At 31.0% G+C, this 115,014-nt stretch overlaps 6 protein-coding genes across 12 annotated transcripts; 4 read left to right on the forward strand and 2 right to left on the reverse strand.

Annotated features, from left to right (window-relative positions):
- Positions 1–17,087: 17,087 nt before the first annotated feature.
- Positions 17,088–22,655, forward strand: LOC111030697. The gene is made up of 14 exons (XM_022310344.1): positions 17,088–17,210; positions 17,277–17,465; positions 17,536–17,861; positions 17,923–18,062; positions 18,131–18,298; positions 18,368–18,612; positions 18,672–18,908; positions 18,997–19,158; positions 19,238–19,386; positions 19,454–19,581; positions 19,659–19,841; positions 19,911–20,015; positions 20,090–20,314; positions 20,380–22,655. The coding sequence occupies exons 1-14, from the start codon at positions 17,197–17,199 to the stop codon at positions 20,530–20,532; spliced, it is 2,424 nt and encodes an 807-aa protein (XP_022166036.1). The 5' UTR covers positions 17,088–17,196; the 3' UTR covers positions 20,533–22,655.
- A 2,277-nt stretch (positions 22,656–24,932) lies between these two features.
- Positions 24,933–29,066, reverse strand: LOC111030703 (trypsin-3-like). Its single transcript, XM_022310351.1, has 8 exons — positions 28,763–29,066; positions 28,554–28,649; positions 28,230–28,360; positions 27,769–27,902; positions 27,536–27,705; positions 27,332–27,466; positions 26,846–27,085; positions 24,933–25,350 (listed from the first exon to the last, which is right to left on the reverse strand). The coding sequence occupies exons 1-8, from the start codon at positions 28,808–28,810 to the stop codon at positions 25,072–25,074; spliced, it is 1,233 nt and encodes a 410-aa protein (XP_022166043.1). The 5' UTR covers positions 28,811–29,066; the 3' UTR covers positions 24,933–25,071.
- Positions 29,067–35,247: 6,181 nt separating this feature from the next.
- Positions 35,248–67,401, forward strand: LOC111030693 (putative glutamate synthase [NADPH]). 3 transcript variants are annotated; one of them, XM_022310334.1, is made up of 29 exons: positions 35,248–35,678; positions 35,765–35,940; positions 49,780–49,910; positions 55,127–55,253; positions 57,836–58,114; positions 59,031–59,119; positions 59,210–59,572; positions 59,638–59,743; positions 59,854–59,976; positions 60,108–60,110; positions 60,492–60,712; positions 60,781–61,066; positions 61,242–61,390; positions 61,449–61,689; positions 61,750–62,073; positions 62,145–62,316; positions 62,411–62,506; positions 62,588–63,546; positions 63,624–63,772; positions 63,834–63,972; positions 64,024–64,337; positions 64,408–65,012; positions 65,084–65,304; positions 65,378–65,554; positions 65,613–65,852; positions 65,929–66,096; positions 66,168–66,281; positions 66,342–66,498; positions 66,633–66,775. In XM_022310334.1, the coding sequence occupies exons 2-29, from the start codon at positions 35,797–35,799 to the stop codon at positions 66,773–66,775; spliced, it is 6,240 nt and encodes a 2,079-aa protein (XP_022166026.1). In that variant the 5' UTR covers positions 35,248–35,678; positions 35,765–35,796. The 3 variants fall into 3 exon arrangements, with proteins under 3 accessions (XP_022166026.1, XP_022166028.1, XP_022166027.1); XM_022310336.1 differs by lacking the exon at positions 60,108–60,110 and having other exon boundaries at positions 66,633–67,401; XM_022310335.1 differs by lacking the exon at positions 35,248–35,678 and having other exon boundaries at positions 35,797–35,940; positions 66,633–67,401.
- A 2,552-nt stretch (positions 67,402–69,953) lies between these two features.
- Positions 69,954–96,894, forward strand: LOC111030694 (probable tubulin polyglutamylase TTLL2). Of its 4 annotated transcripts, none has more exons than XM_022310340.1 (8): positions 69,954–70,157; positions 83,586–83,698; positions 87,213–87,359; positions 89,791–89,897; positions 93,029–93,167; positions 93,740–94,016; positions 94,183–94,385; positions 95,818–96,894. In XM_022310340.1, exons 2-8 carry the CDS (start codon positions 83,618–83,620, stop codon positions 96,625–96,627), a joined length of 1,764 nt encoding a protein of 587 aa, XP_022166032.1. In that variant the 5' UTR covers positions 69,954–70,157; positions 83,586–83,617; the 3' UTR covers positions 96,628–96,894. The 4 variants fall into 4 exon arrangements, with proteins under 4 accessions (XP_022166032.1, XP_022166030.1, XP_022166031.1 ...); XM_022310338.1 differs by lacking the exon at positions 69,954–70,157 and adding an exon at positions 79,112–79,460; XM_022310339.1 differs by lacking the exon at positions 69,954–70,157 and adding an exon at positions 79,112–79,456.
- Positions 96,895–97,939: 1,045 nt separating this feature from the next.
- On the reverse strand, positions 97,940–112,398 carry LOC111030690 (zinc finger protein ZXDC-like). Its single transcript, XM_022310331.1, has 6 exons — positions 111,810–112,398; positions 102,731–102,960; positions 101,875–102,025; positions 101,662–101,793; positions 101,158–101,423; positions 97,940–100,465 (listed from the first exon to the last, which is right to left on the reverse strand). Exons 1-6 carry the CDS (start codon positions 112,010–112,012, stop codon positions 99,552–99,554), a joined length of 1,896 nt encoding a protein of 631 aa, XP_022166023.1. The 5' UTR covers positions 112,013–112,398; the 3' UTR covers positions 97,940–99,551.
- LOC111030689 (zinc finger MYM-type protein 1-like) lies at positions 103,176–107,942 on the forward strand. Of its 2 annotated transcripts, none has more exons than XM_022310330.1 (3): positions 103,176–103,679; positions 103,874–103,976; positions 104,061–107,942. In XM_022310330.1, the coding sequence occupies exon 3, from the start codon at positions 105,148–105,150 to the stop codon at positions 107,137–107,139; it is 1,992 nt and encodes a 663-aa protein (XP_022166022.1). In that variant the 5' UTR covers positions 103,176–103,679; positions 103,874–103,976; positions 104,061–105,147; the 3' UTR covers positions 107,140–107,942. The 2 variants fall into 2 exon arrangements, with proteins under 2 accessions (XP_022166022.1, XP_022166021.1); XM_022310329.1 differs by having other exon boundaries at positions 103,186–103,679; positions 103,874–103,969.
- Positions 112,399–115,014: the final 2,616 nt, after the last annotated feature.

The following is a 115,014-nucleotide window of genomic DNA, read 5'->3' on the forward strand; positions in this document are numbered from 1 at the left end:
AGTATACCCAGGTACAGCAGGTCTCCTCGCTCAAATAACTGCACACCGAACACGATATTCGCACTTTTGTCCCGTTCTCTGCAACTGCACCAGTGCAAGAGTTCAGAGATACACGAGTTTGTAATGTTTAAGCGTTTTGACATTAATTTAAGGCAGTGGCGAAATGTTAATAAAATTTAAAAATTATTTTAATGGTCTATGGTATTCGATCAAAAACTAAACCACCGCTGTGTGAAAAATTGATCAGCCCCCCCCAAAAAAAAAAAAAAAATCCTGGCTACGCCACTGATTTAAAGTTATTTCTCCAACGATTAATCATAACATTATACGACACTGGCAAACCTCGAGTTGATAAGTACGTTACACCGTATCAATGCCCAATTAACCATATAAGTTGTACAGTGCGTAGTATCATAACGATTACTGAATAGCTAATAATTATAATACCAGCATACCTGTATTCTGTAATCAGTATATTGAAAGACGAGATTAGTGATTACTGATTACCGAGTTTCATAATTTGACGCGAAGTATACGTCATATTATAATATGAGCATCTTTAATTTAATTTAATTTTTTTTATTGTTCGTATCATAATACCTAACCTTGCTTGGATAGAGTTCTAAAAATATTGTCTTAATTGTTGTAACGAATAAACTCGCCGTTGTGTATGGTGTAAATTCTAGTAAATATTCCAACTACACAGTTATTCAAAATTTAACAAGATAATATTTAAAAGCATATTATTCATACTGAAATTGCACCCACACATTTTCAGTGACGATGGACGAAATAATCAAAAAATTATTTTTAGAAATCACGGTGGGTGTAAGTTTATTAAGCTTTCTATATTCGAAAATCACTCGTTTTTACTGTAATATGACACTTCTATATACAGTTTGTAGGTTACGTGATGAAAAAGTGGCACATATATTTATTATTATATATATAATTTATAAAATACATATACTTACTATAATAGTAAATATTATGCTGTATAAATATACAAAATACAAAATATGAGTCAAAATATTATGTCAAATATACAAAATATGAGTTTTGAACCAAGTACCATTATTTTTTAAATTTTAGTTGGTTTTGAGATTTATTTGCTATCATCAAAGATGATAATTTTCATCCTATATATTATTCCAACTAAATTTTCTGTGAAATGAATTGTTTGTTTTATAAATATAATAGGACATAATATTATATACGTACAAAAGTTAATCTTCTTTTAGATTTAAAATGTATAATAATTATTTTTGAGATGAAAAAATATTTAAATATTATAAAACGGGGAAACAACAAATTTAAAAACGTTATAATTTAAGAGTTTTTTGTTCAAATATTTTTTTGTTTTATTGTCTAACAGCATTGAATAATAATACTGTTTTTATAACTAAGCCTACTTAAAAATTAATATTAACACGAGACAAGTAGACAACCACACATTAACTAATTTAAATTAATGAATGAATTCAAACTAGGAATTATAAAAAGTATATAATCTACTTATATTTGAGTTTCAAATAGAACGTAAAATACAAAGTATCAACCATCATAAACTTTATTATTAAATATTTAATGAAAAACAGGAACAAAGTTAGCATGCAAGAATGTTTTTTTCAGTTTCTTGATATAAATTATAATTGCTCAGATTATAACACAAAATTTCATTCGGCCAGATTATCGCGTAACTCAATTAACATCATTATTATAAATTAGTTAACATAAGAATTTATTCACATAGATACTTAACTAAAGTGTACAATTATTATAAGTTCTACTATTATATTATTAGCTTACATTAATTGAATAGTGGTAATAATAAAATTGGTATTGTACACATTTAATGTGATTATTGCTATAATGTTTTTGATTAACCATTATTAAATGGTCTAAGATTATGTATCATTGAATAATACATTCACTAAATTAAAAATGTAAAACTTTTCATAAAATTAGTTTCTTTATTATATCAATATAGTATAAGCTATAAGTATAAAACGTGTAAATTTATTTTAGTGTGAAGTATAATATTTAAGTATTACATATTACTATGTTTAACGTTTTTCGAGTTAAACGATTTTTTAACCTCTAGAGTCTAGACTGACTATCCTAATCTTCTATTTTTAATACTTTTAAATATTTTTGTTTACATCTACAAATAAGCTAGTATAGGTACATATCATTAAGTAATTAAAATGAAGTTAAATTTGAATTGATATAAAACTTGTGCATTTTATAAAGTAAAGCACAAAATAATTTTCCTATACACTTTTTAAATAATAGGATTTAGGAAGGCTAGAAAATGTATGAATAAAATATACATATTTATTATGCAACAAATACATGTAACAAGTATCATAAATTTATATTTATATACGATTTGTGTTTATCTATTAACCACAACTTGTCAAAGCTTACATTTTTTTAATAATTGTTTTTATTCTTTAATTAAGAAGAAAAAATGCAATGCATAAAATATATTGGGAAGTTAAAAATTAAAACTACAGCACGAATTAATTATTATTTGTCTAAAGAAATTAGATTAGAAATAAGCTTTTTGTATTTGAGTACAATTTTTACACATAATTTATATTTTATGGAAACTCAGTGTAAAAATGTTAATAGTATTATACAATACCATAAAATGTTTAGTAAAGAATCTTACGAATTTTTATCGTAATTTGAATTCTGAATTTCTCCAAAAATGAATATGAGTATATGACACTATTATAGTAAAATGCTCATGATAAATTCCTAACCATTATTTAATTACACATTGTCAATTTTTCACTCGAGTCTCAAATTAAATATTTAAGCTTTTTATTAAACACGAAAATATGTTTATAAATGGTTCGTGTAAACACAATCATCTGGAAAACAATAAAATAACAACTTGGATAAAGTATTATATTAGACAAGGCTTAACCTACCTAACAAGTTCATATTAACATACCTACGTGTCAACAACAATAAAATATGTAAATATACATGGCCCCTTTATACTCACTTACTTCGATGATGAAATACAAATACATCATGCGCTTTGGGGGCATACGGCAGTATGAATAATAACACAATATTTTGAATAGAAACAGATTGAACATGAAACTTTATACATTTTGGTAATTGATCAAGAGTATTATATGCATGTATGTAGATGTATCGAGGGTGAAAAACGTATGGCTTAGTGTTCGTAATATGGAAAAACACCATAAACATTATTTCAAACGCCCAGAGGTCAATAAGTTTATAACATAATGCTAGAAAAGCGGTCGACCTTTCCTCGGCAAGCGCATTGCTCGTACCAATGTGGTGTGTGTGTGTGTGTGTGTGTGTGTGTGTGTGTGTGTGTGTGTGTGTGTGTGAATGGGGTCCGAGTTAGCAGTTTGAGTCTGCGAAATAAAATGTTGTTCTGCATTTCAAACAATATTATTTATTGATGTAGGTAATGAACGATCACGTAAAAATACCGATTTACCGCCATAGTTATTTTATATTCGTTTTCGATGATTATTTTTAAAGCACCTCGCCATATTATCTCGTATACGATATACCTAACTAGATATTATTGTGTTATAATACAGCAAAGATGAATATTATCCTGGTAAAACGATATTTTTCTGTTAAAAAAGTTTAATGGACGTGCATTGTAATGAACAACAAAAATCGTCATCAAAACGTCATAACACACATATTTAAAAAAAGAAACCACACATTTCAATGTTTAAAATCGCACCCTCAAATATAAACATACGAACAAATAAAACATTATCAGCCTATAAAATGCAAATGAATAGTATTTGCCCATAATGTTATAGTACTGCAGTATACAGAAGCGTACAAAATAATATTATCAACTATACGGTTACAATAAGGTTGATCACTTAATAATAAAATAATAAAGTTGTCAGTTGACAGTTGGTGTGATTACAAATTGCACGATGGCGTGTAGTTCATTAGTAATTTTAAATCATTAAAAAAATATATATTTTTTCTTTCTGAGCAATCACTATTATTATAATAACATCGTACATTAATGTACGACTCTAGAATACTCTTTACTAGTTCAATATACAGCGTATATATAGTGCAATGCAATCAATAGTATTATGTTAATTGTTAATTTTGTCACATTATGATTTCTCGTGATGGTCCAAAGAAGTATGTTTATAGTCGGCTATAACACTGTTTGAGATATTAAAATATACATATCATAGTATCAGTGGTAGTATACACGACAATTTACACTTTGGTTAGACAGTGATATAAATGTTTGCAGTTATTAATGATTACTGTTATGACTATAGATATAAAATAAGCAAATTGTTTTTTTGGCACTATTGTGCGTAACAAACGGAATGAATTATCTTATGCAGTCCAACAATAGCATTTGACTACAGGAGTTCGGACCTACCTTTTTTGGACGGAGGGTTGACCCCCCGGGGTGATTGACCTTAACTACCCGGAAAAAGCGTTTCAAAAAAAAAAATCCAAATAAATTTAGAGAGGGTTTTATGACCCCCCTCCATCCCCCCTTAACTATACACTACTATTCAACTGTATCAGCTGTCGGATAAAGTATACGAGCACAGAATGAAAGAATATACGTCACAAACCTTGTATATCGTGCATGTGTCAGCGTATGTGCGAAAACGAAGGTTATCCCGCGGGTGTAAGGATAAATAAATTACGAATACTAGAAGTTTATAAGAATGGAAGCATGTTAAAATAAATCACTTAGTGTCTGTTGTGGTGAAATGCAAGTTGGTATAAATTGTGGTAAAGGCTTTTATTTTTTTTCGATTAAACGATCGATGTGGTTATAATATGAAAAATTGTTCTATCCACTTTTATAATTAAAGTATGTGCGTACGGTCTGTGCGTAAGTGTGAGTGTAAAATATATATCATTCATATATGAATATTTAAAAATATAAGTTGCTAAGATACGTTAAATACGATATCGGGGTAAACAGAACATTATTGTGTACGTGAGCCGTTAAGCCATCCTTTAAACCTAGCAAACCGTTTTAATATAATAGGTACCGCTTTTTCATAAAAAGGTATTCCGTAAAAAGTCGAACCGTTTGAACAGAATTTAAATGCCGATCGAATCGACGTGGTCCGAATTTCCGGTTCTATATCTATATTGTAGGCAAACATTTACACCTCTTATCGTTATATTTTTCTAAAGTCAATAAAAATGGCCGTTGTGATAAAATTATTTAAACATTGTTATCACCATTATATTATATCGTTTCCGGTATACGAAACGCGCTAATCCGGCAAGGTTTATTATTATCATTATTAATCTACGCCCAACACATTATTATATGACATGTTATAAATGATAATGTGCCTAATACATGGGCTACATTTTTTTTTTTAAGGTAATAAAGTCGTAAACATTATATATTTATGTCCAAAGTCAGAATTTCATTTTCTATCGCCTTGACCACGCAAAAAAAACGTCTGATTTGAATGCAATCTTAAAAAGGTCTATCCGATTTATGTGCCATGTCCCTTGTAAACGGATATATAATAATATACCTTATATTTTTCATATTGTTTCTTATCATAATTATACGTATTTTGTATACTGAGAGTTGATACTAAATAATAATATAGCATGCATAAATCAAACATTTTAAAATAGATACCCAGACAATATGTTTGATTTAGTTGTATTAAAAATTTAAAAACATATTAAAATCAATGTTTTCTAACACTTTTTATTATGTCTTAGTTTACTGTTGTAAACTACAAGTACTACAAGAATTTTTATTTTAATATAAAAAATAATAACATGCGACGGCGAATAATTACTTAATTTTATGATAAAAGTGTAATTATATTTTAAATATAAACTTATTATTCAGTTTATTATTTAACATGATATATACCAGAATAAAATTGATGTAACATTGCCTTGCCTACATTTCTTTAGAGACTTAAGAGTTAAGACTGGTAGTACCAACAACAACAAACAATTTTCCAATTTTTAATTTAACTATTTGTGTAATAGTACACGATATAAATAATGTTATGATAGTAAAATCGTCACATACCTTATACCTACATATTCGGCCCAACAATAATAATCATGATGTATACCTATCGATCGTTAAGCATCTAATATAGTAAAAGGTGTGGTAAAACAAAATCAGATTTTTCAAATAAAACTATTGATAAAATATTATGAATAAATGACACAACCAAAGTAACCTCTCTGATCAACGTAAAAATACACCGAAGTCGCGACATCTCTTTAACTTTTGAAAATATACTTCAGATACCTATATAAGCACTTTGAACGATACCGTTGAGGTTGATCACCAAAACAGTTCCATAACTTCAAATTTTGTTTTATTCATTTTTCCGTGCAGTGTTCATTTGGAAAAAATCATTACTTTGGAAAAAGAAAGAAATCGCGTGGGCAGATATCTATAGCTGAGAGTAAGTTGGTTTACAGCGACTTCGTTTCTTGCTGCGGAATGAGACTCATGCCCGAATCTGCCTCAAATCTCGCGCCTTAAATATCATCAGACGAAGTGCATGAAATCTCTATTTCTCCTGCTACTCGTCAATAATTGTTATCTACCAGCGGTCGTACCGATGGATTCAATAACAAGCCAAATCCGTTTCAGGGCCGGTAAACTTCGTAGACACAAGTGGTCACGGGGTTTGCTATACTATGTTCAGATTGAGTCTGGAAAAATGTACGACGAAAACGTGTCCGGTTTCGGGCAGGTGTGTCGCGTGATCTGCCGGCTGCCTGGTCACGACGAGTAACAGGAAACTGTTGGCCAATCACGGTGGACCTATAGCTGCTCGACTTTTTCCATCAGACTTGTTCTGAATAGGGCATAGTATATACTTGTACATTATAATAATATGTTACGTGTTCGTAAACATGTAAAAATATAATTAAATATAGGCAGTACAAATTTATAAGTCACGGGTAGTGTAACCCGTACGTTTTCAATCGGAATAAACGCGTATGTACCCGTGGGCTGTGACACAATATTATAAATTATTGTTATTTAATTATAATATTGTGTTACGGCGTGCGTGAGACGACTTTCCCGGACGGCTTTCCGAATATTACATCATTAGAGCCACCACTGCGCGTCGTACAAGACAATAGAAAATTGAAATATTAATAAATTTCGTACACACACACACACATATAAATATAATATTATATATATTATGTGCGCGAGTGACGGTAAAACTTCGTGCCGGCGGTGCTATTAATATTATAGTTTTTCGTCCCTCCACCTTGTTTTTCCCCATTTTTTTTTTCTCGCCACCGCCGACAACTGCTCGAGGAATTTCAATAATGGCAGTGGCGGTGGCCCCGGCGGCGCACGATGGTCGATTTCAATTTATATTTTTCGACACTGCACGATAAATTCGTCCGGTTCGCTTTTTATTTTATTTCTCATTTATATTTCGCACTGTTCCCCCGGTTTTTATTTTTTCCTCTCTCTCGTAGCTGCCGTTCTTAAGTTTTTTTCGCCGGAAAATAAAATATGCGTACACCGGGTACACAATATATATATATTATGCTCGTACCGTATCCGAGGTGCACCTATACAGAATATTATATGGCCCTACGCCACACGTCAGACGCCCGCGCAATATTCCGTACGAACGATTCTCGCGGGTTATGTCGCGATGTAACTTTTCTTATTTTCTCTCGCGGACCCCCGCCACGTGACTTATATTATAATATATTCATATAAGTGGCAAAACAATAACATTAGCACAAAGTATACGCGAAAACATGTTTATCGTGACACGCTCTGCGCAGTGTGCGCGCGCGGTGCCCGTAGAAAAAACCGCCACTTAAAAAACGTCCCTCCGGCGAAACCGTATTATGTGCACACGTATGCCTACTACGAAATTACTGAGGCCGACGTGTCGTAAAATATTTATAACCTCGATAACCCTAACCAATCGACGACCGCGGGCCTACGTATAATAATTCGTTAAACCGTCGAACATTTCGCCGGCATTTATTGTCGCTCGGCCCCCGTCAATACGGTATTGCCGTGTACGGAAATCGTTATTTTCGTTAACGACCCGTTACAAATAAGACGTTACACGCTATGCGAATATAAGTATACAATATATATATATATATATATATAAACAATAAACATTAGTAAGGTGCGACGACGTTTCAAAACGGTCATAATTTAAAAATAGCTGTATCGTCATTATTCTAATTAAGTTTTTTCAACGTCTTTTAGTCGAGAACTCGCGTTTTTTATTTTCCATTGTTTCGCAATATCATAATAGCATTTTTGTTTCAAACGAACCAAAAGTTCCGTATCGTAATAGCGCCATGTATGCAATATCATTATACGCACTATACGCATCATCTGATTATTTTTAAACGCCGTGTTACGATTCTATGTGTACTTAATATACTTATCACTAGGGTTCGGATTTGAAGGCAATATAATCAATAAAAAAAGCATTTAAAATGTAAAAAAAGGCAAAAAAAAGGCATTTAATTTATATCAAAAGGCAATTCATAAATATACTACAAAATAAAATAATAAACAATTTTTAAACACTTTCAAATGCACATATTTTGAGAAAAATACAAATTAAAATTGAGCATGAATACTAAACTATATTAAGTTTATGCTATTTTGTATAAATAGATTAGGTACCTTTTTTTAAAACCAGGTTTGTCCCAAGAATTAGTTAAAAACAATTTTAAATATTAACTTACTTGAGTTATACTAGTTAATTTAATGCAAAATAAACTAGTTGGTATTAAAAAAAAATTGACTACCATGTATTGTGATAAGCTGTCTTCAGAAAAATTAGGGGTTAAAATATTTTTGTACATCGAAAACGATCTTTCTACGTCCACCGAAGTTATCGGGGTTATTTCATACTTAAATAATTATCTAAATTAAGATTGCAAATTGATAGATCGTCGTCGCTTGTGGCTTCTCCAATCAATACTTGGTTGATCTTTTTGATATTTTCCCATCCCTTGTTCTTCGATATAACTTTGTTGAACCTAACCAAATACTCGATAAGATGATATCGATTAATATTGCGAATAATAAAACTCATTTGTAGCGATAATACGCAAGCTGTGTATACAATTATAAAATCAACTGAAAAATTAAACACAAAATAGGCATTTATAAGTACAAAAGGTAAAAAAGGCAAAAAGGCATTTATAAAAAAAAAGGCAAAAAAAGGCAAAAAAAAAAAGATACATCGTCTAAGAAATTAAATGAAACACATTTTTGTATAAAAATTATTTTTCTATTGTGATTAATAAGAGAAAGGCATTTGCCTTCAAATCCGAACCCTACTTATCACACAGTTATTAATCGATTTTGAGAGTGCAATCGGAATAACGCATTATCCGGAAAAATATTTTTGATTTAATTCCTTGCACATAAGTACTCCGAATACCCTATGAATGACGGAAATCGACACGATAAAGCTAATTGCATATCGTGCTTAATGCAGATAACCTGTTTTAAATTAAGTAACCGTAATTAATATAAGGACTCTCAAAAGTATACACGTTATCTTAATCTTAAGTTAAGTATTGTTCCTCGAGCTGCCGTGCTTGCTTCTTGAGTGAATAATATTTTTAAACGTCAACTAAAAATATCAATCATTAGAAAATAATATTATTTATTTTATTACGTCGTTTTACTCTCGTATTAATTCTTATCGAAAAGTAGGTCGTCGAGCTCGTTGGTGTTCACACCTGGGCAATGTTCAAAAAAAAAATTACGTTTGGTTTTTCGTTTGTTACATAATATGCTATGCTAATATTTCCGATTTCGTGATTTTAGCGTTTTAGGTTCCTTATATTTCTTTTAATTTCTACCAAAGTCATGGTTGATTCCGTGGTTGCACCTAATGTTACCCGCGGCGATAATATTCTCTGAATATAATGAACACTAGTTATTACTTATTACAGTATATTTTACGAGCATTTCACTACAACCCATATTCTTAACGAATTTTAAACTTATTTATGTTAAAGTTTATTGAAATATATTTTCCAGCCGCCGTGTGTTTTACTTTCTGATAATCCAAAACTACTAGTTACAAAGGTGTACGCACTTTTATATTATGCAACATTTATGTTGTTGTATTGATCATTTTCATCGTGAATTTGTGGAGTATTATTATATTTTATTATACTAGCCTATTACCGTAATTTATAACCGCAAAGTTATGAATAGTTAAAATTCCAAAAATTATTGAAGTATAATATTGATATGCAATATGGTTTACGGTGAGTGAGTTCATACACACACGGAAATTCTTAAACATAATTATTACAACATGAAATATTTATGGTCGTCCCACAAAAGGTTTTTTTTTTAATAGTGTAATTAATGTGCATCCCTCTATAGTCTCGGTAGATCAAATTAAAAATTAGTTTTCATCATTTTTTCGTGATTTATAAGACCGTTATGCGATTTATGACTTCTCCTGAATTCAGAACACGTACCTAAAAGCTTCATAAACTGATTCGGTTATTTTATGGAAAATATATGTTAACAATATATAGGTAATACTGTAAATCATTCAGTAACTGCGGTTATAATATATTTCTTCATTTGCTATTTAAGTAGTATTATAGAGTCATTAATCATTCATAAATCCATTTCAATTCCTGAGCATGATACCATGTAATATCTATTGCAGGTAGATAAAATAACAATATTCGCATACAACATTGATTACTACATTTTTTTCATACTGTTATTTTAATTTCAATATAATTTTAAGAATAAAGCAGTTTGAAACTTTTTACAACCTGAAAAAGTGTAGGTACATCAAATAAATACATTTTAAAAACACCTTTACAAAACCAATAAACTCATATTTTAAATGTACCGACATTTTTGTAAATATGTGACAAATAAAGTACGTTTTCGTGATGGATCATATTCGAACAAGATTAAAATACATAATATAAAATTTAAAAATTCTTAAATGCTATGTTGTATATATATATTGACATTTTGATAATAACATTGAATAAATTGATTATTCATATTTAATTTTCAAAATTAAATTTTACATTAATAATTATTACTATTGGTAGTAACGTAAAAGCTTGTATAAGAAAATTATTTTTTTATCACGAGACTTAATACAATAGTACCTATTATTATATTGTTTGCTGTAAATTATTATTTCTACATTTATACTTTTAAGTATAAATCATTGCAATTAGATAGGTATCTGCGTAAGGTAAACAGCTAGTATTTAATTAGTTAGCTTAATTTTAAATTTTGATTATTATTTTGGTATATTAATATTTATTTTCTATTACATATATACACGCATAATATTCGAAACTACTAGGTGTGTTGTACGTGTTAAAGTTCATAGATTATGTTCTATATAGTGTACACCGATAATTAATTTACAGCATTGATATCCCGCAGAATTGGTCCATATTGTTTCCTTGAGTAATGTATTGATTTAATAAATAAACTTAATAATATTGTATATACAACAGGGAGGCGGGAACCAATAATATGTCTAACTCCGTTAAATTATCGACTGTTAAATAGTTATCTGATGATTGGATTTAGTTGGCTTACAGTCCCAGATTTTGTTATTGTTATTTTACTTTTTTTACTTCCATAATTTAGATAACTGCGTAGATCTGTTCTTGTATAACACTGCCCACACGATATACCTACCCATTATATTAACTAGATACCCACGCCAAAGTTTCGCAGTCCTTCCCCGGCTTTTTACTATGTATTAAGGTGTAATAGGAGATGCGACCCAGGTTCCAATTTACTGTTATTTGCAGATAAGCAAAAAGTTTCCGGCTAAATGGCGTGGACCGGATTCCAACCGTCGTGATTGGCAGATAGTCCGAGTTCCAACGATTTCTTATGTAATATGGATCGGTCTGATTATGTTGAGCCAAACGACTTGTCGTCGTATACATTGGTTTTGGTGTAATATAATATATATATATGGATTTTTTTTTTCAATTTCATTATATAGCTGCAGCGCCGCATCGGTTGTCTTCGGCTATAAGGGCTGCAGCAGAATGTTCGCACACCTAATAAAATGGAAGAATAAATAAAGAGCGAACAATTTTTACGATTTTGAAAGGCAGAAATAATAAAATTTATATTTTTCAATTCATACGATAAATGCATACGTGCAGATTTGCCACGTATACGCTTTAAACGATATACCATTAAATGCAACCCTATTATAGTCGATGTTCGGTGATATATATGTTTTACGTTTGATAATATCAAATAATAACTCTCCATCTTAAAATATAGTTCCAACGACATTTGTCGTTTCATTTTACGGATCACATCGTAATCATTTTTTTTATTTTTATTATGAACCTATTATTTTTATTACATTAAATCATTGTAAAATAAAATATATAGTTATCGTCGAGGTTCTTACTATTTTTTCTATTTCGAAACATTCTCAATTGTTTTAGGGCAACCAGTACATTGTACATCAGTATAATAATTTGGGTCTAATAAGCATTTATTTCTCGTCAATTTTAAATATCCACTGTGATAGTTAATTAATTCTGTAACTAAATTTCACTGCAAAAATATATTTTGTTTACTAATAATTTATTATTTAGGTATTTATTCCAATACATATGATACTCGTGAAATATTTTTTATTGTAAAGAACAATCTGACTATTCAAAAAAAAAAATGTTAGAACAAAAATACTCATCGAATACTTTTTGTAAAGATTCCAATTATTTCAATGCTTCAAAAAATAACCATTTTTATTCTTGCTTTTATTTGCAACACTGACGGATACCTAAATTTTTTTTAGAAAAGTGACTTCTTTTTTAATGACAAAAGAAAATATGAGAAAATGTGTGTAAAAATGAATCATCATAAAGACGTGAGAATTATTATTAATTGAAATAACAAAAAGAATAAATGCAAAAATGTAATAAACGACAGAGGTTAAGATTTGTGACAAAAATTATACTGATTATCAACATATATAATTATTTAGCTAACACGCTGAGTTTGAAGGTCAACTGATTTCACAGTTGTTTGAACTATTTGTGTACAGAACAATATCGAACAATTATTTCTTTCTATTCATAATTCATAAGTTTATACATTATACATTTATACCAAAATGTTGTGCCATTATTAATATTTATGTATCAAAGAGAACATAGAATAGTGTTATTATAGTTGAATGGATGTTCATTATTATTTCTTACCAATAACTCATCAAAAGATCAAACAATTTCAGACTTATTATTTGTTGCTCATCAATATTCCTAAAAAAAAATTATCTCAATTCTGTGTGTAGAATTTAAAATAAGTCTACTTAATATTATTTTAAATATTAATTGATTATTATTAATTCAAGTGTTGCAAATTTATACATTTTTTAAATAACTTGATGTACTTTGCACCTACTTTAATAATTTATAATGTATACAAATATGAAATATTGTAGGTACATCATATTATTATTTAATATTTACTATAGACTTACACTTAACACATTATCTAATAATTGTTGATACCATAGAAATGATTTTTTTTTATTTTGACGAATAGAGTAAAAATATAAAAATATCTGATGCAATGGTATGCAGTATAAATCAAAAAACGCTGTCATATTATGTTTTATACTCCTTATTGATTTTGGACATATAAATTACAAAACATTGGAATGATAAAAGTAAGAAGAACAATTAAAAAACATTTTTTATGATATAACATTATGTTTAATTATACGATTTATCATCAATTGTGAGTAAAATATTTAAACGTATTCTTGTACACTGTGTAAACATAAAATAGTGAAATAACAATTTATCTAGTGGATTTCATGCGCGCATAGGTCATTTTATTATGATAGGCGGTGTGTTTATCAGGAACATATATTAAAACTACCCACTTTCACAATCTCTGGCCCACCGCTTGCTGCAAGTATTGCGTTGCTGGGAATTGAATTACTAAAATATTTTAATAAAGTCGGTGTCTGTACATAAACAGAGTAATATTCGTTAAAGTTCGAGACACATGCAAGCACGTAGCGGAAGCCGCTTGTCCGAGCCGGAAATTATTTTTTTTTATTATTCTCCATAAACATACATGCCTGCATGCATACATTTAACATATTGTGCTCGGGATGGTAAACGTGAACATGAGCACGTACTGTGCATGGTGAATATTTGTATCTGACAACAGCAGCTGAAGACAACTTGGTGTGTTTGGCAAGTTAAAAAATCTGATAACAAACAGTTTAATTAATTAACCCTATCGCAGAATACCCGTTTTCAGTGCTAACATGCATTCTGCTAATAACGATTGCTAATAAGTTATTGTATGTATTTGCTTATATTATTGATGTAAGTAGAACAAGTAGGTACCTCTTCAGTACTACAATAAGATAGTTATTTTGATAAATACCTACATGATTTCTTACACCATTCAATCGACATTACTTACTGCTCTAGTAGTTGTATGCGTACAAAATGTATGAAGTAATGTCACTAAAAAGTAAAAAGCTAGTTTCACGTTATTATACAGTTATTCTTTTTCATAACAAATAATACTAGCATTAGTTAAGATAAAGTTTTAGTAATTCAATTTTGTAAAAACTTTTTAATTTTTTTAAGTTAGACATAATGATTCTTTCACCCGAAAAAAAAGGAAAACATTTCAAAAATATATGAAAAAATTTGTTTGACAAATCTACAGTACAAAAGCTTATATTTAAATAATATGAACAAACGGCTAAGTCTATATCATAATTATTATCTTGTGATGGTAAAATATATATACTTATACATATAATATTATGTATAATGTATAATATGTAATATTTAGATTTTAGATCACTACATAGTATTAAATTATCACTGAGTGTCATCCAAACTATAATAGTATGAGACCAATTTTAAAATAATAAGAAATAACTGTTTTGAGTTAATATAAATCATAGAAAATATTATAACTATTTTAATATTTTACAAAATTGTCAACTATAGTTTCAACGTTATTTTAAAGCTGATTTTAACATGCTGTGTTTATACAACTTCTGGAAACAGCGATAAAATATTTCATAAGAGATAATGTATCTGAATAATCCTTATTTTTAAATTCTTCCCTTAAAAATATTGAGATCATTTGTAAGATAGATAAGAATCATATGTGTGGATTTAATATGAATTTGAACATATTATAAATACTTTTGAAAAATTTCTAAATCGCTTTTAATGTGTTTGATATGAATTTGCAAGGCTGGGCATTAACGAGTTAAAAAGTTAGAGCTAAGTTAAAAAGTTAATTTTACTTTAACTTTTTAATTTAACTAGTTACTTTCGGATTTTCATTAACTTAACTATTAACTTATTAAATTTCTTTTTGAATTAACATGAAATTAAAGAATTAATTTATCATTTTAAGAAATAAGTTAAGTTAATTTATTTTGTTATTAATATTTTACATTTCATTATTTGAGTCTATTTTGATTTTGTTGTCATGTCAAAAAAATAATTGCCATTCAAGTTTCAAGTTTAAAATTTTATATTTTTTCAATTACTGTATTCTAAAGGAAAAAATAATTTTTGAAGGCAATGTTTTTTTTTAGCACAAAAATTAATACTATCTACTTATGTTTAAACTTATAGTTTAAGTATATCTATGCATGAATAAATGTATATAAAATTATGTTGAAATATTATCCAACTATTTCAATTCATTTATTATCCCTTCGTTTAATTTATATTTTCATTTCTAATATAATTTGAAGTTAGGTAGTTTTTATATGATGGATATAAATATATAAATATTATATTATGTACATATAAACAATTGTATAGGTACTCACTTAATATTTTTTATCCTACTAAGTATATAATACTAAGTAGGTATCTGTTTCATAATATATTATGTGATTTTTATTGCATATTAAATATACAGTAATACTCTATCATAAACGCTTACACATACGCACAATATTTCTTTGAAAGACAACTAAATGATTCTAATTTATAATTTTTAGGAATTAGTAATTATTTATTAGTTTATTACTTATTATTTATGAGATAAGTAACTACTGTTCTTAAAAATACAATTAGGTACTATATGAAAATACTGTATAAACACTATAGTTTTGGTTAGGAAAAACATTAAGTACGCTAACGTTATATAAAAAAAAATTAACTTTTTTTAACTTCATAAAAAGTTTTAAAAAAATTGGTATTAACTTTTAACTTTTAACTTTTTGTTATTGGTGCATATTAACTTAACTTAATCGAGTTAAAAAAAAATCATTAACTTGCCCTGCCTTGTGAATTTGTACCTCAAAAACCTTTTTACGACATAACTTATATCATAATTAATTAAAAAATATTCACAGGATTTTGTATAAATTTCAAATTACAAAAACAACATACGAAAAATGAACTCATGTTACTTGGTTTTACACCCGCAATGTGCTAATTAAAAAAAATATATATTATTTAAAAATTATGATTGGAACAAACATTATTGACAGAAATATTATTTCTGGCTAATTCATAATCTAATCAGTACCTGCATAATGACACTAATTAACTATAAATCTAGAAATAAAATACTTTCTTCCAAGATTAACTTTGCAACCAACGAAGTGGAAAACATTAAGCCAAAACAATATAAACCCTTATGTCCTAAGCTTCCGAGCAGAAATATTCTGTCACTACAAGGGATATTTGTAGAGTAGATTCTTAAACCACGAGTAATTGATTAAATCGCTGGAAGATGTTTACTCGAAAGGAAAATTAAGTCAAAAAAATTAAGCCCATAAACAAAAAACATATTATTTAATTTAAAATTAGAGTGTTCCAATATATAAAAATATTTTATTTTATGTTTTATTTTGTACAGATGATATCTGTGAGGAGTGGCCTCATAACTTCCAGCCAGCTCCCGGATATTGGATAGAATGTTCTCGTCAAAAAATCACTAGCGAAACAGGATATGTTGAAGAATCTGGATCTGATGAGCGAGAGTTAAATAACGGCTCAAATTCAGACGGCGCAGATGGCGCCCAAGAATATTTTGGAAATAGATATGGACGGCCAAGGGGTTCGGATAGTCTACTACTGGAGGATGATGAATATTATCCGTATGATGATGATTACGTCATGCCACCATCCAGGTGCTGTAATTAAATACAGATATAGGTAGTGATGTATTTATTAATTATTAATCTACTGTCTTACAGACCCAAAACTTCAATTGAGGAGCAGTGGGAGAAAAATCGATGTTTTGAATTGACTTCTGTAGAACAAGAAACATTCGAGAGATACTTTTATCAAAAAGAACATTGGAATTACTTCACAAATGATGAAGATTTGGGCCCAATTATTCTAAGTCTAAAACAAGAAACCATTAATGGTCGAGACCAATTTAGGTACATTCCGTTTTAACAAATAAATTGTAATACAAGTACATGCATTTAATATTGTTTCTTCCTAACCTAGGATATTGGTCAGAGCAATCAGCTACACAGTTCATGGCTTAATACCAGCGTCTTGTGTATTTGCCGATCGCTATAATCGTGAGGAAGTGGTCAGGTCTCTAGGTAAAGAGATTAATTTAAATCCACCGTTAGTGCTTGGCCAATTACCTGACACAGCCGATGAACTACTCAAACTAGACCAAGTGTTCATGAAATCTGAACTCAAAGTTGGAGTAATATACGTAAAAGAGGGCCAAACCACTGAGGAAGAGATATTGGACAACAATGAAAATAGCTTAGCATTTGAAGAATTTCTTGGACTTTTAGGAGAGACCAAAAGACTTTGTGGTATGATAACACATCCAAACATAATTATTATCATTTTCTTTATTTATTACACATTTCATAGGGTTTGATAAGTATCGAGGAGGATTAGATACAGTACACGATTTGACTGGAACACATTCTGTATATACAAATTGGAGAAATATTGAAATTATGTTCCACGTTTCAACTATGTTACCATATGAAGCACACGATGCACAAAAAGTAAACTTGTAAAAAGTTAATTTGAATTAATTGTAAAATAATAAAATACTGTGTCATATAATTTATAGCTCCAAAGAAAAAGACATATTGGTAATGATATTGTGTGTGTTGTATTCCTCGAAGCTGATGATACTCGATTTTCACCAGCATGTATAAAATCACATTTTCTTCATACTTTTATATTGGTCAGAGTAAGTCCGAGAATTCGAAGAAAAACAGAAAGGACTAAATACGAAGTAAATACATGATTAATTATTAACTGTTTTTGAATTCAATTTAATCATTATCAATTATACTTTTCGAAGGTATCTGTAGTGACTAGAGATGAAGTTGGGGCTTATAAACCATATCTTTGGGAACAATCGGTTTTCGAAGAAAAAGATATGTTTCGAGAGTGGATCTTAACAAAGATCGTAAATGGCGAACGGGCTAGTTATTCAGCACCAAAATTTGCTAGAATGCAAGAACGTACTCGTAGTCAAATGCTTGAAGATATCGTTGCTAACTTACAAAATCATTGTGAGACTGGTCAAATACCTAAACCTTATAGGTTAGTAAGAGTTTTATAAATTACTGTATTGCATATAACACTACTATAAAATTTTACAGGAGAGGTTCATGGAGACCGATAGGGCATATGAGGCCATCTAGTCCATTACTCGATTCGGTTAGAGATCGTTTTGAAGACTATGATACTCTTGCTAAAGATTTTACGAAATTCTTTATAAACTCAGAATCAAATGTCTCCATAAATGGCCATTTGTTTGATGTAGTATTTTTAGTAGGCCAAAGTAAGCAAAAAACGAAATTTATCGGAGTACGAGCCATTTTAGGTGTAAGAAGTCGGTATGTGCTAAAAAAATCATTTTTAAGAAATATAAAACAATATAAATATTATAACTGTGTCTTAATATTATTGTATATTATCTAACAGAGTATTCCAAGAAATGTTATACGGCATTTCCACCGGTTTTGGATCTCCTCAAATGCCGGTTGCCGAACTATTAGCCAGAGGTCTTCCTAGTTTACCCTCTCAACAGCACCAAAAAGCAAAAAGTAGTAACTTTTTACAAGTTCCAGATATAGAAACACCAAGGTTAGTCTTTTCATTAATTGTAATTACATTTTAAAATATTCGTCATTAATGATGAAAAAATAATAAATATAATTTAAAGGGCCAAAAGTGTGCCCAGCTCTCCGATGATGCGGAGAGCTTTTACCAGATTAGGAACGATCACTGCTGGATGGAGTAAGTCGATAAGAAAACAACAAAATCTATCCGCTGATGATAAAAAGAAGTGGGCTTCTTCACAAGATTTCAGCCGTACGTGGATTTGCATGGTTAAAAATCCATAGTACTCAAATATTTCTAACAAATATTATATTTACAGATAAAGAAAAAGAAAAGGACAAAGAAAAAGAGAAAGAAAGGTTAGCTCAGTTGTCCGTGCCTAAAGTAAGTGTTTGTCCAAATAACGGAGGGGACAAGATTGATCGAGCGAAACTCAATCAAATCGAGGTAGTACGATAATAATAAATGGTCACGCACCTAGTAATTATTCACTTATAAAATCAATTACTTTATTTTTCCATAAGTTTTCAATCATCGAATTTGATCCCGACACGTTTCGAATTTTACTGGATTACTTACATACGAGCTCTTGTAAAATCACTTGTGCGAATGTCCCCGGGTTAATATGTGCAGCTGAACACTATGACTTGCCAGAGCTATTACAGGCGTGTTTCCATCATACAAAACAGCATTTAAGAGTAGATGTGGTAAGTATATATTTATAAATTGATCCCTTCCTTCATTTGTTATACAACTTAATTTATTATTGGTTTCAGATATGCCTGATGTTAAACAGTTTGGAAAATTACGTATGGAGATATAATTCAGCAGTGGAATTAGTTAATTTGATATTTACTTATATTGAACAAAACGCATTGAGGGTATTTTGTTTTTACACAGTTGTAATATTATTTATTTGTATATAGTTTGTTGTTACCTCGTTGTATATGTCTAGGTTTTGAATCACTGTGATTTCCTCACACTTTCCGAGTCACTGGTACAGCAGATAATGTGTAGGCCACTCGAAGTGTCCGAAATTCGAAAGTTCCAGGCAATGATAAAATGGGCAACCAATAAGAGCCAGTCAAAAACCAATGCTAAAGAAGAATTCCATCATATCATGACAAGGCTGAAAAAAGATATAAATCTGGTTAAAATTGCACCCAACGATCTCATAAACGTAAATAAAATATTATTATGTTTAGAAAAGAGTAACCGAAATTTCACAAAAAAAAACTATTTTAGATCGTGTTACCTACGCGAACTGTCGATAATCAAGACATTCTGAGCACCCTGTGCAAGCAAGCTGGTACCGGGGAGTACAAAATCGAAAAGACTGTATTCGAGAGGCTCAGCAGACATAGGTCTGATTGGGACCACGTCGAGCCTTATCTATAAAATAATAAATCATTTTGAAAAGGAGACCACTAATAATAATATTACAATTTTTAGTTTTTACAATAAAGATATGTATGTTTTGTGATTAGTTTAAGATTTATTTACAAACATGATGTTTTGTTATATCATATCGCTGAAAGATTTTTATCTTTCACATAATAATGGCTATTTATAATAATAAAATAATAATAAATAAATATATACATAAATTACTAAGTAATTATATTATAAATTAAAATTAATAATAATAATAATAATAATAATTTAAGAAACAATCAAGTTTTCAACTGTTTATTTTCGCGTTTATAACTTATGTGTATATTTTAAATTGCATGGTATCTATGTTGTATGGTTTTTATAAAACAATATGATCATATTGTATAATCTAACAATTAAAATAATAAAAATAATCTAAGCCGTATAAACTTATAATTAAGAGTGTGAAGTGTTGACGTTCATATATTATATATGTAAATAATTTGTTTATGTTAACTATAATACGTATACCCGATAATTCAGTGTGTGCTTTTCAGGCAGTTTTAATTTAATTTTCAACTTATTATAATCGAAACATAGATCAGTTGAATTAATTATCAATATATTGAAATCATTGATCAGCATTATAACATTAAGATTTAAGTCAGTCGAAGTTGTATACCTACCAGGCTCTCAGTCACGACAATATAATAATAATATGCATATTTTTACAATACTTCTAAAATCTCATCGGTTCAAACACGACGTTTTATTAATCTCATAAGCCTTTAGACTTGTGCGCCGAATTAATTTCCACAATTGCGTGTTCACAACTGATTATTTGAAAAAATTTCAACTGGCCGAAAACTCAATTTAAAATAATAGCACTTAATGCTTTTTTGACGTGTAAAAATCCTTCTATCAAAAAAAATGTCCTGTGGATGTGGTTTTTATATACCAAATTCGTTTTTTTTTTAAACGATAAACTTTTTCGATAGGTACTCCCTATTATGCCACTATGGTAACCTTCTCACTTCAATAACAGATCTTACTGTCAAAAAATAAACCAATTCCAAATACGATTATCTACGTTGACAACTCACACCACATATTTTATCATATAAGTCGATAAACCTAAAAAAAAATAGATGTCATACCTAATCCAGAATTATAATTATTCATTAAAAAAAATAAATAACATTATTCTCAAAGTTGTCTCTGCGTAGAACATTAAACAAAAATTATATTAAAATCAAATAACCTTTGTGAAAATACAAATTGTGCTACGTACCTGATTAAACTTATGATTTCCATTGAAAGTATTAAGTATATAAATAATAAAAAATTAATTATTGCTTCCATAAAACTATCAAAATTATGAATTTCGTAAAAATGTATCCAAATATTCAGCATTTCAATTTAATAGTTTCCGCTGTTTGTTTTTTGAGCTATTTTATTTTATACAAAACTGCTTACCCATGTTATTATAATTTTTTACAAAAACTTAGACATTCGACTTAGAAGACATTTTATGATTTTTTTTCATGTTTAAATGGAATATGGTGTTAAGTTTTTAAAATTTTAATCAAGCGCATTGTTGTCGCACACTTGTTTTTTACTGTGATTGTATCAGAATTCAGGGACATAAAATATTATACTGTATAAAAATAATTAATAAATAACAACGCCAAGACAGAATGAAAAAAATTACTCGAAATAGATAATGTAATAATGTTGGTGTTGTTTTCGGTGTTTGTAAACTTTTACATTGTGTAACAAATTATAATATTATATTATATAATATATGTATATTATAAAATTTATAATATATATATATAGAACATGCGTATAATATATATTTTTAGAATAGTTACATTGTTATGATAATGTTTTTAATGTCAACCCTTCGCGTGATGAATTTCATATAAACAAAATGTTCACCAAAAATGTGTGATGCCTGCCTATTGTTGGAGCACATTACGGTTATTATTATTGTAAAATGTATGTATGTTTTTTTTTTTTTTTTGACGGACGTGGAAATAAATAAAACGTTCTATACAATATTTTAACGGAAGTAGTTTGTATTTGTATTAAAAGCGAAAACGAACAATTACATGCAAATAAACTTCACGCCTATAGAACTATTATGTAAGACAAAATATTAATAATGATAGAAAGCTCTGAATTCAATTGTTTGATGACATTATATAGGCAAGCAGGGATCGAGACTTATAGTTTTTCCAATTTCCAGTTTTGAATATTTTTTCCTGTACTTTAACGTATTACTGAGTATCCAACAAATTCAAATCATACTAAAACGAGTTCAGAAACGGAAGATTTTAGTACTTTTTCGCATACGTATAGGTTTTTAAAAAAAATTTTAATGATTTTTGCTAAATTTGGCAATTTCCATTTGCAATTGTCGCCGTTTTGTATGATCGCGCATCTAAAATTTGAGGAAGTTTAAATGTTACTATCTGTTTGAATATCCAACTTCATCAACATTTTAATTTCAAACAGTCATCTGTACCAAAATAAAGATCATAACTATAATAAATTTTTGACATTCTTAAATTACTGCAAAAACAAATTATAAAAATTAGTTAAATTTCCAAGTTTTTTTTACTTAATGTCAAAAATGTCATTCTTTAATAATATGATGCAATCAAAAAAATTGAACAAAGGCTAAAATTCAAAATGTTTATAAATGGCTTAGAAGGACCGAAATATTTTGGTAATGTAGGTAGCAAACTCCAATGTGAATATTTACTGAAAGCAAGTCTTTACGGTTCATCATTATTTTTTGAATTACAACGTAAAAATACAACAAAATAATTGAACTTGTTAAGACAGGTCTTGCAGACATTATTGTGTAGGTACTATAAATATTATATTGCAACTACTACTATATACAAATAAAACAAATTAAAGCAATTTTTAAAAATTAATAAATGTGAAATCAAAATAAAATTAGAGTTTCATAACATTGTTTTTTATCACACAGAAATGTAAGTTCAATGTTATTTGTAATTGTTTAAATATTTTCTTATCAACTCTTCTGAATTAACTTATGTCTTATTAAATAATATCATTTGTAGTATTGATAAAGAATATTACATAATTGTTTTAGAACAGCAATTTAAATTATACGCCTCAATTTATATAGATTAAAGAACATTTTTACTGAACTAACACAGTAACACTAAACACTGCAGTCCACTCATGAATCATGTTGATCCATTGATAATAATTACAATAATATTAGATTATTTAATCAAAGAAATTTCATCAAGTCCAATTCATATAAGAAGAAATCATTGTTACTCAGGGTAATTGTATATCAAATTAAAAATAAAATACCAATTTTCAAGGTGAAAATATAAATTAGCATTTTATCATTTTTAACGAAGTTTTAGTGAAATAATTGTCAATATTGGGGCGGGTGTTCAATTTAACGTGCTCCATTTATCAATATTTCAAAAACTATTAACGTTTTTAAAAATATTTTTTACATCATTTTAAGCCATTAAAAAACCAACAATTTTCGTAAAAAATATATTGTTTTATTGTCATTATGTATTTTTAATTTACTATTCTAAAGCAAAATACTTTTGGAGTATTTCGATGTATTAAAACGAATTTTAAATAAATAGCTCATGACTTATAAGTATTTAAAGTTTAGATGAGCCGAATGCAATAGTATCCTTGATACGCAGCAATATTTTGGTCTGCTACTTTTCTCATCTATACTTTGAATACTTATAAATTGTTGACTAATATACTACTTTTCTAAAATGTTATATTTATGGATCGAAATACTCCAAATAATATTCTGCTCCGGAATGTACAGTTGAAAATGTAAGTTTTCTGTGATCCGAAAAAGTAATAAACTTAAAATATGCATAGTAACAACTTTAAATAGTGTAAAAGGAATATTTTCAAAAATATGTTTTCTGAAATAATGAATTCCTTGCATTAAATTGATCACCCCGTATTGCTGTAGTACTAGTGTTAGTGTATTTGCCTATACTCTAATCCTTCCAAAAACTGAAATATAACAGTGAAATTGTAAACAGAGTCTTATAACTGTTTCAAAACAATGTATAGTGTATACTTACCACATGAGGTTTTCCATTTCTGTAAAATTATCATTTAATCCGACAGTGCTTGAACTAAATTACAAAAAATGATTAAAATAATTTATTGTAGTATGAAGCAAATTGAAAATAGGTAGATACACTCAGATAGTCAGATGTACCTACCTAAACCTAACCTAGTAATATAAATTATTTAGATTGAGCTTGTAATCAAAATTATACTTAAATGATATTATTAGTAATAGTTTTAATGAATACGATGTATATAAATAACAATAATATAATAGAATATTATATTATACTATATTATTCCATAGGCATATTGTATAATTTTCAACTTTTTTTTTTTGAAAAAAAAAACATTTTCTATGTAGAATTACATACAAAAAAATATATAAATGAACAAGATCAGGTAACTATTTTAAAGGAGTTTATTCAATCACTTCTTTCGGAAGTCATCGCCGGATCACTGATAACCAGACATCTTTGTCACGGACGAGATCCAGCTCACGTGGTTGGCCACATTGGCGTAGATCCCGTACTTGCCTCGCCGACCACAGCCATATCCAAAACTTGTAACACCCACCACCGTCCACCGGCCCCGCATTTTACACAGAAGTGGCCCACCTGAGTCACCGGAACAGGTGTCCGAGCGTCCGTCTCTGTAACCCGCACAGAACATATTGTCAGTGATCTGATACCGCCAATACGCGGATCGGCAAGTCCGCCGACTAACGATGGGAACCTGCAAATGACAATAAAAAAGCACATTTCATAAAATATTATGTGTCACAAGATAAGCCCGAAATTTGGAAATTTAGACATTTTTATTTGTCAAAGTATATATTAACCTAAAATAGTTATCCAACTATTGATTAAACATGAATAACATAAATACTTACACATATCAAGCTATTAATACATAATAAGCATTTACTGTTGGCTGGCGAGAGTATTTATTCATATAGAATATAAGGTAGAGATGTGAAATATAATATTAATTCAAGCAAGTTAGACTCAACTCGGTACTTTTAATTAATTTAATTTGCTATATCATAATTTAATACTAAATCAATTAATATTATAATTACTTAGTATTACTAAATTTTGTAATTGTTTGAGCCAAGTGCCTTTGATAGAATTGATTTATGGTAAAAAAAAACTTAGTTAGCAAGTTTCATAACAATATTGCATTGACTAGATTGATATCCTAAGTCATGTGCTTAGCTGGGACGGTGCATAGCAATACACAAACGATACCTACTACAGTTGTGACTTATGTTTTGGGGAATGTCAAACTGTCCACAATGCCCGGCACAATATCTGTGAGCATTTATCAACACTCATAACTTTTAGTTGTTTAATGTAATAAGTACTTAATGTATGTGATCTACAAAAACGAAATACGAATAATGAAATAAATTAACCTTTATCAGTGTTGAGCTCTGATTATTTAATTTAGGTACATGAGTATTGGGATGTTTTTTATAAAAAAAAGCTATACTCTACAACTTATAAATTGTAAAATAAATATGTTTAGCTTACTTACAAAGTTACACAATATATGAAATAGCCTTGGTTGCTATATAAATTTGTAACTATATTGCCATACAACAATTAGATACATCATGGAGGTGATATTTTGATTTAAAATCTATGGGTATGCGTTATACCTACATAAGTAGTTCGACATTAATCGTGTTATTCATCTGATAAAATATTTATTTTTATAATAATTAATACAATTTCTTTATACCTTTTCATGTAATTATTTGACTATAAGAATTTTATAAGTAAAGGTAATTCGGAAAAACAAAATATTATGAGACCTGATCTCCATATTACACATGTATATGCATTTTAATACACAAAAATTATTTAGAATTATCATACTATGAGGGGCGATTTAATTTTTTTTAATGTACAGCTAGATATCTAAAGAATTAAAACAATTTTAAAAATTTTATTGGTGAAAGTTATGAAATATTTAGTTGATTACTCATTGTGAAAACTGCATTTTTGTTAAACAGATATAAAATATTTTTGATATTAATATTGGCAGCTATGTATAGATAAAAATATTTTATAACTCGGCTTAACCTTTAAATAGCTATGAAACAGAAAATATATTATTTTCTTATTTGATACGATAGTAATTAATGCTGTATTAACTATTGTACCAAACTTTCTTAGTATATAGTTTCTTATCTACTTTGGAATAAATACTAAACTACACATACCCTAGCTTCACGAAGTATTTGAGATCCATAAGGATCTTGAGATTGCACTTTTCCCCATCCAATAACTACGCACATTTTAGGCTTCCGTTTCCGCCGTTGAAAATCAGAGGGCGGAAGGCAAGCTGGCTGCAAGTTTAGTCCACCATATATTTCTAAGTCCAAGACACGTAATTTTAACAGAGCCATATCATTATCAATTGTATTTGGATTGTATCTGGGATGTATTATAATACGTTCAACCTATAATTGTCATGGAAATAATTATTATTATTGTACTTAAGTCGGCACACAGCAAATAATATTTTAAAATCCTAAACACCATTCACTATAATAAAATGGGTGCATCGTATATAATGGTATGTTGTATACATTTCATAAGATGTACATGTACAACATTCATACCCTTAATCTGATCTTATTGCCTCCGTAAACAAACAAATCGAGTAATGCATTGTATACATATTATACAGAATACGACGTACGTACCCTCGCTCTGATCTCATCGCCTTCATTAACAGATAGATCGTATTCTTTTAATATCACGAATAATTTTCGTCTAGAACAATGCGCAGCTGTGAGCACCCAACCAGGAGCCACGAGGGTACCGCCGCAAATTATCTCCTGAAAAGGTGATGACGCATAATATAATGGATGATGTGAACAATATTATTTATTTTACCATCATAATACCTGAAATCCATTTAACACCGCGACTTGCCAAGGCCAATGAAATTTCTCAGATTCTTGACCTCCCATTATTTTAATTAAAAACCTAGGAGTCTTAAAACTGGGAATGGTAGCAGAAGCAACAGTAACACCACATGTAGAATTCACGGACACATCATACGCGTTGCCTAAGACTACACAATACAACATTTCCATTCAAATAATGAACAACATGTTCTACGAAAATAATTTATAACCTTTGTTCGAGAAACTTGTGTTGAGCCGTTTGTAGTAATTCGTCACGAGCCCCGGGCATCTCGAACCGGTCACAAAACAATAAGATGATTCGGTAACGACGTTCGATCCACAAATTTTCGATCGTAAACAATGTCTGAACACGCGTCGTATTCATATAATTTAAATACAGCTTGTTACAGGTGTGGTACCAGGGTTCGGGTACCACTAGTGGTACCATTATCGCAATCCCCCCTCCCCGGGCTTTTGAAATTTATTATTATATTTCCTTCCCGTTCTCAAATATTTTACATTTAATTAATTTACATTTGACATATTTTTATTTGAAATTATTGTTTGTGAAATTGGGTAGTATTTGTATGTACGGCCCACATGTTACGGGAGCATGATGAATTGATAAATAAGGATGGCATATAATACACATACGCCTATATTGCTAAACAGTGAACGCTACCGAACTAACCTTTGTCTGACCGTGGTACATCTATCCGAACACGAGCTCCAATCCGACCAATCCGACCAATCCGTATAAACGTGTTTCCCGCGGTGACGTCTCTGATTGTTAACCGCGTTCGCCGATCTGTCCTGCAGAAGCTATATTATAAACAGGAAAACCCCTTATTAGCACTAACAGTCCAGTTATATAGTGTAAGTGATATCTTAAAATGTGGATAGATTATCGAATCGACAATCGATTCGTTTGATCGTGGTTATGGTACGACACAGTAAATACACATCATACATCGTTGAACGACACCAGCCTACCGTGTTTGTTCTCGGGACTTACAGACAGTAACGGTATTTGAGAACCGTCGGCCAGGTATCGCATCGGCTGAGCAGCGACGAGAGGATAATCGTTAAAGTCTTTGAATAGACGCATATCCTAAAGTTTATAAACACACAAAACTCATTATACAATATTAAGGGACTCCTAAATGGTTAAATCCATCGCGGGATAAACGGCAGCACACTATTATTGTGTATAATAGCACTTACCCTGAATTGTGCAAACAATATGAACCAACACAGGCGAAATTCAAACATGCTTGTCCCGTCAACCAACTCAGCGAATGGATTGGGACGGATCTTTTTGATCTACTCGTCTAAATGAAAACCGAACCCCTTCTTTTCACTATTATACATAATGGAAACGTGTACGTATACGGAGTGTTCTGGTTTCCCTTTATGCAGTATTAATATTATTGTTATTATTGCTAATTTATACCAGCCGGTTTTGGCGAGCCCATTATCATTATTGCTTTACACTCAACACACATGCCCATTTTTGAGATAGGCTAACGTGTAATTATGCCCGAATACCGTGAAAACTCATCGATTGTTATTTACATATGATTATCTTTATAAGCATTACTATTATTATTAACGGGTAAGTGTTCTACAGCCGTATTCAGTCGATTTGATCTGATACTTCATACTCATAAGCGTAATGCGTGCGTTGTGTAGTGTATACTTCCTTAAAACGTTTACCAAAATATAAAACATAAACACCTTATGATACTATACAGATATGTAGATATTTATAATTGACGTATGTGATAGGTATGTGTGCGAGAGCCTGTGATCATATCAATCACGTTGATTGTGGATAATAGCATTATTTGTGTGTGCATTAATGCGAGTGTTCTGTATATTATCGGACGTGTTCCATTTAGCGATAATTTATATAGAGCACTTTACACTTTACAAACGAATGGTGTAATATTTATACGAAAAAAAAACTTTAATTTAATGGACCCGCCCGCAGGTTTTGTTAACTTGGAGTATTTTTTAATCAAGATAAGACGTGCACAATATTTATGTGGTTTTCTATAAGTGACTGCGAACACCAGATAATCAAATAATTTATGTTAGCCTGTTATATTATGTGCTGTGTATTATACTTAACAGAAAATAATAAAACGATATATTTTTGAAATGCTTAAAATTGAACAGTCACAGAAACTAATCAATACTTAAAAGTTGTTACTTAAATACTAACTTACACACCAAGAAATAAAAGCCATAAAACTACTAATAATATTTTTCTAATAATTGTCTCGAAATCACATGAACAACATTTCTATTGAAACTGGTATTTAATTAAATAAATCAACTCCAAAACATTCATCGTGCATATTTTTCTTCAATGAGTATGATATAAGATCTATAATATAAAAATATTATAATCGTTTCAAAAACATTCTTACTCTCGTATTTACCTAGCCAAATAGTAGTACGTTGTTATATTATAATATTAATTTTTTTTTTATAATTAGTTTATTATTTAGTGTTTAAAATATAATAATGAAAAATTATATACTTTATGGAATTCGAATATGGCGAACATAATGCATGTATATTATGAAGGAAATATTAATACTACAAATAAATTATCGACCATATAGCTGATAGTTGATGTATTATTCAAACGCACAATATTCACGTAATATGGTCACTATTTTTGTGGAGATTTTAGTAAGTATATTATTTGATTTGTATAATCAGATCCCGGAATGAGTAAGTCAAATTAATTCGTTCAAAGTTCAAAATAAAAAAAAAATGTTTTTTTATTTTATAATAATTAGGTAACAGATAAAATGTATTTGTTAAAATAGCGAATTGAAATTTTTAAATACCTACCCAAAAAAGTCGAATATTGTAAACATTTAGTCATCAATTTTGACATCGTTCATTGTTTATTCATGTTATTCAGACCCTAATCGATACAATATTATTTTTTTTATATTAATAAAAATAATTATATGAGTAACGATTTTATTATTACAGGTTTTTATTTCCTAATATGAATATGAGTACATCGTTTTTAATTAGGACTATTTAAGCAGTATGTATAATATAAAATGTACCTAATTAATATGATACTAATATAAATTATAACCATCGAGGTGGAAGAAAGCTAGATAATATTTTTTTTTTTTAATCAACTATAGAATGAATAGAGTTAATTTAGTGAAAATGAAGAAGTTCATGAACTTAGTTAAATTTTATGCCAATGAATTAGTTCATATTATAAATAAGCTTTCTGAGGTCTGAGTATTGACTATTAATTATTAAATAAAAAAAAATTAACAATTCAGTACTACGCTTAATTATTCAGTCCTACGGCAGTGATGTGCTAACGTGCAGTGGTTAAGATAACATAATAATATCAATAAAATAAATTTGTATCTAAAATATTAACTTGATCATTACTCATTGGGCTTATCTGCTGATGTTATAGTTCATAATTATTATTATTATTTAATGTTATAAAGTTATAAGTACTTATAACCAAATAACTGTAATCAGTATGGTATGGTCGAATATAGATAATATATTAAATTATTCTCCCCTCCCAAAACAATTATTCACACCATAACATATTGTGTATTTGTGTATACTGTATGTATTATAATTTAATTACAATTTAATCATTTAAAAATTATAATCAAATACAAATTGATCTGTTCAAACATTACAAGTCATAGAACTTAAATCAAATTTTAGTTGTTAAAACTAATCATAATAACAGATTGGTGACATTCGTTTATAATATTGTCAAGCATAAGTCGATAGTAAAAAATAATATAATTGGAGCTGAACAGTCATGTTCATAATTCATATTATTCTTAACACACTGAGATTTTAATATAGTAGTAATAAAGTTTATAAAACTAAATGATACGATATGTAACCCATGAGTTATTCGTACATAAAAACTGTATACTTCATTTTAAATAATTGTAGTTACAACTCACAATTGTTACTAAAATATAATTAATATTTTATTAATCCCTCACTAAAAATGGTTTTACGTCTCAGCGTGTATTTGGTGAACACATCTTGTACATTCTTATTTTAAATACGTTAAGTATTTAGGAACATTTTAAGTGTTTTGCAAGTACAGTGTTTTTGTTAAATTTAATCTGAAATAACTGAATACACAGTCTATAAGTGAATGAATCCATCATATTATTATACTTACCAGTATTCATATATACCTACATACCTAAATATACACTCATAGATAATAGATTCATCACAAAATAATACCATCACTTCTATATACTATGCTCGTAGCATTATACGTTTATTTTATGACCGGGTCCTTTTAGTCTGCATATTATCTTATTAGTTAGATTAATCAAATTGTATTGTTTTCTGTTATTTTACGGACGTACCTACCGATATTGTATTAGTAGAATAGTAGATCACGGTATGTGAGACATATACATTCTACATAATATTAAATGGAATCCGTACATTAGTACCTACCCACTATATTACTTTGATTTTATTTCGTCGTCGGTGGACACAATGCAATATTATACAGAAAAAATACCTACCAATATTACGGAAAAAATAAAATAATATAATGGACGGCGATGTTATGTGAGACATATACATTATATATACATACGAATGTATGACATGGAATCCGTACATTAGTAGATACTTACCTACCTGCTATCCTTTGATTTCATTTCATCGTCAATGGACACAATGCAATATTAAATTATAATAGGGTATAGTAGAGGGAACACTCGTATCATTCAGGGACATCTATGTTCGTATTTGCAAGGATGAGTCCCCTTCCAACGGCGGGGCCCCGTGACGGGATGGGTGTACTTTGAATAGACGTATGAGTTATGACGTCTCTTCGGTACCTATATAGCTATGTACGTTAAAAGCCGACCTGAACGCATAATATTCGGCCGATAATATTTTCAAGTATTAAAATGGTATTATTCCATAGGCATATGCCTACGGGTATATTATTATAACACGCTGAGCTGTCGTACGTATATAATGATAATATATGTGTTAGGTTAGGAAGGTATTTATATAGAATATATACTATATACGCATTATCCCCTAAAAACCAGACTCGGCTCTTTGTGCGTGGGTCGTATAAAATTTCAATAAGCCCGTCTTCGATGTTTGTATATTATAATATGCACCTATTTACACACGCCCACGAACTTATAATGCCCAACAACAATTTACAAGCATACGGCACGTCGTGATCAATATTCTATACGAATACTCGGAACAGATGATATAATACGTGTTCCATGATGTATACCTATAGGTGTACCGATGACAACGTTTTGGGTCATATTAAAATTTATTACGTCACAAAATGTTAGCTACTTAGTGCCTACATCGGTGTATCGAAATAAAATAAATATCAACAAAGAATCATTTAGTAACAAATAAGCATTTTACTAATAAATTATGAAAACGTGAAAAGTCACATAAAGGGTTCATAATATCAGTCTCCAAGGAATATTCAGATAGTCTAAATATCCGTAAAAACTGTATAAATATTCCTGGCAAATTCAACAATAATTTGTCATATTAGATTATCAAGTTGAAGTAGTTAAATATACGATTCAGATTGTATTCATTCTATGAATTACATTTGATCTGAAATAGAAACTATTATCATCTATTGATTATTTATTATTTTTTTTATTCGTTGACTTTAATAATATGAGTACCTATTACAAAGTAGGTAGATATATGACCATATATTATTATACTTGGACCACGTACGATACCCCATTCTATATGTAAACTTAGTAAAATAATCTAAAAAATATTTGATAGGTACCTATTTACAATTATGTTATTTACAACCAGCAGTTTAAATAGTCACTATCTTATTTGTTTTAGCATTATGACAACATGTACACTCTAATATAACGTATAATGTTATCGATATATTCTTATTTTAAAAATTAGCTTGGTATTGCAAAATGTTAAATACCCTGCATTCATTAATTTTTAACAGTAAAAAACTTTGTAGGTACCTTATCTTTCATTTGGCATACAAATAATTATTAATGTATCCAGTCACCAAATGTATACAAATTTAAATGTGTACAGGAGAAATCCAACACATGTTGCTATCAATTACGAAAAATACAAAGGTGAATCGAACAATAAATTTAACTATACCTACGGATTATTAAAAAATGAAACTGAATTTAAAACTAGAATAATCAAGTTATATCGTAGTATTAAATATTTATATTCTTGAGTGGGTCGATTGTCTAGATGAGCTTGAGACTATTTTTGTTTATGAGAGTCTGTCATAAATTACCAAGTACCTATAACTCGTTTGTAGTTTTTAATTAGGGCAACCATTTCTACGTTTTTTTGCTGTTATAAATGCGGTCAGAGTGTCAGACGTCGGATGTTTAAGCACAACCAAGGAAATAAAATATAAAGACTGAAAACGTGTTCAAAATTGAAATACATATATACATATAAATATAATAGTCAATCGATATTAGTAAATAAAGCTAGGTAGTGGAAACGATTCGATAAAAAAAACTATTTGACAAATATTAATATTTTCACGTTAAAAACCCGTTTTGAGGATGATCGTGTAGAAAGTTAAGTGTATTTATAAACCTTATAAGCCACGCGGCTGGATTTTTAATGTACATAAAAATAATAATATAATATTTGTTGGCGACGTATCAAAAAACGTATTGCCGGTGGCAGCAGACGATATTTTAATAGAGGACTATATAGACGCAGCAAATCGTAGAAACTACGAACGATAACGTCGAGTAACTTTGCTGGCCAAAGATCCAGAACATTTATAATCACACGCACGTTAAGATATATTTATCTCTAATCGTGGTCGTATAATCGTATACTATTATTGTGGTAGGTGGCGACGTAACGTCGTTTAAAACCAAACTTAAAACTATAACTATTGCTTCGTAGAATACATAATACTAATTTTAATTAATTTGTGCAAATACTGATATCATTATTATTATTTTAAAGTATAATACGGTAGTCAAGTGGAAATGTCTAGCTAGAAACTAGACGTGTGCGTTTAAAAGTATTATTATTGCACACGAAAACCGTTCAGCGTGGATTTCCATTTGCCCGATAACAGAATTTTCTTTACCAATTTTCGCCCTCTTCGTGATACTCGCAAAAAAATAGCTGGTATACTAACTTTAGTACTAAACTAGTGTCCGGCTACCGCAATAATAACAGACATCGAGTAAAAATGAATTGACCGGTGGCTACAGTCGGTATTTCAAATTGAGCCCTATAGTAACTACAGTATTACAATACAACGCAATAAATACATTCAGGTGGTTTTGCGAGTATTAAAGCCGCGCAGAGTGGCAGAGCTGCTGCCGAGGGGAGAAAAATATTTGCAATAGAGATAGAGGTGACATGATAACGGCCGGGTGGTTGTCGGTGTGTCGCAGTGACGGAGGCGGTGGTGGAAAATTGAATGGCGGTGCGACCGATGGAGCAGATAATTACGTGCTGGAAGCCGGGGCAACACTGCTGGCTTGGGCGGCGGGCTCTGCGCGCGCCGCCGGCACCGGCACCGGTCGATTTCGCCGATGCGCACGGCGCCGGTTCGTTCCGATAACACACAAAATCGGCAGCACCATCGTCTGCGGCGTCAGACAGCAGTACCATAATACCCCCAAACGCACCGTCGGCGGTAACGGCACGCCACTACGACGATACGCTTTCAGTCTTGTGCACACGCTCGCTGCGACGAGTCCTCAGTCCATCGCCGCCGTCCGCTTCTCGTCGCTCCCCGCGTCCCGACTATAGTAATATTGTAGCACTGTAGCGTTGCAATAACAATACCGCAGCATAATACCACCACACACCGTCATCGTTGTGTCGCGTTCGCCCGCCGTACTCGATAACGAACACCGCTGGAATTGATTTGAAAAAAAAAAGTCCAACACTGCTGCAATAGCGTAGGTGCCACAGCGGAATAAAAGGAAACACATCGCCCGCGCCGATCCGACCGACCCGCCCGGTCGGAGTTGTGTACCTCTACATCCCAGCAAGCGCGGCGCACGTGTTCCGTGTGACGGACACCACCCGCACGCTGCGCGTTCGTTAGTGGGTACGTAGTTGTCAGTGCCCTACCCGCCTTATTCGGTCGCAACACGCATACCGTCGTATAACCAGCTGCCACGCTCGTTGTTCCAGGTATCCATCACCACCCCTCCCCCCGCGCAGACATGGCCGCGCACCAGGAACAGCCGGTGCCAGAGCACGACCCGTGGACCGGTCCCCCGAAAGACGGTCTGTACGACCCGCAGCTTGAGAAGGAAGCGTGCGGCGTGGGATTTATCGTGGCCATCGACGGCAAGCGCTCCAACAAGGTAAGCATGTGGGTGACAGGGTGGCTCAGTTATTACGCTATCGCCCCCCTGATTGCACCCCTAATTTCTTCACTGGTGAGGGGTTGCTGTCCCTGTCCGCCGATACGGCCGACGTCATCCTACGACTGCGACGACGGCCGTGTTTCGTCTGTGGTGGACGAATCGACAAATCCCACTAGACTCTCCGGCCACGCCTACCTACCCCATTTACGGTTTAAGTCAGACACCACACGACACCCCCTCCACCAAACTTTTTGTTTTCGCCCACGCGGGGGAGACCGGTGGATTCATTGACGGCGCCCCGCTCGATCCCGCCGACGGTGCCGTTTTATTATTAATTAAAGGTATATGATATTATATTTCCGTTGTCTGGGGACAATCCCCTATCGATTTCCCGGTTCAGCCAATAAACTTCTGTCAATTTTTCACGATTCCGCGTCGTCATGGCAACTAGGTTAATGCCTAAAGTCTGACCTTGACTTTTTGTACCGATTGCCATTTGCCGTTTCACTGTACGCTCCTCCTACCGGACAAAAACCAAATTTTCCTTACCTGGTATCCGCGAAGGGGTTAATACCATGGATAAAGCTGGGATCGAGTCTAAAACCCGCGAATACCATTACAAATTATATTGTATTATACACCAGCTTACTAGGTACCTAAATAAATTTGAATTCCTGTCATACGCTCAACTGCGGAGGGATTTTAACTTCTTAATTTATTTTTTATTCTGTAATTATAAAATTATCTGCTATTGCACAATATTCTAGAAAACTTTGTGAGCGAATCTAATGTGTAGAACACAATGATGTTCAAGTATAATGCTTAGGTATTAATATTTATAAAAGTCTATCAAACCCTATAGGTACACCACACGCTATCAGCGTATCGAAGGATTGCGTGTATCACAAACTCATAACTTTATCTTTATACACGAAACGATCTATTTCCAAATATATATTATTTTTATTATTATTAAGTACCTATGCCAACCACCAGTCCCAAATCTCAGTATGAGTGTATGACAGTAGCCAGTAGGTATACAACACAGTATATAGTTGTACAGACATTAAGAAAAAAATTGTTTATGTTTAGGGGTAGGTAATGGGTTATGGACTATTGATTGTACGAATTTACAAAGTTTAAATATGTAGTCATAGATGCTTTAAATTTTTTCATCGTTTTAATATATAATCCACAAATGTACAGAAATATTAACATATTATCCTGCAAATGTAACTGTAAAGTGTAGATACCTACTGAATTCGTGCCTGGAAATTTGGACTATAGAAAAACCGTATTGATCGTATCCTTACACACCTTTAGTTCGCACTGACTGTTCTCAACGAGTTAAACTATTAAACACCTGTCATTAATATAGGACATAGGTAATTGGAAATTGCATATATATTAATCATCAAATAGTTACATTCCTACAATGCATAAAGAAAATGCATTTACTTAAGAGTCTGTTATTAGTAAGTCATTAAATCGTTATAAAACTATTTATAAACTAGGAATCAAGAGAGTTCATCACCATGTCCTAACCTTTGAATGATTGGCCTAAATTACAAAAATCTTGAACTCCATGAGAATAATTTAAAATATAAATATTTAATAAATAATATTATAATATAATATATAATTTTAAATTTTCTATAGTTGCCTGCCTAATTAAAAATAACGATAGTGTGGAACTGCATTACCATGAAAAAATGCAGCTTAGAAATTAAATTTGTGAAAAAATTATGTTCTTATAACCGTATATTATAATACCGAGATTTGCCCGTAATTTTGTCTATTTTTTTTATAGTCATTTTTGTAACACGATATATATTTTAATTAAAATACATACCATTTAATAACGACGTATAGTGATTTTATAATAATATAGTTACATCAAACAACTGATTCAATTTATACATGTACCCGTAGTGGTATGCATGTAGTAACTATAATTGCTGACTTCTTAAATTTATAATCGTTATTTTTATGTAGATTGGAAACTAAAATCGAATATATAAAATAAAATTACCAAACGGGAATTAATAACAAATAATTTGTTTAAGTTAATTCCGAGGTTAATTCACCATAGTTAATTCTTAGTTTGAACATTTGCTACAATTTGCATCGTGATGCATTTATAATTGTATTTTTACTTATTATAACAATTGACATTAGTTTCAACATAATTACAATTTTAGGGTCATTTAAAATAAATAGCATATTTTATCAAACGACGAAAAATAACACCCATGATATCAATACAATTAAATGGCGTATTAAATCAATTTAAGAATTGCCAATAGCGATTACTGATTTGCCAATAATTTAAATCTAATAGTTGTTAAGTAGATAATTAAAAGTTACAAAGTTATTTCACTCGTTGTAACCTAGTTCTAACCTACTTTTTGAACTAAATGTTTGCTATATTTTTTAAAAAATAAAGAATAACATGCATTTAAAATTGATTTTTCTTTTAAATTGAATAAAATTATTTTAATATATAAATTTATATACATAGAGATGAGATACATAATTTATAAATTAATATTACAGTAAATATAAACAGGGATATAAACCCAACATTAATCATTCAGTAAACAAAATTAGACGTTATATTATAAAATTTACAAAATAAATGTACATAATTTAAAATAACGATTTTTAACGAAAAGTATGGTTTTGTACTTCAAGTAATTTGAGTTACTGAAGGTTTATAGTATAAAAATATTATGGGGGAAATTTTTTTCTAGAATCGTAAGAAGCCCGATTTTTGATATTGTATTTCAATTATTGTCCAATTTCATGATGAAATTCAAGTTGTTTTTACTTTTTATCCTTTAGTTATTAAACTAATAAATAAAAATACCGAAAATTGAGTTTCGTATAATTCTAGATAAAATTGTCTTCTATAGTTTTTATAATAGGTAGCTTTAATGAAATTCCCAAGTACCTATTACTTGAAGTACAAAACCATGTTTTTATGCCGTTTTTTTTTCACTTAAATTGTGCCCTCTTAACGAAATATTTAACCATACATGTAGGTACTTATAACTATAACATATAAAAACTTGTATACAGACATCTGCTTGTATAATTATTGTTACCTGTTATTTGAATTTATTTTCCGATATTTATCCATTTGTACAGTATTTATTTTAATACCTTCATATTGCAACTTAGGTACATTGTAATATTGTATTAGTTTATTACATGTTTGTGGAATATTAAAAATTAATACCTGTGTCCATACTACTTTATTATTGATATTTATACTATGAAGGTTCTCGGCCTCGTGATATTCCCTTACTATAAACCTATTCAAAACCGTAATATTCAAATTAATATCTTTTATGAAGTACAAATGTCAGCTTTTAATAACCTACCTACCATAAAAACGTTTTTAAACGTAATAATTGTGCGGTTCTCTTATTGTTTTTTTTTTTAATTATATAATCCTTGTACAAAACTTAAACTCTTTTCAATTCACCATGGCTATTTATTGCAATAAATTCCAATACCTGCTAATCAATTTCCAATTTTGATCAAAAAAAGCACTGCTTATTGCTATAATTTTTAACGAACCAATTCTTTGCAACAGAAACATAGAACAAATACAATTGCCTAAAAAAATCGATTTTCGAGTCATGGCCTTCTCTGAAGTAAATGCTTAAATATATATTGTTCTTTTAAGTTATTGAAACATTTTCTTATGTTGATAAAATACAAGTTTTTAGTATTTTATTGCGTATTATGGCGTATTGCGGGTGTCGTGTGTACCTATAGATAGAAATAACAACCCATTTTACTATGTAAAAACATTGCACAATATTATGCTTATTAACCATCAGTTTTCTGAAATATTAATTTATATTTTATGAACTTTTTTGATGATTTTTTAAATTCAAATTGGCGACCTAATTTATTATAAATTAAAAACAACTTATTAGCATTGGCCTAAAATAGGTATAAAATAAATAGGTACTATATTATTATCCATAATACATAGTTTTAATATTCTGAAACGGTTCTGTTAGCGTTCTGTTATATTCTATTAGCGTATAAGAGTACCTTCCAAAATCCATCGTCATCAAAATATTTTCCTTAAACTTTGTTTGACACCCACCACACATTATAGTATTTTCATCGTGTCCTAATGTCAGTTCATTCATGTTCGTCTAATTTGAGTTGGTAAAATATTGTTTTTACGTTTTTACGTTGTAATCTCGATTGTAAATATAATAAATAAAAATTCGTAAAACAATCGCCAAAAAACTGTTGCGAAATTCTAATTCTGTATTCTTGCCACATTCCGTAGCCAGGCGGCTAACGTCGCTTTATGTCATTAACCAAGACATGTTCCCCCTTCCCCTTCTTACCACGGGATATTTCCCAATTAAAGTGAACGCGGTAGTGGTCTTAGAAAATTTGCATAAGATACATTATTCTCCCTCTTTTCACATCACCCAAAATACGTGGAGAAAAGTTGAATTAATAATAAGTTTTAATTATTAAGACACGTATTATAAGTATAGATACTACCTTCATATATACCAGTGTATTATAATTATAGGTACCTACCTATTACTTGAATCATTTTTCCTATTCAGCAATCCTGCTTGGAACATAACAATCTAAATCACAATAAATTTGACGATATTTGATTTGTTTTGTTAATTATTAATTCGTATAGCTCATCTATTTTCGTATGTGGCTATTTACGTGTGTTGGCCCAATTTCAAAATTCGATTGTCCGAGTTTTGCCCAACGATCTAGTTGCCAATACGTGCTCATAGTTCATGTCGTCAAACCTACCACTATAACTGTACAAACAACAATGTATCTAAGCGTATATAACACCTGTTGCCAATGTCTTTGCCCACAATAATAGGCCGGAAAAGTATTGATTTTTATTGTCCAGCCATGTCACAATGAATAAAACACTTTGTTCAGCCTATATTATACATATTGCCACAAATTGGTTTTCATGTATTTAATAAATCAACTTTTTTAAGTTGGTGGAAATAAAATAACAATATAAGCAAGCTTTTTTAATAATAATTTAAGTGTTTATAAAGTTTAAAAATGTATTATTGAAAGGCATCTATTATACCTATATGAAGAATTTCAAGATCCCATTCAAAAATCTTTATTAGAAAATAAAACATTTCAAAATGCAAATTTTATTTATTTATATAGGTACCTACATTTTGCATTACGTATATGTCTTATTATATAATTTGCCTTTATTATTGCACCACAAAACGTAACAAAATACTAAAATTTGTGTCACGCAAACTTGACTGAAGTATGTATATATAATTTAAAATGTACTTTAAAAGTTGTAAAAAAAAAATATCTTCAATCGTTTAAAATATAGCTAATAGCTATTACTGAATATATCTACCACACAATTCTAGTGGTTGACTAAATAGTTAAAATTGAAGTTATAATAGAATCCTCCTTGTTTTTCAGTTATACATTTACTTGAGTTATAACGAGAGTCTTAAGTATTTTTCTGGGTTTTTTCTGAACTTACACTCTTCGATTAATAATTTATTGTTTTTGCTAATAACCATGTCCAATAAATAATATATACATGGGTAAACGGTTAATATTACAATTTTTGAGTAAAATTATTATACCTAGGTCATAATAATAAATACATACTAATATAATAAATTATTAATGTGACCCAACCTAATATTTCTGTTGTATTTATGTAATATTATAATTCAAAATACATAAATTTAAATATTTTCAGATAGTGTGTGAGCAGTATAAGAGTTGGGTAGATAAATTATCCTGTGTATATCAATAGCATATTATACTCCTACTACAGGTTTAATAAATTCTAAAAAACGTACACTCTCAATAAATTCCGAAAATATTAATTGAAGTGTGTTAGCTGTCGCCTGTCATATTAAAAATGTTCATATTACATAAATGAATTCAGAAATGGTAATAAAACAACATTTAAATTTTAACATTGTTAGTACTATATTGGTAAAGCTATTAACGCGCAATTAATGTTTATAATATTAAGTGAAAGGATTTCAAATTTACAAATAAGAAAACATAAACGACTATGTAGATTAGTTTAATGTATTATAAATAGGTACCTACATAATGAAGTTATTATTGATAACAAAAATATAATTATTAACATGTAATATACTTTTTACAATGTTTACATCAATGTAACCTATTATCCCAAATTCCTACTAAAGTAGTTTTATACTGTACATAATATATTTTATTGAATAGCCTGGTGTGGCGCGGTGGTTGTATCAGTCACGTAACATGTTCTGAGTACAAGCATAGGCCGGTGTCACGAGTCATATATTGTATTATATTATATTTTATTAAATGATTTATTTTGCATTTAAATTAATATACTGAAATATTTAATTTCATAAATTTACCTATTAGTTTATTTTATTTAAGAGGACGCCACACCCGCATGCGTTGTCTCCGTCTTACAAACGAGTAACATACCAAATTTACGCTCAGCAGTTCAAGTTGTATGCAGTTAGCTTAGAAATTAGAGTGAATTAACCTATTATGAAACTTGATGGTAAGAACTTTATCCGTGTTTTGTTGGAAGTTTTTTTTACGATACTTCAGTTTTTAAGCGAGGTATGCTTGTATAATAAATGTAAATTAAAAATGCTCATAACTCACTTAAAAACTGAATTATTGTAAAAAAACTTCCAACAAAACACAGATAAAGTTCTCACCATCAAGTTTCATAATAGGTTAATTCACTCTAATTTCTAAGCTAACGGCATACAACTTGAACTGATGAGCGTAAATTTGGTATGTTACTCGTTTGTAAGACGGAGACAACGCATGCGGGTGTGGCGTCCTCTTAATAAATAGGTATTAAACATTTGCAATAGTTAACAAAAATATATATACCTAAATTAAATAAATTAAAACTAAGTTTAATACATTATATTTCCAATAACATTCTACATGACACCGTGTTTATGTATAGTATCTATTTGGCAGTAATGCAGTTTGTTCCATAGGAAGCTGTAATACTGAAACATTTACTAAGCAAATGTTTGGTTAATTATTATTCACATTATGCTTCACATAGATTCAATTAATGATATGCATTATATTTATCTCTTTAAAGAAGAGAAATTATAATAATTTCAAAGAAATCATTAATTATAAAGAGCCATTATTTTGATTTACTGTTTTTAATCTAAAATTGTGAATTAAGTCAGTTAATTGTTGTTTTTTTAGTATTATAAATTACCAAGAATCAAACAGTGATAACTGATAACTTATAAATTTAACTGTCATCCGGTGTACGTAAATTACGTATATGTGATACAAAAAAATAATTATATCTGAACAACATTAAATCACTCGCTGTCTTATTTTGAATGCAATTATTAATTAAAATCTTAAACATTTGGTACTCCAATAGCATATTTTAGTTTATTTGTTACTATTTTATGGTTTAAGTTTTAGTTATACTTGTAATACACCATATAGACAATGGTTTATCATGAGATCATGAATACAGAATAAGTATTTCATTAAAAAAAAACTTTCATACATACAAATATGTATATGAACAATGAATTATTTATATATAAATGAGTGATAAGTGTACCTTCTACAATGCTAATATTGTGTTAGTCAATGTTTATTTGACTACAATAGGGAATAATAACGACATCATTTTCTACAAATAATAAAAAAAATCAATGATTTTTAAATGTATGATTATTGTAGCTGTTGTAGGTACCAGGTACACGTAATGTTGCTAACTCTGGAAACAAATTTAACACTTATAAATACGCATACGTATAAGTCGACATGAAAGAAAACGTATTCATGAATTTTGGATAACCAAGCATAAAATTAAAAGTTTTTAAATACGAATAATATCTACATCAGTGAATCCCACATTACATCAATGAGTTAAATGTATTACTTGCTTTTAACAATTTATGAATCATTACACCTAATTCAAATTTAAAAAATTGATACATCTTTAAAACAAATAAAATGTACTAACCTAAAACCTAATACGTGAGATTATAATTATGAGTTTCATATAGATAATACGTATTTTAAACAAACCATTCGAAGTGTAAATGAGCATTAACATATTTTAAAAAATTAATGGTTACGCCACAAAAAGACGTTTTTTATATTAGGTATTTAAAAAAAAATTGCCTGTTTATATTAAATATATATACATATTATATGTTTTGTAATCTCTTAGGTATTTTGTTCAAATTGTTCTTCATACATCTAGATTATATTATTATATAATATAATTAAAATTTATTTGAGAATATCTGTGTGGTATGTATTATGTGCATATAAGTAATACATAAATATTATATATGACGTGTATGCGTTTATAATATTATATGTATGGTTATAATGTACATATATGTATAATATACCAATTATACAGTCGTTTATTACTCACATTCAATGTCAACCTCAACAAACAAGGCCTTTTTACGTTTTTCATATGGTATTAATTATCGAATTGAATATGAACAAAAATAATTATTTTGACATTTTTTTAACAACGTAGGTATTTTTTATGTAATAGTAAATTTGAATAACTGGTTCGGTTAGTTTAAGTATTTGATAGATTGATTATAATTGTTAATTGGCTATTAGCAAAAAACATCATGAATATTATCTTTTATTTGTCAAACAAACTTCATTCTTAGCCTATATTATTGTAGTTATCTTCAAACTATAGATGTATAAAATAAGCACATTGATATGAATTAGCATCCTTATATATTTATTGTATACTAAATAAATGGTAAAACAAATTTATTGTATTAAAGCGCATGAACGCTGGACGGTAAAAAAAATGTGGGTACCAGGTACAGCAGTATATTTACACTTAATCATCTGATAATTATATTAGTAGCTAATATTATTATGTCAACGCTCAACGGTTAAAGTTCCTTTAATTATTTAATGATATCATTTGATAACATGTGGTTAGGTAGGGAGGAGAATATTGTGACCATGACCTGGGCGGAATTCATTAAAAAAATCTTTATAATATAGCAAACTTTTGGTTTGCTATATTATAGTCTATACGTATGACCTCTGGGTTCATACCCCCGGAGGTGCTAACTGTTTAACGTGTTTCTGGTGGTACGCTATATTGCAGGGTTATAATAACTTGTACAAAATAATATTATAATATTATAATATTATATCTGACAACCAGACGCATTTTCATAATTTATTTAAAATTAATTTATATGTTAATATCTATAGATTTATGTATAGTTGATGCTAAATTAAAATTGTTTTGATAATTATCTCACTCTCGGGGCACGTGTTTTCTCCATTTGTATGCCCATCGTATCACCAATTTTTTATCAGTTAGTGAATCCGCAGGTTTGGCTATGATCAAATTATTCGTTTTATATATTATATATTATTTTATTCAATATTTGGAAAGTCGTATTGCTTAGTATCTACTGTCAAGTAGCTATATCCTATCACGCATTGTCTTTATTAATGTTAACGCAAGACACGCATTACATTTTCATACTTCACTTTTTGTACTTGCTGTAAAATATCAGTGAATATCACATTTTAAATAACGGATGTATTAATACTAATATATCATAGCTTTAATCTAACTCATATTTGTTTTAAATCTGATTTATATAAATTATTTATGTATCGAATGTCATGTTACAAATTATGAAGGTACGACGTACCTATAGCTGAATATAAGTATGTTTATTATCCTTGTTTTTTAAAAAATTGTTGTAGGTACCTATCATTTCGTATTAATTTTAGTATAAGAAATAATACATTTAATTTCCTGGTATTAATTTTAAATTTTACCAAATCAATAGGTTTGTTTAGAGTTACATATTGCACCTAACTTATAATCATGACGTCTTTTGTGGAAACAACGATTTTAAAATAATTTGTTCACAAATATTTTTGGATTTTGGATTTTTAAATAATTTGTGCATTTAAATTGAAATTAACAGAACTTTATACGAAAATACGATATTAGTTATAAAATAAAAATATGATATTCCCTTATTCAATACGTTTCCTTCTACAGCCTGTAGCAGGATGGCTTTATACCGTTCATTTTATATTGTGCTTTTTATCGTGATAATGATGATGGTGTGTGGTGGGTGGTGAGTTCAGGGCGCCACGACTAGAGCGCGGTGGTGGTCCCATTGAAATTAGGGATGTAGCACCGTGGCGCCCGATAGGCTATGAGGGAGGATTTGCAGAGAACACCCTTTATTATCCGAACGCTCATAGACTGACGTTTGTTCGGGAAACTTGTGGATCGATCGGCGCGAACGTTGCCAACTGCGTTTTGCTTCTCATCGCCCGCTCCCCGCCCCGACTACCATAGCTTCTCGTCGGCGGCGGCGGCGGCAGTGCCTCAACGATTTTCCTCGTTCCGCTGTCGTTGTACACTTGACCCACTAATTCGGCGTTTGCCCAGCATTCATTTCCTCCTCCGAGTCGGTTAACAAATTGTCTATTCAATTTTTTTTTTGTTTAATCAGCGAAAAATATAATACGACTACAGAAAATTACAAAAAAGAAGAAAAAAGCTATTTCAAAATATCTTTATAATACATATATATGTTTGCATACGCTCTGGTATAGTTAAACCAGATCGTTATAGCTATTGAGTATAGTGTATAAGTTATAACGATACCATTGTTGTCGTAGCCCTTGTCGTAGCTATTCGTCTTTCACCTCATAACATCGTTATATTCCGGATTTCGTCCAAGTCGAGTTCATTGTTTTTGACACAAGACATTTATATTGGTAGGTAGGTATGATAAAATATATGCCTATTGGAAAAAAACCAAAGCAAACTATAGTATCAACGTCTTACGATGATAATATTTTGTTTCACCGGAAACAGGAAGGAAATTCTTCTGGCCTTGCGCCACTGCTGTAACTATAATAGAGCTCGTATTATTTCGTTGTGATTAATTAAATTGTTCAGCTCTATCTAGTAGATAAAATAATTGCTGCGACAGGAACAATATGTATCCATATCACACTGTCCACGAATTGTTTCAAATAATACAATTATTTTCCCTTAAGAAAATAGTGATTAAATCAATCTTCAGAGCCAAGAAGCCAATAAAATTATTCCATAATATATAACTGAACAAATGTATGCTTTGTACGCCTGATTCGTTACGCATATATGGTATCTAGTTAATTGTAATACAGGGTATAACCACAGAATATAACTTTCGCCAAAAACTATATACCCCTGATAATACAGTTAAATAATTCCACTAATAAGATTACATTTCAATCGTGCGGAATATTCGTCGATTATGTACTTGAAGAAGTGCGTCGAAGCTATTGAAAATAATCTGCCATTATTATAAAATAAGTGTACCTATTATGAATTACCTATCTAAAGAGTGTAAAAATCATATGTCACAATAGTTTAATTGTTTGAATGATCAAGATGTTACTAAACATGTTTCGAATGTTTCGATCACAATAAATGATTAGTTTATTTTATTCATAAAATCCTGATACCGGGGTGGCAGGCAGGGTTACATCTTAACTATTTTAGTGATCTGAAATGTGCAACTACTAAGGTAAATTGTACCTAAAAGTTATTTCTATACATATTATGAGAACTATCTTATTATGTGAATGCTTGTTCAATATAATTTTTTGTGTAGTACATTTTTGGGTGCCTAGTGAACATGATTATCGACGAAAGTGAAATAAATGGTTCTTATGCTGTTTAATTCATTGCAAAATTAATTAGTAAAATTACATTCTAGTTTAAATTATTTTAAAAATGTTATAAATTAAATAATAATTATTAATAATAGTCATTAATAAAGCATTTAGTTTAGTATCTGCTTTACTAAACATAATAATTATGTAATTATTTATGTTGTAATCAGTTATCAATAATTATTAATGACATTTATAACATAATAATATTCTAAGATATGAAAATTTAAATGTCGAAATAGTGAGTATTGTACCGATACTGTTGAGTTAAGATTGTATAATTTATACCTAATTAAATGGCTATAATACCAGCACGGCTAAACTGTAGTACCTACCTATACAACTAATAATTTTAATAATACTACGAGAAGTTTATAAATACGTTAGATGTTTTATAATCATTTTTATGCAAGTGTTAAATCGACGCTTTGAAGTTTTTTTTATCTAGCTATTTAAAATTCAAATCATTATTAATATCATAAAACCTATACGAGTACATACATCTTATCATATCTCTACACCTTTTCTGGTAATACCTAATTTATTAGTTCGTATGCTTAGGATCATTAGACCAACGTATTTTGTGATAAATTTTGTAGACAAAACTAAACTTTAATCTATTGTCAATTGGCTCATATTATAAAATTTATTTCACTCGATAACGTCAACCATTTTCTACTACTGTAAATAATATATTCATTTATGCATTGTAAATATACACTTAAGTACCCAGATTCAATAAATATCGATTTTATCAGGAATGAAAAGTACTTATACTTAAATTAAGAATTAAGACATATATTGCAATTTCCTACGCTATAAAATTAATAATAAACAGCACATACACGTAGGTAATTTTTTCTTCTCTTGGAATACTATACATTTTATCGTTGTTGATATTTAACAGCCCAAAACTTAATTTATCCTTAGTGATTTTGCGTGTTTGTTCTTTGTTTCGGGTCGCTCGAAACACGGGTGGTCTTTACTATACAGTATACACTCCAAAAGTCGAAAATAGAATAATAGTTATGAAATATCAAGTACCTATAGGATAATTTAAAGAGAAAAATAAAATAGTTTGTATTTACTATGAAAGTATAGAAAATTTTTTTTTTAAATAACGATCTGAAAAACAAATTAATGATCGTTACTCATTCAAAAACTGTAAATTTGATTGTTGCGTCGTATATAGTGCGAATATATATAAAATACCATCAGATTACTACTGTAACGATGTTTTTTCGCGAATTACATGTATTTATCTGGCTGTGGTGCACGTACGCCGTAATGTTGTGTGTGTACTTCCCAACAATATAAGTTTATAGTATGAACTATAAAGGTCAGGTAATGGAAATGCTATTATATAATTCATACTCTTGGATACAGAATTGACGTGTAATGTATTTCTATGACTAATAAAGATATAACTATCAATATTGGTACTTACTAATTAAATCAATGTACTGTTATGCAATTAAAGCACATTTTTAATTTAATTACCTAACTTATAGTTGTATTAATGTTTGCATTTCAATTTTCAACTATTGTAATAATATTTTTATTTTCATAAAAAAAGTTTTTGTAATTTGTAATAAATATTAACTTTACTTGACCTAAAATATTCTGCAGTAATATCTGGAAAATACAAATAATATTCACTGGTTAAATTATCCCAGAATACTATACTTCATGAATATAATTTATCTCGAATATCTTTCCTACTTGTTATGCTTCCAAGTCGCTTTCATACTTACACATATATATTAGTATTGATTTAAACTAAACTGTTGAATGTTGATACTTCTCTTTGGACTTAAAGATAAAATAGTACCTATATACCTATATATAGTGTAAAATTCACTTACGCGATTTGTTAACACTAACCACACAAATTGGGGTGCAACAAATACATAAGAGTTACGAATGTATTATTCATATAATACATCACATAATATACGACTTCTACAATCAAAAACCTTTTACCATTGTGAAAAATGGTTAAAATAAGCCCATATAGTCAACACGTATTAATCAAAACTGTTTCTTTTGTCTTTTTTTCAGATCGTTCGCGATGCACAAAAATTGGCAATGAGAATGAACCACCGAGGCGCATGCTCATGCGATAACGATTCCGGTGATGGAGCGGGTGTATTGACAGCCATACCACATTCTTTTTACGCCCACGAGCTAAGGTTTGACATTTATTTTACACCAAGCTAAAATAGAATATCGATTTTTTTCAATTGAATTTCATATCACTCCGCGTATTTACTGGGGTGAAGTGGACATGGCTATAAAAAAAATAGGTTTGACTTACCAGGAAACAATAAATAATCATGCGATGATACATCTAAGTCTAAGACTTAAATACTCTATGTAAGGCTATGCCATAAAGTAGGTATTGCCGAAAAGTTATTTCGAATACCTACTTGGAGAAGTCGTACAATTTATTATTCCTCTATTATCTAATCTATTCACTTAAAGGATTAAATATTTTGTAAATATATACGATATACATACGCTTGTGTAGTCGTATCATGTGTTCAATTTTGATTTTATAAAAAAAAAAAACTAAAATGTATAGTGTTTCAAACTATTAAGTAATTTGGTGTTTTACATATTCATAATTTAACAATTATTAATTATTATTCAATTATATCTTAAAGATACAAATGTAACACATTATATTATACTGTTTAAATATTTGAATCTTTAAAAATGTTCCCATTATATAATTACAAGAATTTGACACAATATTCTGAGTGTTGATTATAAACTATAATTAATTAATAACTAAAATACAGAATCAATCAGTTTTTTTCTTTTTTTATTTGTTTGCTTTTATTTTGGTATAATTCTAATTTACCTAAATTTATGTCCTTTTTTTAATCAACCAATAAAATAAGTTGATTAAAATTGAAGCAGACGTCACAAATACAAAACATAAAGGAAAAATGTTGTGAACTATCTAGATTATTATTTATTGTAAATTATAAATTATAATTATACCAATTCAGTATTTTTCACTAATTAAGAAAATACATTTTTTTAAATATAATTTCATAATTAGAGCGGTAGTACAACGATCTGAAAATATACATGGCGATAGAGACCTTAGAGTTAAGGTCTAAGGATGCAATTACAAACATTTTGGGCGAATGTAGGTAAAAGTCACGCGTACGTAGGTAAGTCCTAGGTAAGTTCCTACGTGAAAAAAATAAATCCATTTGAAAATAATTGATACATTTCCATTGGTGTAACATTTAGCATTATTTACATACTTCCACATATATATCATATTTGTATTAATAGTGTGTTCATTTTTTTCAATAGTTATTATAGACTAAAAACATTTCTCCCCTTTTACTAGGTAATCGTGCTAGAAATAACATCTATTTTTATAAATGTCTAAATGTATGTTAACTCGTGGTTAAAAATCAACAAGTGCTGAATTCTACAAAATGGTTTGTAAATCATATGTCGTAGTTTTTTTCGTATCATAGGTAATTAAGATAGGTTATGTTTTATGTACTTATGTTGTGTAATATGTTATGTGTTAGACTGTGCAACAATGCAATATACAGAAAGTAAGATATTAATCTCTCTCCGTCTATAGGAACTTAAGTATACGGATGAATTTTTTTCCTGGAAGAACTTACCAAACTACTTTATTTTGGTAGTGTATATTATACGGTATACCCTACGTCACATATGGCTATTAAATCAATTATTCAAACACGTATATCGGTATATTATAACATACTTATTTAGAATTTATTTACGGCTATACCGCATACATTAGGTATTTAATTACACGCCTAGTTAAAATAAACCTAATTTTATAAATTAATAATTTTAAGGTCGATGTTATGGGAATATCTTATGATAATAATTCATTTTTGAATAACAGTATTGTCAGTTGTTTGCCATCATGTGCCATTGGTCGTATGCAAGGTGCCTTAATAATTTTTGACATCTATTATTTTTCTCACCTGAATTATTAATGTCCCAGCGATGCTTTTAAATTCGAGAATAAAAAAAAGTTTCCACCTATTTTCTAAAACTACTTACCGAAGTACAAATAATTTAACAATATTTATGGACTATGTCTAAGACAGTCAATAATGTTAACTTGGACTTATACTTACGACCAAATAATCCACCCTTTACCGGTGAACCCAACAATCAACATTGGTAACAACCCTTTTAGATACTTTACAGTTTACACTTTACAGCACATTGAGCTATAATTTTATTAAATTAAAACACATTAAAACAGTATGAACTTTCATAATATTTGTCTTTTGTTTTAAATTTATGTAAAGTGATAACTGTAGTATATTTTTATTCCCTAAAATAAATGGTTGTTTTTTTTAATTTTTTTATTGATTTTGAAATTACAAATTTCTACTTCGACAACTAAGGCCTTGTATATACATTTAAGTTTTAACAATAGCTTATTTAAAAAAATTCTACTATGTTTATTTCGTTGTCAGGATTTGGACCTAGACTTGTTCTGATATTATATTCATATATAGGCTCAACGTAATTTTGTTCATTTTTACTTTTATATAGATAAATGCGATATATATATGTGTATATGTCTATAATTATTTTATAGAAAAACCATAAAAAAATTTGTTTGGTCCGTTTTTACTATTATATAAACAATTATTAAAATGATTTATGAATATAAAATATAAACTATTTGATTTTCTTACTTAGTACGAATAGTACAATTGTATTCAGTTTTTAGATTGTTCACAACTTCGTTAGTCATTACTAATTCTAAGTGAAATAAATATCAAAATACATAAATAAATCGAATTAATTCATTAGTAGACACTTTACAATTAAGAAGTGTGCCAATAGAATGGTTCCTTTTAAATTGATAACCTGACATTTTTAATTACCTTTTTTGGCAAAAACACTGAAAAATTAAAAAATGTCAATCCTGTTTAAACTTTATACCTAATATAGTCAAAGTTCTGCTCTATCCATCTTAAAATTTGTGTTGGAAAAAAAGATTGCCCGTCATTATTAATCAAACAGCTACACTCAGAATCTAGAAAAATAAATCTTATACAACAGGTTAATGTATATTATCCGTTATCTATTTGACCCCGCAGTTTCAACTTTTTAAGTTTGTTTAGACTATCATGTAAGTGGAAATCTCAACTGTCGTACATTATTTTAAATACTCTTAAGATAAGTACTTTCACGTATCGTATGGTATAATATTTTTAAAATATTGAATTACCTTTACGTAAATAATAACTTTAACTTAGAAAACTATTATAATAGAATGGTAAACGGATGCTTCGAACTGTCTATGGTTTGATTTGCATACCGTGGACACTTGGTATTGTAAAAATTTAATGGTAAAAATTGATCGCAGACACTCTGTGTGGTAGAAATAAACTGGGGAATATATTTTACAAGATAAGATAAAATGTAATTGCTCAAAACTTTAGATCGCAACGTTAGTTCACAATCGTGATCGCAATCAGTATGAGTTTGGTGACATTGGACAGAAGAACATAACTTATTAGCTATACAGTGATGAACCAAACATTTTTTTTAAAAACCGGTTTAAATAAACCATTTAGGAATAAATAATTCGAATATTCCCTGGAAGAGTTTAAAAGTAACTTGTTCGGGTAAATTAACTACGAACCTGAATGAACGAATGTGCTAGTCACCTGAACAAAAAAAAGACAGAAGTACACAAAAAAAAAATTCACGAAGCCTGTACACGGTACCAAAATAAAACAATAACAAATATACACAATTACTTAAAATAATTTGCCATGCTTTTTTACGCTGAAATGTATGTATAACTTACAATTGACATTGAATGTTTCAAAAATGTACGAAGCAAAAAATGTTTGTTATTATTATTATTTAATATTTATTTCTGCTAACTAAAAGACTACCTGTAATACCTGTGTTGTGGAATAACAAATTAGGCGTGTAAAATGTATACATTTTTTTTACCTCAAATAGTAGTATATAGTACAAGCTGCTGTCTTACATATATTTATTATTACCATCTGAAATAGTACAAACTGTCTGCGATATTGACCGTTGTTATTAAATAAAATAGTGCAAAGTATCCTACAACCAGAAGTCTAGGTCACTACTCTATACGGTCGAACATTAAAAGTGCGAAACGCGGACACTTTATTTACTTACATAAAGTATATATTGTAAATATAAGTTAGTAATGAGTATACATATATAATGTAAATTATTTAAAAGTAAAAATTAAATAAAAAGTAAGTTACAAATGTTATAAAATATAAGTATACTAACAATTCAAAATAATCAAAGTTAAGTTACTGGTGTTACTAGTACAAAGTGTCCGCGTTCCGCAATTTAAACAATGGGCCGCCGTACAAAGTGACTATTTAGGTACTTCATTTACTAATAACTTAAACATAGTATTTACATTTTCTACGACAAAATACATATTATAGTATGTTCTATTATTCCATAAAATCTTCACGTTTACTCGAAAGTATTCAATACAAATTGTTGGACATTGTCCAACAAATATATAATGAATATAACGCATATATAATGACTGCCGTCATCAATAATTTCATTTAATTATGAAAATTGAAACGCCCATGATGTACAAAATAAAAATTAATTATCTAATTGAATAATATTACTAGAATGCGTTTTAGCAATTAATCGAAATAATATTCGCTTTTTAGGATATTGGGTTGCCAATATGTAAATCCTACATACCTTATTAAAGTTCACGATTAAAAACAGTTGTTCGTAGCAGTTTGTAACTTCGATGAAATAGGGTTCTATATTTAACACCAGTAGGTGCCCTCCATATAATAAATAGGTAATCGTGTAATATTTTACTGTTCGTTGTTGTATTGTATGTATCATTGAATACAATTTTTTTTCTCAACATTTATTAGTTTATCTGATACAAGTTTGAACAATGAGCTGATTTGATGAATAAATAAAGTAAAAATAGTGACATGGAAAACAGAACGAAAAAGCCTCCCAGTGGAGTAGTAACTGTTTTTTAATTGAACACTAAAAGCTTCAGTTGAATATATTTGTTAACAGTGATCAGTGAGGTGTATGAGAAATAATAGTAATTTCACGTGAATATAAGTTATAACCTAACATAAACTGTCATCGAGATTATGTTATAATATCATAATATATTATAAATTAAAGCATAAAGTTAATTATACTAGCCCGGATTCGACAATCGACAAGAAACCAGAGTAAAATGTATCATATACAATGCTACCATAGTGTAATGACATATTGACTGACATACCCATATACGATTGGTACCACCCCTAACACAATTGCCATTAGGTAAAATGGTATTTTTTTTCTTAATAAAACTAAATTCTGTGTAATGTTTCAGGGAACAGGAAAACGTGGACTTGCCGGAAGAGGGCAAGTACGCGACTGGCATGTTCTACTTGGACAAGGCGCACCACGCCGAGAGCGAAGAAATGTTCGCGGCCATCGGTTTAGAGTGCAAAATCAAAGTGAGTTGTTGTCGCTGACGTGCAGTCCATACATTATATTTTTAATTGCCTATATCATATGACATTTCGACGACGAGCACACGACGTTTATTTAATGTGTGCCTGGCATTTTGTATGCATATAATATACATATAATAATATTATGTATTATATATGATATACTATAATGGCCAATCGAATAATAATTTTTTAGCACCGCGTATAATAAACCTGCAACAAGCGTGCGCAAGTATCAAACACGTTTTGGTAAACGCGATCTGACGCGGTTTATACCAGAATACGTGTATTTATTTTTAAGACCGGCAGCCGCGGCGGTACAGGTTTGGTTTGTATGTTGTGTTTACGTTCGGAAAATGCAGCAGTCCGTCTATATATATACGTGTTTAGAAAAATAGCGTGAAAACGAAACTTGGTAAAAGCGAATTAAACACGTTTGTGTGTCGATCCGCAACAAGTGAGCCCAACAACAATTTTGTGTGAGAATATGTGAGCTAGGTTATGATATTGTTTATTGCAGAACGGCCCTGATCAATACCTAATATACAAATACCGACAGAAACAAAATAGCCGATTCCGATCGATAGACAACCACTGCACGCTATCGTCGTACGGTAAATTTATCATCTGTGTCTATTTTTTTATTTTATTTTTTTACATCACAATTAATATATATATATACATATAATATTATGTATATGTATATATATTAAATATATATGTATATCGTTAATGTTATGTCAACAGCAAAATTAATCTTTTTTTATTTTAAACATATAGGATAATATTATATTTGATTTTATAGTTTAATCGCTCATGATACCTTTACCTATAGTTATTATATTAATTTTATTTGCAACGCACACAAAGTGATGTTGCGAAAATATAAAAATGTTTTATTAAAATTCAATTTTATTGGTGCAACCTTATAATATTTTTCAACAATCATTTTGTTTTTGAGTTTTTCCTTTTGATTGTGCAACTTTTGTTTTTCATCCACAAAATATATATGGCTTATACATACAAATTGGTGGTTGGTATGGTCAAATATATTTTTTATATTATACCTAAGTATGCGAAAACTTAAGTAACCGCATTAACTGATTTCATAATGATCTGAAACTAAAAACCTATACCTAGCATATAAACTTTATCTACTTATAATCCAGGGTGTAAATAACAATCGATATTTTCCACAACATGGACATTTTCATATTCTTAGGTAAACCTACTTACATTTTTTTGTAATACAACTTAAAATCGTGTTGCAGCTTATAATAAACAAAAAAACATTTAGTTAAGCACCACGTTTAAAATAAAATAAAGCTTTATATTAAATATCTTCAAAATTTAAATTCTTCTATCATCGTGTTCATGAAAAATACATAATTTACTCGTAATGTACTGATAAATACAACTATACAAGATTATCAATATACAATAGTATATGTATATGTTTTTAAATAAATAGGTACTTCCTATCTATCACACAAAGATCATACTATTCGTAATCGATTTATAATGCTATAAAAAAAAATATTTAAGTACCAAAATGTATACTTCAGTTTTCAATTGTTTTTATCAAATTAAAATTATATAGATACGTATTAAAATATTATGCAACTGTTGATGGATAAATAAAACTTGGTAGCACTATTATACAAAACATCGTTTAATATAAAGTATTGGTGTGATTGATAATTTGAAATAATGATAATTAGTGTTAATTAAATTATATGATATGATTGTGAAATTTTAAGATTAGGTAACTTATTAAAACACGAAAAATGCTAAATTCTTCCATATTAATTTTGTTCTTTTACAATTATTTTTATAATCAGTTAAATATTTTAATATTTAATACATAAGCGATTATACATATTATATATTATGAGTAATTTGTTTAACAATTCAAAAATGTAACACTATAGCATAAATTAGTGTATATAATATAATTTATTTAAAGCAACGGCATTACTATTATATTATATTACTTATAGAATTACCAATAGAATATTATTTGAATTTGACAAATAGACAGTTAACAATACCTGTATATTCTTGAAATAATTTAACTATTTAAATTGTGCGAAAATATTATTCAGTCGAAAAAAAATTAAGTATTATTATATCATGCACTATTAGTGATAAGTATTGTGGACCGTGTTAATCCACCACCTGTAGGTTTGGCCGATATATTTGCATGTTGATCCTATACAATAATATTATGTAATATCATCATACACCCCGACTACCGACGTCCGACGGCCGAATTTGTTCGCTCGACGACAAAATGCTCAAAATATATAGTCCAACACATTATTTTTAGTGTCCTCGACCGCCCCGATCATACAACACGCCATAAACTACAATTTATAACCACTATAACAACAACAACAACAACAACAACAACAACAACAACAACAACAACAACATAGTCCATTATAAGATGTATTATTATATTATATACTCACTCTTAACGCCCGGACGGCCGCCGCGAAAAACGCTCACAAAGTCATATTATAATGACAACAGTTCGAATTATACAAACTGATCACGGCGGTGCTCTATGGCAATCATTGCAGGTGTTGTGCTGGAGGACGGTGCCGGTGCGCAACAGTCAGATTGGTGAAGTGGCCAGGAGCAGCGAACCCTTCATCCGCCAGGCGTTCGTGGTGGACGCCGCCGACGTGTTCGACGAGGACGACTTCAAGCGCCGAGTGTTCGCTCTCCGAAAGCGTTCCACGCACACTATTCCCAAGCCGGGCAGGAGGTTCTACATCTGCTCGCTGTCGCACACCATCATCGTGTACAAGGGCCAGTTCACGTCTGATCAGCTATGGGCGTACTTTGCCGACTTACAAGTAATAATAATAATATAGTGCCCATTGCATACGATTTTATGTTTTTCTTTGCATATAATATTTTAAGTATTAAATTCTTTTAATTAAGTATGTTATATACATGGTGATTCCCCTAGCTTGCTCACCCCTTTTTTTCTTCAATAATGTGGTTATTCAAAATCTGATTTTTTAATTTTCAAATATACCTCTACAGAACCATCATTTAAAATTCTTGAGATTTTGTGTACTACTTTTAGAGTGTCCCGTGGAAATACAAACTCCCGTAAATGAGAACACCCCTATTCAACTATACATTTTACAGTAGATAATTTTTCTGAAATTTTTGACGTATCAAATTCAAACTTCGTAAGAGTAGTTTTTAAGTTATTTAACTTTGTGTTCTACGGATAAAAGGTCCATAGTAATGAGTTTATAAGATATGGATTATGGAAGCTATGGTTATTTGAAACAATATTACAACTATTATAGTCATTAGTATTAATAGGTTAGTAGTTGTAAAAATGGCCCAAGTATACTAAATACTAAATCCAATTTTACGTCTATTTTATATTTACGTAAAGCCAGTTTTAAGGACTATTATTCTTAAAACAAAATATTTCAATAACTGAGAAATTACTCATTCGAATTTTGAATGTGGCACATCAAACATTTTTAAAATATTATCCACTAATTAATTTAAAGTAAAAATGAGGGGGGTCTCATTGGGAAATCCAGATTTAAAAAAAAAAAAAAGGGGTGGACATGCTTCTTTAGTTCTGGGGGTTGTTTAGCGCATATAACGTTTTTTCTGCGGTATAATCTATTATTAGTTTTATCGCCGTTTTCCTAATGACTACATCGTGCTGCTGATTTTTGCTAATTAAAATTAAAATTATCATAATAATAATAATGTCATAATGTTTGTTCTCGCCTACAGAGTCCGGCTTACGAAACGTACCTAGCACTCGTCCACACCAGATTCTCGACGAACACTTTCCCAAGCTGGGAAAGAGCGCACCCTTTGAGGTAAATATACGAGTTTTATTCACCGGGTCTGTGGTTTATCTTAATAGCGATTTACATCAATTAACGAAAAACACTTGTCCGTCCTTTTAGGGTGTTGGCGCACAACGGCGAGATTAACACGGTACGCGGTAACGTGAACTTCATGACCGCTCGGGAAGGTGTGATGGAAAGCAAGCACTTTGACGACATCAAACAGCTTTACCCAGTGGTGGAACCGAATCTGTCGGACTCTGGGTCGGCGGATTGCGTTTTGGAATTCCTGATCAACGCGGGTGAGTGTTCGCTGCCCGAAGCCGTAATGACCATGGTCCCGGAGGCCTGGCAGAACGATCAGACCATGCCATCCGAGAAAAGAGACTTCTACAACTGGGCGGCGTGCGCGATGGAACCCTGGGATGGTCCCGCTTTGTTGACGTTTACTGATGGACGATACGTCGGTGCTTTGTTGGACAGGTATTTATTTATTTTTATTACTATTATTGTTATTTGAACACTGGCTCACTACGAATTATTTTTAGGAACGGATTAAGGCCATCTCGGTTCTACGTATTGAAAGACAATGTGATGGTTATGGCGTCTGAAGTAGGAGTGTACGACACAGACCCAGCCAATGTAGCTCTGAAGGTAAAGTAGGAAAACTGTCTACACTTAATTATTTACTTTTTGTTACATCCTATTCTATCGGACGAAATATACCCATATTTGACATACTCAATGCTTTAACTTTCTTACAGAGTCGTTTGAAACCAGGCCGTATGTTGTTGGTCGACACCAAAGAGAAGCGCATCATACAAGATGTTCAACTTAAATTGGATATAGCCAGGAGTAGACCACATTCTGATTGGCTTAGAGAGCAGGTATAAAAAAATAATGTTTCTCAATCATTATTAAAATGTAATAATAAAGTTATTCTTTACAAAAACTAAATCATAAAACATTTTGTTTGTTTATCCGATGCCGCAAATTGTTTCCTGTACTGACTTTATAGAGGGTGAGTTATATGTGTTGATAAATGGTTTGAAAATATGCTTCTGCAACCTGCGAATCTTACCATCGTGAATTTCATAAGAATGCCTAGCTATTTAGTTTTCTAAGATCTTATTTAAATTTATTCTTATTGTAAATATTTATTACCTATTGATTATTAATACTTTTACTTTTAACTTAATCAGTGTGATGGATAAATGTAGTAAAAATACTTGTATATATATACTAATATTATATTAACATACTGGAAACATCTTTTTACTTCTGTTAACTTTCTGGCAATTTTTAGGTGTTTGTATATATTTTATGTGTATATAAAAAAACCTATTTAATTTTTAATACATATTATATTCTTGTAAAATAATATATTTTATGTTATCTATAGATTACAATTGAAGACTTGAGGGAAGAAGCTGTTGCTAAAGGATTTGGTTTAGTACGAGCCAAATCAATAGAATTTATAAGTGGTGAACGTAAAAAGACGATTCGAGAAAACATTCCAGAACAAGAAATGACTCGCATTTGGGGAGGAGACAGACGTTTATTGTTATTTAGTTACTCAATTGAAACTATTAACATGCTGATTATTCCGATGATCAGAACTAAGTGCGTTATAAATAAATAAATCAAACAAAATGTAATAGATTAACATGAACTTACTTATAACATTTTAGAAAAGAAGCATTGGGTTCTATGGGAAATGATGCTCCACTTGCTTGCCTGTCTTTGTTTCAACCGTTGATATACTCCTACTTCAAACAGTTATTTGCCCAAGTAACAAATCCGCCAATTGATCCCTTCCGTGAAAAGATTGTCATGTCTTTAATGTGCCCAATTGGACCCGAAGCCAATATCCTTATACCAAGTGCCAAGCAATGCCATAGATTATTCTTGCCAAACCCAATACTGTCACTTTATGATCTGGAAGTTTTGCGCAATAATCTACATCGTGGCTGGAAGGTAAAATAAAGTTTAATTTTCCAACCTTGTAAAGAAAGTAATTTTCTAAATCAATAATGTTGGTATAAATTTAAACATTATATACTAACATAGACATATAGTAACATTAAGTGATTCTATTTTCTTGGTATATATTTCAATTATATTAATCATCAAACAACCAAAATGTTAACAGACAAAAGTTATTGATGTTACGTTTAATAAAGAAGAAGGCCCATCAGGTTTTTCAAAAGCATTGGATCGTATATGTGAAGAAGCTAGTGAAGCTGCTAAGAGCAACTATCAACTCATTATATTGTCAGATAGATCCGCTGGATCTGAAAGGTAAAATATTAACATAAAAATTATAAAAATAAAATCTAAACTTTGTGGTTTTTTTCAGAATACCAATTAGTATTTTATTGGCCTTAGGAGCTACACACCATCATTTGATTGATCAGAGACTACGTATGAAAGTTGGATTAATAGTCGAGACCGGTGAAGCTAGAGAAGTTCACCAGATGTGCGTTTTATTGGGTTATGGTGCTGATGGTATATGCCCTTACCTAGTATTTGAAATGGCAAAAAGTTTACGTGCTGAAGGAGTATTAGATTCATCTTTTACTGATAAAATATTATTTGAGGTTAGCATCAAACATTATTTCAACTTATTTAATATTAATAGCTCCTACTTGAATGTTTAGAACTATTGTGAGGCAATGGAAAGGGGAATATCTAAAGTGATGGCAAAAATGGGAATATCTACTCTTCAGTCTTACAAAGGAGCTCAGATATTCGAAGCTGTGGGCTTGGCAGATGAAGTAATTAACAAGTGTTTTAAAGGCACCCAGTCACGTATTGGTGGTATCAACTTTGAACGTTTGGCAAAAGAAGCATATGAACGTCATTACCTATCTTATTCTTACCGTAATACTGATATGTTGGTTTTGATGAATCCTGGTTATTTCCACTGGCGTACAGGTGGTGAAAAACACATAAACGACCCTATCAGTATAGCCAACCTACAAGTAAGTTTATAGACAATGTTTCTATTATTTGTATCTATATAGGTACTACATTGGATTATATTATTTTGTAGGATGCAGCAAGTAACAAAAGCACAAACTCGTATGATAAATTTTGTGAATCAACAATGGAAAGTGTACGTGCATGTACCCTTAGAGGTCAATTGGAATTAGTTCCTACCACTAAATCAATAAATATTTCTGAAGTTGAACCGGCAGCTAATATTGTAAAAAGATTTGCTACAGGTAAAATATTAAAACTTAAACAAAAAAATAAAATTAATTTGACCTGATTATTTTTTAATATTATATTGATTCTATATATTTGTTATTAATTAAGGTGCAATGAGTCTTGGTTCAATCTCTATCGAAGCACATACATCTTTAGCAATTGCCATGAACAAATTGGGAGGAAAATCAAATACCGGAGAAGGAGGTATTTATTTACTTCTCTCTTTATATTTATTATTTATGTATATATTTCATTGTGTTATAATATTATTTTGTAAATATTAAGGTGAAAATGCTGACCGTTATTTAAATCAAGATTCAGAGAATAACAAACGATCAGCTATTAAGCAAGTAGCATCTGGTCGATTTGGTGTAACTAGTTCATATCTAGCTCATGCTGATGATATACAAATTAAAATGGCTCAGGGTGCTAAACCCGGTGAAGGAGGAGAATTACCTGGCTATAAAGTGACTAAAGATATTGCTGCCACTAGACATTCAGTACCCGGTGTTGGATTAATATCTCCACCTCCTCATCATGATATCTATTCAATTGAAGATTTAGCAGAACTTATTTATGATTTGAAATGTGCTAACCCTAATGGAAGAATATCTGTAAAATTAGTTTCTGAAGTTGGCGTTGGAGTAGTTGCTTCAGGTGTAGCTAAAGGAAAAGCTGAACATATTGTAATTTCTGGTCATGATGGCGGAACTGGAGCTAGTTCATGGACTGGTATCAAAAACGCAGGTCTTCCATGGGAACTTGGTGTAGCAGAAACTCATCAAGTCCTTGTGTTGAATAACTTGAGATCCAGAGTAGTTGTCCAAGCTGATGGTCAAATACGAACAGGTTTTGATGTAATTGTAGCCGCTTTGTTGGGGGCTGATGAAATAGGGTTGAGTACTGCACCATTAATTGTACTTGGATGCACCATGATGAGAAAATGCCATTTAAATACCTGTCCTGTTGGCATTGCAACTCAAGATCCTGTTCTGAGAAAAAAATTTGCTGGTAAACCAGAACATGTTATTAACTACTTATTTATGTTAGCTGAAGATGTACGTAAGCATATGGCTAACCTTGGTGTTGCCAAATATCAAGATCTTATTGGACGCACTGACCTTCTTAAAATGACAGACAGCAACAACAACCCTAAAGCAAAGTTTTTAAATCTTAGTCCTGTGTTACGCAATGCCTTGCATATGAGACCAGGTGTCAACATAATTGGTGGATCAGAATCACAAGTATAATTATAAATCAATACATACATTAAATTATATTTCTTTCCTTCCTTACTAAATAAAAAATGTATTATTCTTAGGACTTCCAACTAGAAAAACGCATGGACAATATTGTTATAACTGCTGCACAACCGGTAATTGATGGTTTGCAAAAAAGCGTAGATATTGAACTTACCATTAATAATGAGTGTCGTGCTTTTGTGTCAACTTTAAGCTACCATATTTCAATGTAAGTTTTTCATTTATAATCTATTAAACTAACTAATTTTACATATTTTATTTCATATTAGGAAATATGGTGATGCTGGTCTACCAGAAAACAGTATAAACATAAAATTAAAAGGCTCTGCTGGACAGAGTTTCTGTGCTTTTATGACTAAGGGAGTGCACGTTACTTTAGAAGGAGATGCTAATGATTATGTTGGAAAAGTAAGTTTATTAAATATCATTGCTTTAAGAATACTAATGTATGATTTTTAGGGTCTTTCTGGAGGTGAAATAGTTATTTTCCCACCAAAATCATCAACATTCCAATCTGAACTCAATGTAATAGCTGGCAATGTTTGCTTATACGGAGCTACTAGTGGAAAAGCATTTTTCAGAGGTATTGCAGCCGAAAGATTTTCAGTTAGAAATTCTGGTGCTGTAACAGTCGTTGAGGGTGTTGGTGATCATGGTTGCGAGTATATGACTGGTGGTTGCGCAGTAATTTTGGGTCTAACAGGACGTAATTTTGCTGCTGGTATGTCAGGTGGTATTGCTTATATTCTTGATGTTGATGGATCTTTTAAAAGGTAAAAACAATTTATAATGATTTTTTTTCTAAAGTTAAATATTAATGTTTTTTTAATGTTTATTTTAAAGCAAATGCAATACAGAAATGGTAGAACTTCTTCCTCTTGACCGCCAGGAAGATCTAAACTATGTTCAATCTCTTTTGGAAGAATTTGTTCTTAAAACTGAATCGGTTATTGCATCGAAGTTGTTAGATTCTTGGCCCCATTCTGCATCAAAGTTCATCAAAGTATTCCCTTATGAATACCAAAGAGCTTTGAAACAATTGGCTGAAGATACAAAAGTAACACAAAGCCACACAAGTGTAATAGAAACTGTTAATGAGCCTAGTGTTCGTGACATTGAAGAAACAATTAATGACCAAGCATTTGAAAAGAAAAGGCTTGAAAAAATATTAGATAAGACTCGAGGTTTTGTAAAATATTCAAGAGAAACAATGATGTACAGGCCTGCAGAAAAAAGACTCAATGATTGGGACGAAATTTACAATTTCCAACATGTCAGGAAAGGACTTAGGGTTCAAGCTGCAAGGTGTATGGAATGTGGTGTACCATTCTGTCAATCTTCACATGGATGTCCTTTAGGAAATATCATACCAAAATGGAACGATTTAGTTTTCAACAATAATTGGCCAGAAGCATTAAATCAACTTTTACAAACTAATAACTTCCCTGGTAATCCTATTGATGATATTTTTAAACAATAAATTTGCATATTATTAAACATATTAAATGCTTATTTTTAGAATTTACTGGGCGTGTTTGTCCGGCTCCATGTGAAGGAGCCTGTGTTTTGGGTATTAATGAACCTGCAGTTACTATTAAAAACATAGAATGTGCAATTATTGACCATGCTTTCGAACAAGGTTGGATTAAACCTGAACCACCAAAGATCCGTTCAGGTAAAACCGTGGCTATTGTTGGTTCTGGTCCATCAGGACTGGCTACCGCTCATCAATTGAATAAGGTAAAGATTAATTTAAAAAGGTTCCTACTTCTTTAACAATTAAAAACAACCAAGCTTAAATGATAATTTTTAGGCTGGACATTTGGTAAAAGTTTTTGAGAGGAATGATCGTGTTGGTGGATTACTACAATATGGAATTCCGTCTATGAAGCTATCTAAAGAAGTTGTCCAAAGGCGAGTCAAACTTTTAGAAGACGAAGGAGTGGTTTTCCACACAAATGTCAGCGTTGGAAAAGATTATTTAGCTAAAGTAATTTGTATATAAATAATTAAGATTGAGAAAAGTTATTAATGTTAATTTATGATAGGAGCTCTTGGATCAGTTTGATGCTGTTGTGCTATGCACTGGTGCTACATGGCCAAGAGATCTACCAATACCAGGTCGTCATCTGAATGGTATTTACTTTGCTATGAACTTCTTGGAATCTTCTCAAAAGAAACAACTCGGTGGGCCAACTGACTTACCTCTGTTAGCAAGAGACAAAGACATAATTGTGATTGGTGGTGGTGATACTGGCTGTGATTGTATTGCTACTTCGTTAAGACAGGTTAGTCTTTGTTTGTACTTAATGAGTACCATACGATAATGCATATGTTTAATATTTCTTAAATGTATAACATTAGAGGGCAAGATCTATAACATCGTTTGAAATTCTTCCTGAACCACCTGCAACTAGAGGCCGAGATAACCCTTGGCCACAGTACCCAAGAGTGTTCAAAGTGGATTATGGTCATGAAGAAGTTAAAATTAAGTATGGTAGAGACCCTAGACAATTTTGCATCATGAGCAAGGTCAGTAATCTATAGCATTTGATACAGTGTCAAAATAGATAGATCCTTTAATCAACAAAAATATTTTGTAGGAGTTTGTTGATGATGGTAATGGTAACATTAGTGGTATTAAGACAGTTAAAGTGAATTGGACTAAAGACGAAGCTGGACGATGGAAAATGGATGAAGTACCAGATTCTGAACAGGTAATTATTTTGTTTATGAATTTCTATTAGTTGAAATATGTAATCTGACTGTGTGTTTAGATTTTCAAATGTGATATGGTTCTTTTGGCAATGGGATTCCTTGGTCCTGAACGTACAATTGTCAATGAATTATCATTAGCCCTTGATCCGAGATCTAATTACCAGACACCTTCTGGTCGTTATGCTACATCCGTTCCTAAAGTATTTGCTGCTGGAGGTTTGTAACTTAAATAAATAATAAAAAATAGAACTAAAACATTTTTATGAATGTGTTTTTTCTAAACACATACTATATTACTTGCATACATTGGTTGCGATATAACGCGATAAAATTGCTTACTGTGAATTTAGATTGCCGTCGTGGTCAGTCCTTAGTAGTTTGGGCGATATCTGAAGGGCGCCAAGCAGCTAGAGAAGTAGACGCATTCCTCATGGACCAATCTGTCCTGCCCGGACCGGGTGGTGTGATATCTATTCAAACAGTTAGTGCATGAACTGGTAATTTGTAAGTAACTACCATCTGGACAATATTGAGCAGATCATGTTGGTTTTTAAAAATAGCATCTTAACATTACAGTGTGTTAGTTTTTTTTTCAACTGATTAGGTAACAAAACCATATTGTTGTTATATATATATTTTTTTTTTTACTAATAATTTAAGTGTGGTTACGTTATATTTTTAAACTCCTATGGAAACAATAAATTCCTAAAATCGATTTTTTCGATTTACTCATAACAATAAAAATAATATGCAACCATATGCGTTTTCCTTATTCATATAATATAGATACATATTATATAATTGTACAAGTGGAGTGAGTGTGTGTTATAATTATCCATACATTTAGTATTGTCTTAAATTCTATTTATCCCCCAGCTGTTTAAACTAATATCAAAACATGTGAATATTGACGAAAGTGTAAAAGACTGACTTTCTATTAAGAATTTTATTTTTAATAATATATTTGTATGAGTAAAAGCATTTTTAGCTTGAGCGTATGTTTTCTTTACATTAAAAAGTATATAATGGATCAGAAATGACGTATCCAACAAACAAATTAATTTTTCATTAATTTTTTTTTTTTTTTACAAATAAAGGCATTAAATAAAGATATTTGAAGCAACTGCTACTAAGTGAAATTTTTATTACCTATAAAATAATTTTCAATGAGAACTGTCCAAATCATATCTAAAACTTAATTTTTGATTTAACATAATATTTGTTTTCCCTGATTAATAATTATGAATGATGTGCATACTAATATAGTAAGACCACAATTTATAGAGAATCAGTCTTTGACACTTAAAACAAATTTCACACTTGTTAGATTTCATATTCATAAATATTGTTTACAGAATTATCATCTAATTTGTTGAATATATTTATTTGTATTATTATTTAAATATATCCAATAGCTTATGAATGTAAAATTTTAGTGTTATTATAATATTATTGCATATCCTAATCTATTATTACATACCATACTAAATAAATATTTATGAATTATCATTATAGAATTAATTACTTATGCTTACATATATGTATGTTATTATTGTTAAATTAAATTACATAAATAATGTCAGTTTAGTATAATATAGAGACATTGAGAAATTAATTGGTGCGCAGTTAAAATATACTGTATTATAGCTGAACTATTATGAAACTTACGCTAACAAACTATACTTTTGTTTAAAAGCTATTGCCATGTGAAACATTGTGCCCTTAAAGACAATAATAAATTATAAATTATGATAATTAGATATTTGTTTAATATGTATTTTTAATATTATTCGATCAATTTGTCGATGTTTTGTGCTAAGTATAATTATTATTATATATATAATATTATGTAGACGTTGAATTATATGATTATTTATGCAATTGTTTTTAAGTTTTTTTTATTAATTATCCTACGTATGAGTTGTCCATATTCTTTTCCAAAATATAAATTTTTTTAAATTTATATTTTATTTTAAAAGGGTTCTGCTTCTGGACCAGTTTTATTTTAATTTATGAGAAAGGACATATTTTTAATGAAAGGGTTAGTATGCCTGATTAATTTAAAATTAAATATTTTGCAGTGGTTTTAGCAAGTTAATTTACTGTTTATGAATTTGGGTCATTATGGAGAGCTGCATTTATTATGAGGTATCATGGAGCACCTGTGAACTCATTAACTCTTAAAGTGATTGACTGTTAGACTTGATAAGAGAAAAATTCCTCGGATTTAGCGGGGCCACGAATTCGAATACCACGTGACTATTAGTCATACTGGTCTATTGATTGACTGATTTGAATACTAGTAAAGTGAATTAAAAATAGTTTAAATACCTAAATTTGTAATTCTCGTGTTATATTTTAGTATAGACCAAAGTAGATGAAGGTTGAGTTGTTTTCGCTTTTTGTTTAGTGTAATTTGAACATAATAAACTTTTATCAAAAGTACCAAGGTATTTTGTCGATTGGTGCTGTGGAATTTGTTTGTTATTAAATTTGAGTAGATGGCATGGCATTACTTTCTCTTTAAGGAAAAATTCACCTGAGCGGATTTTCATCATTAATTTTCAATTTTCAATTTTTGGGCCCAAGATTTGGCTTGATTTAAATGTAATTGTACATTATGTGACACAATATCAGAATTTATTACTTGAAGCAAGTATTGCTGTGTTGTCATCAAATGTGGTGAGGTAAGTTTGTTTGATTTAATGTAAATATATCTGCAGTGCAGATATTATAGAGTAGGGATAGCCAATTTTTCTAATATGACGTGCCAAAAATTACCCGGTTTTTTTTCATAAGTGCCATTAAATTTTGATATAAGTATATAACAATATAACCATATAAATAAGGAAAAAAATATTGATCTTATTATTTATTATTAAAAAAATTTAATTTCGTAACAATAAAGCTAAAAGTAAACTCAAATTTTAAATTCTAATTGTATCCCAAAACTGAAGAATTTCAAATGTTTGTGTATACTTTTCTATGTGTAATACAGTTATTAAAAAAAATAATTGTTAAAATCAATAGGTAGATGTGTAATATCGGCTTTTAGATTTTAGATTTTAAATTTGTGAATTATGATTGATTAAGTATAATCCATTAAATAAATAAATATTTTGTTTTATTCTCATTGCTCATACTATATTTTTTTTTTAGAAAATTAAAAACAAAAACTTGAAAATTTTTAGAAAATGCTAAAATAAATATGAGTGGTTTAGAAAGTCAAGTAGGTCTAATCTACAGTTATTCATTATTTTTTCAAAATTTGTAATGCTTAAACAGTCTCGTATATATATATATATTTATAACACTGAGCAATTGCTACTTTTTAGATGTAGATTATACGTAACTCAGTTAACAGAAAAAAATGGAAAATAAGTTCAAGACCACAAACACATTATTGGTATTAGACATTCTTATGAATCTCACAGGTAATGACTACTATTTTATTTCTGGATGATAAGTCGATTACAATGTTGTTAATCTATATACCAATGGAGGAGTTTCCGACAATGATTATATGTTATGTGTATACATCGACTATAAATAAATAGTTTAGTTGAGGTAAAACAAGTTAAGCTATCGTCTATCTGTATCATAAAAATTATCTGCGATTGCATGTTTCTTATTAGCTATTTGGAGCCTACTAATAAAATAAAGGTACCTACTCTATTTAGTTTCTGAACGGATTCACAGTTCAACATTAAGTGTTCACAAATTCTTCTAACCTTTTTAACTGTAATCTTCATTTTTTTTTTTTTTTCATTTCGACAATATTTTATTAAAATCAAATTTTTATTTTACAATATCTATATTAATAAATTATACTTAGCAATATTAACTTTGTACAACTCTAATAGTGATTATTAAAGGTAAGCTAAATTTTATACTTTTTAGAATCATAAATGTGCATTAGCGAAGGTCTACATTATAATCACGATTATAATTATTATTAAAGCTGCTTTATTATATCGATCGGTCTAATTTCCATACATTTAATTTTAATTTTAATAATTTATTCGTAAAAATATTAATAATGAAATGCAAAATATTATAATAGCGGTACAATGAAAAAAATAACTATTTTATACTCTAGATTAAAAATACCGATTACTAGGCTAATACTTGCCTATACTAATAGTTCACATATCCTTTTATTAAAACTACTTAAGTATATTATATTAATGATCGATATCTTAAAACAAAAAAAAAAAAATACGCGGCATAATTTATTTTATTAAACATTTATAAATTATTAATGATATAAGTACCAATAGGCAATAATATAAATATGATAGGTATTTCGTATTAATACATATCACTGGCTTAATAGGCACAACACGACCACAATGAATTCAACTATTTAAACTTGTAAATAATAACCAGTGACTAATATTTTACCTTTAAAGTTACGATTCATAATTTCAGAGTAAAGTTAATATTGTTGAATTTCTAGTAGCGCTATTCGTTAGAAGGAGAAGTTTCTCGTTGAGAAAATTATATTTATTTTTTAATGCTTTAATTTTTTATACCACATAGGTATGATTTATTATTTTTATCAGCCCCTCCCCCCTCAATCATATACAATTCTAGATACGCCCCTGCTAAAAATTGTGCATTTACTTCGTTATTGTTATAGAAAGCGCGGTATGCCTATATAATATGACCATAATTACAAACTTCGAATTGGCGAATAATCGGTATGTGAGTTAAGATGGTATCAGGGTTATACCACGCATATTAGTAGTTAATTGAGTAAATACAGTTGCTAATGTTAGTAAATCACGTAGTTGGGGATAAAAAGTCACCGCAAAATTTCATTTTGCAAGAAAAATATAATATAATATAATCAGACGTATTTATACAACAGAAATCGATCGTCTTGTGGGTGGCCCTTTTAAATAGGTAATAATTTATTGATAAAATAAAAATGTAACACTTATTATAATCCGAGCTAATTTTCTGTCCATTATAAAATTGATTTTTACCACACAGTGTAATAATATACACAATTTAACACACCTAGTGAACATTGAATTCATCTATATTTAATTATTTCTATACTTTCTATTTGTGATAAATCGATTGCTAATTGCTATTGTCTATTCAAACTTAGTAAATAAATTTTTGTCTTTCTTGGTTGGATTAATCGTTGTATATATTTAATCATACCTACAACGTGTGAAAAACGAACTTTTACTGTCAGCTATTTGCATACGTTAAGAATGGGGTGGCATTGGTGGCAAAAAGTTTATCACCTGTTAATGCTCCTTCGTGAGGAACCATGTGTATGATATTGACCATTGACCAGTTCTCCAATACGACTGATTGACGGAGGAAAACCTTGCGGTTACTCTACTTGCAATTTATGTACCTATCGTTAACAGGACAACGATCAGTCAGATCGGTCTGTTCTTACGTGATGTATACAATGGTTAGAGTATTCACGACCGGGTAACCACGATATTTTCCGTCTGTCAGTCTTTAAAAAAGAAACGATTACCCTGCCAAACCCTTTTGGTCCTTCCTCCGCACCGCCTGATTCTCAAAAACTCTTTGATCAAGCCGTTGTTATTGACGGTGTCGCAGGTCGTAAGTACGTTATAAGGGCTGCGCGATGACGACATTCCGGTGAAACAAGTCACGTGGACGTATATTTACGCACCAAAAACATTGGGGGGCATCAATTCCGATCCGCCGAAACGAGCTCGTTTAACGAGAATTATGAACCGACCGAGGGTGTCACTTCAAAGTAACACAATCACACAGTTATGGTTAGGTATTTATCTAATATATCTATATATATATATTACTATTCACAGATCTCTAGTAATAGGACGCCTCTACAACCGTTACATACAATTAATATTTCTTTTTATTTAAGTTTCAAATGATGTAGTGACTAGTGTGCATAATTATACATGTACTATATACATTTGATTTGTAAAATCCAGACAAAATATTTTTTAAATTGCGTTGAGCGATTGCCAAGTCTATAAATGCCATATCAAAATATTTAATATGTGTAGACTAGTAGATATAATAGCTACTTGACAGTTCCAATAATCAAATCAATAAATACCTTATTTAAAGTTCTAAACAATGAAATGGTTTATTCGTGTATGTTTAATCACTCGAAAGCTGCAGTTATTTTTGAAGTTTGGCCATTCGAAAGTAGGAGATTTTCTTTTATATTGTATACTGTACAGTTTTAATTATACCTTCTTGTCATCATAAATCAATTTTAAAGCTCCGGAGAATTACTCAAAATCTTACCTTACCTATACTATCCAAGCTCGTCGTTAAGTAGATACTGATAATAATTATTACTAGATAGTTAACCTGCTAATTCTGCTTTCTAATTACTAACTATAATTATTTTATCTATTTTTTCAACTACGAATAGCCTAAATTGGTTTCGTAATAATCGAACTCAATATAAGCATATATGCTATATTATATACCTATAGGTACTATTTCTGTGAGTTTTTAAAAATACTCACCAAGCATGCTCATCCCTATTTTTCTTGTAATAATAAATGTATTCAAATTCTGATTTATGAAATTTTAAGTACAGGTACTTGAGGCCATATATTCCATTATGCATAAAGATTTTTATAACACTCAAAAAAGGAGTGTCTTGTGGCGGTACAAATTTCTTTTTTTTACATTTTATTATAAAATATTACAGAGATGAGAGATCGCTTTTTTTTAATTTGTATGCACATATACCTGTCTAAATCGAAATGCGAGCAAGTAGCTTTCCTAGTTACGGCTTTGCAAAAATATAAAATCGGTTTAAAATATTTTATAATCTAGTATTTATTATACTCAGATAATTTTTACAAGTTATGCATAATGTTGATAGAATATTTGATTACTATAATTTTCGAATTAGCATAGTACCCATATCTTCCAAATCTTAACAAAATATATGCCCGCCAAAACCAACAATAAATAGACATACCCATAAAATGAACATTTTTCTAATAGCCATTATGGTAACCTACTTCCTAAAAGTATAAAAACTAAAAAGTATACATTTGGTTTTATAAGATGATAAGTTAATATGAGTAAGTTATTATAAGTAGGTACCTACTTATAACTACTGTAGATTTTACACACACACAACAACGTATCTTCTACGGTCTACGAAAGTAAGGATAATTCTTTTATACAGCAAGGCTGTTTTAACTATTCAGAGATTATCAACTTAAAATTATATTACTTATTTTAAGAATATAGAATGGTAGGTATAAATGTACTATTCATGGATTGGGTGCCAAAGAAATATAGGTAAAATTACCCAATATTTAATAACAATTAAAAATTCCATGCAAACAATTATAGCCTAGGTATATTAAAAAAATAAGTACATTATTGTTATAGTTAAAAAAAAAAATACATTTGAGACATAGTCACATATACGAGATAAGTGACCAATAATAATAATATATTATAATCCAAGACTATAGGTACGTATAAAAAAAAATGTAAAAATTACCTCAAAAATATTATTTTTTAATGCATTCTAATGAAATATCTCGTTTAGTTTGTATAAACCGTTGTTCGTTATGAATTGATTTAATACATACGTAGGTATTATAAACGGAAACTCTTAGTCCTATTATGGTTTTATGCCTCAATATTTATGACGTGACGTGAATTTTTGTCGTGATTCGACCACATTATAATATGCTTTTGTTCGCTAAGTCACGGCAATAATAACAGTTACTTTTCGATTAACATTGTGCGTATCTATGCGTTTTTTACGAATTCCCGATGATGTTATTTTAAATCATATTATATACATTTAGTGATGCAATATAGGTAGGTACTGTTTGGTTTGTTACCATAATTAAACTTTGATCTAACGTTCTTACAAACATTAACAGACAACATAAAATATTTACATAAATATAATATTATGTAATATCTTTTTTAAATCGTTTTTGTTAATTTACTGATGCATTACATATTATATTATACATAGTTTAATCTTGATACAGGTACACCTGTACAGCAGGAGACAAACCCCTTTTTAGAACTCTGAACTTGAATTCATAGTAAGAGATAACCGTTTTTTATCATATTGAAATCTTTTGTATTCGTTGCCATTTCTAATCCCATGGCCGTCTTGTATTTGTCGCCCCCCACGCACGCGGCTGTCGTGACTCGTGACCTCGCATGGCAGGACGTCCTTAAAATGAAATGTGAATTGCCATATATTTTTTTTCAAAATCGAACTGACTTGTGTACTTGTGTTCATTAGTTAATCGTAATAGGTACATGAAAACATAACAATTTACAACACATATTAATGTTATGCGTTGACAATTATTACTGGATTAACAATAACACTGCAGTCAACAGTTAAGCCAGTCAAGATATCCATTTCAAAACCACCAAGGACTCCTATAACAAGCTAATAATAATCCGTAATACGTAATATATGTGTAATAATATAATATTACGCATAATTGAAGTTACTGCCTACTATTTGGCAAATTACTTTTTTATACTATTCATGTCATAACCACCGATTTCCAAACCTCAGAGTCATATATTACTCTTAAATATGGCAGTTCTATTAAGTTCTGACTTATATGATTAAATATTTTATTTAAAATGGTTTGGAAATTGTCTATAGATTTAAAATCTACACATTTCACCCCTAAGATACCTAGGTACCTAAAATGGCTAAGACATTTAACTTGGTTCATAAAAATTATGTATGCATTATTTTATATATTTGTATGTAACATATTGGTTAATTTTAATATTACCATAGTTTGGGGTAAATCAAAGCAAATGTTTCTTTGATTAAATACATCATTATTCAAAATAATTATACATTAATTAAAAAAGCCGTTTACTCCATATTACATTATAATATAAGAATTTCATAATTTTTTTAAAAAAAAATTGATTTCTGAGTATTTATAACCTGTCCCAAGTTTCAAAAGTAAGACTTAAAACTCTTTAAGCTTGAATGTTAAAGTACTTAAATAACTTGTAAAACTATAGAAACCCAACATTGGGAGCTAGTCTATATCTCATTAATAAAAATATATATTGGAATAATTATTAAAAGATTGTTATTATTTCCTACCACTCATTAATTCGAATCTAATACATTTCCCCTTGTGCCAATTCCCCCTCACACACAGACATTTTCCCACCACTCTTATATCAAAATAATTAAACACTCTCGGAAATAAATATACATTTAAATGTCTATTATTTAGTGTACACTCACATTATAATACATTTATAATTCCTACAGCAACGTCGATAAACAAAAAATGAATATGATGATATTATAAACTATTTATACATACTTTTATTTGAAATCTTTTTTTGTAATGAACAAGCAGTGGAACGAGTAATTTATTGTCTCTACTCGAGTGTGCGTTTTGACCCAAATCGCAAAGTACTACACGCGGTCTATATTTATATACGAAACAAAATCGGAATAAACGGCCTGAGTGCAGCGATGGAAATGGCCAGATAGGTAATACACAAAGATAACATAATAAATTATAATATAATCGTATTTTATTCAATTTTTGCATTTTCAACTATACCTTTAAAATCTATAGCTATAAGCAAATCTAAAAGCTGACGAATGCGTCGTGCGGTTTGTTCAAAAATGAAAATTTAATTTTCACAGAAGTATTTTAAAATGATCTATCACCTTCACAATAATAAGACACATTCATCTGTATATTTTTTTTTTTTTAAACAGAAAATGAAATACAAGTAGAACAATTTACATTTCCTGTTTGTGATTATAACATTTTTAATAATCAAATATTTAATTAGACACATTTAAAAATTAATCTTCCCCATTGCTATGACAACTGCTTCTATTATTATCGCATTCACAGTCAACCACAAGTGATAATTTCTTGAAACGTGAGGATAAGTTAGGTTAGGTTTAGGTAGGTAAGGCTTTCAGACATCCAGTGTTCGATACAAAGAAACGAGTAAATATGAGCAACTCTAAATGATGATATTTTTGTAATCAGTAGATTGTGGTTCTACCTTCTACGTTTATGGTGTTGATATCGTTGTGTAAATAAGTGTAATGTATCAATTTACTTGATGAAAAAAAATGTTAAATTATGTCTATAAAAGCATATAGGTTTATTATCGTATTATTTGTAGCATTGTACATTTAAATTACCTACCGCATACGGTATACGGGTTAACAACAATATTGAAAATTCATAATCGGGTCGTGTCTTTGTGTCTTATTTTATTTTATTTATTTTAATTTTAATCTTATCCGACAAAAATAAATTGATTAACACCTAAATTTAATTTTGTTTCATTTGTTGTAGACAATTTAATCATGGTATTATGATTATTAAGAAAAATAAAGTTTTTAAGAAAACAAATATATTTTGTTCACTTCAATAGTTATTTTATATTTGTACGGGTATATCTAATAATATTTGGCCATAAGTTTTACATATTTCTACGCACGGGAGTGTGGAAAACATTTCTACCATCTTTATTCCAGTATGGTTCAAACTATCGAATTTTGGTCCAACTATTTTATTTTAATTTTTCAACCACTGTGCTCACGTGGGTGATCATACAAAACCCGTTGATTCGGTGCAGCAGATAAATCGAACTCGAATCGGAATTTTAATTCTATAATTATTAATAGGTATATCACTTATTGGTTGTACCATATCATTATAATGTATACACACAAATATATATAATAATATTAATGTGATAACGCGAGCCGAGTGTCTTTCGTGTTTTTATCACATTGATAAGTCACATGGCCTACCATGGCGCGGCGTTAGTATAATATTATGATATGACTTTTGCGGTGCCAAACGCCATTTCCTCCATCGATTTGTTTGCCCGGCGGATGTAACAAGTTATGATGGGTGTGCGGGGCTCAGAGTTCTCAAAGGGTCCGACCAGCGGGTGGGTGCGCATTACACACGCATTACGGCGACACACCCGCGGGACGCCCTTTCGTCCGGTTTGGTAACGGATGCGGCGCGTTACCAACGAACCCAAAGCAGTGGTTGATTGTGAAAAATTTCACTGGCCTTAAAATTTGTATCGTCCTGGGTATATTTAGTAATGTTTTTAGTGTATAAATGCATGCTTATTTTGGAGTATTACAGTGCAGGCCCCCTAATTAGTATAGTAACTAATATTACTATAAGCTGCGAAGTAACTCATATTCTGCACCTGACACAAAAACAGAGTAATTAAAAATATTAAATTTCAAAAAAATGTTCATAGTTTTTATATGATTTTGTGAATAAAAATGGTCTCTATTACTATTTTTTTACTCTTTACAATGACAACAGTAATATTATGTCACCAACATAAATATTGTTCAGCATATTTTTCTCCACGACCATATGAGAAGGAATGCCTCCAATATTATTATTTGTGCGAACAAATCACTACCAACCCAGCGGGATATCCCGCCTGCATATAGTCCCCGCTGACCCAAATTCACAGTCATCTTAGAGGCTGCATCCAAGTTGAGTCCCGAATTTATAATTGCTACACTAGTTGGGTCCCGAATTATTTTAGGTACTACACTAGTTGGGTCCCGAATTATTTTAGGTACTACACTAGTTCGGTCCCGAATTATTTTAGGTACTACACTAGTTCGGTCCCGGATTTTTATAGTTACTACACTAGTTGGGTCCTGAATTATTTTAGCTACAACACTAGTTCTTGAATATTTGTTGGTAAGTACTACACTGTACTAACATTTTCCTTCCCATTTTAACAGACTGTCTATCATCTATTTAGATCACAGGTATGGTTAAAAATGTTTTTTACAGTTTTTTTTTAACCTAATCAACTCGTCGAGGTTTAACCGGCATTTATCGCTGTTCCAGATAGTTTATTATAAGATATGTCAAAAATTATCAGATATTCCCGATAACATTGAAATTATTACAAGGATGCTCGAAAATCACTAACGTCTTTTTTTATTACGAATATCCCAATAGGTATATTATGTACGTATAGGTACTTTTCATTAACTTTTCAATTTAATAAAATTGTATTAATATTATTGTATAATATTTTAAGTTATTATAATATTTTTACTAACTGTCAATTACTTATACTTTAATATTTAAAAATAACTGTAAAAAACATTTTTAACCATACCTGTGGTCTAAATAGATCATAGACAGTCTGTTAAAATGGGAATGAAAATGTTAGTAAGTACTTACCAACAAATATTCGGGAACTATAATAATTCGAGACCCAACTAGTATAGTTCCTTTAAAAATCCGGGACCCAACTAGTACACTACCTGCGATTAGCCCCTAGAATTCGGGACCCAACTCGGATGCGCCGATCTCGGAAGCTCCGTCTAAAACCCACCAGTGCATTTCGACTGCTCCCTCTAACCAAATGCCAATTTCGAATGATGGTTATATGTGCAAACAATAAGTGTGATCGGGTTAGAAATCGATGAAAGCACGCGGGCGGAACTCGGGAAATGTTCACCGGCACCCCTCGAGAAAGAAAACGTCAAATTTTCCAAAAATTATTTGAATTCGGAGAGCAACAAAACGATTTTACAACGCACTTTCTTCGCAGAAAAAATCATATTTTCTCCGGGTATTAACCGAACCGCCGGAGATTTCTCGAGTCCGCGAGACCGGAACGCGCGCGTTCTTAACGGTTCCGGCAGCTGCTCCGGGCCGGCCGGCCAAGCGATAATTGCGCGCGCGCGCGCGCGCGCTACGACTCTGTGCGGACGGAACCGCGAACAGGGCTGTCTGTACCGGCGGCGGCGGCGGTGTTCGGCGACGCCGCCGCCACACGTGTTGCCGACGCGGCGCATCGCGCACACGCGTACACCGCGCTCGTTCGCTCGATCCGTTTCGTCCGTCGCAGGCGCCGCGCCGTCCGGTCCGCCAGCCGCCGCGAGTGTTGTGCGCGTGCTTTCCGTTGTTTTGGGGCAAACGGTTTTTTTTTTATTTCCGGCCCGCTCTCACGATCTCGTCATCAGTGGCGGTTTACGTGACCGTCATCTGCATGTGGTAATGTAAACACGAATCCGTCGCGACACTCGCGCTCAAGGCATACCCGGTCATATAATAGGTGCGAAACCGACGGAGACGAAACATTTGCGCCCAAATGGAGTTTGCGGCGCTCGGCTGTAGGTGAAGAAATTGTTTTTTTTTTCCTCTTTTTTCGGTTTCTCGCATTTGCCCGTACCGTACTGTTCTGCGGCCCAATATCGGAACGCGGCCGGTTTTCGTGTATGAATAGGCACCACGGCGGCGGCCGTAGCAATTAACCAAAGTTATTAAATCGGCTAAACTATACAATTATTATGTCGTACGACTTCAAAAACAATAGGTACCTGCACATTTTTTAATGGCCCTCGTTAATTGCGTATTATCGTTCATCGTAACCGATTTAACGCACACATAGTACCTTTCTACTCGGGTCTATATTTGAAGCCATCCGTTTTACATTGTTCGTATTTACGCTTGTACACTCTCAAAAACATGTACAACTGCAATGATTGTATTATGCCTACACACGTTAACGACGACTGAATCGTGATGGTCATACTGTTGATTGGGTTTGACGATTATTTTTTCGTACACACACACACACACACACACACACACTGTACACCGCGTTTTGGATGGTGCTGTAACTCGACCAAAAAGGAATATTCTCATTTTCCATACGCACAGAGTTATCAAAACATAAAACTGTACGAAAACGTACGACGATCAATTATTAGGTACGATTTAAAACGCAGAACAAAATACGTCCGAAATATAACGATCGAGAATCGGTGATTGGTCTAGTAAATTATATGATTCGCGAGAGCATTTTCAGGATGTGATTTAATCTATGTATTCGCATGCTGCACCGAGTCGAGGGTATTGATCTGTTTTCTACAACATACAAACTCGTTTTAATGTCAACGCATATTAACGTTCTGCCAAATATACGTTGCATAATTTTCACGTAGTCTGTAAAGATTGGAGAATATTGTACGATGAACTGAAATCATCCGAATCCTTAAATAATATTTGAAACACTTCTCCCTATATTCTCATTAAGTTCCCATTAGATTTCAAAATATCAACGATAAACACTGTTACCTATATAATGTATAAAATCTGTAATAGATTTTAACGTGTTTCAGTTGTAACAAACTAATGGTTTTGATAAATAGATACGATTATAGTAAAATGTAGCAATAAAATTAATTTAACTATATTGTCAAAATAAAAACAAAGTACAACTGCAAGTACCTAACCTGCAAGTGTTCAATAAATGAATTAACTAGGTACTTTTTTTAGTTTTTCAATTGAAACCTATGTATATTTTTTTTTTGACAGTTGTACAACTGTTTTACTCACTACTCACAAATAATAAAAAGGGTTATGTTATCTTGAAATCATTTTTACTACATAGTCTTTAAGTTTTCAATTTTAATATTTTACCAGTTTTATTTTTACCTAACCAGGCTATGAATAACGTTTTTCAATGTTATGATATAATATGAAAATTAAATAGATCGCGTTCACCAACCATTATATTTTTATCTAAATTAATTTCTAAGTTTAAACAAATACGTGTAGGTATTATTTCCATTAGCAAAAAGATTATATATTATGTTGTACAATTTACATAGCTTTGAGTGTTTTCTTGAATGTTGCCATGCGTATATTTTTTAACCATCGAGTACCTATACATTGCATGTTTAACTGACATGTAAAATATTAATTTTGTTTGTATTATTATCGATAAGAATGGGTTTCATTTTTTTAGAACATGTCTATTAAGATTTAAGAATAAGTAATATTACTTCAGTTTTAAATTTTTACTGGAAATCTAAGAAATGTTTTATAGTTACAAACTATTGATGGGTACCTATAGGCTATAGATACATTTGACTTGGCTTAGTGTTTCTAAAAAATGTAAACCTCAATTTTTGTATACATTAGGTAATTCAAACTAATGGTTAATAATGAATTATTATTTATACCTAACCCATAATTCACTGATACAAATATAAGCAGTTAATTATTCTTTTAATTTCTAGCCAATTTCTAGGCAAATGATAATGACTACGGACATTATGTTTAGATTTTGAACCATTCGCACTGTTGACTTTAAATTAATTCGCTATACGATAAGTTGAAAAAATACACATATCAAATAGTAAGTATAGGTACATACTACATATATATATTTTTTTTAAAGAGCATGATTAATGGAGAGTCAGAGAGAAATATCAAATATATATATATACAACTGAATAAAACATCAGTAGGTATACTATTTATTAGTTATTAAAATATATACAAAAGATGCTTAAGTTACTCTACCCACGTCAAAATCATATCTTGATAGATCTGCGGTACCTACTTAAATACATTTCCTAAGTCCGAGGTTTGTCATAAAATATAGTGCTCCATCCAAGGTTATACTAAACATCGTTATAAAATAATCTAGGTTCTGCTAAAAGAATTAATTCCATAGATTTAAACCTGATATTTAAAAATAATTAATTGTATTGAAAAAAAAAAACAATATTTTGATTTGAATATAATATAGTAATATCATCGATTAATAAATAACCTATATTCATCACATTTTGACAGTCGATTTCTACTAACCACTCAACCGGAATTCAATGGAGTTTGAACGGCGTACTCATTAAGCAAAACGCCAATCACTATTGCCATCCCACATTTCCGAAAACAATAATTTCATATTTAATTCGTTGCCATTATAGGCATTATTGCTATATGTTACCGGGGCACATAATTTCCTTCCCTGAACTCTGAAGGTCAGCGGCACACCCATCGACGACTCTTCAACGATTAAGTACATTGTACAATGCATTATATTTTATACTTATGACTATATCAGCTGTACAAACAAGGGTAGTACTTATTTTTAGAGGTTGATTGTTTTCCCAACCTATAACCCTCTATAATCGTATGCTGTTCCATAAATAATATGTTGAAAATTTGTCTCGATCGTTTTGTACACTTCGACCTAAGATATTGCAGGTGTACGTGCTAGTACCTACCTATTATCATTATTGTTATTATTATTATTATTTGAATTGCATTCGAAAATCTATTTTTCTATTTTACTCCATTCAGAATATCGATTGATGTATAATAATGATAACCATGAATCACGTTCGTAAAATGTATTCCCGAAGTGAAATAATAAAACCTTTTTTGAAAAAAAGTATGTAAAAAACTTCAAATTTTCAAGGGCTATTTATTGGAACTTTGATGTTAAATAATAATATTAGTATTACTGATTAAATAAACTGTTTACATCAACTTCTAACTTATAGTTTTAAAAATTAACAATACATTCGTATGCCAAAGTTGATTTCAACGAATTCGATTATCATCATAATATGAGTCGCCTGGAAGAAGTTTTTGCCTTGGGATTGTATCTATTTAACTTTGAATCGTTACGTAAATGTCATGGGGGTCACAACAGATCAAAATTTGATAAAAAAAACTTTTTTTAAAAAAACAGGAGTGTTTTAAACTGCACTATTAATAATTATCTACAACAGACTGTGTAGTGCATATAAAACTTTGGCCATGGTGTAAAAATTCAAAAGGGCCCCATTCTCATTAAATTTAAACATAATTTTAAACTGTGTTATTTGGGTACCAACTATATCACATTAAATTATATAAAACGATAAAACTTTGAAACTTTGAGATTTTTAATTAGTACCTAAAATGGATAAAACAAAACATTGATTTTTTCTGCTAAATTATCCAGTAACCCGCTGGAGGTTGGTTAGCCCTAATGCGGTCGCATTGTCTTCATTGGCCTATTTACGCCACAGCAGTTGGCAGTATAATATACTAATAACTTTTTCAAAATATTATCTCCACAGAACGTAGGTATATTCATGATTTTTTTACTTTTTACAACTATTATTTTTCCACCAAAGATTTTCGTCGTCACGCATCGCCGTGTAGGTATCTGTCGGATTGTCAGCCAGCCGGTCATTTCACCGTTGACCGAACTCCGAAACGGTTATTCGCGTATCGGTTTCGTTATTGTAAATTATAATATGATTTCCCTACAAATTACAATAAAATATAACAACATAATAATATATTTATTTTTTATGTACAGCAAACTAATAAATAATATCGCATATCTATGCAGTACACACTGCTGCAATATTATCATAATTTAATATTATGTTATAATATTTATATATGTATGTATGAGTACCGATATGTGTTATGTTTTATTATTATTAGAATCGCAGAATTCCAGAAGATCCGACAGTAATATGTCATCCATCGCACCTGAAGACCGACCGTTCATATTCCGCGTCAACGATAACGGCACTGGCCCAGTTCTGCTCATACAGGTAATTGGTTAAGTTCGGTATCGTGTATAACATACGATCGGTCCTTTGGGAACCCCTGCGCAGTGTTTTAAAAATATTTTCCAGTCTGCTGGCCGTTTTATAGGAAATCCATAGGGCGTTGGCGTTCGAAAGTGTTATTTTCTCCACACTTCACTAGCCTTGGTGTCGCCTAAAAAAAAAAAAAAAACAATAAAAGAACTATGTAGGTAATTTAGGGCATAAATTTAGGTTATAAATCAGCCGATAATGCCCATCTGTTATATACGCTATCCTACGTTTTTTTCACGAACACTTCATCCTCTCATTGGGCTCTAATATTTTTCTTATACATATTCAAACGATATAATATTACTATATCCTCGTCTTGCCCTTTAATAAATGTCACGAACCTAACTCCATCGCAACGGCAATTATTATAGATATTTGCGAGTTACAACTTACAACCGCTTCAGTAGAAAAATAATTAATATAACATCAAACAATGGAACTTGCGGGATTGTTATTTACGTACGGCATGCACGTCGTTCCCTACATTTGGTTAGTATGTCGCCCTATAACATTTCTGTGGAATTAGCCTTGACGGCATAATTTGTCATTTAAGAATTTTATTTAAGGCTTATTCGTTACACAACGTTTAGTTTCGTATTTTCGTATGAAACTACAATAGGGAATAATATGAAAAAATATATCCCATAATATCTAACTGCTAAATCAACTTCGATAAATGGAAACGTCTTATCCTTGGTATGAAATGCGAATGTCGCTTTGAATAATAAATCGTCGCATGGACTAAGACAACATCTTATTATACATTTATAAGATGCACTCACACAGAAGCCGGAATAAAAAAAAAACCAAACGTATAACATGTTTTAAAAAACACTAAATTAAAATCGACCACGTGCACGGTTTATGTACTATAAATAGAAGAATTTTAATCACCCGGCAAAAAAATAAAAATATACAAGCCATAATATACACATACATTTTTATTTGTTGTAGTAGTGTAGCATTTTGTCTTGTATTTTTCATTTCTAGATCATTAAAATATTTTCACAGCATACCTATTTGGTATTCTTATTTTTTCACTTTTTTTTTACACATAAATTGAACGCATTCATTTTATAGCTGGAAAATTAAAATAATGTCAAACTTTTGCACACTGACAAAAGAATATAGAAGGCCTATAAATGAAATAAATTGCACTATAGTATAATACAACTAAACGTCTTACTAAATTATATTATGTACGATATTATAATATCATAATGTGTATCATATAAACAAAACTAAAACTTTTGAGTATTGCACTGTTGCATGTAGAATGTACAATATTACAATTTAATAATTACTATATATGTCATTATAATCAGTGAAAAAATATTGACAGCTATAATTTAGTTAATTGACTTCTAAATATTAACTAGCTAGTTAGTATAATAAAAACTCTACTTTGTAGAGTAAGACGATAAAGTGAATCATCATTAAAAATAAGTTTTATAAAAAGTAACGATGATTATTAAATCTATGAATTATGATAAAATATACATATTATTCTGTGTCTATAATTACAAATAATCTCATGGAAACTGACATACATACAAAAATATAAAATGTTAAATTAAAATGTACTATATTATAATTTCTATACTTGTGTACGTAGGTTATATGAACATAGTTCATTTAATTATTTACAAAATATATAATTTTACAAAAAAAAAAATTCCCTAGATACATAATATTGAATATTTTAATCATGATATAAAGCGTTTACAATGTGTATCCTAAATGTAAGTCTATAATTATTAGGTATTACATCATAAATAGATGCATAATTGTAATAGATGTTAATACTAAGGTTATTTGTTTAGCATGCAATTCGAATTTATTGATTATTGATGTATATTTTATTTGAATTAAAACAAGTAGGTACAAAAAATAGTATCAATTCTAACTTATTGGACATCTCAAGAATTATAAAATACACTTATTATGACGCTTTAATAGCATTCTCGTTGACAATACATTTTTATCATCATTATTATAAAGTATTTAATATTTATACCCAATGGTTGTCATCAATATTATAAACTTTGATCTTAAACGCAATGTATAATAGAATTTAAATAATTTTCCCTTTTATTTCGGTGTGGTTATTGTATCCATCAGCCACTGTTTTTTAAACGTATTACCCGACTACTATAGACTATATAGTTAACTTGTTAATATTTATTTAACGATTATAATAATTAATCGTTTTTACGGTTGACGAAGACTGACGGTGCTTCATTTTTTCGCTTTTAAATCCAATGGGCAATATGTCACATCATTATAAAAAACACGTGTACACAAAATTTAAATACAAAACATTATTAGTACATACTCATTGCACAGTGCACAAACTACACCAAAGCCACCTAACCGTCAACATAAGTCATAACTATACAGTGCCGGTCGGCGATCACACATTGTTGTTTCATCAAGAACCGTATAATGCGTATATAAACTCGTCCATATTTGAACGATATGAGGAAACGCAGTAATTTTTTTTTATTATAATGCATATAAACGCACGTTGCACATAATTATTTTTTAAAGGGGTAAATATAAAGGGTGCAGCGATCCAATATATTTGTTCACTGCCGCACGAAGTTAGCTTTTGAAAACGCGCACACCCATTAAATACCCATACCATATGTATAGTATAAAACCCGTACAATTAAGTATTAATTCTGTATGTAGTATATTATGTACCTACTGCATTATAATACTGTGAATTTCGTATTGGTACAAAATATCGAGTTCGATATTATTAAGGTGTAGTACGCGTGTTTTTCCAGTCTGTTTCGTTTGTAAACTTTACTCCCGAACAGTACCTATGATGTATAAATAATAACAATAATAATGATACCGAGAAAAAACTAAAATAATAACTATAGGTAAGTACCCAACTTTGCTCGCATTATATTTTTTCTATGATGAATCAATTCCGACGACAGCGTATGAATTACACCCCCCCCCCCAAATATAAGTGTTTCTACGACCGGAAAGAAACACCGATCGTCGACGTCGTTGTTATGATTATTACGAATATCATTTATATGGTTATTTCTAACTACACCTATAATTATTGTTATTATTATTATTATAACGTTGGCGTAACGCAGTGCAGTCTAAACATTTCAATTAGTGTGTATTATTATTATCATATAAAAGTTAACGGGAAGGTGTGTGCGAGTGTGCGTACCGCAATGTTTATTTTCTGTCGATCGGAAGTCGACCGGGTCTCGGGTGAGGGGTGGTGGTGGTGGTGGTGGTGGTGGTGGTGGTGGTGGTAGTGGTAGTGGTTACTGGTTACACACACCGCTGCAGCGTGGGGAATTCGAGAACATTGCACAGGACGAGCGCATAGCCAATAAAATAATTGGATTATCCTGAGTAACATTTTTTTTTCACTTTTTTTTCCCACCATTGTAACTGTTATCATTTTTTTTTTTTGCTCTGTCGCTCACAGGTGTGTCAAGAACGTGGCTGGAAGGAATACGATGGTACTAAGAGCGGAGACTCCGCGTGGTCGGTGCCGGCCGACGAGTATTGGAACCTGTGGTGGAAATCGACCGGATTCTCGTTGTCACACTATAAACAGCAGAAAATATGGCAGGTATGTTCGGTATACGTGGTATACTATTATAAGTGTGAGCGTAAATTATTTCTCGTATATATGATGTGTGTGTGTGTGAATGTTATACGCCGCCACACATTGTCCTCAGAGATCGCGTAAGTTGACCTGATTCCGAGGTAATATATATATATATATTTGTTTTTAAACGCATCGATTGAACGCAGCTGTCTTTGACGTCTCTGCGCCAAAAACTAAACGATGCGGCGACGACGCGGTTTCTGTTCACGTGCAAAACACATATACATTATACAATGTACACATATGCATTATGAGCAATGTAAAAAATATCAAAATAGGACGCATTACATAATAATATACTTACTGCTTGACAGTATAATGGACTTGTGCAAGTATATACTATTAATTTAATTAGGTATTAAAACGTGCACGTTAGCCACCACGAATCAGACATCATGATGATATCATAATAATAATTTTAGCTTTAATATTATATAATTATAATTATACACTGCCTCGTTGATCAAATACGGAAAATGTTATTATTTATAATTATAATGCTCGAAAATTGCCAGACGCAAAATGTCCAAGTTTTCTACATGGCTTGTAATATATATGTTACGCCGTTACGGGCAAAGTGGAAAATTCGGGCAATGTATACAATGCCCGGGCATTGTACACAGTGACCGGGCATTGTATACAATGTCCGAGGTATATTGGGCAATGTAAATTGTGAAGTATTTATACAAATAATCTGCATAATATTATTTTACCTAATCAATGATATTATATACTAATTTAATTATACTCGTTTATATGGTTATTTATATAAGAGTATTACAATTTTCTTTTAATTAATTAAATTTTAAATGTATTTAAAGGTAATGCAATAAAATATTATGTGCATAATGTTCAGTTATATGATATTTTACATGAAAATCATTTGTCAATGGAGGTAGAAATAGAATGGAACACGAGATTAATAAAAAGTACAAAAATATAACTAGAGATGTAATGATGTTATACTTAAATAATTGCGAGTCGTATAAAAAGAAGGGAAGTACAGCTAAAAAAGGGTTGGTTGTAAAACCAATCATATCTTCTGAAATGAATTCTCGCTGTCAAATTTACTTGATCGACATGCAAGCACAATCAGATGGCGATTATAAGTTCATATTAGTTTATCAGGATCATCTAACAAAATATATTATGCAGATTATTTGTATAAATACTTCACAATTTACATTGCCCAATATACCTCGGACATTGTATACAATGCCCAGTCACTGTGTACAATGCCCGGGCATTATTTACATAATTTTCCACTTTGCCCGTAACATATATATATATATATATATACATTAACAGTCCAATTTACATTAATCTTCTTCAGTCAGTTGACATATACCTAATATCGTTAAACGTCGTGATGGCAGTATTTTTTTTTCTCCGAAATTCTCCCCTGTAAACTATACTTGGCCTGTGTAATTGTGCCTGTATATAGTGTGTATAATTAATCGTATAACAACGTCGTTCGTACAAAAAAAAAAATCGTTTTTGTGCGTCACGGTCGAGTAGGTATTATATTTATATTTGGTGTGATACATTATCACATAGCTACTGTGACGATTATTTTTGAAAAAAATGTTCATCGCGTTTACTCACGTGTTTGACGAAAAAACGTCATTCTCGCTTCTAAACTTCAACTAGAGGCTATATAGCTACAAGTACTCGTACCTACCTATAATTACTATTGTTGTCGGGTAAATTTTTTTTAGTTCTATTATTCGTTATACAGTTTTGAGTTTATTCATTAAATTCGTACTTGCTTGAAACTAATACATTCCACTATATACTATGTATAAGTGTGTTGTTAGCATAAAGAGAAAGTATGATAAATAAAAATGTTAACCAATTTTTGTACTATTTTTAAAAATTAAATTTTAGTGTAACTTTACTGCAGTATACTTATAGTTTTAGTATGCACGTATAGCCTTATAGGTAATGTAATTAATAAAACGTTTTTTTTTTTTTGTTCAAAAATTTCACGTAAAATTATAACGTTACTAATGGAATTAATTAACAATAATTATTACCTAGCAATATATTACATACCATGTAGTTAAAATTTTTAGTTTCATTGGATTTTTATCTACGTTTAAACGTCCCGAATTTTTGTGTGCACGAAAATTTAAAAATGTCTAGTTATTATAAAACATATTGCTGACACTTAAGAATTCAATTTCATAATAATCGATTTATATTTACGTATGTAAATATATGCGCATACATAATATTGTTTTCACGAGGCAACTCGGGTACAATTAAAGGATACCCGTTACAATAGATTCGGCATGAATATATAATTATTATTATTATTTTTAACTAAACGCAATGGTTGAATGTCAATGTACGTAACAGTGTGTGTGTTGTTGCTTTTACTGTCCATTAGTTCAACAACCATATACCCAGCGGATCAGCATTGTGCCGGAAGGACAACTTGTGGCGGTATTTGAAATGCATGAAGAATATATTCGGCACGTCGCTGTTCGGGTTCAGGTAATTGACATTAATACGGTTAGATTTTCATGTAAATATATCGAAAAATGCCTTGTACGGGGTAAAAATACAAAACGATAATAATAATAATGGGAATAATATAAAAAAAAAATAACAAATAATCTAAGAACACATAATATACCTACAATACGATGGGTGGGTATAAGTATCGATACAATTACTGTATGCACGCAAGTGTTCGTATTGCATATGAGATACGCCTCGTGTATTAAAAAACGAAAAACAAAATAATAATGTTACATTGTGTTTTCATATGGGGTGGTACGATATAAAAACACGAGAATGAACACTGTGTCGTTTAATACGTAACAGTTTATTGTTTACCCTTTATACCTATACTGTGTAAATACTAAAAAGCCTATATAGTTCCCACTGGAGGGTTATTCTGGTTATAGATCTGACTCCGGGTATAGAGTGCAATAAGCATATAATATTTGGCAAAACCCCATTTTATTTTATTTTCATTTTTTTAAGAGTTTATGATTTTTAATCAAATATTTTATGTGTAATTAACCTGATTCAACCATGTGAGAAATTTCAATTTTTCAACGGTATTTTTTCAGCGGTACTTACTTCATTTTAGTATCAATTTTTTTCTGCTGCTAATTTTTAGTCATGTGCATGATAGATTAACAAATTATTATACCATGATATTAAATTGAGTTGTTTTATTTTAATACAATACAGTAAATATTATTGTATTATGTTTTAATATTTTACTAATTTGTTTAGTCAATAATGATATAGGTAATATGAAACATTAATCTGTAATTTTATTTCTATGCCTACCCCCTAATTACGATGAAGCTTAAAAGTATAAAACTTAGAGGCGACTAAAAAAATAAATCAAAATAATATAACTAGTATAATAGTATACAGGTGATCCAACAAGTATCCTCACCCCCTTTTTTCTTTAATAATGAAGTTTCTGTTTAGTAATCTGATTTTTGGAATCTTTAAATTTACTTAAAGGCCATATTTTCATATTCTTGAGATTTTTTGTGCTGTTTACGGAGTGTTCTGTAGCGATACGAACCTTAGTTTTTCAAATGAGAACCCGAATTTTTTTCTTTAAATTATTTAGCGGATAACTTTTTGAAAATTTTGATGTATCGAAATCAAAATTCGAACGAGTGGTTTCCTAGTTATTGGGCAATTTGTACTCAGGATAATAGTCCATATGTTTATGTTTATACAGTTCTATAGTATTCTACACATGGAATAAGAAAAATAACTAAAAAATCAAGAAGGATTTTACTTGCTATTTACCTAAGTGTTTGACTAAATAAATATAAAATGACGTATTATTTCATATTATGTGTATATAGACTATAGATAACAACGTATACTGTTTAAGCATATCCTTCTTCCCTATTATAATATTATAAACTATATTAACCTTAGCACAAAATGTGTAATAGTTAGAAAACTACTCGTTCGAATTTTGATTTCAATACATCAAAATACTCAAAAAAATTATCAGCTAAATAATTTACAGTAAAAAAGTGGGGTTCCTAATTGAAAAACCAAAGTTTGTATCGCCACAGGACACTCCTTAAGTGGTACAAAAATATTAAGAATATGAAAATATGGTCTTTGAGTATGTTTAAATATTCCAAAAATCAGATTTTGAAAAACTTCATTGTTAAAGAAAAAAGGGAGGTGAGCATACTTGTTGGATCACCCTGTATATTATGCTTCTTAGTGGTTAAAAATAATTATCCATGGGCCCGTATAAATAAACTGCAATAGTTTTATTTAAAATATTAACATATCTGCATTTTACATACTATATGGCGTATGCAGCATACCATACCATAGTTTTACGCGTGAGTATAAATATGCAAGTACCTTTGTAATATGTCGTGACTAAAAGCTACTGACATGGAAAGTTTTCATAAACAAATAATATGGGTCATGATATCATAATACTTATGTGGTAATGTCTAATTATACAGTAGATAGGTACATTACAGAGTGTTGAGAAGTGAATGTTTTCTAAATGCACTTATGTGTTTATTGTTTAAGTTTAAACATGTTTTAAAATCGAATTATTCATCACTCATCAAATTAGAAAATTTTCCATCGAGGGTCAAGTGCTCGTTACATAAATATGACGGTCTGAGTATAAATTAACAGTCTTGTTTTAAACACAATAGTGAAACCTCTGTTTACGCCTTTACGAACACCCCTTAGTAGTGAGTACGCTCTCAAAATCGGACACTTCGAAATTCTCCGGCATAAATATTCATGTTAAAATACCCCTAATCAGTAAACAGACACATTTTAACTCCCCTACAATGTATTGTGAGGTTTCATCGTATTATGCAGACCACACCCAATTATCGAGTAAAGTTAAATTAGAAATTATATAAAATCGGTTATGAGCATTTCAAAGGTTAGATATACGGTTTGATACCTATACAATACACGAATGATCATTCTTTATTAACCACGTATATATGAGTAGCAAATAATATAGCAATAATGTTTTGTCCTTGGTATCCATTGGTTTCACCGGTAACACAATCATTAACTACCTAATATATGTAATTATATTTGTCTGTCAAGTGGTGAGGGTGGTTTCTTAAATGGGAAAAATTACCCAGATAGGGTGGGAATTATCATCCCCCACGTGCCACACACGCGATCCGTATTCAGGTGTTTGTTTTTACATTTCTTCATAGACGGGCAACGGCACATAAAATATTATTATTATAGTTATACATAATGCAAGTTATTTTTTAGGCCCCTGTACATAGTGCAATAGAACAATTTTATTTGGCCGTGACATGTTAAACGACCATAAAACTTGTGACTGGTTGTTTCCACTGCAAAGGGCAAAAAAAAAACTCCGGCCCCCCTGATAACATATTTTTATCCGAATTGTTCCATCGGGTAGGGAAAGTAAAAGCTATTTATGGACTACAGTGTAATGCGTATCCTTCCTATATTATGTAGCGACATCACGGAAACCGTCCTATAAGCTTTAATAGAGTTGATTTTCATATAATATAATACGTTTTTTTTTATGTCGAGTTAGTATACTTTAACTTAAATACTTTTTATATTTGTATGTTTTTGCCCCCTTCCTCGACATGAATTATCAGTCCAGACTCCTACAACCTGCCGCTAGAGTATACAAAGTTAGCTGCCGAATGCAGCCATGACACTGACGTCGGAGAGAAGTCGATTTGGATATGCAAACCGGTTGGCCAAAGTCAAGGAAAAGGCATATCTTTGATTTCGGTATGTATGTATATGTAGTATTATGTGTTTAATATGAAATTTACATATTGTACATATTAACTAGATTCGTCGTACGCGGCTATGCTCGGGATAAAAATGTATTTTTTAATGTCTTGAAAAACCCCGACTCCATCCTAGTGGTGAATTGGTTTTTATAAAAAAAAAAGTGGTGAAACCTAGCAGATTATACCACAGTTCTAATTCTATTTCACAGCTCAGCTTTCATGGGGGAAGAGTTTGTCGATCTTATTGGTAATAAAGCCTTCTACGAAAAATTATCTACAATATTATACTTATAGAACCTGCAATAGAGGACTTACACAACTGCTTGTAAATCGAGTCTGTAGTTTTGGAGATTATTCTATACAAACATAGCCGCATGACGAGGGACATTATTTTATAATATATACGGTACTGAAAAAATGACTCGTTCCGTACACGCACAATGTAATAACATGAAAACTAGACAGCAAGAGCAAAACAATATCTTGGTCGACCCGACAACCGAGATCACAGTTTAGTGTCGTTTCGTTGCACTCGTAGTAGCTTATAATATATTATTGTGTTCAAAGCAAATCGGAGAGCTCGTTTATGACACAAACATCGTGGTCCAGAGGTACGTGAAGAATCCTATGCTCATCGGAGGATACAAGTACGATCTGCGGTTGTACGTGCTGGTGCCGTCGTTTCATCCGCTCACCATATACGTCTACAGGGAGGGACTGACCCGATTCAGTACCGACAAGTATTCGCTGAATAACCTCGACAACCACTTTGCGCACCTGACCAACAGTTCGATCAACAAGCTGGGCCCGAACTATTCGGAGACCAAGGAGAAAATCGGACTAGGTACCCGCCTATAATTATTATACAACAACAATATTTGTTTGCGATAGCGTGACAGTGATATATATTTTTTCGGGACAACTGGTTTTAATTTTAAAAGCTATTTTTTTTTAGTCCGTGTCAACTACTGTCATAATAATATAACGCACGTTTTTCGTTTGCACAACAGGATGCAAGTGGACCCTCCAACAGCTTCGGCAGCACATACGCCAAGCCGGAGTCAACGATTGGCTGTTGTGGCAAAAGATATCAGTTCTCGTCAGTCTTACGTTGGCCAGCCAATGCACGGGCATACCGAGCACGTCAAATTGTTTCGAGTTATACGGTTTCGACATACTGGTCGATTCTGATCTAAAGCCCTGGCTTCTAGAGGTATGTCAACAATATCGTAACGATAAACTTAATATCAGGAATGAACAATTGAACTTCTCGAAAGTTCGAAGTTCGAAGTTTGAAAAACTTCAGACCACTTTGAACTTTGAGAAACTCTAATAGCTTGAAATTAGAGAAAAATGTATGTTTGATTTCTGATTTTAACATCTCGAACAATTGGAGCATAATCAAGTTTGAAATGTTCGTGAATGACAGCAGGTTAACAGAATACGTTTTTTTTTTTGTTAAGCGTAAATACTATTTTACTACCATGCTTTGAAAATGGATATGGTTAAATATTTCAAATTTCAAACAACATTCTCAAGTATGGGAAACAATTAAGCTCCAGTGCACTAAAAAACTTGAGTTTGTTCCAATTAATAATATTTCATCAGTGTTCGCGCTAACAACAAAACAACCGATTACAAACATAATATATCAATATATTTATACTCGTATAATATAACCACTTTTGTAAGACTAAGACAGATTATTATTTGATCATTATTACAAAGATATTTTTAAGGTTACCTTTTAAAATATAACGTCGAAAAAATATATCTTAATAACATTAATAAGTTAAGATGACCTTATCGGAAAAACTTTAAATTAATAAAAAATAAATAAAAAATAAATAAACCAAAATATTTTATAAAACATGAAATTAAATAGTATTTTTATAGTTGATTTTGTATCCATTGAATTATTTATATAGCACAATTAAGTATTATATTACCATTTACTTACTCAGTGACCCATGTCTTTACAACGATTTCTAAATGTCGCTCGGTAAAATAAATTCGATAAGTAAAAATAAAACTGCAAACATACACCCTGGACTGAGTAACGAACATTATATTACTGCCATAATTACATTTACTTTGTATTTTATTATTCGTAATTTTCCAGTTTATCTTTTTTTATTCGGTTCCGCACAACAACTTCATTGTCGCTAGACACGAGGAAATTAAGCACGCGTAACATCGGCTAAGACGCTTTTAATTTAAATAATAATGGGTGTATGTGTTTCCTTTTTAAAAACTGTAGTTTGTTTGCCCTAATTACACACTATTATCAAACTAAAACTTTTAAATCTCGAAACGACAATACACTGTAATTATATAGAGATCCCGAGTCTCGACGACGGTTGCGAAAAAAAAAAATCGTTAATCTATAACTAACACACTGCAATCGTATACGAATGAGAGGTCGATTGCCGCAAATTGCAGGTTCCCAAATCCGCGGACAGATATTTGATGGGCGCAAAAAACCAAAAAAAAACTCAACTATCGGGATATTTTATAAATTATACTGTTTAAAATTTACAGCATCGGCTAAGAGGTGTTTTTTAAAACGCACGACACGTCATCACTGCAATGCGATACTGTGGCCGACTGGTTTAAAAAAAAAAAAACAAAAACGCTTATTGCAGGTGAACCTCAGTCCGGCGCTGGGCAACGATTGCGACGTGGACAATCGGGTGAAAAGGCCGCTGTTGCACGATATGTTCGACCTGCTCGGGCTGCCGATGTGTAACACCGGTCTGTCGCTGTTCCGGATGGCATGCCGGTCGGCGTCGGGTCCGCGGTTCGGCGACGGACGGCCGACCGCGTTGGCCGCCGCCGCCACGGAAAAGTGGAAGTCGAAACGCAAGACGAACAACAACAACAACAACAACAACACCGCCGCCGCCGCCAACAACAACAACAACAACAACAACGCCGTCAACGCTGCGAAGAGAGACGGCGGCGCGGCCCCGGTGACGTCGACCATTACGCAGTCACAGACTTCGGCGCGTCAATCGACGCTGTACGGTCCGGGCAAGCAGCGGGGCGCGACCACTGCGCAAGCCGCGGCCGCCGCCGACATGTGCAACTCGCCGTTCCGGCCGCCAGTGTGGGGCAACGGTCGGGACTGGAGCAGGCCCGCCGACTCGGAAGGCGACTGGGTCCGGGTGTTCCCTTTCGTGCCGTCCCCTCGGCAATTGCCGCGGTCCGGCGTCCGGCCGTCGCAGCAGCAGCAGCAGCAGCAGTTCTGCGCCCGCAGGTCTGCGTCGTCGTCGTCGCCGTCCGAGACGGGCACGGCCCGCGCCACCATCAAGACGATTCAAGAGTACCTAAAGTGTTGCAAGAAGGTGGCCAGGTCATGCGAGGGCCTGTCCGTCGTGCCGGACGGCGAACTCAACGAGAAGCTCAGAGACCTGTTCCCGGCCGCGACGATGACGTGGCTGCCACCCCACTGAAAGACTTGATATTTTATTTTGATTGAAATTCGTTCGCCACCTTACCTAAAGTATATTAATTAATATTTATTATGTTATATCGATTGTTATTGCGCATATATTGTACTATCGTTTGATGTTAAATTGTTGTTAATATACCAAGCATATTATATTTTTTGTAATATTTATCGATGAATGACAGTTATTTCGAATTATTATCAACTATTAAAATATAGTTAGGTAGGTAAAAATAATTGTAAACTTTTTGTTTTTTTTTTCTTTCTTCTCGCTCTCTCCAAATTATTATATTATATTTAAAACGTAATCTTATGATGCATAATAAAATTATTGTGTTCTACGAACATAAACGTTGTTATATTATTTTCCATGATGAATTAATAATATTATAATACCTACATTGTTATCTCGCTAATTATATATTTTTCTTCTCACCTTAATGTATTAACGTACCTGTAATAATATAATATAATATATATATATATAATAGTATAATACACATGTTATGTAACGTTTGTCATTTCAGCGTGACAAATGCCATTTTATTCGATTAGTATAATATTATATACTATCTATGCATTTGTTTCGAATGTTTCGACATTATGCATGATAAACATTATTTAAGAACAACAGTAATATAATAAATTGTATGATGTCTATACTATTGTCGTTGATCCGATTAACTATACAAACGAGTCTGAAATATTATATTATATTAGCATATTACCTAGGTACACTGTTTTTTTTTTTTTAATATTTACCATTATTTTCGAGAACGGCTTGCTCAATAATAAATAATATTAATTATTGTTGTTTAATCGATATGATTAATCCTCAAAACCATTCCGCCAGCATACAACGGTTATCCTTACTACAGTTTCCTACTCGTGAATTAACTAGTACATTACCCCCCCCCCTCTCTATTTGTACTACAATAATTCGTATCAATAAGGTTTAGCTATTACACGTACCATCGATAAATATAGAATGCAAGCATCCAAAGTATAAAAACTAACGCTACGTAGTACATTACAATATTGCGTGCACTAATTATACTTATAATTCAACAACAAATTGAAGAATATACGTTAAGTATATGCATATAAGTGTATAACCATTATAAATTCATTAAAACAATAATCAAACATTGTTTAGTGTATTATATACTGTATATAACAGCTTATTTTTTCAATACAATCGTTCAAAGTAATATTATAACAACACGAAAACTTCATGAAAATATTCAGAAATAGTAAAATATTATGTCTAAGTGGTATAAACCATCTGGGGTAATATTTTAGTTAATAATAATAAATAGTCAATAAAAATAATATATTTCACTACCAAATCATGATTATAGCGCATAAACCCTATTCATTATTATACATTATTATACTATACCTATAATACTATACAATAATGTATAAAATATTGAAATATAACATTTTTTTTCAATGTAAGTCAATATTGTTTATTATGAAACAACAGTAACTAATATACAAGTTGAAATTAAGTATAAACAAAAACAAGAATTTAATGAGCGAGGTATTATCCGTCTACAATAAAATACGTAGACTACATCTATTAAATATCAGAAATACAAAATTACAACATTATTTTGTATGCCTACAAAAAATACATTTATGAATACACAAAAATAACAAACTTTCACTTTTAACAATAATTAAAATAAAAAAGTAAGGAGTTCAAAACTAATGTATCACTTTCGTTTTGCGTGAGTTAAATTCCGGTAAAAATAATTTGGCACTGTAGTAGAATAACAGTGAATAAGCCTACTCGAGGTTATAAATAATAATAAGCTCGGTCCCGATTTTGATTATACTTACTACATTTAGTTTATGTATTAAACGTCAAAAATGTATTACATGCTTAGTCCTACAAAGTTGACAGTATGAAATAATTTTTTCGGACACAAAAATTGTTTTTCAAAATAGATTACATTATATAGATATATTACATAAGCATTATTATGTTAGAGTTATAATGTAGGATTATGTCATGCCAATAGTGTCCCGGAACCGTATCTTTTAAGTATTATTTTTTTGTTACTACCTGTGATGTATACGATATATAATATGAATGTATACTAAGGAGATGATATTTAAATTAAACTAGAATATAAATGCAGTGGTAAACCATTAGTTTCATTGAGTTGTTGTTAGACTAAAATAGTACCAGAAGATCAAATCTATCCAATAATATTTATAGAACTTATTCTAGACTACCTCTAAAACCATCCTATTGATATTAGTAGGTTGTAGGTACCTATACCGTATGCATAATAATTGAATATGTATAAATAATACAAATTTATCTACCTACGTATTATCAAAAATGTGTAAAATCGTAACTAATATATTATAGTAAAGAATGTACTAAAAAATTGTTACTGAATCACAGCTTATTACACGTTAAGTTACAGACATTTAATGGGTTAGGAGACAAATGTAATAAAGTTAAATCATAAATGCTATAGAGATTAAATAAAAATTTATACTGAGGATAACGTACTGGACTAAATGTTTCTTTTCGATACAGTCAACGGACGTTCCTAATGTACATTCGAGTATATAGTTTGATTTTTTCTAGGCAATTCTTTGAAAAAAAACATAATAAACGAGTAAAAAAAAACATAAAATTAATTTAGTAATAAAAATATACAATATATAATACGTTGTATAAAAATAAACGGTACATTTCCTAGCGGACATTTCACGATTTTAAATAATCGCTCCATAACTTATAATAATACGATTATATGTGGAGATGCATAAGACACTAAATTATAATATATTGGACGCTAAATAATGTTTAGGGGACCATATTGGCTCACTATTGACTCATTAAATGTTTAATGATTGTATATGCGTGACCCGGCATTAGTCTCCGATACATCGCGTTGGGCTTCAGTGTGATATGCTCGCGGGCCGCCTGTGTTCGAGCACCTTCCTGAGCTGTTTTCGGGTGTTGCAGGCCACGGTCAACGAACAAGATGCGGTTGGATGACCGGCGACTGTCGCGGCGGCGCTGCCCGCGGAACTGTTGCAGTTACCATCCGACGAAAAATTTGGTTCGAGCACCTGTTGTTGCAATGGGAGGCTGGGCGCCGGTACAGGAAATGTGGGTTCGAACACTTCCAGCTGCGGACTCACCATGAGCGAAGCGACCGAACTGTCAAGACAGTGATCCCCGTTGTCAGCCAGGCTGAGTATGAGTTCCTCGACGCTGAACTCTTCAGCCACTTGCAGCGGTTCGTCGACGGCGACCTCGTGGTGCGGTTCGCAAACAGCGAAATCCGTATCCGGTTTGGACACCAGGATGTCGTCGAACGGTATGAGTTCGACGGCCGCCGCCCCCGCCGATTCGGCATCCGACTGCTCGACGGCCGTCACTGTCTGCCGGACGGGCTCGTCGACGAACTGCAGTTCCTGCACCGTCTCCGTGGCTATGGACATGGCCGGGGGCTGACTCGAATCGTCTTCCGTCACCGTCTCGTAGCTGGCGCCGTTGATTACCGGCATCATCAACAGGCTGGACATCAACTCGCCGTTGTCCATCACGCACAAGCTGATCGTGCCGTTGGCGTCCTGGCCGACCTTCTGCACGTCAACGTTGCACTCAACCGACAGCTTGACCGGCATGTCGTCGTCCGGCTCGGCCAGGATCATCTTCTGCACAGTGGCCGTGCTCGAATCCGTGCCCACCCCCGTGAAAGTTCGTATTGCAATGCCTGAAAGGTATGCATCCACCTCCACCTCGGCTGTTTCGCATCGCTTTAGTGCTTCGATGTTGGCCTTCGACAGCGGTATGACTAGTTGGCCTGCAATTGTATCGATATAGTATTAGATTTTGACTGGTCAACATAGTGTGTATCAGAGGTTCCCAAACTGTGGGTCGCGACCCAAAAGTGGGCAATACAAAAATATAATCATCTATTACTTTTCGTTGATGTTCAAAGTTCAAATTCAGTTTTATCGTCAATCCTAATCTGTGAGTATGACAATTAAGAGTTTACCAGCGGCCGTGTCAAATACTATATATTATACTTATTATACTTTTTTTTCGTAATTATATAAAATTTAATAAAATAGTTTAATTTTCTGTTGTATGGTAAAAAAAAAAAAAAGGTCATTCATTGATATTGTGGGTCGCCATATTTTCAAAATTTTCAAAATGGGTCGTACAATAAAAGGTTTGGGAACAACCTCTGGTGTGTACTGTTCTAAACAGTGGCAAAACTAAGGTAGTGAGGAGGTGACCCACGTCTCCGAAATTTAAGTTTTTTTCCTTACGAATTCTACGTAATACGCATGGTTAAACAATTTGTATGGTAATTACGGTCTATACAGACATTATATTATTCGTTGTAAGTTATAGCAAAAAGTATGCACTTCACCTAGATTTTACTCATAAATTCCAAACATCTGTTAAGAAAAAATTTTGAAATTAATACCCCAACCCCCGCGAAACCTGGTTGAGCCACTTATACTGAACCAGTCGCAAAGTACGTACTTTGATATTTTAAGAATTCCGAAGTCGTGCTGTTGGTCTCACTATCAAAATGCTGTAGCAAGTCATCGGCAAAATCCGACAGGGTCTCTGACTCATCCCAAATATCGTGACTCCGCTGGTGAGTCTTAAGACTAGCCTTTCCAGGGAACGACTTGTTGCAATTCGGTCGGTCGCACGTGTAAAGTTTGTCGGCTGAATGCGTCCGCTTGTGCGTTTTCAGATGATGGCTGGCCGTAAACGCTCGACCGCAACCTTCTTCTGCGCATCTGAAAATCATGACAATAAACGGAAGCTTAATATAAGCGTGCACATTTGTTCATTTGTTCAAGATTGTTGTTAATAGATTTCTACGTATTTCGTAATATTATGTAAGGTATATAGTAAAAACTTTTACAGGACCAACGTTATAAACCTGTAAGATGAGCATCTGTACTTATTAGTTATTGTGATATTATGACATAGCTAATATTTAATATGTATATTACAATAGGTATTGTTTATTACTTGTATGGTCGTTCTTGGGTGTGCGTTCTATAATGCTTCTTAAGATCACTAAAAGTCGTAAAACACTTGCCGCAGCCTGCTTGTATACAGTCGAAAGTGTCACCAGTGTGCAAGCGTTGATGAGCTCGTAGCCTGTACTACAAACAACCGTAGGTCCATCATATTTCTAAAATATTACTGAAATAACTTGAGTGAGATAATCGAAATCTTTACCTGTAAACGGTGTTAAATGCTTTTTGACATTCCTCCTTGGTGCAGACAAATGGTTTTTGTTTCGTATGCACACGTTCATGGATTTTCAAACTGTATGACGTCAAAAACGGTTTACCGCAGTCAATTATGTTACACTTGAACCGGTATTCACCTAACAATGAATATTCAAATACTTCATTGCAATGTATTAACGTATGTAAATTGGAAATTTAAACCTTAATGATAAACATTGTATTGAAAAAATGATTCTGGTATTTATTGAAATATGATTAAAATTGATTTTTTTTTATTTATTCCTCCAAGATGTAGAGACATTATTTAGCAATATTTTGCGAATTTATTAAAATTAAATAACAACAAAACCATCGGAATATAAATTATAGTTTTGAAAAAAGGTACCGCATAATTGCATAAAACACACAAATTGCCTACTCTTATACTTCTAAAAAAGTATAACTTATTTAAACAAAAGGTCATTGCACCACACTCTAAGACAAGTATAAAAATTATGACTTAACTAGTTACTTTTGTAAACCTAACATTAGTTGGCCAAAAAAATAATGAACGTAAGGCAATGATAACTATTTGACATCTGGAGATTTCGGTACTATAATCTGACATTTAATATAATATATATTAAGTAAATTTAATAAAAAACATTATTTGTTGTATAGAGAATAATTTTACAAAATACGATTTTTAAATACCTATAACGTGAAGCGGCTGCTGAATTTAAAAATAATTTATGTACCATGCACTATATTATAATGCGATAAACCAACTGTGCATAATAACTGTTAAAATATGTATAAGTAGATACATTTTGTTTAGCACTTATTTCTTAATATTTACACACCTTTATGTGTCTTCATGTGAGTGCGGAGATTTCCCACTGTGCTGTATGTTCTTTTGCACCCAGTGAATTCACAGTAATGTCTTTTAGTATCAGACTGGTCAGGTGGAGTGTCATTGCTGAATGAACTTTGAGATAAATCGTCTTGAAACCCTTCTTGTAATGTAATATCATTTTGTGGTTTGACGTCATATTGCACATAACTATTTGTTTGATAGTTGTAATGGATAAAACTGTAAAACAAAAATGTTTGTAACTACTTATATGTAATTGTAAGTTACAGAAGTTAGAACTAACCAGTTATAGTGTATATATATATTATAATAATTTATTTTAGTATAAAGCGCCTAAGCGCCATACATAATATATTAGGTATTATTATTTGTTTTTACCCAACGCCATAGGCGTGTCTACGGGGGAGGCAGGGTGGGCACCGGCCTCCCCAGCGACGTTCTTGACCTCTTGGATTATAATGGTGAAACCACGAATATAATAGAATATATTATAGATTATATTTATAAGTATAGTATATCCGTGGCTGAAGCAGTAATTGATCGATAAGAAATGTTATCAATGTCAATAAAGTTTTCGTCTATAGATGGGTTACGTAATAATCACGGACTATATTATAGTGACTATAATATTATAGTCTATAATCGGTATTTAAATCGTAGTAGTGGTGGTAGCTGCTGCACAGTGCACTGTTATCATTTGGTAAATAATAATACAACTAGCTTGCTCCGTACATAGTTGAATAATATAATACACGTGTCTCGCGTTTTTTCCTTATGTGACAATATTGTTTGAAACACGAAACATATTATTAATAATTTAATTAGTTAGATTATTTAGAATTGTGATTTTAATCTCAAAAAGTTTTTCATTGAGACATTAACCATGAAAAAACGAAAAACCATATCTGATTATTTCAAAAATAATACGCCAAGTACAAGTAAGTAAAAATATTAAGTATTTTTATCTTTATAAACACCTTAAACTAATTCAATACATTTATTTGATATTTTGTATTTTTACACAAAAAATGTAAATACCTAACAACATAACTGCATCAGTTTATTTAATTTAAATAATAGTACACTGTAAAATTATTGAATTTGTAAGTAATTGTCTGTATTAATCAATTAGGTACACAATCAGATACATATACATTGTTGGAGGAATCCGAGGTAGACAATCCTTTACCTTATTCTAGTGTTTCATATACTACAACAGATTCAACTGGTAATTGGTATTATTTACTGTTAATGATTAAAATATAGCTACATATAAATATAAGTTCAAATAAATAAATTTTCATGGTATTTATTTTAAGAAAATTCCAACCCTGGTGAAACTGAACCGTCAAAATCTAACTTCCAGTCATTATTACCATGTAATATGGAAACATCGGAAACAGCATCTACTGGTATGAACAAATTTTCTTTAAATTTTTTTTTTTTGTGTTGAGATATCATTTGTGATTAACTATAACTACCACTTGTGTTTCCCAATTACTTTTTTTTACAAGTGTTCAATATATTGTGTTAGCTGTTTTAGTTAATTTGTATTGTTGTTCTTAATATTATATGTAACTAACTTATTACTTATGTATTGTTTTGTATTTAACCCCTATGTTACTGTCTTATTATTGTATTAATTAGTTAATTATGTTTATGTTAATTAATCTGTTAATTCTAACCATGACCTAAGGACTCAATTGTCAACAAAAAAATTGAAAATGTATGTTAATAAAGTAAGAAGAATAAGTAAGATTGTAAGAACATAACATGTCACATGTGTATATCCTAATGATAGGTAGAAATAATATTATAATAATAATAATTTGTTATTTTGTCTATGTTCTATGTTGGGTTAACTGTTTGTGTTCAATGTTTCAAAATTGTTATTATGTATATTAGGTAAATAAATATTGTAATTTTTTACTTTTGTAGTAACCATTAATCAATAAACTTTATTACTAATTAGTTACATTAGTTATACCTAACTGATAATATTTGTGTTGATCAATGTTGTATATTTATGTTTGTATATAATATACTTCATATTATTTAAATGTTGTTATTTATGTAATAAATTTATTAAGAAAACAAGTTTTAAAATTTTAAACACTAAATGATCAAATCAAGTATAATGTACTAAATTTAAATTGTTTATCTTATGCATGAATTCTAAAAATTTTAGATCCTGATAATCCTGATGATCCTGCTAATTTATTACCGATATCCCAGTTAGAACGTAAAGATAGGGTTGTTCGAGGCCCATTTCAACCCAAACTTAAATTGTATCCACGAACAAAGTTTGGAGACAGATTTCGGTGCTTTAATAAATCTTGGTATGAATTATTCAATTGGCTTGAGTACAGTGTGAAATTAGACAGAGCTTTTTGTTTTCCCTGTCGGATGTTCACTAATTCTTCAGGAATAAATGCTGGCCATACAGAGTCTACGTATTCAAAAGTTGGATTTAATAATTGGAAATTAGCTACAACTAAATTTAAAGCACACCAAACTTCAAACACTCATTTAAATAGTATAACTTCATTAACAAACTTTTTGCATTTAAAGCCAATAGATACAGTTTTAGATGAAGAGAGAGAACATATACACAGTCAAAAAGAACAGCAAAGATTAAAAAATAGACAAATCATGCAACGCTTAATTGATATAACTCTGTGTATAGGTATTGGTGGACGTTCATTCCGAGGAAAAAATGAAAAGGAAACTAGTTACAATAAAGGTCTGTTCAAAGATATTGTTACACTTTTGGCCAAATATGATCCTCTTCTTAAATCTCACTTAGAATTAGGTCCTAAAAACGCGACTTACTGTAGTAATATAATTCAAAATGATCTAATTATATCAATAAGTCAAGTACTAAAAAATCAGTTAAAACATAAAATTGAAAATAAAAAAATATCAATTATTGCTGACGAGACAAGCGATTTAGGACACCACGAACAGCTATCAATAGTTTTAAGGTATTTTGATGATGAGAAAAAATGTCCAGTGGAGCAGTTTGTAGGTATGAAAAGAATAATGTCAACTGATTCGCAGACTATTTTTAATGCAATAAGTGATGTTATTAATGACTTTGGTATAAAATGGGAGTCTGTTTTATCAATGTGCTTTGATGGTGCAGCAACAATGTCGGGAAGTGTAAACGGAGTTCAAGCTAAATTCAAAAAGGAAAATGATAAAGCGTTCTTTGTTCATTGCTATGGACATTGTCTCAATTTGATCTTAGTAGATTCAGTTGGGAGAGAAAATAGAATAACTTTTGATTTTTTTGGTAACATTCAGTTGATCTACTCATTTATTGAAGGCAGTTGCACTAGACACGGTATTCTGGAAACAATTGCAAATTCTTTAAACTTAAAACTTAAGACCTTAAAGTCTGTATCAACAACACGGTGGGCCTGCCGTGCAGAAGCAGTTAGTGCTATTAAAGAAAACTATACAGCATTGTTGGTTGCTATAAAAGAAATTTCGGATAGAACAAAGCAGGCTGATGTAAGAGCAAAAGCATTAGGAATATTAAATCAAATGAAAACCTTTGAATTTATATTTGCAATGCTTATGTTAAATCCTATTTTATCCTTAGTTTTAAAAGTAAGTGTGTATCTGCAATCTTCGAACATAAATTTATTAACTGCTGTTGAACTTGTTACATCACTGAAACATTCTTTAATGTCATTAAGAAGCAATGAAAAAGAATTCCAAGACATTTTTAAAAAAACTGTTCAAATGTGCAACGATAATGATATTTTGATACCCGATTTGAAAAGAAGAAGAGTTTCATCTAAAATTGATGAATCTCATAAAACTCAACATATAATGAAGAATAAAGAAGAAGAAATGAAAATATCAGTGTTTTTTCCAATGTTAGATAGAATGATAAGTGATATAGAAATTAGATTTAATCAAGAGACTATTAATATGATAAAGTGTGTTGCGCGTTTGATAAAACAAGAAGTTACTAATGATGATCTTATAAATTTGTCCAATATATTTGTAGTTGATTTTAATGATTTAGATGCTGAGATTCGATTACTTAAATCAAATTGCTCAATCAGTAAAGACAACATAAATACATGCGATGATTTAATAAAATGGTTGGCTGATTATGGAACTGGAAGAGATATTATATTTCAAAATATATTTAAAATTCTAAAAGAATTTGTGACTATTCCGGTTACAAGCTGTTCCTGTGAAAGAACTTTCTCGAAGTTAAGTTTTATTAAAACAAAACTTAGGAGCACAATGCAGCAAGACCGGTTGGATGCATTATTAACAATAAGTATTGAACAGGAGTCTGCCTACAATATAAATATTGATGATGTCATTGAACATTTTAAAATACTAAAACCAGTTAGTAGGCGAATGGAATTGTAAATTTATTGGATTTTATTAGTTGTAATATTTTAATAAATTACTTGTTTAACCAAACTAATAAATAACTGTTTTATGTGTATTGTTTATTGTGTAGTAACTGTAATAAGATGTATAGAGAAGGTTGATGTACCTACTACCTGTCCTATAGTTGATAAAATATTTATAAAAAAAAACTAAGTAGGTAGCACATTAGTTAATACTTTAATAGGCCTTATTTATTGGTTCATAGTTGTAATAGCATATAAGAAAACCAATTTTAAGATCAAGAAAATCTTTAATTTGGCGGGGTGAAAAAATTCCAGGTGCTATACGTATAATTTTCATACAACAAAAATAAGATACAAATATAGATATATATTATAGATCGCTGTAATATGTAAAAAAATTTAAATTTTATAACTGGCCTCCCCAGCCATGGAGGTCTGGACACGCCTATGCCCAACGCATAAGTATACTGAAATAATCATAGTCATATTTCATATTTCATATTGAACAGTAAATACCTTAACCCTCTGAGGCACACTGTACCTACGCCCTACATTAATTTAACACTATTATTTGAATAAAAGCCACAAAATTATCTGTTCAGTGTACCTAACAACAAACAACTAGACAAGCAAAGTTAACTATGTACTTATATAAGTTATGTATATATCATATTGTACGTACTAGAAAATACAAAATGCACTCTTTAATGATGTGATGTTTTAAAACATGACATTAAAATATTTATGGCATAATAAAATATATGCAGTAAGATGTTTTATTTAATTAACACTGCATACATTGACGAATTTTGAACTATTTCCAAAATTATATTTCTGCTGCAATAATAGTTATAGGTTTAATAGAAAATAAATATGTATATTTAAAAAAATCTTTGAAAAATTAATTTCAAATGGTATTCGGTGTACAGAAAACTACATAAAATAAAATTTATATTTTTGGTCAAAATAAGGCTTGAAAGTTTTATAGGCTTTTCTTAATATTTCAGCTAGATAACTTAAATAATTATAATATTTATGTCAACAAATAATATCATCTAATAGGTATCAATAATGAATGTACCTAGGTAGGTACCTAATTATTTCATAAATAAATTGTTTCAGGCTTTAATTTAAGAAACAAAAATAATAATTTATGAAAATTAGTGGTAACGCTGAGCCTTTAGTAACATATTTTAGAAAAATATAATTAGTATTTATTATTATATGAACCTACTATCATCAATAAGACTCGGAATGTAATGCACTCGGAAATTGTTTTTATGCCCTTAAAGTACGAAACAATGCATATATAAATTGTTTTATTATCGACTAGTTTACGAAGATCAAAGACCCAAGATCCAAAAATATTTTTTATTAAATTTAAAAAAAAGTTTTACCCCAATTCTCATTTTCATTCCCCTTAAGTGAACTTTTAATCTGAAAAGAGAATTCTTCATAATTCTTCTTAATTTTCCATCTCCACTCGTAATCTCAATTTTACTTCGTACAGATCCGTTTGAAAAAATAAAATTAATAATATTCGATTAGGTAAAAACCTTATTAGCACGTTATAAAAATATGTTTTATTATTACTGGTGGGTCACGATTAAAACTGAGTTCATGGCAATATAATATGCCGCGCCGCCGTGCAGTCGATATAGTCACTGTGCGCCGTCTTAATATCTTACTTTAATTAAATACTAATTAAGTAATAAGTTATAATAATTGTAATCAAATTTTGTTTTTAGAACTTATTTTTAATATTGTAAATAAAGGTCGAGATAGGTTTTCCGGGATAAATTTTGAGTTAATTCCAAAAAAATTGAAAACCACTTCTCTAAACAAATTACGGTATAAACAATAAAAACATATGATATACAATTATCAAAACATTTTTAAGAAATAAAAACTTTTATCTGCTTCAAAAATACTTAAAACATTTATGTTTTAAGATGAATATCATTTAGATGACTTTGGAAAACAATGTGAAGTGCACAGAAATCTAATGCAGCACCACAGTGATCAATAATTAATCAACTTAACTATGATATAATATAGTTATTCCCATAAAATATAAAACAATCAAGGTATAAAGAAGAAGTTCTATAGAAATATAATACTATAAATAGACAACAGAATTTATTTTGTGATTTGGGTGAATAAATCAATAGAGAGGAACTTGTAACTATATACCTTTCACATTTGTCATTCACACAAATGAATGATTTAGGTTCTCAAGTTTGATATTCAACACATTTTTGCAAGCTACTAAAAAATTATAATTGACTTTAATCGTGTATGAAATGTATTGTTTTAGCCTAAAGTAATGAATAATTTATAATTTAAAATGAATCATTTCGTTGTTTATGAACACTACTGCAAGTACATTTATAAAGTAATAAACTATAGTAAATATGCGAATGTACACGCCAAAGAAAAAAATTATGCAATAGTCATGTTTTCATCAGTGTATATAAATAAATATAAATTATATTATATGATTTACGTCTAAGATGTAAAACTGCATGGATTTTAAAACTATTAAATTAACGATTATATATAAATGACACAAATCACTACCTGAATAGTTTATTCTTTTGTAAACATTATATTGTCTTAAGTAATGAGTGTATCAAATGTTTTACCTATTAAATGTTTGTATTAAAAATTCTCAAATATCTGAAATTTCTAACTGACTGCATTTTAAACTTGATTTATTTATTCATTTAATATTGAACTTAAATAAAAATGTAGTCGGACAATTTGTGATGCCACGTAGTTGCGTGAAATTATAATAAAATACATTCAGATTCATTCAGTCAACAAAATATGTTGGCTAGGTCACTATTTTTGATGACCTATGACTCACGATAATGCAAGTTGTCATATTCTGTCTTAAACTGCAGTATTATAAAAACTAGTTGAGTCAAATCAACTAATTTTATTTTTACAAAATATAAAATCGTAAGTTCAAAAAATATAACTTAATATGTCGATAAAAAAAAATTACAATATTACAATTATACCAAAAGTCTCAATCGTAAAAGTAGCAAAATGTCTTGTTTGTATCACAAATATTAGGCTAAAATAATAAGCCCCAAGCGTGACATACGAATTTTATCTCCAAAATTTTCAATGTATGATAGACCTATAAAATCACTCATACTTGTATGTATAAATAACCTATACTCTATAGTAATAATTATATTAATGAAACTTTACTTTCAAAGATTGTATGTACCTATGAAATGGGCATCAAAGTTAAAGTTGTAGTTTAAAAAAAATTGTAAATAGATAGGTAGATGCCAAATTTTTCTATACCATCAGTGTGAGTATTATTTTTCTTAACGCCTCAAGTTATGTATTATTTAAATAGTCAAAATTATTTTAATCAATATTGCATTAATTATTAATGTATTAACACCTACGTATTTAAATTTGCCATTTCCCCCTATACTATAATGACTCATCAAGCCACAACATATTACTATTCTAATAGTATTGAAGTATAATCTTTTAACGTTTGTGTGAAACTTATTCAAGTTTTTTTGCGAATTTTCACATGCTCAGCAATAAAGGAGTTTGTGAGTAATAAGTATACTATACTTGTTTCTGTTTTTAATTTCTTATACTCGTATAGGTATCCGATTCATATTATCAGTTAACTAAAACACTTATCCCAGTGAAATATCTAGAACTATATAATAACAGATAACATGCACGATGATGAACAGATTTTCATCGTTGTGATGTGAACAAAACTAATATCCTTCATAAAAACGTAATATAAACTTCTGTAGCATATTGTCCTGCAGTCAAAATATTTACAATCACGTGGTTTTTTAATTTTTATCGGGTTAAAAAATGTGTGTACCTGCCTATCTGTACGAAGGATATTGTACACGTTTGTTTTATTGAAATGAGTATTTAAATATGTCGCGGTTTTATTTAGTATTTATGGGTGGAGGCGTGCAGTGGAAAAGGAATATAGAAACACACTATTATAATATTGTAGCAATGTAGCATCAAGTATACACATACATATATACACTCATGTGTTCGAGTGACCAGCCTGCGCGGCAGTTACCATACGGCGTGGGACGATCCGAAAGTCGTGAATTTAATATTATATCGGCTACGTCAGAATACACAGCAAAAACTTCGTGACTGGCGACGACTTGTCCCCGGCGGTCTTCGCGCAGGACGCAAACTTAATAATAATATAATATTACAACGAGGTATATCGTCGTCGTCGTCGTCGTCGTCGTCGTCATGGTATTCGTGAAATCGTACCACTGTACCTATATATAACAAGTAGTTATAGGTGCGTACAGCACCTGTCTATGTGACTGTGTATGATGCCAATAATCTGTTTTCTTTCGAATCTCCGAAGCCTAAAATCGTCCACCACGAGCGTCGAGCATAATATTATAAAAATATTATCGTAATACGGTTCGGCGGGCACTTTTAAAATGGCCAACTACGAGAACAGTAGATAAGCCGTAAGCCATACACCTAATACGCCTAACCAACAGTCGAGGAACTCGTCGAACCATCAGCTCTGCGAGACCCACCGCAAGTAACCGGTTGGTCACTCGGTCCTCGGTCGGGTTGGACTCTCAACCCAAATACCTGAAACTCTTCATACTTATGAGTTATGACATTTCATACAACCGCACTCACCTGTACTCGGTGTTGCAGAAGAACGCGGCGCCGCTGCGGTCCTCGCAGTCTTCTTCCTCCGCCGTCCTCGGCTGCTGCGGCGGCGGCGGCGGCGGAACTACGGGACTCGGCGGCTGTTGCTGTTGCTGCTGCTGTTGCTGCTGTTGCTGCTGCTGCTGCTGTTCCGGGCCGTTGTTGTAAACGAGCGCGACAACTTGTTCCATCACGACCACAACGCATAATAACCGACGGAACCCGCGATCGCCGTATTTCCGTCACGCGCGGTGATGATATTATTATTATTATTATTATTATTAGTACGTCGAAGAGGCGCGATCGTTTCGCTAATCACGCTCGGCGACGGCGACTAGAGCTGCTACAGTGGAATAATGCACGAGAGCGAAACGCGTCTCGGAAACGTGACACCGCCGCAACGGCTCGGCCACGGCGGTGGCGACGGCGTCGGGCAGTCATCCGCCTGCAGCCGGTCGTGGTGGGAAAAAGACGTGGGCGCGGACGCGGAGGAGGCGAAAATACGTAAATGACGTGGCGGCGACCTTGGGCCGCGCGACGGTGGCCGACTGTACAACGGCGGTGGCCGCTGCAGATGGCAGATGGTCAGCGTGCGCCAAAATAATAAAATCAAAGCCGACAACGACAAACCCTTTTCGCGCGCCGCGCACGACGACAACGACCGCGATGGGGCCGCCCGTGCGACCGCGTTCGTGTCGGCGGCGGCGGCCCGCGGCCGCGGTCTTCGATCTCCGCACGGCGTCGCGCGCGCGCCGAGCTCTACATTTTCAATTATATTATAGAGTATTATTATATTATATATTTATATGTTTAAAAATAATACTCGTCGTGCGTGCGTGCGCGGCCGCCGACCGTTTTTTTGGCATCCACAGTGCGCAATGTTTACCGGACAATAAACAATATGGTTTTTTTTTACTATTTACACTCCTCACACGCCCACCCAGCACCACGCGTGTACACTTTTGTATTGTATTAACGATGCAGTTGATTCGATTAGTGATTAAGTTTATACTTTAAATCAAACTTGCGTACCTAAATAATTCAATAAAATATTTACCATATTATAATAATATAGTGAAATTTCTAAATAAAAATAGGTATGTGTATACATGTTTTACTTTTAACCATAAACATTATAAGTACCTATAAAATGCATAGAAACACTCAATAAAAATAAATAACAAAAATACCTAAACAATTTAAAAATTTTACTAGAAAAATGTTAGTTTACCTAGAAGCAATTTTTTTTACGTAGGTACCCTACATATATACATTTAAAACAAACAAAATAAAAAACCCAAACTTGCATATTATGCATTTTTTAAAAGACAAAATTACAGATCTATGTACATAATCTGAAATTAAAAATGAGTTTGAATAAAATCTAAACTTTTATTACCGTAAACTGTAGATTGTGATACATTAACCTCTGTCTAGTGAACGATAATAACATACGAGTAGGTAAGTATCTAATGTACCTCGTATTTTCCTAAACGTATTACCTATATGTATTTGTATTTAAGATTTTTAAACAACTAAAGCTTTATAATCATAAATAGGTACCTGTATCTGGTATACTAGTATAGCAATATTCACAAAAAAAACACGTGAATTCCCAAAGTGTTAGTGAGTCATACATAGGTGTATTTGATGTTTTTGCCAAGTTTCTCAAATATTATATACCTAGTACTAAAACAACATTATTATTTTTTTATTGCCTTCCTATTCCCTAGCATCATCTAGTCTAATTTCCACAGATATAACAGTTAGCAATCTAGTTTATTATATTCTTTGTCTGTGCACTCTACAAGCTAGTACTAAAGGTAGCTGGGACAGGCTGAAGTTCAGACACAGCAATAACCTAAGATCTTTGTGACTTTGCATCTCCTTAGGGTATCCATATCCTGGAGGAAATCCCAGCTCACTCTCATGGAAGAGATCATGACTTTTTCGGTGGAGACCCTGCACCTCAAGGAGGGATAAGAGAGGACAAGACAGGAGGTAGAACGTCAGTCATAAACGGGAAGCAAGAGTGACGGGCTCGACAAGAAGATAAAAAACACCGGAAGTCTAGGACGACTGGCCCAAGACCGGCCTGATAATAGAGGACCCTTGTACTTGATGCGAAGGTAGCAAATTAGATCACTCCAAGGTCTGATTATTCATTCTTAGTTAGAATTTAGGTAATACCTAAATTTTGAATTGTGGGTGGATACCGGACTAAATATTATGTATTTACGTTCGACTACAAAACGCACCTATATTATTTACGATCTATATTCTTTTTTTTTTGGATTAAGTCTTCAACTACCTACTAATAAGGTTATTGACCTGGTACTGTGTGGGGGAATGGTTTGTTGGATCGCGTTTGTATGTGTGACAAGGATGTGTAGCAAAAACCCGGGTGGTCACCCATCCGAGTGCTAGCAACGACCGCCCGTACGTACATATAGTGTTGCCGCAGATTGAGCGTACGACCGAGCCTCACCAAGCCACGATCTATATTCTATAAAGATATTAAAATAATAATATAAAAATGTCTATAAAAAAATAAAATGTGTTTATACGTAAATATTTTATTTATTTTTTTTAGTGTATGAAATACTTAAGAAACCTTGTACTAAATGTTCAAACATTAGGCTACCTATATAAAATTGGACATTTCATATATTTTTAAAGCAAGTTTTTTCCACAGAATAATTTTAAACTATAATTTATAAATTATAATATAACTTTAGACCTAAAATTCAGACCTTCATAAAATATATTTGAGGAATTAGGCTCAATTTTTTTTTTTTCAAGTAATAATAATTTTTATTTCACTTGATTATGAACATCAATGCTAATACCGTTTAGGTGGGGCCAAGTGTAGCGTCAACAGTTTTTCTATTTTGATAAAACAAATTCAATGTCCATAGATTACATTGTACATACAATACTTTCAAGTTTGTGGTATCAATAAACTAGAAACATTTAATTTCATATATAACCCAAAATCATCAAATCAATGGTAATGCTAACATTTTATCTATTAAAAAATAAATTAATTTGTTAGTTTAAAATTACATATAAATTAATTAAAATTAAGACTATAGGATTAAGTTATAACTAATTACTTATCAATCTACATAATATGATTCATAAATAATTTTACATTCCTAACCTTTTGGAAAGAAAACATATCACAAACAAT

This window comes from Myzus persicae, unplaced genomic scaffold (assembly GCF_001856785.1).
Source record: "Myzus persicae strain clone G006 unplaced genomic scaffold, MPER_G0061.0, whole genome shotgun sequence".
Lineage (NCBI taxonomy): Eukaryota > Metazoa > Arthropoda > Insecta > Hemiptera > Aphididae > Myzus > Myzus persicae.

Coding starts and splice junctions, on each gene's coding strand:
- LOC111030697 (XM_022310344.1), top strand. Junction 19,159..19,237: donor CCAGATATAGAAACACCAAG/GTTAGTCTTTTC, acceptor TATAATTTAAAG/GGCCAAAAGTGTGCCCAGCT. Junction 19,842..19,910: donor AGCATTTAAGAGTAGATGTG/GTAAGTATATAT, acceptor TATTGGTTTCAG/ATATGCCTGATGTTAAACAG.
- LOC111030703 (XM_022310351.1), bottom strand. CDS start 28,810: ATGTTTGAATTTCGCCTGTGTTGGTTCATATTGTTTGCACAATTCAGG. Junction 27,903..28,229: donor TGTACCACGGTCAGACAAAG/GTTAGTTCGGTA, acceptor ACGCGTGTTCAG/ACATTGTTTACGATCGAAAA. Junction 25,351..26,845: donor AAATACTTCGTGAAGCTAGG/GTATGTGTAGTT, acceptor TGTCATTTGCAG/GTTCCCATCGTTAGTCGGCG.
- LOC111030693 (XM_022310334.1), top strand. CDS start 35,797: ATGGCCGCGCACCAGGAACAGCCGGTGCCAGAGCACGACCCGTGGACC. Junction 63,547..63,623: donor TTGGTGGATCAGAATCACAA/GTATAATTATAA, acceptor TATTATTCTTAG/GACTTCCAACTAGAAAAACG. Junction 63,773..63,833: donor TTAAGCTACCATATTTCAAT/GTAAGTTTTTCA, acceptor ATTTCATATTAG/GAAATATGGTGATGCTGGTC.
- LOC111030694 (XM_022310340.1), top strand. CDS start 83,618: ATGTCATCCATCGCACCTGAAGACCGACCGTTCATATTCCGCGTCAAC. Junction 93,168..93,739: donor AAGGCATATCTTTGATTTCG/GTATGTATGTAT, acceptor TTGTGTTCAAAG/CAAATCGGAGAGCTCGTTTA. Junction 94,386..95,817: donor TAAAGCCCTGGCTTCTAGAG/GTATGTCAACAA, acceptor CGCTTATTGCAG/GTGAACCTCAGTCCGGCGCT.
- LOC111030689 (XM_022310330.1), top strand. CDS start 105,148: ATGTTCACTAATTCTTCAGGAATAAATGCTGGCCATACAGAGTCTACG.
- LOC111030690 (XM_022310331.1), bottom strand. CDS start 112,012: ATGGAACAAGTTGTCGCGCTCGTTTACAACAACGGCCCGGAACAGCAG. Junction 102,961..111,809: donor TTCTGCAACACCGAGTACAG/GTGAGTGCGGTT, acceptor TTTGTTTTACAG/TTTTATCCATTACAACTATC. Junction 102,026..102,730: donor TCACATGAAGACACATAAAG/GTGTGTAAATAT, acceptor ATTCATTGTTAG/GTGAATACCGGTTCAAGTGT.